Source organism: Lynx rufus, unplaced genomic scaffold (assembly GCF_022079265.1).
Source record: "Lynx rufus isolate CCGP_SWC_20201006 ecotype Redwood Valley unplaced genomic scaffold, mLynRuf1.p SCAF_15, whole genome shotgun sequence".
NCBI classification, from domain to species: domain Eukaryota; kingdom Metazoa; phylum Chordata; class Mammalia; order Carnivora; family Felidae; genus Lynx; species Lynx rufus.
In genome coordinates, this window is record NW_025814829.1 from 63,087,384 (window position 1) to 63,226,755 (window position 139,372).

The window sequence follows — 139,372 nt, forward strand, 5'->3', positions numbered from 1 at the left end:
GTTATTTCTAAAGGAATGTGCTCATTTTGTCTAAGCTCCTTCATCTTCCTGCGTTGGTTGGTGGACGGTTTCTTTACACTTTGGCTGTTAGTCTCTGCTACATTCCCATAACACCCTTTTGCTACTGTCCATCCATCTCCTTTCTTGAACAATTCTGCCAGACGCCGCCGTAGCTTCGCGGTTTCCAAGACCTTATTTGGCACCGATTTCGGGGGCAGCAGGGTGCGCCTCTGGGAACCGCAGATATGACAGAGGGGACGCACCTGGCAGGTGACACGGCTCTGCCACCCCAGCCCCAGGAAGGAAGGTTTCCTCCTGCCCCAGCGACAGCCCAGCCAATGAGAAGGCACTATACTTCCAGCTCCCAGTTTCCTCCAATGGGCTTTTAGTTTACAACAGCCTCCTCTTTCCTCCTTTTTGTTCTGGGGTTTGGCCGTAGGTTGCCTTCTCGGGATTTCGTTTCTCTGCTTTTCCCTAATAAACCCGTTTTTGCTGCTAAAGTAACTGGCAGTTTTTATTTTTAAGGTTAATGATGCCACAAGCCATTGGCCTTGGTGTATGGTATTTTCATGATTGTCTAATTCTAAAATTTTAAAAATTTCTCATAATGCTTTTTTTTTTTAACTCAAAAAGCATTTAAAAGTGAGATTTTGGGGCTCCTGAGTGGCTCAGTAAGTTAAGCAGCTGACTCTTGATCTCGGCTCAGGTCGTGATCTCATGGTCATGAGATCAAGCCCCATATCTGGGCTCCGTGCTGGGTGTGGAACCTGCTTAGGATTCTTTCTCTCCCTCTCTCTGTGTCTCTCCTCTCCCCTCCACCAAAATAGATAAATAAACATTAAAAAATAAAAGTGAGATTTAAAAATTCTAAGCATATAGTTTTGAGTTGTTATTTAATTGTTCTGTGGTTAGAAAACTTAGTCCATAGGATAACAGATATTTGAAAAATGTTGACCCTTCTGTAATAGGCATTCTATGGTCAATTAAAAAAAATTTTTTTTAACATTTACTTATTTTTGACAGAGAGAGAGAGAGAGAGAGAGAGAGAGAGAGAGAGAGAATGGGGAAGAGGCAGAGAGAGAGGGACACACAGAATCCGAAGTGGGCTCCCGGCTCCGAGCTGTCAGCAACAGAGCCCGATGCGGGGCTCAAACCCACGAACTGTGAGATCATGACCTGAGCTGACGCCAGATGTTCAACCGACTGAACCACCCAGGCGCCGCTCCATGGTCAGCTTTTGTAAATATCCTGTGCTGTGTGGAATCTATATATTTCCAATAAGCTGAACTTGCTAATCACTTTTTAAAAATTCTACTAGTTTTTTGTCCCATCAAATAAAAGAGGTACCGTGAACATCTCCCACTCTGATGGTGAGTTTAATTTCTCTGTGTGTTCTATCGACTTTGCCTTACACATGTATACAAGTTCTGTCTTCCAGATGAACTGAACACTTTGTTATGTAGGGACTCAGTCTGTATAATGCTTTGATCTATTAAAATCTCCCTTTTCGGGACATCTGGGTGGCTCACCTGGTTGAGCGTCTGACTCTTGATTTCAGCTCAGGTCACAGTCCCAGGGTTGTGAGATCGAGCCCTGCTTTGGGCTCTGTGCTGACAGCGTGGAGCCTGCTTGGGATTCTCTGTCTCTACCTCTGCCCCTTCCCCACTCGCTTCCTGCGCGTGCTGGATTGCATGCTCTCTCTCAAAATAATAAACAAACACTGAAAATAATCTCCCTTTTCTAACAGCAGAAAGCTTTCTTCCGTCAACATTTCCTCCATGTATCTTTTGCTTCCAACATTTCCCTGTTCTTATTATGTTTGAATGTATCCTTTGGGAATAGCACAAAGCTGAATTGTTAAAGCTAGCGTGATAATGTCGATCTAGTGTGCGGCGCGTTTAGTCCTTTTCGTTCATTGTGACGGCTAACGTGTGTGTATCTCTTCCTAGCGTGTGGTTCCTTTTTGGTTTCTATATCATTTTCTTCTGCTTCTTGACTGCTGAAACTTCACGTGTTTGTGTTCTTGCTCCATTGTTCCCTCCTAATTGTTTAGACGTTGTTCTGTACTCTATTTACATTCTTTCGCGGTCACCCTTGACATTTCACCCTGGGGAACTGCCGAACTCTGCCATCGGTACCTCCGCCCTCCCACCAAACCACACAACGACTTCCTTCCTCAGCCTTCATGCAGTTGTCCGGCAGGATTTTGATGTCTTCCTTTTAAGTACTTTTATTGCCGTAAGTTAGTCACGAGGATTCGACGTTAGGATTATTTGTTACGGACAGTGTAATGTTTGCCCATTCCTTCTCTTTTGTATCTCAGGTCTTTCTCCCGGGACCCTTTTCCTTCTTAGAGTGCATCTTTTAAAACTTCCATCAGCTTAGGTCTGTTGGTGGCGAAATCTGTTTCTGTTTTTCTGAAAATGCCTTGTTTCAGTTTCGAGAGTGAAGACACGCGTGCTGGGTGGACAATTCTAGGGTGACTGGTATTTTCTCTTGTCATCCAGAAGGTAGTATTCTACTGTCTCTTGGCTTTGGTTTTTGCCGCTGAGAACATTACCATCAGTCCGTTATTCTCTTGAAGGCGACGCATCATTTTTTAATGCTTTTAAGGTCTCTGGTTTGTTTTTGGTGTTTCGCGTGTTATTTTCAACGTGTCTAGGTTTGGATTTACTTTTCCTTTGTCTTGTTTGGTAATTGCCATGATTACTGTGTCATTGCACTCATGTTTTTCATAAGTCCTAGAAAAAAATACCTTTAAAATTGGCCTCAGGGCACCTGCGGGGTTCAGTCGGTTAAGCGTCCTACTCTTGACTTTGGCCCAGGTCATGATCTCACATCTATGAATGTGTTTGTGAGTTTGAGCTCCACGTTGGGTTCTGCGCTGACAGTGTGGAACCTGCTTGGGATTCTCTCTCTCTCCCTTTCTCTCTGCCCCTCCCTCATGCTCTCTCTCTCTTTCTCTCTCAAAGAAATAAACTTTAAAAAAAAAAAGCTAAATTTGGCCTCTAGCCCATCATCGCTCTTCCTCCTTCCCAGACTGTGGTTTGATATTAGAACTTCTCACTCTCTCTTTCTTGTCTCCTAACCTCTCTTTTGCACTTTATGTCTTTTTCTTGGTACTGCTTTCTGGGAAATCTCTACAGATCGATCTTCAATTTCACTAATCCTCTCTTCATTTGTGTCTGATGTGCTATTTACCCCACCCTCTGAGTTTTTTTAATAGCAAAAACTTTATTTTGCATTTCTAAAACTTCTATGTCGTTTTCTTTTTCGAATATTCCTAGTCATATTTCCTATTCTTTTTCTCTTGTTCACTTCACAGTTCTGTTGTTTTCCTTAAATCTTTCCCGTGTGGCTATTCTCTATTCTGATTCTGAGAATTCTAATATTTCCAATCTGTATGGGTTAGTATGCCTTATTCCTGCTGATTTTCACTCACTGTGATTTGTGAGCTTGTGCTGGGCTCACCCTGATCTGTAGAAATCCCCGGAGCTTGAAGCGAGCACACTCCAGAGGGGGTCGTGTTTGCTTCTCCGGGAGCTAGGGACGCGGCTGACCTGGGCCAGTGTCACTCCCTTCCTGACCCTGGCCTAAACCAGAAGGTCAGAATCAGCTTCTCTTTCTGACATGCTGTTATTTGGAATAATTTCAGAGCAGTGGCTCAGGTCTCTGACTGTGTTTGGTGTATGAATGTGTCTGGGTCTCCAGGAAGGTTTCCCTCACTTCTGCAAGCCCAGCGAAGAATCGTATGATGTGAGGGATATCGCCGTTCTGAAGCGGGAGGGCCCTCAACGTTGCTAGTCTCCCACAGTGTGGGGAGTAGAAGTTGGGCCTGTGTTTGCATCAATAAACGGGAGGGGTATGAGAATTCAGGGAAATATGGGAGTATTTCATTGAACTAAAGTGACCCTAACTGGGGCGCCCGGGGGACTCAGTCGGCTGAGCATCTGACTTCCGCTCAGGTTATGATCTCGCGGTTCGTGGGTTCGAGCCCCGTCAGGCTCTGTGCTGACGGCTCGGAGCCTGGAGCCTGCTTCGGATTCTGTGTCTCCTTGTCTCTGCCCCTCCTCTGCTTGTGCTCTCTCTCTCAAAAATAAATAAACATTTAAAAAAATTAAAAAAAAAATAAAGTGAGCCTAACAAATGCTAGTTATTGCTTGTGGCTCCTACTGTCCCGATCTCATCTTGTCATTGCCGTCCAGCTGCCTCGTGGGGGTGAGGCTGGCTTCCTGAGTGCCAAGAGCTCAGCGTCCTTTCTTCTCGTTAGCGTCTCCAGAACGGGCAAGGGTCCCACTCCTCCCCATCTTGTAACGGCTTCGGGGGACTCAACTCGCAGGATGGACCAAGCAGAATGCTTCGTGCTGGAATGCTGTGTGGACATAGAGACAGGTCCATGGGATGCCGTGTGGACAGAGACAGGTCCATGGGATGCCGTGTGGACAGAGGCAGGTCCATGGGAAGGGCTGGGACTCAGGTCGGCTCAGTCCAAGTCTTCCCTGGAACTTTTCATGTTGGAGGCAGAGACCTCTCACTTCTTGGACTGCAGAGAGGAAACACATAGGCCTGAGGTTTCTGATGGCTACATCCCATGCCATGTGGATCTGTGGTCAACGCAGGGCTCTTAGCTGAGCCTCAAGAAGATGTTTACAAAACGGTTATAAAGGAGTGGGGAGTCGCTGGCAAAGCACAGATTGAGACAGGGACCTGGACCGTCTGTCCCTTTGCCACCTTCAAGGGGGTGAAAGGGCCATGGCTTTGACCATCACCACCGTCCACGCAGCACAAGTGATAACCGGGCCCATAAGCAAGTTAGATGCAGATTCTCCTGGAGGGTCCCTGCTCCCTGTTGGGAATCAGCTCACCTCAGCTTGACCTCAACCTGTGGGCTTGACAGTGAATCTGACCTCCTAGTTCCTTCGAGTTGGAACATCTGCAACATCAAAGTGAAACAATGGCTCCCTTTGAAGCACAGAAAAATTAATTGGAAATAGAACTATTCTGGTTTCAATGGGTCTGGTTGTAACGAGATGTGGAATTGGAAAATACCCAGGGCTTTCTGATTTCTGAAGAAGGCAGAATCAATTGGCAATTGTTTGGTGTCTCAAAAAAGCATTTCTTAAAAGGCCATTATTGACTCTTGACTAGCCAGGGCGTACAGAAAGGAGAGGAATGTGGCCCCAGATCATTTCGGCGACCTTCCGAGCCCCAGAAGGGTGCATGCTGAGAATATTCCTTTAAGTCAGCATTTCCAGACTACCCCCCGCCTCCCTGCAGAATCACTACAGGATCAGGATGGAGGGAGAACATTAATAAAAGCTGGTCCAATGTGGAATTAATTCAATTACACAGTCAGCGGAGAAACACTCAGATTCCCCAGAGCCAAAGGCAATTGCTTTAAAACTCCTGATGTCTTTCAGTTCAAATGCGACTAATATCACTGCCAGTCTTTAAATTCTACAATAAAAGACACGGGCACGCCAAGACTTGACAGGAGGTGGTTTGCTTTGCCATCCATTCCTCCAAAATTCATTTTTTTTTAAATGAGAATTTGTCCAGCATCCGACTCAAGAAAATATTACATAATAAAAGCGAACACGGCTTTCGTACTGTGTGTTCGCCATTGTTCTAAACTCCTTGCGCGCGTGAAGCTATTGAATTGTCACAACCCCGTGATTATATAGTCTAGCTCCTTCGCACGGATAGAGAAACCGATGCGTGGATGGGTTTTGGGCGTCACTCATCGGTTGAGTGATGCAGCGTAGACTTGCGTGTGTGCGGTCTGCCTCCAGAGCCGGTGCCCTCGCCATTACCACGTGATGCTGGAAACAGCCCGCGAGCCAGAGAGAAGTGGGTTCAGATCCAGTACTGGCATTCACGGCGGGAACATCTCAGAGACCCCGCTTGTCCTCACCGAGCCTGGTCCTCATTGGTGAAATGGCATAGAGGTTATAAAATTAAGATAATTGATAATAATTATAGCGTAATGATAATAATAAAGAAGATAATAGTGTGCCCCAGAGGCCCGGCTCCAAGTAAATACTTCATAAGGTTTGGCTGCTAGAGGGTAAGATGTTTTAATCCCACAATTTTGATCTGAGAGGTACAGATCTCCCTTGACTCACGATGGGGTTACGTCCCAATAACCTCGTCACCAGTTGAAAATATCCTGAGTCAGCAATGCATGCAATTACACTTCACCTACTGAACATCAGAGCTTCGCACCTTCAACACGCCCGTAACACCTACGTCAGCCAACACTTGGGCAAGCACCTCACACAAAGTCTATGTGATAAGAAATGTCGACTGTCCGGGGTCATTTCTTGGACACGCTGTACTGAACGCGAAGATAGACAGGTGGTCAGTGAATTGACCCTGTCATCTCATGGCTGACGGGGAGCACGCGGAAACCGTCTGTAGTTAAGCACAGCGTGTGATTCAGAATGCCAACAGCCAGTAGGTTCTCCTCGACAGCATTTTCCAGCCCAAACTCCTTTAAGGCAACTCACTTCTGTGATCAGTTTCTAAATGGTATGGTCAAGTCAATGCTTCCGCATTTTCCTGTTTTGTTTTCAACTTACAAACGTTCTTTGCATTGAGATTAACCATTTATTTGTCGGTGTTTGTGACGACGTCAAACGTGACCGATGACCGCCTCTGCTCTCGTGGGCTTTCCCTCGTGGGAATTGTTTCTACCAGGTTCGGTCTCCACCAGCCGAATTCTACAGATCCGGGCATTGTAAAGACAACCTGGTTCTAGCCTGTAACTTTGATTGGTAACAACTTTTCACTGTTGGCACTTTTAGCCACGGTTGAACTTACCTCGTGTTAATAGATGTCTACTGTTGTTCTGGGGCCGATTTTTGAAGTTCTCAACTGTCACCAACAAAAATGCTGCTTTTTTCCAGCAACGAACAATGTCCGTTTTATTTTGTTTTGAGAAGCCTTTTGAGATAATTGCAAAGTCACGTTCAGTTTTAAGAACAAAATACAGAGAGACCCTGTGTCCCTTTGCTGGTGTTTCCTGATCACATCTTGTGAACTATGGTATAGTACACCCCCCTCCCCTCCCCACCCCAGGACACTGACACTGACACAGTCCAGACACAGGGAGCGGCCCTCCTGCTGCCTTTCATGGCCACGCCCACTCTGCTCCCCCTGGACCCGGGGCAGTCCTGCTCCGCACCCCATATCTGCGGTCTGTCCTTTCTGTGACGTTGGGTAGATGCAGTCACGCACTGTGTAACCTTTTGGGATTGGCTTTTCTCACTTGACAGAATTCTCTGGAGAGTCATCCAAGCTGTCGTGAGTTTCAATAGTTGTTCCTCGGTGTAGACGTCCCATGGTTTATTTAACCCTTCAGCCACGGAAGGACATCCGGCCTGTCTCTGTCCCTCTCTGTCTCTCTGCTTGTGGATACCCACTCACTCCAGAACCGTTACGTTCAATTGCCGTCTTCCTCCCCTGAATCGCTTTTGCGTCTGTGTCAAAAATCTGGGGCACCTGGGGGGCTCAGTCAGTTGAGGGACCGACTTTTGATCTCAGCTCAGGTCGTGATCTCACGGTTCATGAGTTCCAGCCCTGTGTTGGGCTCTGAGCTGACAGCACGGAGCCTGCTTGGGATTCTGTCTCCCTGTCTCTCTGCCCCTCCTCTGTTCGCTCTCTCCCTCACACTCAAAATAAATAAACTTTAAAAAATTAATCTAATTAGACATATTTATGTGGGCCTGTTTTCGGTGTCTCTATTCTGTTCCACTGAGGCAGTCTTGAGGCAATCTTGATTACTGCTGCTACGTCGTAAGTCGTAAAGCTGGGGGCACAGATTCCCCTCACCTGATTTCCCTGTTCTGAAGTGGTTTTAGCGATTATGCTTCCCTGACCTTTCCGTGTACGTTTCATGGTTTTTTTTAAATTTTTGTTTTCAACGTTTATTTATTTTTGAGGAGAGAGAGCGTGAGCGCGGGAGGGGCAGAGAGAGAGGAGGAGACACAGAATCGGAAGCAGGTGGGTGAATCTGCGAATTTGGAGGACTTGGTCCATTTGGTGAAGTGCCCGAAATCCTGGGTGTAAAGAGGTTGACAACATTCTCTGTTCCTGTCCCCACGTCGCTAGGGTCTGTGGTGATACCGCGGTTTCGTTCGTGATGCCGCTCTCTTGAGTCTTCCCTTTGTCCATTTTCTCAAACTTGGCAGAGAACGCAGTCTTTGTTTCATTGTTTCTCTCTACTTTTTTGTGTTTTCAGTTCAACTGATGTCTGCTCTTGCCTTCATTATTTTGCTCCTGCTCTGGGTGTATGTTGCTGTCTTCTAGGTTCTTGAGGCGCTAGCTTAGATTACAGAGTTGAGATTTTCTCTTTTCTAAAGTACGAACTTGGCGCTGGGCACTCTGCCGTCTCGGCACCGCGTTAGCCGTGGCCATGAGTTTGACGCGAAAGTTCAGCATATGTTTCAAAACTTCCTTCGAGACTTTGACTCGTGGCTTATTCAGAAGTGTCCCGGTTGGTTTCCAAGTGTTGGAGAATTCCCTGTTGTCACTCTTGCTGATTTTCTAGCGTGATTCCGTGGTGGTCAGAGAACACATGTTGTATGGTTTTCATTATTTAAATTTCTTGGCTTGATTTTACGGCCCAGGGTGGGTCCTGTCCTGGTGTCTGTTCTACAGGTGCTGGGAAAGAACTCGATTCTGCTGCTGCTGGGTCAACAGCCTTGTTCCATAAATGCTGAATCGATCCTGTGGGATGATGGTGGTGTTGAATCCTTGTGCCTTTGCTGATTTTGTGTTCGGTATTTCCATCACCTGTTGAGAGAAGGGTATTCTAGAACTACATTCTAGTTGATTCTACTGATTTGTCTGGTTCCACTGGTTTCTGCTTGGTATATTTTGTAGCTCCATTGTTTGATCACACAAACTTAGGGTTGCTGTGTCTTCCTGGGGGATATTCCTGTCTGTCTGCGGGGGTTGTATTTTATTTGAAGTACACTGTATCTTATATTAAATATAGCCACTATTTCGCAAATATTTTCTTCTAGTCTGTGACTTGTTTTCTCATTCTTTCGATCGGGAATTTTCTTCTTGAGTTCTAGAAATTTGACTATGACACGTCTTGATGAATTTCTGTGGGTTTACCCTTTCTTGGGGGTTCACTCAACATCTTGAATATGTAAGGTTAGTTCTTTTACCAAGTTTGTAAAATTTTTCAGCCACTGTTTCCTTGAGCACCTGTTCAGCTCTGTCTGCTTTGTCCTCTTCCTGGCGTGAATGCTGGGTCTTTTGTCCCACGTGTCTGGGAGGCTCTGTTACTTTTTTTTTTTTTTTTCTCAGAAAATTTTCCGTTTCTCAGTTTGGGTAACTTTTACTGTTCTGTCTTACATTTCAGCGAAGCTCTGCTCTGTCCCCTCCATTCTGCTGTGGAGCCCATCACCGAGCTTTTTGTTTTTGTTATTGTGTTTTCCAGTTGTGAACCTCCCATTTGGTGATTCCTTTTTTTTTTTTTAAGATTTTTTTTTTATGTTTCTTTATTTTTGAGAGGCAGAGAGAGACAGAGCATGAGCGGGGGAGGGGCAGAGAGAGGGGGAGACCCAGAATCCGAAGTAGGCTCCAGGCCCCGAGCTGTCAGCACGGAGCCCGACGCGGGGCTCGAACCCACGAACCGCGAGATCATGACCTGAGCCGAAGTCGGACACTCGACCGACTGAGCCACCCAGTCATTGGGTGATTCTTTATGTTTTATTTCTTGGCGGAGATTTCCAATTCTTTCCCACTTATTTCAAGTGCGTTCGTAATCGCTTGTGGAAGCAAATTTATTGTGTCCGCGTTGGAATCTTCAGCTCCTTCTCCCATTTATCATCTGTGTTGTCTTTTTCATTCAGTCTGAGATATTCTCGGTTCTTGGTGGGACGAGTGATTTTCAGTGGAAGCCTGGTCATTTTGAGTTTCCTAAGACTGGATTTTATTGAAACCTCCTGTTTTTCTGCCTTCCTCTCTCACTGCTCCAGAACGAGGGAGGTTGAGGCCTCGTTCCTGCCGGGTGGAGGCAGGAGTGCCCTCTCCCTGGAGGCCACACGGATACTCCCTGGCTGCTGGATGGTGACAAAACTGCTCACTGTCCACGAGACTTTGTCTTTCACCACCCGGCAGGAAGAGGAAGGGGCATTCGGTTACTGCATGGTGGTCGTGGTGATGGTGGTGATGGGGGCCTCTGGGCACTATGCCAAACAGCTTATGAGGACTCGTTAGTCACGCCTCACAAATGTATGAGTGATAACCCTGTTTTTCGGATGGGCAGAGAGAGGCTCGGGAAGGCAACTTGCTCAAAGTCGTCAGGCGCTAGGTTCGGGGGAGGTCTGAACACCTCACACACCATTCCAGAATGCTGGCGGTGCACGTGGCGTTTGGCCGGAGCAGCGGATTAATCGGAGGGGCAAAGGGGTGAGCAAAGGGGTCTTTCAGCAAAGGGGTGAGCACCTGAGTGGCCCTCGTCGGGGGAACCCAAGGCAGGTGAGGACGCGAGACGGGGGCAGGGTCGAGTTCCTGCTACGTAAGGTGACAGTGTGACCCTCCCAACAAAATCCCTTCCTGGGTTACCTTTTGTGTCATTTCCAAAATACTAGCGAGACAACCGGGTTTACTGTCTTTCTTTTCTAAAGACAAATGTTACATTGGGGGCTTTTAAAGAAAAACCTTTAGAACTTTTTGATAGAAGGTTCGGGATGTGATGGGTTGAATTCTAATCAGCTTGTGGCTCCATTTAACAATGTCATGTTCCCGAATCACGCCGAGTCATTCGTTCAGAGTCATTCAGGTCATCGAGACACGGTGTGTACGGACAGACGGCGTCACCCAGGAGAGGCAGGGGACAGAGAGAGGGGAAAAAAAGATTCCAATCGAATTTTGTTCCAAAACGCTGGATGGGACTGGCCAGAGAGGGGGAGTGTGCAAAGAATCAGACCGGAAGATGCTTGGATAGTATGGCTGTGGCAAAGCAGTCAGGCAGCGGTCCTGAGGGCCTTATAGACACATCCTGTCAACGCAGAGGGAAAGCAGAAGGGTTCACAATCCGATGGGGAGCTATCGAGAGCCGTTTGCCCCAAACATGCCACAGAACACGAGTTCCATGGAGTGATCTAAGGGAAAAAGGGTCCCATGGTTCGTGTGAAAGACCTGGTTAGAGAACTGGATTTCTTTGCTGCAGGCCTTGTCAGAGCCTTTAAAACGTTCAGGTGCGTTATAAACACCCCAGAGGGGAGGTAGTATGCAGGGTTCTGGAAACCACCGGTTTACAGAAATCCCCCCACTGAGCCATTCACAGACTCTTTTCCTTTCTCGGAGATTTCGTGTGACCACTGTAACCTCACACTTTACCTTACACGGATGATTTCGTCATCCCTCCAAACATCCCTTTGCTGTTGGGGTTATAATTTGCAAGTTCCGGGACAGGAAAAGCCTTACGACCCAGAACTGAACCCCCAGCTGTGGATTTTTCTCTACTTTCTCAACAATGTGCCTGATGCGCGCTTCGAAGACCACTGGAGCGCTCAATGACTATTTTCTATTTAACCCTGAATTTACCAAGGCAAAAACAACTTTCTGAGCCCCCCGCCTTCCACCCAACCCTCTCAACTACCCCCAGTGAATCACAGAACTCGTTCACGAGAGGACACGGCAGTATTTTATATACTTTCTCGAATCAACGCTCAGTTCTAATCAGAGTGCCACGCACCACAGCCCCCCCCACCTCCCCCCTCCCGCGCGCCCGCCCTCAGCAGCCCTGCGGCCCCGCCTCCTCCCGCGCCCGCCGGTCCAGGAGGCTGCCGGCCAGCGCGCGCGCCTGGTCCCCCCGGGGGGCCCTGGAGAGCTTCTCGAATTCCTCCAACGTGGCGTCCTGCTCCCGGGAGATGTGCTCCCTCCTCTGCTGCTTCCTCCGGATGGCCTCCTTGATGCCCTCGACGTGGCACTTGCCCTCCTTCTCGGCTTTCAGCTTCAGAATGTGCTGGTTCTCCCCCCGCAGGACGCCGAGCTCGTCCCCGCCGCCCCCGGCCCGCCGCGCCCTGCGCTCGGCCAGCTCGGTCAGCAGCCCCTTGTGCGCCGGCACCTGCTCCCCGGCCTCCGCGCGCCGCCGCCGCACCTGCTGCAGAGGCTCCCGGGGCCGCTGCGCCCCGGGCCCCAGCTCCCTCCCCAGGCCCGGCTGCGCCCCCGGGCACCGCCGGGCGCCCTGCTCCTGGGACAGCTTCCTCAGCAGCTCTTCGGCCTTGGCCTGGCAGTCCAGGAGCACCTTCCGGGCCTGGTAGTTGACCAGGGAGCTGAGGTTGGTCTCCCGGACCGGCTCCTGGGTGTCCGTGGGGTGCAGGCCCTGCCGGGGACCCGCCCGCTCGGGCCTCTCGGGCTCCGGCGCGCGCAGCTCACGGCTCTGCCGGGGGGTCGCCGGCGCGAGCTTCGGGGCGCGCTCCGGGTCGTCGTCCGGCCTCGCGGGGCCGTGGCGCCGTCGGACGCGCCGCTCCTGCTGCCGCCACTGCTCGCGGCTCTCGTGCAGAAGCCGCTCGCGCTCCCGCTCCAGGGTCCGCCGCACCTTCTGGTCCGAGAGCCTCAGCTCCTCCCAGGCGGCGGCCGCCTGCTGCTGCAGCTCCCGCATCCTCTGGGCCTTCCGGAGCCGGGTCAGGACCAGGGCCACGATCTTCTGGCCCCTGGAGGTCGTGAGCGCCTCCTCCAGCTCGGTCCTGAGGAGCTGGGTGCGCGGGCTCGGCCGCTCCTCGCGCGACGCTGACGGCTGGGACGGCTGGCGGGCCGCGGACTCCCCGGGGTCACTACCTTCCCGCAGGTGGGCGCACGCGCAAGCCGCCGGCGCCGCGCACTCCTGGGACCGCCCCGGAGACCTCTGGGACAGAGCCGAGGACAGGGACCGGCGACCCGCTCCTCCGCACGGCGGCACCGCCCACTGGTCTCCGCTCTGAGCCCTCTGCGCCCCGAAGGTCCCGCCCGGGGGGCTGGACGCTCCCTCGGGGCAAGGTGGGGGCGAGCCTCCCCGGGCTGGAGGGCGGTGCCAGGGCCCTGGGGGCTGCCGTCGCCAGGCCGGGCCTTGCGCGCCGGCCCCCGGCTCGCCCCAGGCGTCCTCCAGGCGCCGTCCGTGGGGCCGGGGCCTCCTGGCGCCGTCCGGGGGCCCAGTGGCCACGTCGGTCAGGCTGCGGCTCTCTCGGGGCGAGTCCGGGCACCTGCGCCTTCGAGGCCGCGCGGTGGGCGCGCAGCGCGCATGTGGCGAGGGTGTCCCGGCCTCGCTCCCCGAGCCCGGGGAGGTGGCCCCCGAGCCCGGGTCCAGGAGGGAGCTCGGGCAAAAGCGGCCTAAGCCCTCCATACTCGCGGCCGTGTCCGGCTCCGGGGCGCTGCGGGGGGGCCCCTGGGGGGGGGGCCTGCCCCGGCTCCGCGCCTGTGACGCCCCGGCTACTTCACAATGCTCCCCGGCCGGGCCTTCGGACAGCCCCACCGCCTGGGGCCGCAGGTATCAGGGGCCCCAGAAGCTGAGGGTGCACGGGGAGCCCCGGGGGTCTCAGGCGAGGACTGAACTCGCGTGTGTACACCTTCACGTGGCGGGATTTTAACGGAACGGGGAGAGGGCGTCACCCCAGCATGGAACGCGGAGGCCTGGCGGGGTTGCCCGTGTGCGCTCAGGCCCCCCCCCCCTGCTTTACCGGTTAAGTTAGCAAACCCGAGTGTGTTTTGTTTACTTTTTTTTTTTCACTTTAGAACAGAAAAAGACTAGTCTATTTTTTCCCTAGCACGGCAATTACTACTTTTGTCAAAACGTGAATGTTGTGCGCACACTTCTGAAACAGCATCAGGTCGTTTTCTCCTTGTGGAGGCACCTGGGGCTGCGGGGGGAGTCACTGGATCTGGTCCTGCAGAGCCTAGTCTGAATCCTCCCCTCCCCCACCCCCGCCGTGTGGTCTCCGGAAGTTCTGGAAACGTGGAGGAGGGGCCTGACATCATCAGGGCGGCAGGACCCCTGAGGGTCAAGGGCTTAGCATGTAATAAATGTTATCTTGACGTCCTGCTAGGCCTCAGTTAAAAGTTGTAGGACTTCATCTGTGGGTTTACGGAAAGTTTCGGCAGATTCCTAGCTTAAGAAGAGAACGGAGTAACAGAATTAGTACCGTTCTGAAGCAGGCCCCGTCATGTTTGTCCTGTGCTCTGCATCTGAGACATCCTCTCCTTTCTCCAGGTGCAGTGAGGACACAGCTCTGGGCAATATTCTCAAATACGGTCTCTCCTTAAAGAAGAGAGATGAGGATTCCCGCCCCACCCCCCACCCCAGCTGCTGCACCCACATCTCTGAATGGCACAGGCAGGGCCAGTAACGCTGGTAGCACTTCCTTGAGACGGGGCTGCAGCCTGGCCCTGTGAACTCATTTCCCCACAGGTCACGTGGTCAGTGGCAGGGTGTTCAGATCTACTTTTTTCCCATGATGCCATGCTGCCTCCAGGAAATGCATTTTCAGTTGAGGCCTGTGCTGTGGACCCCCTGTCCCCCACCAACACCCACTGTGTTGGTATTTGGAGGCGGGCCTTGGGGGGGAATTAGGGGTAGAGGAGGTCACGGGGGCCCCATGATGGCATCGGTGTCCCTGTAGGCAGAGGAAGAGACAGCAGTTTCCTCTGTGCCCTGTGAGGACGCAGCAGAAGGCGGCCGTCTGTAAGGCGGGAGGCGGGTCCTCACCAGAACTGAACCGGCTGGCGCCTCGATCTTGGCTTCCTGGCCTCCACACCTGTGACTGGAATATTCCTCAGGCTTCCTGGCCCGTGGTGTTTGGGTGTAGCAGCCTGAGCCGCCCAAGATGAGATGCTTTTAAGAAAATGAGGACTGCGCGTCCACCAGAGGGTCACGGTGGCCATGTCCTTGAGGCCGTGTGGTGGCAGTCTTGACCAGAGTGATCTGCCCTCCCCGGGGCCGTCCTGCCCGGCTGGGGGCTCACGTGCTGTCATTTTAGCACATCTGCAGCTGAGGATAAGATTTTTATTGGTGCTACTGATACCATCATTAGAGATCACATTGTGACTAATTTTTACTAAGAGGTGACTTCTTAAAAAATTAAGTTAGATTTGAAATGGAATAATTTAAGTTAGGAAGTTTTTAGGCATGGACTGAGCGGTGCTGATACCCGAGTGTCCCACGTCTCTAACTTCTTTGTCACACATCCTGCGCGCCTGGACATGGCTCGGGCCGGTGCCAGGCCGCTTCCGGTCACGGCAGAGCGGTGTCGTGGGGCACGACACAGCCACCCAAGGGCCAGGAGACCTGCCACGAGCCAGCGCTGCAGCCCGTGGAGTCCCCTCAAGTGGTCACGTTTCCCCCCCCCCCCCCCCCCGCCCTGAGTTTTCCGTTTCTTCGGCCCTGCAGGAGATAATCTGTGGATTTCTTTCGGCCCCAGATGTAACCGGAAAGAGGGAGTTCAAGCTTGGCCACCACTGCGGCCTTCATTCTGTAGAGCAAACACGAGTCAACCCATGAAAGGCGCCTCCCGTGGTGCCCGGCCTGTGCTCGCAGCCTCGTAAGCATCAGCCACTAGACTCATCGTGACCATCAGGCCAAGAGCAGTGGAAGTGGAGCTTCGTGGGGCTGGATTGAAAGACCGGGTTTGGAACAGAGCCACGCAAAGAACCCAGGGACTCAAACTCCCACCCGGGGCTCTTGCCTCCCCGAGGGCTCCCAGAATTCCTTGTGGAGTTGAGAGTAGTTCATTCACCTCTGCCGATGACTGCGGGACACGGTCCCCACTTTACCGTGACACAAATATCCAAGGACAGTCTAGGCCAGGACGAGGAAGGCCATCTGGGTTGTTGTAAGGAGGGCTTCATGCAGGGTGACGTCAGCACTACCCCCGCGTGGGGGCGACCAGGATCCCTACGGACTGGGATGGGTGTGGTGGGAGTTCCCACCGGGCGGAAGCCACGTGGCCGGGGGGGAGCCATAGAGACACCGGCACACAGGGGTCATGTGCGTATATGTTGTGCGGTGGGGGGGCCTGATGGGTGGGTCCCCCAGCGGTGCAGGCTGGGCCCGGGTTCCAGAGGCCTCCCGCCAGGCCCCAGGATTCCCCAGGGCCCTGGCAGGGGTGGGGCTGGAGGGCTTCGGGCAGCTCTGAGGTCCCTGCCCCTCTGTCCCCAGTACGGCTCATGCTTAACCTGTTTTATATCCTGGGGCTCTTGGTAACACCTCGCCGAAGAGAATTGGGGTTCTGCTTGTTAAAAAGGGTTGAAATCCACTGTGTAGACAATAGTGAGTCCATTCACGTCTTGAAACAGAAAGAGGGGATCTGATGGGTCTGTATTTTAAAGGTCACCCTTGGAGACGGGCCATAGGGGGCTGGCTGGTCAGGAATCCGGGTGAGCCAGCAGGACGGTAACCCCAGGGTGGCCAGGGCACGGCAGGGGCAGGTCAGAGGTCGAGACCGGGACCTGAGGGTGGGTTCTGCCTGCAGAAGAAGCCTGGGCGGGTGTGGACGGAGGTGACCTTGGGAACAGCAGTCGTGGAAATGAGTCGCAGGATCTGTGATAGCATGGCGGCCCCACAGCATGGAACAGCCAGCCGAGTGCCTGGAAGAGACTGCACGGAGCCAGGCAGAGAGTCCTTCCCTCCGAGGGCTCCGGACCGGCGGAGGGCGGGTCCCCCTGAGCCTGGGCAGAGGCCGGCTCGTTCGCGCGGATGGAAGGGACGTTTGGCAAGTGCTGAGTGGCCAGGCAATCATTCCCTTGATAAACTGCAAACAATCGGCCTCCTTTTCGGTTGGCAGAAAAATCCTCAAAGCGTTTCCCTGGAGGCCCCAGGATTTGGGCCTTCTGCCAAAGACCTGGGCCTCCTTTGTTTCGTTTGTCGGAATCTTGGCAACTATGGCAGACTGACCCCCTCGTTCAAATCCGTCTGTGAGACGGGGTGTGCCCTGTGCCCTTGGCAGAAGGTTCTGGAGACTTCTTGCTGCGTGTCCCGGAGCTGGGTCGTGGGTGGCTCGTCTTCTGAGTGTAGAACACGCGTGGATCGCAAAAACACGCGTGGGAGAGCGTAATATCTCAACACTTGTATCTTGGCTACTTGGGATGGTATTTCGAACACAACGGACTAAAGGAAATATCAAAATTAATTTCACACGTGGCTTGTTTTGATCTCCTAGTAAATTTAAAGTTACATGTATATGTAATGTCAGTTGTGGCAGATTTCTGTGGATTACTTTGAAATCAGCTTTTCTAAGGAGGCGACAATTGGGGCAAAGTTTCTTCTCCGTGGCCGGATGACAGGGTCAAGTATTAATTTTCAAAATCCAGCTGTGCAGTCCAATCTCACAGGAACTCGGTCCTTCCTGCCCACCCCAATTTTCCTCACCTCACCCAGGAAAACAGACGCCCCAAAGTAGTAGGGTCAGCAGATACAGCAGGGGCCACTCTGGACGTGCGTGTGGGAGACACGGACGCAGGAAAAATGCCAGGCCCACAGAGCGGTAGAGAAAGAAAAGTCTTGCGTGAACACCCAGGGCAGTAACGGAAAACTTACGCTAATGCAGAACCAGGGATGAAAACTGTAGCCTGTAAACTTCTTCAGAAAAAGAAAAAAGTGGGCTAAGAGCCTGGAACTATGACAGTTACGTTTCCGTGGAAACCATCATTTACCCACGATGCACACTTTCCACACGTGTGCTGCCGTGTGTAAGGGCATTGTCGCTCCGCGTGCTGTGGGCGCAGACCCTTTCCCGGCAGCGGCGAGGGGCGCAGCCCGGCCTCTCCTGGGGCACAGAGAGGGTGTCCCCGGCCCGGCCGCCAGCCCAGCCTCCGCGTGGCGGCCCCGCAGCCTCGGCCGGAGAAAGTCACGTGTGGACGAGGGGGAGGAGAGGGTTCTAGAGAGTCGCGGTTTTCGGCGTGTTGGGATCTGATGAACCTGAGTGCAATCAGAGGCAGATGGCAATCAGCCAGTTCTCGTGAGGACAGGAGGGGTCACGCGTACTTTCAGGGCAGACGGTGAGCTCACCCCCACGGTGGGTCAGGGGGACCCACCAACAGTGACAGATGCACACGATGGCACAATTCCGTTACTTATTTTGAAACCTTATGACAAGGAGTTCGTAATGCTAGACACAGGAAGAGGCTTTTGCAGTAGAAACCGGGGGAGGGGGGAGGCTGCACGTCATGACTTACCCGACTTGGGGTCACTTCTTCATCCTCAACGTAACAGACATTCTGCCGAACGTTTTCTGGAAAGAACGTGCTTTGTCAAAACTTAAAAGCGTGGGTTTTTTAAAGTCTGCCCTTCCCCCTGGCTTGTTAAAACGGAGCCTGGAGTTTTTAACTTCAAAGGAAATGTGTTCTTCAGAAGCTCTGCGAGAGGGAGGGCAGCTGGGCAGCGGGGTCTGGGCGTCCAGTGGGCACCTCTCGTGATCTCTTGTGGCCCCGTCAGGGCGCTCCTTGCTGGCTCGGGTCCACCGCAGGGCTACGCGCGTGGCCCCGTGAGTATTTGATCAACAAAGTCCTCTGCCAGGAAGCTCCCAGAGAGAACGGACGGACCCGCTTGCTTTTGTCCCCAGAGTATCTCCAGCACCTGCTTTGGCCGCGCGTGTTATGCTTCCGTGAAAAGACACACTCCTTCGTTCATCGCGCACTTTTTAACCTTTTTAATATTTTATTACTTATTTTAGAGAGAGAGACAGAGTGCGAGCGCCAGCAGGGGAGAGGAAAAGAGAGAGAGGGAGACACAGAATCTGAAGCAGGCTCCGTGCTGTCAGCCCAGAGCCTGACGCGGGGCTCGAACCCCTGAACCGCGAGATCGTGACCTGAGCCGAAGTCGGACGTGTGACCGACTGAGCTCACCGGGCACCCCGAGCCACAGAGCATTATTAACCCTGTCCTTGGCATACGGTGGATGTAGAGATCAAGACCCGGTCCCTGCTCTTTGTCAACTTAGACATACCTGGTGGACGGTGGCAGTGGCCAGAAGAAAGATCCTAAAATCCCAGGGGACTTTCAGGTGAAGGAAACCCTTCTGGGCCGGAGGGCTGGGTGGGGGGATGACCGACCGTAAGCCCCGGAGGACGGCATCGCGGTCCCGCTCCTTGCCGCGCGTCCAGTGCCTACCGCGGCGTCTCGCACGTAGTGGGACTGAGTGCGTGTCTGCCGGGGAGAGACTGTGGGGTTCGGCTCTCGGCTGCGAGCTCAGCGCGTGCTGGCTGAGCGTCGAGGCGGCGATTGCACGGAACGTTAGGTGTTTGCTTCCTGAAGGAGACGCGGGTGCCGAGCCGACAGCGCTTTCAAAAGCAAGGGCCTTCGCGAAACCAAGGAAGAAAGGCCAGGTGGTAGGAGATGGGACACAAGGGGAAGGTCGGAAAACAGCATTTTAAAAAAAAAATTTTTTTTTTTTAATGTTTATTTATTTTTGAGACAGAGAGAGACAGAGCATGAACAGGGGAGGGGCAGAGAGAGAGGGAGACACAGGATCCGAAACAGGCTCCAGGCTCTGAGCTGTCAGCACAGAGCCCAACGCGGGGCTTGAACTCACAGACCGTGAGATCATGACCTGAGCCGAAGTCGGATGCTTAACTGACTGAGCCCCCCGGCGCCCCAACAGCACTTTTAATATAATTCCCTGCTGAAAGCGTGTCTGAAAGCGTGTGTACCTTTAGCCGGTAGTCAGCTAGAGTGGACGGGTTGACCACCGGGCGCGACGTTGTTAAACCACCTCGTTAGCAACACCCGCTCCATTTAATCCAAGAACCAAATCTTGCCAGATACAGGTCAAAGCTTAGAGTTGCTGCGAATGTGTCTAATTCAGCGTTAAGAGAAAGGCTAAAAGCCCAGAGAGCATTTCTGCTGCTGTTCCCCACCCCGCCCCACCCCGTGATCTAAATGTAACGGAAATGACACTCTACGTATCAGATATTTACGAGCGCTCATGGGCTCTGGAGTGGCCACTATCTTTCATACTGCGATGAAAGAGCCGTGAGGAAGAGAGTGTGATGGGCCTCACTCGGAAGGGGCTGGAGTGTGAGCAGGTGAGACAGCGATGAGGAAGGGGGCGGTGGGGGTGGGGAGAAGCAGAGAGGAAGGGGGGCGGCGGGGGGGAGAAGCAGAGAGGAGGGGGGGAGAAGCAAAGAGGAAGGGGGTGGGGGGGAGAGGAAAAGAGGAAGAGGGCAGCGGTGGGGGAGAAGCAAAGGAGGGGGGAGAAGCAAAGAGGAAGCGGGGGGGGGGGGAGAGAAGCAAAGAGACGAGTGAGTTCAGGTTAATTCACAGCCTTTCAGCCTAGTAGGCTCTTCGCCCACTGAAACCCAAGTTTTCCTCCTCTTCCGCAAATTCCTCCAGGCCCCTCTGCATCGATGCGGGACCCTGTGACTCGCTGGCCACACGACCTCAGTGGAAAGTAGGCAGAAGAGAGGAGGTCACACTAAGCACAGCCCCGGAGCCTCGTCCTCCCTCCCCTGTGGGAGGATGTGAAAACATTTGTTCTGATTGTGCTGTTTTGACCCAGTTTTGAGACCCTGGCCCAGGGCTGGCCGGTTCTCCTGAGCAGTGGATTTGGTCCACACCCCAACCCCTTCCTTCACGCTCTGGGTCACTGTGCATGCCCCCTAATTGTCCCAGGGATAACCCCTGCACCCCAGAGCCCTCCAAAATTATGCAAATTATCCAGTCCTCCGGGAGCCCACAGGACCTAGCTAAGCATGTCCCACCTGACGCCCCTTAGCTGCGCCCGAGAGCCCCGTTTGCTGTTACTCTGCCCTGGGTACAGCCCCCAGGGCCCTGCCCGACAACTTCCCGTTTGTGGCTCTAAGTAGCAAAGAATCCTGCCCTTCATCTGAGCGTCACTGGTGTTGGGTCCTGCCATCTGTGAGTCTTACGAGAGGCTCTGGAAAGCCATGTGCTGCGGACCACAAAGTCGTCTTCTGCCCGAGCTCCGGAATGACCACCGGGAGCAGACGATCCACCCCACCGTCCCCGTACCTCCCTCCGCGTCAGCGCCTGCCCCGCATTGGGGGCGGGGGTAGAGCCACGGGAGTGATGCTGGCCCAGTACGGGGTCAGCCCGTCTGCCACAGTGGGCGGGCGACCCTACTCTAGTTACCAGGAGAGAACAACCACCAGCTGCTGGGGATGTGGTCGGGGTGGGAAACTTCTGGAGAGATGGGAGCCGCCACCCCAACAGCCCGACGAAGAGGTTGACTTTTTGCCAAGTGGCAAACCGGGTTAGCATTTTCATTTCAATTTAATCTGTTTGAGAGAAAAAGGGAGAGAATCCCAAGCAGGCTCCACGCTCGATGCAGAGCCCGACACGGGGCTCGATCCCACGAACCACGAGATCATGACTTGAACTAAAATCGAGAGTCGGAGGCTTAACACACTGAGCCCCCCAGGCGCCCCACCTTCTGCATCTCAGATAAATTTTTAATCACCTAAGCAATCCATAATAACCAAAAAAAAAAAAAAAATCCAAATACATTAAATAACGAAAACAAAATAAAAGTCATAGAAACACAACGGTAGTACCTCGGACCACCTCTCCCCGCTGACTCCACCTGCTCTCGCTGACCTGGACTCGACCCCGTCTGCCGTCCATCACGTCTCTCTCTTCTTCGGTGCTCACGTTTTTCCACAGAAAATGTACGGTACCATTTCCCCGTAAATCACATCTCGCCGCACACCTGGTTCCACGAGTTGCCCCTCTTACTCAACCCCGGGCTCCCACGTGGAGACGAACCCCCCCCTCGGGGCTGCAGCGACCCTCCCGGTGCCCACACCACAGTCATGCCGTTCGCCAGGCTGTTCCCGACTTTCCGCCGTCGCAAAAGCGCCTGCGGCGAACGTGCCCGGATCTGCTTGTCTGGACACTTCCCAGGTGTGATCTGTCCGTCCTGCGTCCTGCGGGGCGGGCACTGACATCGTCTCCTTCCTAATGTTTAGGGCCGGCAAGGGCCCAGTGTCCATGTATCAGCACAGAAGACAAAGACACGGTTAATACACAGCGATTCTCAGTCCTCCCTGCGGGATCCGGGACCCCTCTCCCTGCGTCGTCACCAAACACCTGATGTTGTCAGACGTGCATCCGTAGTCGGTCTGACGGGTGAAAACGGCGCCCGTGGTCGTCGCCGTGCTGCGATGGATGGTGCTGCTGGGGTCTCCACGTCTCTGCGGCCCCTCCCAAGTCACTCCCGCTTCCGCACACACACCCATCTCTGTCTTACACACCAGCTCAGCTCCCCTGCACGCCTCACTCACGCCCTCTCACTACGGAACTTTCCGTGCTGCTTCTCGGCCTGCTTTCTAAGTTCTCTCCTTGGTCTCTGCCCCACCCCGACCCCCACCGGCCCCCCGGTCTTCACAAGGGCTGCTCCCTGCGCCTGGGACGACCCCTGAACCCCTCTTCCCTCCTTCCCCTCACGCACACGTTCATATGACATACGGGGTCACCTCCAGGGTCCGTTGCCAGGACACCCCCTTCTCTGTGCTTCCCCATACCTGCCTGGTGACGTTAATCGCAGACTTATTTGTCAGCTGTCTCCGCAGACTATAGACTCGTTGAAGACGAGGATGCATCTTCTCCGTTCCCGAAGCCTCCGTTCCGAGCAGTACCCACCAGACACTTCGCACGGGCGGCAGGATGTGTGCGAGGTGACTGTCCCCACCCAGGCCACAGCTCGTCTCCTCCCTGAGGGTGTTGGCAGGTGCATCAGACGCTTTGAGAATTCTAGATCCGCGTTCACACACAACATCCGTGCAGTGTTCTAGCAAGTTCTGAGCTCTTAGGCTGTGGTCGGTTGTGTGTTTTCCTGGACGTGCAGGATTCTGGAGACCCACAGAGAAGACAGAAGGTCAGTTGGCTCGTCTCGGGTTGTCAGTCTCGGGGAGGAATCTCCTTCTAATACGAATGAATTAATTCAGAGAAACGTCCTGATTGCCCCTCTGTGCTCCAGACTGTGCTCAGCCACAGGTGGACCATGCAGGCAGGACTGTTCTTGCCCTGACGCCTGGCAACACCCCCCCCCCAACACCGTGCAGTCTTGCAGGGTGGATGGAAGGTTCTGTGGGGGAGGTGATGTCTAGGGGGTGAGGGCCGTGCAGGTGCCTGGGGGCCCCGAGAGGGCTCGGGAGGGAGCAGGGGGGACCACATGCAGGACACAGGGTTGGCACAATGCGAGGCCCATCACGTCCCTTCCCTGCTCACAAGCCTCCCGTGGCCTGTGCCCACTCAGAGGAAAGGCCGGGTCACGGCCAAGGACTCTAAGGCCACCTCGGCCAGGCCACCTCTGCGACCTCAGTCCCCCAGTCTCCCTACCATCCACCGACTCCAGCCCCCCCGATGTCCCTCCTGTTTCCTGCAGGTGACAGGGACTCTGTGTCTCTGATGCCTGGAATTGCTTTGCCCCCAGAAAACTGTATGGCTCACTCCTTCACCTTGTCCAGGTCTTTTCTTGGAAGTCACCCCCAAGGAGGGCTCCCCTGCTTACCTTATTAAGAAATCCCCACTTGTTTCCTCGCACAGACCACGTGAGGGCTGGTGGCTCCCCCCGACCGTGCCAGTCCACTCTCTTCTTCGTTCTGGTCACCTGGTCTCCCCACAAAGACTACATTTCCCGGCTCCCCTTGTGGCCCGGTGCGGCCACGTGGCTCGGTGCCCACGCGAGATTTGCGAGAGAACAAACTTGTGTGACTTGTCGCTTGCCCCAAAGGAGACGGTTGCCCTGGGTTTGCTGTCTTTCCCCCTTTCCCTCAGGCGGGACCCGGGACAGGCCCGCCACTGGCCTCAACTCTACACACAAAGACGTTATCTCAGGGGGCGGCAGGGCAGTGACTCGGGGAATCAGGGTCCCTGAAGGTGGAGCAGGGAAGCGCCCACCTGGAATAGTGAGTCATCGAGGGTATTGGATGCTTTGCTACGAGGACCCCTCCTGTCCGGGGACCTACCCCCCTCTTCCCTCCCTAATGACGTGTACTTGTCCCATGCACGTCATGTTACCTGTGTAATATTTATCATTACGTGTTTATCATTCCGCCCAGCACCTAACACCACGGAACATACGCGCTTTCCCTTAGCACGTCGTCCTTAACTAGACGGCGAGTTCTCGGAGGCGGATCTGCGACCTTGTTCACCATCACATCCCCAGCGCCCAGCCAGTGCTCCGTTCACAGTCAGTGCCCAGTTCATCTACCTGGAATGAAATACGGCTGTGTTTGGGAGGGGAGCCCGGGTTCTGCGGCCGACGCCTCTGTGAGGGAGGAAGAGGGTTAGAGGGGTCTTTTCCCACTTGGCCGGGGTCCGCACGCCGGCTGGCGTCATGCTGCTCCTCTTCTCGGGAGGAGTCCAGATCGTGATGTGTCCAGGGCGGTGGCTTGGTGGAAGGTGTGCGTGGAGTTTACCCCGGTCTGCGCCCGGGTGCTCCTGAGTCAACGGACTGACCTTCATCCTCCTCATGCTCACCTGTAAAATGAGTGCAACACACGCTTATTTTGCCGCGACACGTTTCGGGCGGATCGTGTCCCCTCAAAGCCCCAGCCCCAGCGCCTCAGGACGTGATTACATTCGGAGAGGGTTCAAATCGGGTCGTTAGGGGGGGTGTCCTCACAAGCAGAGGATGTGGAGGGAGAGACACAGAGGGACAGCTCAAGGACCCCGGGGGAAGGCAGCCATCTACTCGTTGGGGAGAGAGGCCTCTGAAGAAACCAAACCCTGACGCCAGGACTGTGAGAAACCGGACGTCTGTGGGTGGGATTTGGTCACGGCTGCCCCAGCAGACACGAGACACCGTAGAAAACTTACAAACGGTCCGCTGCAGCTGCCGCCCAAATGTTTGTCATCTTAGGATGCACTAAAGCATCCTAAGCAAATTAGTCAAAATGACTTGTCAGCCCTGCCATGGGCTGGTCAGAACCTGGGTCGCATCCAGAGAGAGGCCACGTGGCCGGCGAGGAGTCCAGCGATGGTCTTGTGGGCTGTGGCGGCGTTTCACCCAGAGACGGAGGCCCAGGGGCACACAAAGCCATCTGCAGCGACAGCGGTCTTCAGGAAGGCGGATTCGATCTAGCTGTCTGGGCCGGGAGGGCAACACCACAAGCTGTGGGTGGGTTTCAGTTCAGGACACAGGAGGCTTTTCTAAACGAGCTGCTGGCTTCCTCGGGAAGCGTCCCCTGGGCTGGCTGGCTGGCCGCTTGTTGGAAAAGTTAGAGAGGGGACCCCAGCTAGACCCCCTGTTCCCACCAGATAAACTTGGATGTTCCTTTCAGCCCTGATACTCTCTGTGCAAAAGGGTTGTTCTCTGGCTGAAGGACCCAGTTCAGTTGTGCTGAGATACATCTCCTACGACCGTCAACAAATATTCCCCAGCTTTGTTGATTCCATGGCTGCTAGAAGAGCTTTCGAAATTAACCGAGGGAAAAAGTGAAATCAGTATTCAAATCATGGAGGTCGGTCATAGGACCTCAGAAATGGGGAAGGGTGCCCAGCTAAGGCTCCAGACCCCCGAGAACAGGGTCGCAGGAATCAGCGTGCGCCAGTCAAAACCCCAAAAACTGTCATCTGTTTGACAAAGCATAAACAAATCAACAAATACAGACACCGAGCTTGATTTATCTACTAAAAGTTAAACTATCCTGGAAGAATTTGTTAAAATTACTCCCAGTGAAAGACGACACAGTAAAAACTGTAATTTCCTGAGGACCATCAGTACGTGAGTTTTGGCAAGGCTGATAGAAGCAAGGGACGATTTGGTGGCAGTATAAGAAATACAGTTTTTGGTTGGCGAATTGCATGAGAATAACGGGGTGTCTGTCACGGGTTCTGATGTGACCCCCTGCTGGCACCACCTCCTTCTTCGTCCACCCAACTAGAGGGAGGCCAGGCCTCTGGAGGGGGAGGGATCTGCGGGGGTCTTCGGGCACACTGGGGTGGGGGGTGGGGGAGGGGCAGTGGGGACGGGGATGGGGGGGAGAGTGGGGAGTGGGGGGAGGCGGGTAAGTGGGGACGGGGATGGGGGAAAGGGGGGAGTGTGGGGGGTGGGGTGGGGTTTGGGGGGGGTGGGCCGCACCATCGCGGGTGGGGGGCTGTGTGCCAAGATCTGCACCGGGGCGCACCCTGAAGCGCCGGGAGCAAACACCCTGACCCCCTTGGGTGGCGACCCACCACTCGAGAAGCTTCCGCTCTCCGGGTACCCAGCCTTCTGCAGCTGCACGGACCACCCCCCACTTTCCTCGCGGGACAGCGCCCCCTGCCCTGCACGAAGGGCAGACGCCACGGTGCGGGGAGGAGAGTGTCTCAGCCACCTGGGTCGCCACGCGGGCCCGAAGGGGACACGCAAAGCCTCGGCGGGGGCCAGAGGCCCGGGGCCCGCGCGTCCCTCCCGGGGACAGGCCTCCTACTCCCAGGGCCCGGAAGGGGGGCGGGGCGCGCAGGCCGCGGGGCCGGCAGGTGCAGGCGCGCGGGCTTCCAATTGGTCGCGGCGCCGCGGCGGCCCCGCCCCGAGTGCGCGTGCCCGTGCGCGCCCCCGCCGCGCGCCCCCGGCCGCGCCGCCGCTCTCGCGAGCTCAGGTGGCGGGCGCGCGGCCGGGCCGGCGTCCCCACCCCCCGCGCCCGAGCGCCCCGGGAGCCGGAGGGGGGGGCGCGGGCGGGGGGCGGGCGCCGCCGAGGCTTCCGTCTGGCTCGCGCGGCGGCGGCGGCAGAGGTCGCGCACAGATGCGGGTCGGAGCGGCGCGGGGCGGAGGCGGAGGCGGGAAGGCGGCTGCCCGAGGAGCCCCGCAGGTGAGCGCGGGAGCCCGTGGCCGGGGAGGGGCGGCGCGCGAGGACCCCCCGCGACCCCGGGCCGGACGCCGGAGTGGGGGCTGGGGGTCGCTGCGGGGACCCGCTGCAGCGCCGCGAGATGCCCGACAGAGACACGCATAGGCCCGGGAAAAGTGCTCCTGTAGCCTGGGGACGCGGAGAGGCTGCGGACTTGGCGGCCGCGGTCCCGGCGCGACCCCCGCCTGGCCACCCCTCCCCCGCGGTCCGCACGCGCGGCGCCCCGTGGCGCTGCCTCCCGCTGCGCGCGCCTGGGGACCGGGTGGGGGGGTCCCGTAGGGGGTCGTGGGGGGAGGGCTCGGTCCCGGCAGAAGGGGGCGGGGTATGGGGGTCCTGGCGGGGGGTGGGAGACGGGGTCTGGGGGTGCCGTGCGGAGTGGTTGGGGGGGCTCGGGTCCCGGAGGAGGGGGGCGGGATAGGGGGTCTTGTGGGGGGGTCGTGGGGGGGTTTCTGTCCCGGCAGAAGGGGGCGGGGTAGGGGTGTCCCGGCGGAGGGGAGACGGGGTGGGGGGTCCCGTGGAGAGTCGTGGGGCGGGGGCTCGTCCCGGCGGAGGACGGCCGGGTAGGGGGTCCCGTAAGGGGGTCGTGGGGTGGGGGCTCGGGTCCCGGCGGAGGGGGGCGGGGTGGGGGGTCCCGGCGGATGAGGGTGGCGGGGTAGGGGGTCCCGTGGGGGGGTCGTGGGGGTGTTCGGGTCCCGGTGGAGGGGGGCAGGGTGGGGGGGTCCAATGGGACGTTGTAGGGGGGGCGCTCGGATCCCCGCCGAGGGGCCGGGGTAGGGGGTCCTGTGGGGGGTCGCGGAGGGGGCGGGTTAGGGGGTCCTGTGGCGGGGGCGTGCGGGGGGGGGGGCTCGGATCCCAGTGAAGGGGGGCGGGGTGGGGAGTCGTGGTGGGGGCCTCGGGTCCGGACAGAGGGGGCGGGGTAGGGGGTCCCGGCGGAGGGAAGATGGAGTGGGGGGGGGGTCCCGTGGGAGGTGGCAGGGGTTGGGGGGAGGCTCGGGTCAAGGGGGAGGGGGTCCCGGCGGAGGGAAGACGGGGTGGGGGGGGGTCCCGTGGGGGTAGCGGGGTGGGGGGCTCGGGTCCAGGCGGAGGGGGGCGGGGTGGGGGTCCCGGCGGAGGAGGGGGCGGCCCCGCGGCCCGGGCACCGCCGCGTCCGCTCCCGGCTGCAGGCGCCCGCCCGCCGGATGCCCGCGGTGCAGGAACGATGCATCATGGAATGAAGCCGAGCCCCGGAGACGGATGCCTGGAGCGGCAGCAGCCGCCGCCGCCGCAGCCGCCGCCCCCCCGCCGGCTCCTGGCCGCCGTCCTGTGGTTCCAGCTGGCGCTGTGCTTCGGCCCCGCGCAGCTCACGGGCGGTGAGTGACCGCAGGGCCCGGGGGTGGGGAGGTTGGGGGGGGGGGCGCCGGCCGGGCGGGACTTGCGGGGCGCGCGCCAGGGCCCGCCGCCGGCCTGAGACCACCCTCAGATCGCGACCCCCGGAGCTCCCCAACTGACCGGAGGCGCCCCCGCGGTCTGTGTGGGGCTTCCCCCACCGCGGGCCTGGCCCCTGGTTCTGGGGTGGGGGAGGGGACGACGACCATAAACCTGGCCCATTTTTCCCCCCTCGGCCAGGAGAGAGCGAGAGAGGGGAGTGGGGTGCCTCGTGCTTAGCGCGTGTTTGTGGCCCTTTGCCCCTTGTCTGTGCCCCAGGTTTCAGCCCCTGGGTTTAGGTGAGAGTTGGGGGCACCCCTTTTGTGAGCCTGTGGGGCCTGCGGACGGGCCAGGCCGGCGGAGGGACCGGGGTGTGGGAAAGTTAACTTTCTCTCTCCTGGGGAGGGGGGTGTTCCGTTTGCATGAAGTAGGGGCGGGGTGGGGTGCAGGGCTTCCCGGAGGTGTGTCGCTGGGGCGCGCTCTGCTCCTCGGGGTCCGTCACGGGGAGTGAGGTCTAGGGCGCCGTGTGCAGCGGAAGCTGGCCGAAGTAAAATCGTAGCCTCCGATTCAGTGGCGCATCTCCAGCTGTTGGGGTTCATGGGGGAGGGGAGGAGGAGGACAGATGGGGACCCTCGTCTGCATTTGCGACCTCATCGCTATGGGTCATCGCTGCCCGCTCCGCATTTCTGGGAGCGCTTGCGCACCTGTGAGACGGGCAGGCTCGTGTTTCCGGAGCTGAACTGTTCGTATATAAATAAACGATAATTGGTGGAAAAGCAGGTATTGATTGATATACGCAAGCCATTTCCTGTTTTCAAATATTGCTGTTTCAGAGAATGAAGGCGGAGAGGGAAGGCGTGGGTAACAAATTAGCAAAAGTGGGGGAGGGGTAACGGGTGGGGCTCCATGGCAGAGTCCTCCCTAGCTGGGGCATGTTGCTGAGCCGTGGGAAAGACTTCTGGTGCATCAAGGAGCTTTCTGGGACGTGCTGGTCTCAGAATTAGTGACGAGACGCTCGCCTTACCCTGGGGACGGGGTTTGGGCTGTTTGACTTTCTAACAAGGGGGGACGTTTTTGGTGCTCTTGTATTTATAGAAAAGTCTCCCAGGCAGGTTTTCTCCTCAGAGAGGATGTGGGCAAAGGGGCCGCTGGCCAGGAGCTGTGCCGCCTGCCGGGGCTGCGGCCATAGCTTCTGGGGGCCAGGAGGGCACGCGTGGGGCTGGGCCTTTTCCTTCCCTGTTCTTCCCCCCTCCCCCCTCCATTCAAGCTTTGATCTCTCAAACCAGGTCCATGAGCTCTTTCCATCCCCTGGGCCCATTTCTCGCTCGGAGCGAGGGATATCTGGGTTTATCTGCGTAGCGCCCGACCGCTGTCATTGGAAGCGTGAGCTCGGAGGGCGGCCTGGTTGCAGCGTGGTGGCTGTGCCCCCGATGCTACTGTTCGTGCTCACAGAGATTCTCCTCAAGAATCTCAGCTCAGTGCTCAGCACGGCCCCTCGGGCTCAGGTTAGTCACCGTCCGGTCACACCACACGTCCGTTACCGCGTCTTCGGAGGGAGAAGCCGTCATGCTCGGCGTCCAGAGCCTTGAGGGAGGACGGGGGTGAGCGTCGCCTGTCCCGTCTGAGTTCAGAGCTGGGCCTTTTCAGGCACTCATGCACCGTGGAAGGGCTAGCCCCCACCTCGGTTTCATCTTGAACTCCCTCGGGCTGCCCGTGTGGCTTCTGGGAGAGGATCGTCTTTTCCTAATTCCTCCACGAGTAAACAGTTCGGGTGCAAAGGGTGGTGGAGCTGTCCTACCAAGGACGCCATGCAGAGACTTCTTTCTCGGGGCAGAGACCCACCCGCAGGCTCCAGGGTGGTCACAGAAGCAAATCCCTTGATTCCGCACCCGTGCTTCTGAGATTTGACAGGCAGACCCATTCCCTGGGATCTTACCGAAAGGCAGATTCTGGTTGGTCTGGGGGGTCGGTCCGGAAGATTCCACGTTTCCAACACGCTCCCAGCTGATGCCTTGCTAACGGTTGGAGGGCCACACTGATCAGTAGTGCTTTAGACGAAGGCATTCCTTCAACAAGTTGCTTCTGACCCCAGACTCACTCCCAGTCACCAAGTGCAAGGGCCGGGGGTGGGGAGGGGGCGGGGAGGGGGCGGGAGGAGAGGTCTCCCGACGTTCCTGTGATCCACAGAGCTGAAAACCAGCCCTCACAGAGGGCTTTCTTTTTTGTTTTTGCTTTTGTCCACAAAAAAGGTGTGTATTTTAATAGACACTGTTCTGAAATGTGGATTTTCATTTTTGATTGTTTCCAAGGGGAAAAGAAACAGAACAATAGCAAGATTTTGTAGTCTCAGCTAGGAGGAAAAAAGCATGCATCCGATGCAAGTGTTACAGAAAAAGCCTGAGCTAGAAAGGGGAGGAACTGAGAAGACGACCAGACGAAGGGGGAAAAGAACTTTGTCAGAAGAGAAACGCTTCGTCCTGGAAAGGCAAGCTCGCTTCAATTCTTTAAGACCTTGGAGAGCATCCGTGGGCCTGAGTTGGCCCGAAGTGACTTCTCCGTGGCTCTTTCTAGGCTGTTTTTTGGAAATGAGGACAAAGGGCCCTCATTTGGGGCCACTAAGACCAAATCCCCGAGGGGACTAACACCAGGTTTATAGAGGGACACGAGCCCCACTGTCCCCAGAGTCTCCCTCCGGGTGCGCTTGCTGGGGGTTTGCCTGCAGGGTCCGCACCGCACAGGAAGAGGGCTAAGAGTTTGCCCTGTAAGTCAGTCCCTGAGGCCAGATTCGTTAGCACGTCCCGCCTGAATCGCAGGCCGGGCTCTACACTGCACAGCTTCGGCGCCTGGGGCCTTGGAAGCCTCAGTGTCCTGGGTAAACCGAGGACCTGACGTCAGGGCTTGGTGTGCGGGATGGAAGCCATGTAGGCACTGAGTCAGTGCAGGTGGTCATGAGGCGGGGGCTGGGACAGTGCCAGAACCTTCCAGGCCTTTGCTTTATTCGTTCAATAGATACCGTGTGCCCGTCCACACCCTGTGCTAGGCACTGCTGTGTATAATGTTCCTCTGCCTAGAAGAACCCTCTCTTACTCTCTGGTTTTCTGCCCAGTGAACAAATTTCACTTCCAAACTCAAAGCGCTGTCATTCGTATTTCCCTGGCCACTGGGCCCTCACGTGGGCTGCCACTGCGCCACGTATGACCCTCCCTGCTAGCGCTGTCTCATCCACTGGACCGTCAGTCCCCTGTAGGCAAGAACCTGGACTTCATTCACTTCTGTGTCTCAGGCACTCAGGGCAGCATCTGACGTACAGGAGAGGTTCTGCCGATGTTGACCGACATCAGGAAAGGAGTCCCAGATCCCTGCCCCACTGTTTAGAAAATAATTACTGTGCTCACCACAGTGCAAGGGTCTCAGGGTAGTTGAGGCCACTTCCATTTGGAGGTGGTCTCGGAGGCTGGAGGGGCAATCCTCAAAGGCTGTGGAGCAGAGGTGGCCCTTCGGCTGGTGTCTGTGGGAGGGGTGGTTGGAGCACCGAGGGAGGGGGAGAGACACCTTGTGCAAAAGTGTGGAGGCGGTCAGGGGTTGTCTTATTCAGGGAGAGCAAACAGTCCAGTTAATCTAGAACAGCACATCCGTAGGGAACCAGAGAGTAGGGATGGTCTAGAACAGAGTATCTGCAGGGAGCCAGAGAGTAAGGAGGGCAGACAGGTTGGAACCCTGTTGTAAGAGTCTTGGGGGGATTCTGAATGTCTCACCGCAGGCTGTGGGGACCTGATGAGGGGTTTGGGGCAGGTGCACGATACCATCCAAGCTGTGCTAGGTTTCCTCTCTCTGCTTGCGAATTGCTGACCTGGGACCCCCCACTTCACTTGACTGCCCTCTCTGTGCGTCAGAGTTGTGACACCAGTGGGGTTGAATCAAGCTCCTTGGGGTCTCGTTGAGGCCATGTGGCCATGGCATCCGGCCCTATGCCCGCGCTGAGACGCAAATGCTCTGACTGGCTCACTCCTTTGGAGGTGCCGGGCCCTTGGCATCTTATCAAGAAGGTTTTGTTACCTGGTAGAGTGGGAGCTTTTCATGCAACGCTGTGTCTAAGAGTCACGATTTCAAACTGCATTTACCTCAGTCTCTAAACCGAGGTCCCAACTCCTCAAAACTACAAAGTGCGTTTCTTCAAAAAAAGGCCTTAATACATGTGAGCAGCCTGGAAGCTCTGTCGATGTACCCGCGAGGTGGAATCTGAGGGCTGTCGCAGACACGGGAAGGGTTTCCGGCGGCAGCCAGCAGATCCGTCATCTCTGAGGCCTGAGTGGCGAGGTGGAGAGAGTCCGTGGTTCCGTAATTCCTGCGGTAATGAAGGGGGAGGTGACGATCTCCCCTGCAGTAAATACTGGTTGGACACCAGAATTGTGGGTGGAGAGAAGCACCCACAATATCTCTCCTGGCGTCCGACGTATATTTCAAAAGCTCCCAGAGGCCAGGAGACTTGCCCTCCGCGGGGAGCCCTGCGGCAGCGCGAGAGCCTGGCATCTTCCCGGGCTGACAGATCACGTTCAGTCTTTGCCGTTGAATAGCTACGTGGCTTCGGGCAGGGGTGCGGCTTCTCCCGGGCTCAGTTCTTTCCATGTCGCTGATGTTCTTTGATTCCGTGATGACAGGCATTTGATGGGTGCCGACCTCTCTGTAAAGCTGATTCTCTGTCTTGCACCCACATGTTGGTCTTTTCCGAGTGTCCGCTCTGTGCCCTGGGCACCCACAGCGAGGGGCGCAGTCCTGCTCCCAGGGAAACACCGAGTCCAGGCCGGTTTCTTCTCAGAAGCTTAGATGTGAAATGCTTGTGTACGATTATTTTTTTCACATACGCTGTTTTAAAAAGTTTATTTATATTTTGAACAAGAGACAGAGAGAGTGTGTGTGAGCCAGCAGGGGAGGGGCAGAGAGAGCAGGAGAGAGGATCCCAAGCAGGCTCTGTCAGCGCAGAGCCCCACGTGGGGCTTGAACTCACGAACCATGAGCCAAAATCAAGAGCCGGTAGCTCAACCGACTGAGCTCCCCACGCGCCCCTCGTGTATGTTTTTATTCATTTTAGAACTTAGTCTTGTTCACTGATACGGACGAGAAGGTTGGTTTCCCCAGGCTACTTTTCCTGATTCTTGCCTTCTTGGTAAGTTTGTTTTGTGTCTGACGGTGAAATAACCACGCACAGCAGCAGTGTGTCTGAAGAGACCGTTGGGATTCTTGGCTCTGAACTGAGGGAAAGAAGGGGCAGAAAAATAGTTTTTGCTAATGTGTTTTCAGTCACATTTCACCAAAACCTAGCACAACTTTTAGGACCAGATACATATTCTCGTGGGTCAGATTTGCCATTTTATCGATGTATTGGTCCGTTCTCACAAGAATGAGCTGTGCACCTGTTGCCAACATGGACGATTGGGAAAAGGAGAAACAGAGTTTCCGGCTGGCCACCGTCTGAGTGAGTGACCGGTCTGCAAGTCACTAGTAACAGTGCTACCGATTGTGAACCTTTAGAGACCATTTACTACGTGTCGGGGCTGCGCTCAGCGATTACACCTGTTAGCTCACGGGATCCCCACCACACCTGTCTGAGGCTGGCGCTGTTCCTGGTTCTTATTTTACAGACGAGGAAACCGAGGCACAGAAGATTCAGCAACTTGCTCAGGGTCGCCCAGCTGGTAAGTGAGGCACGGCGACCCAGATTATCTTTTTTATCACGAGTTTTTTCTGTAGGTGTGGAAATCCCAATCACTACATGGGTTTTTGTTTTTTTTTTAATTGTATTTCAAGGCGAGCAACGCTTTTTAAGCCACAGTTACCAAATATTTAGGAACTGATATAAGTGAAGTCTTGTGTTATGACCGTAAAGGGGAAAACACACAAGCAAATCAACAATATGAAACCCCACAACTCAGGAGAAAGTGAAGGCCTGAGTGCCGGCGCCTTGAGCCCTGAAGGGAGGGAGGAAGCGGCCAGGAATCCGTGAGGAATCCACAAGGCCAGGAACCCCTCCACCGTGCTGAGGGGCACAGGGTGGGCACACGGGGTCTGGGACACTGTCCCCACCTTCTGCCTGTGGCCTCGGCGTGATGGCCTTCATCTGCGAGGCCCTTTCTCCTGCGATTAATTTTAGTTAATATGCGCTTATGTGCTGTTTGCCGGCTGTTTTCACATGGACTTTATCACTGCCTTTGATTTTCTTGGCAACCCAGGAGGATAAGGAGAAGGTTTTGATTTTTTCCCTCCCCCATCCTTTTTTTTTTTTTTTTTTTTTTTAATTTGAAGAAACATTTTCAGCGAGGTGGATCTCCTAGTGTCTGAAAATAGACAAAGCAGGTTGGGAGCCAGGCGGGTGGGTCAAGGCTCCCCTCCACGTCCTGCGGGCCCGACCGGTACACCTGTCTTCGAGTCGTGTGAGGTACAGGACAGCGTAGTTAGTGCATTTCCAAGTGGAAGAAGACAGTTGTATCTGGGTCATGAGCGTGAGTAACTGCTCCTTCTGGAAGGTTAACTTTGAGGTAAGAATAGGGTTTGGTAGTTGGCGAAATCTGAAATTGCTCAGTCTGCTGTCCAGGAAGGTGCGTTTCACGGACTGAGCTTAAGGTGCTGAGTTTTAGGGAAGGATTTGGTCCGATATTTCTTCTTCTTTGAGGAAGAGACTGCTGTACTACTCTAAGACAGAAGGAATTATCCACTCAAGAGGAAAAACAAACAAATCATGGGAGTCACACACAAATTAAGAGTGCATTTTTAGATGGCTTCTTAATTGAGAGTATCGTAATTGCTTTATTAATCTTAAACGAGGTAAGCTCGGAACGTCAGAGAAGGAAAACAAAATAATTCTGGAAGTTACTTGGAAATGACAGGGCACCTGGGAGCATCCTAGCGGATGAGCCGCCATGACTCCACTCTAGAGCGAAGGTCCTGAGGGCCCCGGGGGGGGGGGTGGGGGGTGGGGCAGACACAGGTATGTACCTGCAACAGGCAGGCCCAGGTCCCGGGAATGGAATTTTATTCTGAGAAGGGAGGGGAGTTGGGGAGCCTGATAAGCTTGACCAGTGATCATTTGTCATCATCCCGGTAAATTGAACTTTTCAAGAGGGAGGATGAGTAAGGGTTTTTGGAAATGGAGACTCGACCTGGTTATCCGACGTTTCTGTTCGAAAGTGGTGGCTTATCTCGCGGAGCTAGCAGCGTGGGAACGGAGTGACCAGGAAGGTCATTCGTGGGCTCTGTTCCTTTTCCTCAGAGTAACCGAACACAAACAGATCTTATTTTCTTCGGTCTGGTTGCGTTTGTGAAAGATGTGTGTGATTGAGCGGTGAGCCCGGCAGAAGGACGTTCTCCTGAGAGACGTTCTCCTCAGGTCTGTGCATGTAAGGCAGCGTTCTGGATCTGGCCTCCCGCGTTCAGATTCTCAGTACGCGGAGGAACCCTGGGCCCCCTCATCCTGCAAACTCACGAGAAGCTGATTCTGTCCCGGCGAGAAGTAGTCTTGCTTTGCAGAAGTGTGATGGATTTAGGGGGCTCATCCTGAGAGGGGCTCTCGGAACCAGACCCTTCAGAGTCTCAGTGTCAGAACCCCAGCCAACAGTGCATTGTAATCGTTTCTTTCGGGGACACGTGCACATTAAGGACGGTGTGACAGAATGCGCTCCATGGCTGGCTGGGGCCACCTCTGTTTAAGTCATGTTTGCGCTTCCTCTGATGTGAAACAACCTGGCTGTGAACTGCTGTGTGGACTTTTAAATTTTACTTTAATGTTTATTTATGTATTTTGAGAGAGAGAGAGAGGGAGAGCGTGGGGGAGGGACAGAGAAAGAGAGAATCCCAAGCAGGCTCCACGATGTCAGCACAGAGCGCGATGTGGGGCTCCATCCTGTGACCCTGGGCTCGTGACCCGAGCTGAGATCAAGAGTCGGCCGCTCGTCCGACTGAACCGCCGGGCGCCCCTGCTGTGTCGACTTCAAAGCCTTGCCAGCTCTTTCTCTGTGGATGGTACCTGGGGGACTCCGTGTTTTCCTGCCTCCCTTCCACTGACACCAGTGTTTGTAGACAAGAGGTCCTCGTCTGCCTGTCGTGACGGCGTGGGGGGTACGACTTGGCGTCTTGAGACAAAGTTCACATGCCGGGGTTCCTTGGCGCGGTCACTGGCTGGCTAAGGGCTGGTGACCTAGTTGCTGCCTTAGCCTCCTTGTGACTACCTGTGAAATGGGAAGAGCACACCGTCTGCCTGCCATGGTTGTCGTGAGGGCCGGATGCACCAACAGAGGGACGATGAGTGTTCGAGGGGTCAGAACCCTCACCGACGGACCAGCAGTGAGTGCTTGTTCCGTTCACCGTGGGTGGTGCAGTTACCGGGAGCCTCCTTTGTCCTGAAAAGCTGTCGCCTAACAGGTACCTGAGTAGGTAACAAGCACACCCGGTGGTGCTGGTCCGTGGCCCCCGTGGTCGGGACGTGGTGTGGCGGGTCCACGGGGAAGGCTAACCAGAGACCGTTGTCCAGAGGGCAGCCTTAGCAGAGGGCAGGCAGGCCGGACCCACGGCCGCGCTAACCGCAGGGACCAGGAACTTGAACCACCACTGGAGGCAGTCAGAGCCGACAGCCTGCGTCTTCAGGGACGCGATGTGCCTGGATCTTCGTTTCAGGAAGGGAGTTTTTAGCAACGTGGAGATGGGGGAGAGGGAGAGCTATCTCTGCTCGTTGTCTTTAGTTATTTTTAAGGTATAAGCCTTTATTTATTTATTCTTGGGGGGGGGTGCATGTGCACAAGCAGGGGAGGGGCAGAGAGAGAATCCCAAGCAGGCTCCACGATGTCGGCACGGAGCCCGACACGGGGCTTGATCCCACGATGCTGGCTGGGATCGTGATCCAACTCAGCCACCAGGCGCCCCAGCTGTTCACCGTCTTTATTGTGTTTCTGCCGGTGGCTCTGCAGAGGGCACAGTCGGGACAAAACAGGGTGCTGCCCTCGGCCCGAACTCCAGGGCCGCCGGTCGAAAGCTCTCCCCCGGCCGAGGCCGATCCCACGAGGGCTTTGAGCGGAGAGGAGCAGGTGCCTGTAGGAGTCGGGAATGGGGCCGACAGCCGGCGGGTGTGGGCGGAGGAGGGCTGCTGGCGGGCGGGGCTCCCGCGACCAGCAGGCTTGTGTCGCCTTCAGGACGTCCACTCGGTCGCGATCTGTACAGCTGAGACCGGGTCGGGTTCTGGGGAGGGGGAGCGGAGCGGAGCCGCACGGAGGGAGGGGCGTGCGGGGGGAGCCATGAGGAGGGCTGGAGGGTGAAGCCTGGGAAACACCCACACTCAGGTGTCAAGAGGAGAAGGCAGTCGTGCCCACGGTATCGGCCACAGTAATAGTAAAACCACGGCGGGACTTGGCCCTGGGCGGGTTGCTCCTCCAGACGTGGGCCCGAGATTTGTTCCCACGCTGTTCTCGGAATGCTGTTCAAGCACCTGGGACTCTGCACGTCCGCACCTGGCCGTGCACCTGTGCACAGGTGTGGGGGCTGGGAGGGCAGAGCCCGAGGCCGGAAGGTCCTCCCTCCCGGGGTCACTGGTCGGGGGGCCGTGTGTGCGCGGTGATGGGCGGGGCTTCTCCGCGCTTGGGGGGCTGCGTGCGCCCTTTGCCCTTCTGCTGCCACTTAACCTTCGAAGGAGCGACCCCTGTCACGCCCACCCCTGTGGCCAGCGCAGTCCTCTCTGGGCGGGTCACTTGACCTCACCCCGCTTTGTTTTCCTCGTCTGCGATCGGGGCAGAGGGGCGTCCCCTGCACTTGACGGGGTTCACGGGGGCGGGCTGTGTGCGTGGAGGCGGCAGGACCGGAGTCAGGATCGCAGCTTGGAAGGAGACCTCCTTCCACGGCTCCACGGAAACGCCTCCCCCGCGGGGACGAACGTGAGAGCTCAGGGGGCAGCGGTGGGTGTGCTCAGGGGGAGTCGCGTCTGCAGGCAGAGAAGGTCCTGTGTGGCCAGAGGAAGGCCCGGCGGCCTTTTCTGGGCTCACGGAAGCCTCGGGGAGGAGAAACTGGACACGATTCACCCTCGTGCCCAGGGCCCACGGTGGCTGGGGGTCCTCGTGTCCCTCTCTTTGCCCCCGTCCCCCATCCTGCACACTACCTCGGTGCTGGGAGCGCTGGACCCCAGAATCGGGAGCTGCGTTTGGATCCAGGGAATCACCAAACGCTTTGTTGTGTTGAGTGCCAGCTGCGTGTGGTCTTTCCTGAGACCCCTCTGCAGCCGCTTTCGGGCGTCTGTGGGCCGGAGGCCTGGGGTCCTCTGTCTGCCCTCCAGTCTCGGTGCCGCCTGTGGGCCCGGCCTGTCCTCAGGGCTGTGCGGTGCCAGGGTCTTACCTGGGGAAGGGTCCTTACGCGCAGCCTGCTCAGTGTGCCTTGCATCAGTGGGAGAGGGCCTTGTGTGGCTTTGTAGGGTCGCGGGCACGTGTCCCTGGAGAGCGGCTTTGCGGGAAGTCTGCACGAGGTTTTCATTTCCGTGGAAGTGAGCGCACAGACCCCTGGGCCCGTGTCCCCTCCGGATGCAGGGAGACCCCGCCCTCTGGGGGCCGGGAGTGGGGGTGAGCCTGCCCTGTGTCCGTGGCCACCACGCTCGCGGGCGGGTCCCCGCCAGCTGGGGTGGCGGCTGAAACTCTTCCCCCCGCCTCGCCTCGCTGGGTGGCTCTGTGTGGAGTGGCTGCCGGGCCCTAATCAGAAGCGTAGCGGCCGCCTGGCCTCCCCTCGCTTGGCCGCTCTCTCCTACGCACCTCGGCCTCTAGCACTTGGCTCTTCTCTCGTACCTGCTGGGTGGATGTTGCCGCTAACTGGGTCATGTTCTCAGTGACGTAGCAGAAAAGTGGCAGATTGCAGCAAGCCTGAGTCTCCTCGGGCCTTCGCTTTACACTGAAAGCCTGTCTTTCCACTGCTCTTCCTGGATTCAGGCCCACACGTAAAGTTGCCGCCCCCAGGTGCAGAGCAAGTGGCCGCGTGTTCCTTGATACCCGTCTGTCCGGAAGATGTTGCACCAGGGGTGCCCCCTTGGCCCCGGGAAGGCAAGGAGGAGCAAGACCCGGATGAGGCCTGAGGATTCTACTTGTTCACGCCGCCCTGAGCTGCCAGCAACTCCCTCGGGCCTGGACGGCCCTCCGTCCCTTTCCTACCTGGGCACAGTCTTCCTGTCCCTTCAGAGACGGCTCACCCCTCGCCCCACCCCTCCCGTGACCTCTTGGACGGCCCCAGCCCTTCCCCTCCCCATCCCCCCACCCCCGCCCCCGTCCAAGAAGTCGCCGTGTCCTCAGAGCCCTGGGAGCACCAGAATCCTGGCCTGAGCCGGGCGCCACGGAGGCCGCCTGGTCCGGGACGTTACACGGAGCCCCTGGCTCCCCCGCGGGGTCTGCCGGATGGTGTGCGGCCTCGGGGCCCCCTGGGCAAGTGGCCCGGGCCTCACCCACTCTACTTGACTGCACCTGCTTTATGTGCTGGGCTCGCTCACGCCCTCCCTGCGGCTGGGGCCCCTGCCTGCAGACGAGGGAGACGAGGCCAAGACTCCCGTGTGGCTTGTACCGTCGTCACTGAGAGAACAAAGCGAATCCCGGACCTGCTGCTGTCTTCAGATGTCGGGGGAATGACTTGATGTGTCTGTGCCTCGGCGTCCACGTCTGTGTGATGGGGGTGGGGTGCCATGAGGCTCGAACAGCCGTCACAGGGGCATGTCTGGCGGGGCCGTCTCCATCGTTACTTGTCTTCCCTGTCAGAAGGCAGGGGCCCCGCCGACTCTTTACCTGACCGCCATCTAGATGCTTCATAACCGGTCTCCTGAGCAGTCGGGCCTCCATGGTGGACGGCTGGCTCCTCCTCCAGGCTGGGCTCCAGGCTTGCGCTCCATCCGGATCTCCGGAAGCACAGATGGACGTAGCCAGCCCGGCCTGGCCCCTCGGCTTGGCCGGCAGGCCGGTGGGCTCTGCAGCCGGGGTGTTATTGAATTGAGCATCTTGTTACTTCTGACTCTCTTCCCTTTTGCTTTTGACACCTGGGTCGCTGGCCGGAAGGACACCCTGAACCCTGTCCTGCCCTCGGCGAGCGACGGCCGCGAGGGCCCGAGGTTCCCTCACTCTGGCCTGACGGGTTCAAGCAGGGCTTTGAGCTCCAGCCTCTTTCCTCCCCCCACCCCCCACCGTCACGTTTACTCAGTAGGAACTTATTAAGCGCTTGCTGTGTGCGAGCCCTGCTCCAGGAGCTCAGACCGGAAATGGGAGCGAGGACGTGGCAGCCACGTGTGGGCTGTCACAGGCCGCCCCGGGCGGCCACGGCAAGTTCTGGGGGCTGTGCGTCGGGCTCCCCGGTGCCTGCTTGCCAGGGCCTCGCGAGGCCTTCCCCTGGTGTGCACGGGCGTGGAAGGGGAGGCAGGGAGAGGGGCCCTCGGTGTCTCTTCTCATCGGACACCAGTCATACGGGCTCAGGGCCCCACCCTGGCGACCTCCCCACTCACACTGGGGCTTCGGCTTCAGCGTGTGAATTGGGGGGGGACACCGGTCAGTCCTCAGCGGATACCCAAGGAAGACCAATGTGAATTCTGACAAAAAGATACCGTGAGGACGCAGAGTTCTTATCCCAGCCGGGGGAGACCAGGCAGGCTTCCAGGAGGAGGTGATACCAGAGCCGAGTTCTGAGGAAGGGTGGCAGCGAGACGGACGCAGCAGCAGCACGAACACTGGCGTGGCCACGTGGCCTTGCCCGTGTGCGCACACGCTTGGGTGTGTACACGTTTGTGCCTGTGTGTGTATGCGCTTGAGTGTGTGTGTGTGTGTGTGTGTGTGTGAGAGAGAGAGAGAGAGAGATGGGGGTCAGCAAACCATTGCTTTCCTACTCGTGTGTGCTCTCCAGTCGGTGAGTCGTCACCAGGCGTTGGCTGAGGTCAAGCTACGCAGACTAACGTGCAGACACCGGGGCCCCGGGATCATCTGAAAGTTCAAATGTGCGGAGTTCCCCGAATCATAGGCCACGGCGTTTGCTCTAACCTAATCAGCCGGCTGCTAGACACTCCTGTGACCCGATTACAGCCGCTGGCCACTACAAAATCAATCGCTCGTGGCTCCCAGGCCACCCCGTGGGCCGCGTCTGGGTTAGGTCAGGTAGATACTGAATTACTGCCTGGAGCTGCCTGCGGAGACGTGGCGGCTGACGTCTACAGTAACGGGAGGGTAGCTCTGATCGCAGGTTTAGTCGTTCGCACTTATCTTTTCTGGGCTTCTTCTCCCCCAAACATTTGTTCTGTTCCTCCTTCCTGTCCTCCCGACGTTCTAAGTGTCCGACGCGTCTGCGGGCCTGGTGTGGCTGTGGGGCCCCGGGTCCTCGGCGGCCTCATCCAGGCGGGCGGTGGCCGGGCTCCCCACGGTCACCCTGTCTGCTCACTGCCTCCTGGGAGCCCTCAGCCTCCAGCCCGAGGACCAGCTTCCCACGGTCTGTGAGTGCCCCACCCGCCCCCGCGCGTGCGTGAAGACTCGTGCGTGCGCCGCTCACACGAATGACGGGCGGGACCCAGAAGCTCTGCCGTCGTGGAAAATTACGTGTGGAAAAAATATGCATCTTTATCTTTTCCCCTGAAAATGCAGACGGAATGAGAAACACTCCAATAAACCTGCAGAAGCGATGCTTCTGTCTTAGTTGTCTCTGTAATTCAGCCCGTCGTTACGACAAACCGAGGCATCACAGGCTTCGTAACTGTGATTATGGTACCGTTTCCTGTGTTACAAACCGATGCTTTCGTTGCATATGAGAAACAGCGTTTTCCGTGATGAATACTGGAAACATGATCAATGTCCCTGTCGTGCAGATCTGTGGTCGGCCCACGTCCGTGCTGGAGGGACCTTGGAGGTGGCGGTCATTACTCGTGCAGAAACGGGCCCGGGGCTCTCGCAGCTGGTGAGCGGCAGAGCCGGCCGGGGACCCCAGTTTCCTCTCTCTGATGTCACTCGCGCCCCTGCAGACAGCTGGGGTTGTAACAGCAGTGCCCGCCTTTCAGGCGTCTTTTGGGTTAAATGAGATAATAGGAGGAAACACACACACAGCAAGGTCTGGCCCAGATCATGGCTCGGTGAACACAAGGGGTCCTTGCCTCCATTAGTCCTTGTGAGCCTCCTCCACAAACCCGCTCCAGGCCTTCTTGAACAGGTGCTTCCCGCCCTGCCCCCCGTGTCCTGGGTGATAAATGTCACATGCTCACGAGCTATCACATCCTTCTCTGTATTTCCCTGAAACACATTTACAGCCACGGGGGACGGTCTGCAGACTTCGCTATGCGGCTGCTAGACTTTGCCTCCTGGGAGATGTCTGTCTGTGTCTCTGTCTCCTCATGTGATGCGTCCCCTCTCCTGGGACCTGGGGGCCCAGCCCCCTGCGGCTTGGACAGGCGGCACCGGCGGTCAGCTGCCCAGTGCGTGCACCGCCCGAGGTTGGTGTGACGGGTCCCTCTCTGAGGAATACGGCTGGCCGGGCTGTTGTCTTTCCCGAGCACACGGGGCGATGTGTCCCTTGGGAACAGAGGCCCCATGTGCTGCGGAAGCCCTGGCTCCCGTGAACGCCGTGCCGTGTGCGCTGGTTCCTGAGCCGGGAGCAGGCATTGCCCAGGACTTGTCACGCCGAGAACTTCACGCTCGTGAGCACAAACCGTGGGGCTTCACGGAGCCTCACCGTGCTGAGATCGGCAAAGCCCATGCAGAAGCAGTGCCATGGGGTCTGGGCGCAGAGACACGGGTTCAGACTTGTTTGAAGAGGGAGGCATCTATCGGGTGACGTGTAGGGACGCGGGCAGGGCCGCCCATGGGCCGGTGTGTGGCTCGCTTGCTGCCCGGTGAGGACTCACTCTGGCCTGAGCTGAGACTGTGTTGTGGGGACACTCGGTCAGTGAGGCCGGACATGTGGTCATGATAACACGACTATGACGGCAGTAACGATGGCCCGTGTTCATCACCCACATGCTTCGTGCCTCTCACGTTCCGAGTGTTTTCTTTCCACGTATGAATTTGTCCAGCCGTATGGCTTAGGTCCTGTGTTCACGCCTGTTTTCAGACAAGCAAACCAGCAGTACTGGGGCTGGGGTCCCATGCAAGCCCCCGGCCCCACCGCCTGCAGGCTGGGGGCACTCGGCCCTGGCGCCTCAGATGTCAGACTGGGATGGATCTCCCAGCGCCCTGCCCGCTTTCCCCTCGAACAAAACCTCTTCCAACAGGAAGGCATAATTTCCTAATCTCTTGCAAACTGTTCCTTCCCAGGAACTCATCAGGAGGTCATTGGGGAGCCCCTGGGGGCCAAGAAAGGAGCAGTGTGTCTGGGCCACACTTTAGGGGTTCGCGCGTGGCCCAGCTTGGCCCTGGGCCTGAGGCCGGGAAGCGCCGCTCCAGGGACGGGTCCAGCCGCGGCGAGACCGGGCAGGTGCTCCATGTGGGGGCAGTAAGGTCCAGGGGAGGGGGCGGGAACGGGGGGGGGGAAGGAAGGCTGGGGACATGTAGGGAAGGGTGAGGTCAAGAGAACGGAGGGGAAGGAGAGGAACGGCAGTGAAGTTTCTGGTCCGGGCGCCGGGGAGGAGTGTGGAGTCCGTGAGCGTCATGGAGACGTCAGGGGGAAGAGCTCATTGTGGGAAGATGACTTTGGTCTGAAAACACGTAGAGTTTGATGTGCAGGTGGAGTTGCCCCGCAGGCATCAGGATGGCAGGTGCAGTCGGGGTTCTGGAAGCAGATTTAGAGTCATCCTCTGGGAAGCAGTCATTGAGATCAGCGTTCGTGGTCCAGAGAGGAGCCTGCAGGCTGGGGGTCCGCCAGGGGCTCCCCAGACAGAGGCTGGGGCGCAGGGAGAGCCGGGGGCCTGCATTTGAATCCCAGCTGCACAGCCCATGACCTTGGGCACGTCCTTGAGCGTCTCTGTGCCTCAGTCTGGTCACAGTGCCCGGGGGCATTTGGAGAAGCCGGTGAGGCGCCAGGGAGGTGCAGGGGTGCTGGGGGAGGGCTGGTGGAACTCCCCAGGGGTGGAAGGGTGCGGGCGAGGGCACAGCGCCTGTGTTAGCTCGCTGGTGGTCATGGGGGATTCCAGCGCCCCTCTGCGTGGTTGGCGTTCCCTTAGCACGCAGCTCTTTCTCTGACGGCGGCCAAGGGGGCTGCGAGTGTGTGGGGGGAACAGCGGATTCCCGGTGCAGCCTCGTCCTTTCTCCTTAAGTAGGAGGCAGTGGCCGCAGGGGGAGCACGAGAAGGTGAGTCCGGGAGGAGTTTATAAAAGGGGGGGGCGGTCCAGGGGGGACTTCGTGGGCGTTTCTGTGGAACCGGCTTTGCTTCTGACTCCAGATGCCCAGCCTTGAACACAGCGAATGGCACTAAACGTTGGAAACTCAGGAAAACTGGCCAGACGGACACAAGGAAGCCATCCTCCCGCCTCTGAGGGCGCGTGCGACTCCTCCTGGACCACCAGCGGCATCTGTCAGGTCACAGGACTGCCGAGGTCTGCACAGTGGGGGTCTGGCTGCTTAGTGGAAATCTGAGGTTTTCTTCAAGTGCAGTGTGCCCTTATTTAGTTTTTTTTTCTGAAGATGGGTCATCCGGGGCCTGGAGGCGGCTGGATGGGGAGGGTTCTGCACAGAGCCCGGGGGCTGGGCTTTTTCTTTCTGCCGACGATCAAAGCTGGCAGGTGGACAAGGAGCGTCCGGGAGACAATGTGCAGGGGTCACCGGGGACCCCTTGGGTTAGAGATTTTAATCTTTCCCCCATAGCGAAGGGGTTGTGTGTGTGTGTATCTGTTGTTGAGACTTTAAAGGTAATTTAGAGAACAAAACTAAGGAAGTAAATGTCACATGAACTCTGCTGAGAGTGAGATGCGGGCGTCTTTTCTACATGTGCACGTTTTCCCCCCAAACGGGACTGTATACATGATTTTGTGACCTGCATTTGTTGCTTAACGGTAAATCATGGTGTCTTTTGTCGTCTCTTAAAAATTAATCTCTTATAAATAATTTTAACTCACTTTGTAGCGTTCTACATTATGCATATCGCAGAATTTATTTAACTGATGTGCTGCATGTCTGGTGCTTGAAAAACAGGGGCGGTTTTTCAGGGGGGGCAAATGGCCTGACGATCCTGAAAACGAAGCTGTAATTACTCGCTGTAAAAAGCGCCCGAGGGGATCCGGTTGGTGTCGACTGTGCTCACTGGCAGGGAACTCGGGGGCTCGGGTTGGAGCGTGTCAGGCACGCGTTCCTGGGGAGCTTGGCGCTGAGCAGAGGGGAGGGTTCATCTGTGTGCAGGTACCGGCGGGCTTCCTGGAGGAGGAGCAGCCTTCGCGGGAGTACTGTCACCAGGGGGCGCGGGGTTTTCAACAACCTGGAAGCGAGGACACCCCGGTATTTTCGTGGGCCATTTGCATTGAACCGCAAGAATTGTTGGTTCACGTTGTTCTTCAGTTTTTCTGTTGGTGATTTTTATATTTTTCTCATTCGTTTATGAAAACTTCATATATCTGCCTGTCCGTGTATATTACAAGCACTGTTTTTGCAGTTACAGTTAATTGCACTTGAGAAAAACCTAATCAACTTTTCTCCGTGTCCCTGCCATTTGGTTTCATACTTCAACCTGAGACCCGCGTCCGTGGCTCCGGGACCAGGAGCAGCTGTGTGCTGGGTGATCCGCGGAGGGGGGCTTGTGGGGAGCCCCCGCCCCCGCACAGGACGGCCCTGGAGCGTGGGATCCGCGGGGTCAGCTGCCCGGTCTCCCTGCATCCGGGGCGTTGTGCTCCTCGCCCGTGGAGGCCGACGCTCCTGGTGCCGAATCCAGATCCCGCCTGCTCACCGCGGCCGCGCCTGTGGCCTGCCGGGCACCCGATGGGCATCTGGCTCTGCGTTCAGGGTTCCGTGAGGTAGTGGGGGGCAGACGGCCCCCGAGTCAGGGTGCCAGCAGGCGCGTGCTGCCCTGGTTCTCGTAGGCCCGGAGGCTCTCCTGCATTTACGAGGACGACGGCGCCCCACCCCCACCCCCCCTCCCCAGCAGGAGATGGCGGCCCGCGGCCTCACGAGGAGGACTTGGCAGGTCAAACGTGTATGTCCGGAGCCAAAGTCGCGGTCACTCCTCCCTTAGAGCAGGCGGCTGGCTCGCGCCAAGTCAGGAGAGGGGGCTGGAGCTCGCCTGGTCCTCCCAGGGCTCCGCAGCACGGGCTCCTGTCCCGAAGGGGGCAGGTTCCCGCGGGGAGCTGGGCAGCGTTGAACCCGTCCGGCCGCAGGCCTGCCCGCTCGGGGCTCTCCCGCAGGAGCTCCTGCGGCTCCTGGACAGACAGACGGACGGGCCACGGCTCACCCCTGTGGGGCTCGCCTCCTAGGAGGGCTCCTCGGAGGGCAAAGCAGGGCGGACCTTATGGCCTTGGTATGAACGAGCGTCCCAGCCCCTTCCCGCTAACTCCTGAAGGCCTACTCTGCGCCCGGGGGCTTTCCCACCTCTGCTCCTACGCAGGATTGATGCGGTTCTCAATCCGGGCGGCAGCCGGCACCCCACCCGGTTCCGCACCCCGTGGGGGGCCTCGCCTGTGTGCCGAGGCTCAGAAGGACCCGGAAGCTTCTGGAGCCTAAAGTCCTGCTGGTTACCTGGAGCCCGGCCGGAAGGGTGGTGGTGGGCGGGGCCGGGCTGCAGCGGGAAGGGCTGGGCCGACGGCTCCCAGGCTCTCAGTCAGCGGGCTCGTCCTTGGGACTGGCCTCAAGCAGACGCCGTGCCACTGCCGGACGCTGTCCCAAAGACTGGGCCGCGGATCATCCCCAGGGAGCGTGACTCCCGCAGGAGGGTTGGGGGCTGTGGCCGGCAGTGTGGGGGACATGCCCCGCGTGAGGGAGGCCGTGGCGGAAGGACCTCAGCTGGCGGGTTCCACGCTGTGCTTCCCTGGCCCCGTGGCCCCTTTGCTCAAGGGCCCGTCCAGCCCCTGGCGTCCCGGCACGGCGCCCTCACGCGGCCTTTTCTGGTATCGCTGCTGTGATGACTTCTTGTCCTTCCCTTTTTTCCGGGCTCCTGTCTGCAGGACGCTGGCCCTCCCAGACTCCCCCGGAATGTTCCTGCTCCTCCTTCCATCTGTCTCCTTTCCTGAGAGATTTCCACAACTTTTTCCCATATTTTTTTGTCAGGGTGTTTCAGCTGCCATATTTTAATTACTAGGAACCCTTCCTTTTTATCTAACGGCACTCTGGTCTCGTTTCTTGTCTTGTATCTTTGAGGATGATGCTGTCGTAGTTTTTTCTCTGCGGTGTGACCTAGTGTTTCTCGAAGTGGAGGCTTATGACCGTCCATGATGACGACAGGGGCCGTGTGTGCACAGGTGCCACGGGTCCCTTCTGGACCTGCTGGGCTGGAATTCAGCCACCTCCTGGAGGCAGGGGGTCCCCGGCCGTGCCCATCTGCAGGGGGTCCCCGGCTACACACATGGAGCAGGTCTGCTGCTCCTCTCCGGGCAGAGCCTCCGATTTCTCTCCGGGTGGGGATGAAGCCAGCGGCCTGGAGCCGCTGTTCTTGCACAGGCGGGAGAGCAGCGGGCGGCGGTGCTGGTCCAGATTCACGCTTTCCCTCAAGCGCCTGCTTTGGGTAACGGTGCCTTTTCCCTGCTCTCTGCTGGTGCCCCCAAATCTCTGAAGCGGGGCGTCCTGAGAACGAGCCTCCGCACCTGCCCTGGAGGAGGGCACCTGGGTTGAACTGTTTCCACACGCATTGCCTCCCCGCGCCCGCCCCACCGTCTGCAGGACCTTTTGGGGCTCCTTGGCCCCGGGGCGCCCTCACGTTACTCTTCACGACTCTGCCGACTCCTCGGTCCACCTTCCGTTTTTTAAAAATGAGACACTTTCTGCATTTTCACTTCCCCCGTTTTCTGTGTTGTTGGGGGTTTATGCCCTTTCTGAATCCTTTGTTGTCGTTTTAGTGGAGTCTTGGGAAACAGAAAAATCATGCACGTGTTAAGTCTGACACGTTCACGAAGCCCTAATTTCACCTTAACTTATTTCAGAATAATTTTTTTGCACGGGTAACGGCATGAGATGCTGTTCTGAGTGGCTCGTGGGTGTCATCCCGCTGAGGCCTCACCCCTGCCCTGGAGGGAGGTGCCGATACCCCGCGTGCGGTGGTGGAGACGCAGGCAGAGCCAGGCTGGGTAGCTGCCCGGGTGGCGAGCGGCGGGTCTGGGGGAAGTGCAGGCGGGGTCTGAGCGTTAACCGCGGCCCCCGCTGTGTGTTCTCGGGGAGGAGGGCGTGTGCGTGCGCAAAGCAGGACGGCACACGGTGAGGGTGCAGTCGGCACCTGGGGGGGTGGGCTTCTGTCACGGGGACGAGGAAGAAAGGCCACGCCGGGCCCGGGAGGAGAGAGGAAAGCAAGCTGGCCAAGAGCTGTGAGCGGCCCCGCGGTAGTGCGGAGGCGGGTCTCCCGGGGATGCGGGGCGGGCGGGGGACAGTGTTCGCCCGGGGCGCCCGCGGCACATGGCCAGCGGCCGCCTGCCTGAAGGGGCTACAGGGGGCAGGAGGCGAGGGACCCAGCTTCAGACTGCACCGCGGGAGGACGTGGTAGCCGTGGCTCCGTTTTCCCGTGGCCTGTCAGGAGGCCCCACCCTCCCACACCGCCTCCCCTCACCAGGGATCGCAGAGCAAGTCACTCGGCGCCCGGGATGTGTATTTTAAAACCTCGGATCCAAATTACAGCCTTAAAATGACTGACGACCTGTGGTTGAAGGGGACGGGCCCTCAGGAGCCGTGTGGTCTCTGTGATGAGCCGGGAAGGCTGTGTCAGGTGTCTGGGGGCCTGGACGTGGTTACGGATGCTGGAGCGGTGAACACCGCGTCTGTCAGAGCCCCCGGGGAATTTAATCCCGTCAGTGCCTGTTGGAATTCAGGTGCCGTGTCTGAACACAGACGTGTCGTTTCTACACGTCGTGTAACGCTGCCTGCAGACGTGTGGTCACGTACGACACAAGTGGCTTGGGGGTAGCCTGGCCACACTTCCTGATCGCAGCCTCCACGCAGCCTCCGAATGTTTCATAAGCCGCATTTGCGTGTTCTGTGGCTCGTACAGAGTCCCTGACGTGCCCACCTGCCTGCGGCTTCACTTAGTAACGGGCACCTGACCAGGGGCAGGGGTGCTCGGGGCTGAGGACGGGATGGCAGCTGGGGCCACGCGGGTGCCTCTGTCCCCGCGGCTCAGCCCCGTGTGCGGGCTCCAGGAGGCCTCTACAGCTGCCGGGCTGGGATTTCGCGGAGCAGGTTGCAGGCGGGCGGGCGGCACGGGGTGGGGGAGGCTGGGGTCACCAGGGGCTCCCCGCTGCCCCGTCCGTTAGTAGCTGTCTTGTGACTTCACTGTTGTTTTCAGTACAGTGTGGACGCTGTCACCACCCTTCCGTGTGAGGGGGGGGTGATCCCTTGGGGAAGACGAGGACGCACACGCGGGGTGGGGGTGGGGGTCCTCGGGATCCTGTCCTGAGCCCGGCTAGGGGAGCAAATGGAGTTTTCCGCGCCGGGCTAAAGAAGGCATGGAGTCCCGTGTGTGGAGGCCCGCGCGGTGGGAGTGAGTGGGGCGCGTTGTGTCGGAGAGTCTCCACGGAGAACCTCATCTCCGCCCGTGCCCAGTGACAGCACAAGGGCCCTGGAGGTCAGCGAGGGCTTCCGGCAGCCAGCTTGGACGACCGCGGTTGCCAGGCCCTGTGTGCATTTGTGCTGGGTCCCAGCCCCTGGGGACACAGGTCCAGCTGCGTGTCTGCAGCAACGGCAGACCTTGGCGGGCACACAGGTTGGCTTGGAAAGCCGAGACTAAAGAAAAAGGGGGAAACTTGCATTTGGGGCCCCGGGTGACGGGTACGTGGGAAGGAGCAGATCTCCCCTGTGGCTCTGGGAAGCCCCCAGGGGTCAGAGCTGGATGGGAGTCGTTACTGTTACCCTTTGGGTGGTGGGCGGTGGTCACCCCTGTGAGGGGCCGTGGTTTGGGGTGCCATGGGAGGGGAGCGGGCAACCGGTGATGTCCTAGCAGGTGGCCTGTGGGCCGGGCCGTCGGAGGCTCCGTGGAATTGCCGTGAGAACACCCTCCCCTCAGCGGGTGAGCCACGGGTGGAGACCAGTGGTGCCTCTCGTGGGGACCGTGCCGTGGGACACACCGGCGTGCGGGCACAGACGTGTTTATTGGGACGAGACCCCAGCACCCCCTGTGGGCGGCGCCCCTGGCTCCTTCCCGTCTGCACTGTTACATCTTTTACTGCTGACGGGCAAGTACATCCGTGACGGGGAGCCGTGGCTGCTGCGTGGCTGTCGCCTGTGAGACCCGCCTGCCCCGCCCGATTGCGCGTGCAGTCTGCCCACCTGGGCCGGTGCCCCGTGTGCGGCTCTGTGGCTCCTGGTGCCGGCTGCGCGGTGGCTGTGCGGGCGGGGGACGTGCGCTTCTGTTGGTGCTGCTTCTGGAGAGCAGAAGCAGTAACCGCGACAAATGCTGGCAGACACGTCCCTTGCTGTCAGCTGACCTGTTTTGTTTCTCGTAGCGGGGACTTTATTTTCTCCTTTGTTGCTCTCTGAATCTCTCCGTTTAAACGTAAAGCCTGCTGAAGACCGGCAGTGAGAGTCTCAGGGAGGGATCAAGATGCTTCGGGGGCTCTTGGGACGCATAGGAGCAGGTGGGAGAGGGCAGGCCTGTGAGAGCAGCCGTCTGCGGGTCGTGCTTCTGTCAGAAATGTAGCTCCTCCCGTCTGGGGACTTTCACGCCTTCCCTGAGCTGCCGGTGCACCTGCCGTCCAGGGGTTGCGGCGGCCAAACCGCACAACCTCCCGACTGAGAACGTGCTTGGCATCCAGAGGGCATGATTATGAGGGTGGGTGTGGACTGCTTGTCCAGGACATTCAGAAAGACATGGTGGCCTCCACGGAGGAGGAGTCCCTCTTCTGTGCCTTCCCTCCATCCATCCCTGCACGCACCTACTGACCATCTGTCTGTCCGTCCGTCCATCCACCCGTCTGTGCCCACTTGTCGGTCCATCTATCCATCCGTTCGTCCATGCCCGTCTGTCCATCTATCTGTCCATCCGTCCATCCACCGATTGTCCATCCACCTGTCCATCAACTGTCCACCTGTCTATGCCTGTCTGCCCATCTGTCTGTCCTTCCATCCATCCATCCATCCATCCATCCATCTTTCTGTCTGTCCACTGACCATGCATCTGTCCATCCGTCCATCTACCACATCTGTCGGCCCATCACTGAGTCAGCTTCTGCTGGCCCCTCCGGCATGAAAGGCCTGACGGGAGAACTCGGGTCTGGGCGGGGGCACAGCACACAAGGCCGCAGAGCGGAGAATGTGGGACGGGGAGAGGTCGGGTGTTACTGCTCTGGGAAAAGGTGTTTCCAGGTTTGGGGAATGAGACTACATAAACCATGAAGTCGGAGCAGACAACCCACAGTTATTCCTGTGCGTTTCTTGATCGAGACTGGGAGAGCTGGGGGTGAGGCTCCCTGATCAGGAGCGGAAAGCTGGACCTACCCCCCTACCCCATAGCCACGGACGAAGCTGCTGTCAGAAGCGATACCTGCCCCAGAGGGCACAGTGGGCTGAGTGCACAGAGCAGGCGTGCGTGGAGGGAGGCCCTGGGTGCCAGGCCAGGAGCTGGTGGTCAGAGCTGAGCTCAGCCCCTGGTTTCTGCTTTCTGGGCACAGCCCAGTGATGTGGGGATTTGGAACCCGGGGGCACGAAGCATCGTGCTCAGTGTCACCAAACTTCAGGCCAACATAGGAGTCCGTGGAGGGGTGGGAGGGGCAGGACTTGCCGAATCTGTCCAAATGGCAGGATCCCCGGTGGACCAGCCAGGGAGGCAGGGCAGGCCCCTGAGGCGCGGCTGCTGGCCTGTCGGGCTCACCTAGGATGGGGCTGGCGGACGCAGAGGCAGCATCGTCGGGCCCCTGTCCCTGACGGGTGCGCTGACCGTCTGGGCGGTGTGGGCAGTAGGTGCCAACAGCAGGCACGGAGGTACGAGCTGGGCAGAGAGGAGGTCCTGATAGATTCCACCAGAGGGACCTGGAACTTTCTAAGAGCAAGCGGGTGGATTCTCTCGGAGGCATCTGGACTGAGGACTGAGTGGCTAGTGGGCAGGAGGGGCTGGTGGTGACCTTGGACCTGGCTCCGCCCCAAGACCACAAGCAGATCACTGAGCATCTCAGGGCCCAGTGGCCTCACCCCCGAAGCAGAGGGTGTCCGGGCCCCTAGGAAGGACCGCGTGCGACGCGGTGCCGGAGAAGCCCTCGTGAAGTCCGAACGGTCCAGCGGCCGTGGGTGTTTGGTAAGAGTCGTACTTGGACATCCTCACGTCCAGTAGCAGGTGAGAATGGCAGATTTCGTCAAAGATTTTGGGAGAACTCTAATTACTGACAACAGGTGACGTTCGGCCTGCAGTGTCCCGTCCCCGTCCTGTCTTCAGTTCAGAGGGGAGGGTGGCTGCTGAGGCCAGAGAGCCGGGAGGCAGCGCTGAGAACCCGCTCTCTGGTGCCTGGAAGGTCTGGCCACGGAGGCCCCGTGTAACCTGCTGTCTCACTGAACCCTGGCGTCCGGGGACGGCTGTTCGGGTCCCCCGTCCCGGGTGCCAGGCCAGGAGAAGGCGCCCCCATCGTGTCCGGACTCTGGCTTGGAACCCCCGCGGCCCTCTCCTGCGTGCCAGGGGCCTCCCCACCCCCGGCAGTGGCAGGATCGTGGGCCGAGTGGGTCTGGGTCACGCCGTCAGGGTTAACCACGTTCCGGCAAAGCCATTTTCTTGGTGAAATCATAGGACGAGCCCAGCGTGGAGTTTACGGGAAATTGTGCACGTCGATGAAGATTGGTATGAGTTTCGAGTTGTTTTCCTCAGAATTCTGTAAAACCACCGTATCTCCCCGTCACCTCTCAGTATGTTTCTGTCAGAGTCCTGTCTTCTCTTGAATGTTGTCTTATGGCTAAATTTGATGAAATGATAGTATCGTTTGGGAATTCTCTTCTGTTTAAATTTGCTTATTGATTTTTTTTTTAAATGAAGATCTCGGCCCGTGGGAGGGTTTCTCCTGACTTCCGAGGAAGGCGGTGGGGGGGGTGGGGGGGGCCACTGGCGCCACGTGACGGGAGCCGGCTTCCGGCCCCATCCGGTGGCACTCACAATTCCAGCTGCCGTGGCTCCCTCCCCCGTGGCAAAACGAAGACCGAGGATTCACAGGCCCGCCGCCGCGTCGAGGAAGAGCCCAGCTGGACGCTGTGCCGACCTTCGGGTGGTGTGGGGTCGGTGTGCGCAGCCCGGACCGTGGAGCTGTGCTGAGGCCCAGGAGCCTCCTCCTTGGTCACGTGAGGCCACGCTCCTTCAGCCTTGTGTCCCCGGTGCTGACCGGCGTCTGGTGGAGGGAAGGGAAGCCCAGGTGTCCTTGTGGTGGGGGGAGCGGGATGCTGGCTTCCAGCTGTTCTTCCCGGGGTCCTTGTCCTGCGGTCACCGGGCGTCCTGCTGGTGTCCACACCCGAGTCTGTGGCTGGGGACCTCACACCCGGGAGGTTCCTCGGTACGGCTACCTGCTGCTGGTCTGTCCTGAGTCCTGTCCCCAGCTCGTATTCTCTCCACGGCAGCCCCCGCACACCTTACGTGGCCCCAGCAGGTCCCTTCCTGCCACGTGGGAGCCGAGAACCTAGCCACTACCACGGCGTTTCCCTTCCGTGGCAGACATCTGGCGATGTCGAGACACCTGCAGGGGTCTCCTTCCCCGCAGTCTCGGGGGATGCAGGAACTACGAGCCCTCAGGACCTTGGTGCTGCCTTGGGCACCCCTGCTCTTCCCCAGTGTGGACGGCTGTCCACTCCCCAGCCTTTGTCCCGAGGTCTCCTTCCCTCTCCTGGTACCGTGCTCCACACCACGGGGACGGGCCTGGTGGCTGCCGGGAGCGTGACTATAAGGGAATGAAAATACACCTGGTGAGTATTTTCAAGATACCATTTGTGTTGCACAAACAAATAAAACGTGGTCTGTGTCCATGACAATATTGCTTCAGTCAAGGAGACAGATTCACAACCACGGATTCAAATCGTGTGATCGATGCACAGCTGCCATTGCAGCCTTGCACGCCACCCACACACGTGCACACTCGTTCACGCACACATGCATGCACGCCACCCACACGTGTGCACCCACACACTTTGACAAAGCAGGAAACTGAGGCCCAGAGAGGTTCATTGACTTGCCCTGCCTCAAACAGCTGGAGATGGGCCGATTCGGGGTTGACAGCGGGTTCTGGCAGGTTCTGCTTCCCTTGGCCGTGTGTGCGCCGCCCCCACTGGAGGAAGGCTGGGCCGGGGACCTGGTGGGGGCGGGGGGGCTCTGTCATCGCCGTCCCTTTGGCCCTGCTTTTCAGTGGGAGGGCAGCCGCTGGCTCAGTCTGCAGAGGTGAGGTGTGGGGTGCTCCCGGATCAGAAGGTCGTGCCCTGTCCCGTCCTGCCCCTGACACGGGAGAGCTGGGCAGGCTCTCGTGAGAACCTCTCTCTTCTGGAGCCACGAGACCTGCTGACAAGGGACAGATGCAGAGAGGAGACAGAAGGGACTCCTGCGGAATCCCACCAGCATTTTTCAAGGACAAAATTGAACTCCTGCCAGAAGTTTCACACGGAGTCAGGAGGGAGCTCATCGGGCTGGCGGTGCCTGGAGGCCGTGCTGGCGCCCACAGGACGGGCCTGTCCGCCGTCACCGGGGCTGGCAGAGCAGGACTCGCGCCCGATGCAGGGACTGGAGCCCCTGCCCATCCCGCCGCCCGCCCCGCTGCCTGCCCCCAGCACTAAGTGTATTTATACCTTATCGTCTTTGCTAGTTGGAAATGTGCCAGCCAAGCTCCTGACTTTATTGAAAACCGGGAAGAGCTGGGGATTAAAATCCAGCGGGAGGAAGCTTGCCCTGGGAAGGACATTGATGCTGTGGAAGGGCCAGCTTTCCCAATGCTGGCGACAGGTGGACCATCCCGGCCGCTGCTGCCTCATGCGCTGGCTCCTCGTGGACTCTCCGCGTGCATGTTCCGGGCTTGCCGAAGACGACGTCCCCCGGGGGAGGTTGCCGCCTCATCTGGTGAAGGCAGAGCCTGCCAGTTTAGGAATCTTGCTTTCGGGCCCAGAGGCTGAGCATCGGGGGCTCGGGGGTCAGGGCAGCCCCAGGCCAGCCGCAGCCCAGCGGACCCCGGGGGCGAACGGGCTGCTTGGCCTTGTGAGAACCGGACTCGAGTTCTAGAGAAGTTAAGTGAGCAGCGTCCTGGGTGGGAGGGAGAAAAGTGTGCCATCGGCTGAGTCCCTGTCCCCAGGCTTCCAGAAGGAGTGAGTGGATTTCAGAGCACAATCTCTCCAGAACCAGGCTGAGGTCTGACACGGCCCAGGGGCGCACCTGCTGCCCACTAGGCCGCCTCCCGGCTCCCAGGCTGCTGGCCTCAGCTCCCCCTTGCCCTTGGAGCCCTAGCAGGTTCCAGGGTTCAAGGTCCCCGTGGGGTGGTGTGGGGCCACGGCCTGCAAGGCACACCCTGCACTCGCGTCTGGAGCCGACCCCCCCCCCCACCCCCCCATCTGCCAGCAGCCTGGCCACGTGATTAAACTGCATCTTCACCGCCCTGTGCCCCACCCCCCACCCCCCCCCCCCAGGGCAGGCTGACGCCACGTGCCTCACAGCCCACCTCTGACCACACGGTTGGTGTTTGGGCTTGGCCTGCTCCATCCTGGGTCATCTTGTCAGCTCTCCTGGGACCACGGACGGAGAAGAAGGACGCACATCACTTGGGAAGTCCCAGCTGGAAGGCGTGCCTAGGAGCTGGGGCCGGGCCAGCTGGATTCTCCCCCTTCCCCCCACCCCCCACTGCCTCAGCTGGCCTCCCCCTTGGCTGGCCCCCCCCCACTTCCCAGCCCCCCCCCTTGGCTGCCCCACACTTCCCAGCTCTCTCCCCCCCCGCCCCGGCTTCCCTCCCTCCCTCCTTCCCCCTCCCCAGGGGCTTACCTCCCTTCACCCCCCACCTCCCCCCTCAGCAGGTCACCACCACTTGCCTCCTGGTAACACCACCCCGTTTCTGAGTTGAAATGACCCAGGAAACCAGGTCTACCTCTCTTTCCAACTGCCCGGCTGCAGGGGGAGGGGACATCAAGCAGACGGGAAGATAGGGATTTTCCTTGGGTCTCGGGTGAGGGCTGAGGGTCCTAGCCGCACCTCTGTGCCTCCAGTCCAATCCTCTGCCCTTGGGACTCAGTTTACCAATTCAGGGCCTCTCAAATTGCATTTGGGTTAGCCCTTCAGTGTCTTCAAAGCGTCGGGGTCCTTCCTTCTCTGGGCGCCCCGCAGGTCTGAGATGGACAAGGTGAGTCCCAGTCCCTCTTTTTCAGGCATGGTCACGAGGCTCCATGGAAGCTTCTGCAGTTTGCCGAGGGCCATGTGTCACTGAGGCGCCAGAGCGGGCCAGCGGCCACCGTGCCCCCACCCCCAAGCAGAGTGAGCGATTTGACACAGATCGCCTTTTTCTCGTGCGGAGCGGAGGCCAGATCTGCTCCCGGCCCAGCCTGTCCTATTTGCCAGCTAATGAGGCAAACTGGGCTCCATGAAAGATTAAGCAGCAGCTGCTCCATTTTCTTCCTGTCCGACTTTGAAATCGTGACGGGCGCATCTGCACGGCAGCTCCAGGTACGCTGTCTGGGCCCGCGCGATCCAGGAGCCCTTAAACGCAGCCAGAATCGTGCGGTTTTTTTCGGGCTGGCTCGTGTGCAGTATTTTGAGCGCCACCATTCAGGACCGAACCATCAGCCGTGCAAACGAAGCACAGAATCCCTGCGCACCCTGTTGGCTCTAGTTCGTAATACCTTCCGGGGCGGGGGGAGGCGCCACCACAGCTCCTGGCTGGAGTAAGGGCAGAGATGACATTAGCAGATGATTTGAGCTGGGAGAAAACTAGCAGGCAGCTCAGCCCCGCCCCCAATGCTGCTCTGTGAGCAACTAGCACAGAGGTGCGGTGCCAGCCTGGGGTTTACCCGCGTCCTGTTTTCTGGCCGGTTCACGCCGGTCCAGGCTGCACTTGGCACTCGACGGAGGAAGACTCATTCGCTTCTGTGTTACAGAGCTTTGGGGATTTTATAAAATTTTGCAAGAAAAATAGTAACAGTAAAACCCCGGAGCCTGTTTCTGAACGAACAGATGCCTGCTTGCATTTTTCCTTCGCATTCATCTTAAATTAACTTATTCCCACACGCACCGCTCACAAAGCCCCCCCTTCCGTCGCCGCTGCAATTCTGTGACGTGAGTGAGGGTGGAAATCTGTGACGGAAGGGGCATCTTTCGATGCCCTTTGGTGACTGTGATTTTGTTTATGAAGCAGAGCTGCTCATTAGCTCCCCCAGGCTGCCCAGGGAACGTGTCCCTTCATCCTCCACGTAGCGTTCAGCTAAGGTGAGGGAGAAGCATGCTCGTTTTGGGAACCGGTGGTGTTTCGTCCAGCCGTTTCTGGTCCACGTCCTTTCTTCGCCAGCGAACTCCACTGACGGTGTATTTATAACACAGTTTCAGAAATTAGGTAATTGCAGCTAGGATGTAACGGTTCATTATCAATCCCGACCAGACGGCGGTTTTATCCCCGGCATCCATCCGTTTTGCTCTCCTGGTCGCACCGTGCCTGGCCCGAGTGCACACGTTTATTTTCCACGTGCAGGGGACCCTCCCGGGGGGGAGAGCCGCCAGCCTCACCCGCGGCATCTCGGGGCCGGCAGCCAGACCCGCGGGGCCCTCTGGCAGGGAGGTGTTTTAGGGACAGCGCTACAGGGACGGTATGTGATTGGCAGGCGGCTCTGTGGAATTTAATACCCAGCGACGCACGGCTGTCCTCAGCCCGGCGTCCCCCTGGCGGAACCTCCCGTTGTGCCGTTTGCAGTCTCTGATGCTGCGTGTCTGTGGACAGCCCCGCGGGCTATCTCTCACCCACCCCAGCTTAACGCCCCCTTGCCACCAGGGATCATAAAAAAATAACGTGTTTCTCGATTATGAATATTCATTGCGGAGAACTTGGAAAATACAGACGTGTATAAAGAATAAAACGTCAACCCTCAATCCCAAGTAACCACAGGTAACGTTCGGGCGTCTCCCTTTTTTTCTACAAACGTGCATCCCTTTTGTGTGTTAAAGACAAGGACCACGACGTGCACGCTGTTTTGTGTTTTGTCTTCTTAATCAACTGCATATGTGCGGGGTTGGCCCCTAACCATTAACACTTAATGATTGGAAAATCTTGAAAGCCTGACTTTAATGGTTTTAGAGCGTTTTATCGTAGGAATGGATCGCACACGATCATCTTGGCTCAGGTGCCCCACGAACAGGTGCTCCTGAGAAAGTGCCGCGTGACCCACCGTGCAAGTAGGGGCCTCTGAGGTCGTGCATGAGGCCCCAGTAGGAGAGCGCCAACCGGAGCCGTGCTGTGTCTGCACGACAGTCCCAGTTTGCTGCCGCGCTCGGCCCTCCCGGCCTGGTCCGAGGCACCGGCCCGCGGGCCTCCGTGAAATAAAATGTGCAGCCTTTTTATGCCTGCGCTCGAGAACCTTCCTTCGTCCCTGCGCCCGAGGCCACAGTGAGGCCGGCCTGTCCGTCCCGGCTCCTGAACGGACCGGTGCCGGCGCTCAGCGAGACACTGCAGATGTGAGTTCGTGAGCAACATAGTTGGCGCAGGGAAACCAGATGCCTGTGCTTCGTGGGCGCTAGAGTCCGGTCGTGGGAGAAGGCCGGTCCTTGGGCAGAGTGCGTCTCCTGCGTGGGGACGCCTCCCCCTGGGGCCTCATTCGCTCTGGAGTAGCGGCTCCCAGGGTCCCCTCTCCGTGCTCACGCCAGACCCACAGCAGGGACGAGGCTCCGTGCGGAGGAGACCGAGAGGCAGGAAGGGGCACATCCTGGATTCTTCTAAATTAAGTGTGATGTCCTTGGAGCCCTACCGGCCTGGCTGATGAGCAGTTCGATCAGAAGTTCAGGAGTGTGTGTGTGTCTGTCGTGGGGGGTGGGGCCGCTCCTTCTCCCGGTCCTTCCAGGGTCATCCGGTCCTGGGCGCCAGGCAGGGAGGGCGCTGGGTCATTAGGCCTTGGCGGCTGCCAGGCTGCCTCTCCAGCTGCCGGTTCTACAGCCAGAGTCTGGGGCCCTGCTCCTCCGGGCGGCTCAGGGGCCCCCCCGCCCCCCCCAGAGCACGCCAGGCCCGCCTCCCTGGCCCTGCAGTGGCCTCTGCCCCCCTGCTGCCCAGCGAGAAGCCCCAGGGACACAGGGAGCCGATGGCAAATAGATACACCGCGAGGAGCGCGTGGAGGGGGGAGGCCGGTGCACCCGCGGGCTGTGCCGTCATCTGTGAGGTGTTGGAGCACGTGTGCACCGTGCGTCCTGTGATTCTGATTCGCTTTGAAGCCCTGCTGGCCTGGCGCAGGAAGCCGCTCGGTGGCTCAGCCTGCCGGGCTCAGGTGGTTGGCAGAGGGCGTCGAGCATCAGGAGGAGGGTGTTCCCACGTTTTATGGTCAGGAAAGAGGAGAATGACAGGCTCTGCCCAAGTCGCTTGGAACAAATTCATGTTGGCATCGTGACTGGGAGGAAACCCTCCGTATTTAATGACCTGCCCCCCCCCCCCCACGTGTTTCACTGGAGGTCAGCTTGGCAGCGGTCCGAGGCACGGGTGGGTCGGGTCAGGGTGCCCATCGTGGGGCACGTGGCGTGGCCTCCCCAAGCAGGCAGAGACCTGGGCGGGTGGGGGGGGGGGGCTCTGGGACCCCCTCATTCGGAGCTGTCCCAGTTTATGCAGTCGGTTAAACTTTTGGGTCTCACATTTCCCAGCTATTTTGGGTGACTTCTAAGATTCCTTCCAGCAGGAACCTTCTGTAATTTCTGCATGGCTGAGCAGTTTCAGCTGATACATATGTGCATAGTATTTTATAGTTTTCAATGTATTTTTGTAAAGATCCGTTTGACTTAAATAAGCTTGTGAAGGAGATGTGCGACAGACGTGGCACGTAGCACTCGTTACTGCTACGCGCCCAGCCCTCCGTCAGACGAAGGGTCAGTGAGCAGCGTGGTGGCTTTGACCCACGAGACCGCTGACTCCCAGGGGACGGAGTGGAAACGTGGGCAGCTTTGCCGTGGAGACTCTGGTAGGCGGTGGCAGGCGAGACTTCCCTCCAGCTAATCGTCTTGAGCACAGAGAGATGAGCAAACCGAGCCGGAGCCCCAAGCTCTTTGCTGCTTGACGAGGCGCGCGGTGGGGTTCACCTGCAGACCCGTCGGGGAGAGCGTGGACCCAAGTCAGCCAGCGCTGTGTTTCTGCCTTATTTCACAGTGTCTTGCCCTTCCTCGCTGTCCCCGAGCCCTGAAAAGTCTGGGCGGCCCTTGGGAATGTACACAGAGATTAGGAGCCTCATAGGTGACCCGGACCCCAGCTTGCCATGAGCCTTCGGCGGGGAAGGGGTGCCGACACGTGGTATTTCCAGAAGGACCGTGTGAGGCTAGGGCTGTTTATTAGCAGCTGGATTTTCATGAAGTGACTGTGACAGCCGATACCGCCAACTGTTGTATCGATCTCACGGGGGGTGATGTGGATGAAACGAGGTCGCGTGTGCACTTTGGAAACTGAAGTCCTGAGCACATGGAAAACGGCTTTAGTGTTGCCCTACAGCCATCGCTCACAGAAACGAAAGGACATTTGAAGTTTCAGAAACAAAAAGGGCCACGGGCACTTTGAGAATGTGTTCTAGAAATTTCTTCTTTTTCTAAACCTTGACTCGTCTCTTGGGCTTCCATCCGAGGGCTTGTGCTTCGGGGGGTCGTCACCAGTTTTTATGAGAAAGAGACTAGACATTCTGGAATTTACAAGTGGAGGGAGAGGCCGTCCGTGCGCCTCACTTAGTGACAAGACCGAGCTGCCTGTCGGGGACACAGCTGGTCACACAGACAGCCTCCTTGTGTTGGTCGGGACTCGCTTTAGAAAAGAGTCACGTTTGTAACTTACTGATCAGTTTCACAATGTTACCACGTCTTTGTCAGACGTTGTCAAGTAATAATCCTGGGTTTACGGCATCTACAGAATTTCCGTGCCCCGTCTCCTGTCGCGGAGAGAGACCCTCAGAGTCTTCTGGGGGTGGTTTTCTGTGCTGCTTTACTTCAAACGTTTAAAGGCTTGTTCTGTTTTGCCGTGTTGTAATATCGCAGCCTGGGATAATTGTGTCATGTTGTTGGGCGAGCGTTTGTGGAGCGGTATTGAGACTGGGGTGGGAACCACATTATGAGTTAGTACCGTTATCCGTTTCATTGGAGCTGAAACCAAGAGAATGAGTTTAGGAATAATTGGGTAATCAAAGTGAATTAAATCAAGAGGGGGAAAATGTCAGTCTGGCATCAAACGGGGAAGCGCTACACTTCCACATCTGTGGCCTTTATGCATTTTAATCAAGTCTAAATTATGCTATTAAGACTTATTTTTGCTGCATTTCCTTGCTCAGACGCAGCAGACTTTGTATTCATCTCTGGATAATTCTGGAAACATTGACGCATTCCCACGATTTCCAGGGAAGAGCCACCTGACGTGCTGGCCACCCAGCTGCTCGGAGCTGCCGTTAGGTTCCCACCGGGTGTGGGGTGCAGGCCGTGGCCCCAATGTGGGTGGGTGCTGTGTGGACGTCATCGCGTGGCCCCAGGAAAGTCAGTGTCGGTGGGGTCTGCTTGATGTCACTCCGCTGTAACAATAGCGTGTGGGCCATTGGGACGCAGACACCGGGCCACAGCAACGTGCCGGGTCTTGCTTTCTGGTGTCTTCGCTGTGTTTCCTAGGGTGCGGTGGGGGTGGGCGGGGATCCTGTCTCTCCAGTGAGAAATCTGTTTAGCCTAATTAGTAATGTTTTTTTCCGGATACCTCTTAAATCTGTAAAGTGATAATATGCTGAATTATGGAGTGACACAGCCCCACATTCACAAACACAATTAACTTAGAAGCCTTTGGTTTGCTTTGTTGAATTGTTGGTTGTGTGTCGTGTCTGAAAATTTGTCTTAAACCTGTTCGTTTGCTCTGAGTGCTTTCTCCATGTTTTCTGTGTGGTTTTGGTTGGACTCTCAGGTCCCCAGGAATGTGGCTGTCCTTGTGCCAGGGGGAGGGGACAGCGCCGGGCAGAGGGGACAGCACCGGACAGGCCTCCCCAGGAGCCGGCTGCTAGCTCCAGAACAGAGGTCAGTGCCCAGAGCGCCGGCCATCGCTCTCCCCTCCAGGCTCGGCTCCTAATTTACAGAAGTCAGAGTCTGCCTGTTTAAGGCTCACCCGTTGGGCCAAGGGCAGGACTGTTGTGCTCATGCCCAACAGTCATTTGCAAAGACTCTTAATCCTAGAGCATCATAGGAAACAATCTTGAATATTTTTGGAAATTAAGGTGGTTCTAGGAAATCAGGAGGTTACCATTTTATGAAGCTCTATGTTTTTGTTCTTTAGGGAACTGGTTAAATATTAATGTAACAGCTTACCTTCACTTATTATGCACTTGCCGTGTGCTAGTCATTGCTTTATGTCTATTTATGCCTCATCTAAATTACACAATAGCCCTAGAAGTAGGCACTTATAATAGCCACGTCACATATGAAGAAACACAGAGAGGTTAGGTAACTTGGCCAAGATCACACAGCTAGAAAATGGCAAAGTCAGGATTCAAAGCACAGTCTCACCCCACAACCTGTGCCCTTAGGCATCAACTACGTTATTTGAAGCAACTGTATGTTTTCAATAGAATGACAGGGCAGGGTGTATTTAGAGCAGTGTTTTTTAAACCCGTTTGACTGTGAACCGCTGAAACAGATGTATTTTACATTGCAGACTAACAACTAAGGAAACCACACGAAACGGTCCTCCCCTTTACCCTGTGAGAGCCACTCTGACTTTTCCTTTCTATTTCATTTCCAAAAAGTGCCCGTTGTGACCCTTCAAATAGGTCTCGTCATACCGTAAGGCCACAACATGCAGATCAACCGCTTCTGACAGTCCTGGATATAAGCTCACTCTTCAGGGGGCCTGGGCTCGGTGGTTTGTGGAGTGAATTTCTCCCAGTGCCCAGCGCTGTGCGATGGTTCAGCATATAGATAGATTATAGCAATCCCCTTTTCTCCTTCTTCCCTTTTCTTTTTAAAAACGAAGAGCTGAAATGCCGTCAAACACAGAGATTATTTCGACTGGAACAGAGAGGGTCAAGAACCACTTAATAACGATCTTGTGAGGGAAATGCGGGTCACGAATCAACTTTTATAAAGCAAATTACGTTTTCCCGTAGACTTTAATTGTAACTGTAACGGTGTTAGGTTGCTATTTCTACCGAGTTCTGACTCTGAGACCGCCTCTAAGTCCTGCGAGGGCCTTCCGTGGCCCACCCTGGCTTCTGCAGGGGAGGGCGGGCCTGGGACGGGCCGGCCTCCTCCCTCCCAGTGAGCGGAGGCATCCGTGGCAGCCGGGGGCCACCTTGCCCGGTCCTTCCAGCCTTTCCTGGCACGTGTCCGGCGGCCCCTGGACCGTCTGTCGTCGGGGACGGGATCCTGTGCGTGTTCGAGCCTGACCTTGCCCGGGACGGGCCGTCGGGATGTGAAGACGATGTCCGGGTGGCTGTGCGGTGGCCGGAAGCTTCCGGCGTGCCAGGCGGCCCCGTGTGATCCACCTGGAGCGCCGTGTGCGCGGACGCTGGTGCCAGAGGGTTGGTCCGTCTGCTGGCCGGTTTTGCTTCGTGTCGTTTCTTCTGTGTTGCTGCACACACACCACCAGTTCCTGTGCTTCCGGGATCCGACAGGCTGTTGGTCCTACGCGCTCGCTTAGGAGATGAGCTGAGGGGCGCCCGGGGGGCTCAGTCCACGAAACGCCTGACTGCTGGTCTCGGCTCAGGCCGTGAGCTCACGGGCGTGAGGTGGAGCCGGGCGTCAGGCTCGGCGCTGACAGCGGAGCCTTCCTGGGACTCCGTCTCCCTCTCTCTCTGCCGCTTCCCACTCGCTCGCTCTCTCTCTCCCTCCCTCTCCCTCTCAAGTGAATAAAAGTAAAATAAAAAGGTAAGCGAAGGTCACTCTGAGGGCAGAGGATCTCAGAGGCGGCAGAGCTCCAGGGGGTGTAAGGCGCCGTGAGCAGGCGGTCGGTCAGACGGGCCTCGCCGCGGTCTCAGGGCCTACCCGGCTTCTGGCTCCACGGGCCGGGCCACCCGACCTCCAGGGTCTTCAGAGTAGGACAGGGGTGAAGGTTTTCCCTTCTGGTGAAGAGGTGAGTTCTCCTGTGAGACGCTCTCAGAGAAAGCGGATTCGGCCCAGGCGAAGCCGGGTCTGTTCAGACCGACGGAGGAACGTCCTCGTGGTGTGGAGAGGGACTCCCGGGGCCCGCGACCTTCCCGCCTTTACTCTCGTCTCTGAGGACAAGTGTCCCGTGCTGTCCAGGGCCGGTTCCGCCTCAGGAGCCGCTCGCCGGGCCCCGGCCGCGGCCTCCCCGGGAGAAGGCTTCGGCGCCCGAGTGTGGCACCCGCCACGCTGTGGTCACTGGGAGCTCGGTGACCGGCTCGCCAGGGTCCGGGTGTTCTGGGTGACGCATCTCGCCCACACCGTGCACCGGGACGTGTCTGTGCTGCGGGACCACGAGGGCTGTGTCCTGTGGAGGCACTAACAGTTCACCACTGCTGTTTGCTCCGTCCTGTCCGGACAGCTATGGAGACCAAACACGTTCACAAACGTCCTTTCCCTCAAAGACTTTGCAGAGTCGTGAAGACGTGAGCCAGGAGAGGCCCCGTGGGCGGCCATGGGGGGGGGGGGGCGTGGGGGGGGGGGCGCATGGGGGCCGGGATCCCGAGCCCGGGTGTGGTTCCAGCCTCTGCTCCCAGCCCGGCCTCCCTCCCACCCCAGACGCCAGGGCTCTGACCCCGACCCCTGGGGGGTCTCGTGTCCGCCAGTGACACTGATGGGGGTGCTGGGGGCTGGGCTCGGTGCTGCTCTGGATTCAACTGCAAACGTGCAGACGCGTCTGTTTAAACTTCGGCGGGGACGCCCTTTCCTCACTGGCCCCAGACCCTCTCACTAAGCGAATGCATAAAAAACCAATTTTTGTGTCTGTATTCTGTATCTTCCCGCAAAGACTCACACAGCAGTTTACAGAGGGATAGAGCCGGCCCCGGTTCTAAATTGATTTGGCCGCATTGGATACAGTCCTCCTTCCTCCAACATGACTTTTCAGTTATGATAAAGCCCAAAGATTGCTTTTCACGCCTCTTTCGGTTTTAGGGTTCTTTCTGGACTTCTTAGGGTGCTCACGGCTAAACTGCGTATTGGGTTGACTCCAAAGTAGCCAGACGGGAAGTCAGGACCCCCGTGAGCCCGGGGTTTTGATGCATTTCTTTGTATGTGAAGGACCCTCGGGGCCTGCTGCTAACTTGTGGCTGGAAGAAAAGGGAAGGATCTTTCCTCCTGTTCCCCTGAGGGCCAGAGCACCAAGTACAGAGCTTTCTGGACGTTTCCTGGGGCCACAGCGCTGGGCAGGGACATCAGTGCCAGTGGAGGGGACGCCGGACCCAGGGCTGTCACAGGCCGGGACTGCCCACCAGGCTGCTTCCTGGGACGCGGCTCTGGAGAGAAACAATGTCCCCTGGGACGAGGGGTCGACTGGCTCTCCTGTCATTCACGTCCTTAAAGTGTCCGAGTCCTTTAGGAAGATGGCACGAGCCTGGGACCCCGGGAGGGAACGGGGCCAGGAGGAGAGGGCTCTCCCTACTCCCCCCTGCTCTCTCACACATGTGCGTGCACGCACACACGCGCACTCACACGCACACATGCACACACTCTATAAGGAACTGGTTCACGTGGGTGTGCGGGCTGGGAGGTCCAAGATCTACCTGGCAACCTGGTCACCCAGCGGGGGCTGATGGCGTGAGCTCTGGTCTGAGGATGAGTCTGACAGCGGAAGGAGGTCAACGCACCAGCCTGACGATGTCCGGCAGAGAGAGTTCTCTCTTACTCAACCTTTTGTTCTGTTCGGGCCATCAATAGATTGGATGAGGCCCACCCACGTCAGGGAGGGCCGTCCGCTGTACTCAGTCTACCCACTCACGTGGTGATCGCATCCAGAGGACCGTGTGACCAGATGTCTGGGCGCCGTGGCCCGGTCACGTTGACCCATAAGGTGGATCGTCACACGGACTGTCCCTTGTGCGTACACGCCGCGTTCTGAATTGGATTTAGGAGGAGTGGCCAGGAGGTACCACCTCCCAGGGCTTGTTAAAAAGGAAAGTACCCTTTTCTGTCTGTTTCCCCCAAAAGAAACATACCAGAAATCACCCGGGAACTCTCTTCTCCCGCCTAAGCTGTGGCCGCTCGCTTCCAAAGCATCCGCAGGATTTGGAGCCCTCTGGGCAGGCCCCGCGTCCCCAGTGGGTGTGCGTCCGGTGGGCTGACCCCCACGTTGCAGAGGACGGCTCTGTGGAGAAGCAGCCCCGACTGGGGACCGACCCGCCGGGGGTACTTTGGAAAGCGGCGTCTCGAGCTCTGGCAGGCCGTGGGAAGCGACCGTCTGGCTCGGTGGGGTCAGTGGTCCGGATGAAGAACGGCCTCTTACGCCATCCCGTCGTCCAACCTCGGTCCCTTCGCCTGTTCTCGCTCCCTCCTCTGTGTCGGCGGCTGGGCCCAGCCAGCGGCGTCCTGATCCTCAGACCGTTGGAAACAGGGCGACGCAGCGGCCGGTCCCTGGGAGGCAGCGGACAGGGCGGCGGCTTTTGAAGGGAAGGATTAGTAAGGAGAGCACAGAACCGGGCCCGTGAGGAAACCGCGTCCTCACAGCATGGTTCTCGGGTCGCGGATGCTCAGCTCTCCCCTGGGGGATCCGTCCTTTTCTCAGAGACAGCGGCTTCCTGGCTGGGGCGGGGAGGTGTGCCGGGCCGAGGGGTCGGTGCCTTTGACGGGCAGTCGGTGTGGCTCCCTGGTTAGTGGGTGTGAGGGAAGCGTGTGGCTCAGCCGCATCCCCACCCACTCTGGCCCTACGCTGCAGAGGCACGAAGGGGGAGGTGTGTGCAGGTGCAGGCGGGAGGAAGGTCGTCGGGAAGTAAGGAATTCGGTCCACGCGGGTTGCGAGAAAGGAGGGGCTGGGAGGGCGTTAGGAGAGAACAGGTCTGTGCTGGGGGAGAGCCCTTCACGCCCACCTCACCCGCGGAATACCTCTTCCAGCCATCCATCCATCCATCATCCACCCGCCCATCACCCATCCACCCACCCATCCATCTCCCCTCCCTCCCTCCCTCCCTCCCTCCCTCCTCCATTAGCAGCACCTGTGGAATGCCCCCTTACTACACAACATGCCGGGGGCTGAGGAGGTGAAGAATAAGACACAGCCTCCCCTCCCCGCCCCCCCGACCCAGAAGTTCACAGCGCAGCGGGGGAGGACGTGAGGTAGACCACAACGCTGCCAGGGTGAGGAGGACACAGGGGAGGTGGGCACAGGTTCCCTGATGGGAAGAGAGGCTCCTGGTCAGACTCTGAAGGCGGAGGGATGGTTCCCGGGGAGGCACCCCCGAAGCCAGTCCTGGAGGGTGGACACGTTTTGGGGACCATCCTTCCCTCAGTGCGTTTTCCGGGAGACCCCCTTCCTGCCTCAGTGGAAGGTGAGCCCCCCTCCCCCGCACAGGGCTGGACCCCCTCCCCTGCGCCTCCCGTCTCTCATCTGCGGACTTTCTTTCTCCCTGCTGCGTGGAGACAGGCTCAGATCTCTTTAATTTTAAGATCTTAATACAATAACAGGAAAGCCCCTCCCGTGACCCTAATGCTTCAGCCGCGGATGACCCGCCATGGCTTCAGCCGCGTTCTTCCGTGTACACTGAGTGCCTTGGAGGACAAGCCCGGGCTGTCTGCACCCTTCCAGCAGTCCCTTCCTTTCTGCAGTCCCTTCCAGCCTGGCCGCGCCCCCGTGCCCGGTGTGTCCCTTGCCCTTGCCCAGCCGCCTGCCTGCCTTCGTGGGTGCCGCTGTCTCGGCCATGTGCCACGTGGCTTCCTCTCACCGTCTGTTCCCAGGAGGCCACTCAGCTGTGCCTCCAGCTGCCGTCTGTGCGCAGACATGCGGCCCAGACTTTTTCCTCCCGCTGGTCACCCCCACCTTGCCTGGGTGTCTCCAGACCCAGACTCCCCGCACCCCCCTTTGGCCCCAGGTGGTTTTCACCGCGTCCCGTCCCCCTGCATGCAGGCTCAGCGCCAGGACCTGGGACCATCCTAGACGCCTCCCTTAACTCATTCCCCTCACCCCTGCTGCCATCCCTTCCGTCCCTGAATTTGCGCTTCTGCGTCCGTAGTATCTCCTGCGGCCTCTCTGCGCCACTCCTGCCTCTTCTGGCCTGTCATTTCTCCCCACGACTGCTGCAGTAGCTTGAGACTCCACATGCCTCAATTGCTGGCCCTCCCAGGAGCTGGACTGGCTGCCTCAGAGCCATTTGGAGAGCTTTCCAGAAGCATAGCCCTTTGCCCCCCACCCTGAGAGCACCGGGATCCGTGAGTCTGCCTTTCACAAACTGTCCCTGGATCCTGACATAACCTGGTACCTGGGAGTTATTTCTGATGGTCTTCCTGCCTCCTGCCTGGTCTGTGCAAGTCTGTCCTCTGCCTGGGTGAGGAGAAGTCATTCGGAGACACGCGTCTGGTCCCTGTTATCCCTTTGTTCAAGCTCTCAGTCCCTGGGGTTAATATCCAAAGTATATGAGGAACTCACATAACACCAAAAAAAAAAAAAAAAAAAAAAGACCCCAAACAATCCAATTAAAAAATGAGCAGAGGACATGAACAGACATTTCTCCAAAGAAGACATCCAGATGACCAACAGATGGATGAAAAGATGCTCAACATCACTCATCCTCAGGGAAATGCAAGTCAAACCGCAATGAGCTACCATCAGAATGGCTGTCACACCTGTCAGAATGGCTCAAATCAACAACACAAGAAACAACAGGTGTCGGCGAGGATGTGGAGAGAGGGGACCCCTCGTGCACTGGTGGTGGGAATGCAAACTGGTGCAGCCACTCTGGAGAGCAGTGTGGATGGAGGTGCCTCAAGAAATTAAAAATAGAAATGCCATGTAATCCGGTAACTCTACTACCAAGGATTTACCCATAGAAGATGAAAACACTAATTCAGAAGGACGCTCGCACCCTTGTGTTTATTGCAGGGTTATTTACGATCGTCAAGCTACGAACAGCCCGTGTCCACTGACCGATGAAGGGACAAAGAAGTGGTATACATACAACGGAATATTACGCAGCCACAAAAAGAATGAAATCTTGCCATTTGTGACAACATAAATGGACCTTGAGGGTGTTATGCTTAGTGAAATAAATCACAAAGAGCAACAAATACTCTAGGATTACGTGGAATCTAAAACACAAACGGTGCAGAGCACACATGTGGTTGCCGGAGGAGAGGGGTGCAGGGAGCAGCGCGGGGAGAGCGGGTCCAGGGAGAACAGTCACAGCACTGTGAGTACGGTCAGCTGTGCTGTCACAGTGATGTGTGGTGAAGATGTGTGGTGATGACGGCAGCTCCGCTCATGTGACCACAGCGTCACATGCACACTGCGGGCTCACCGTGTTGTGCCCCCAACACTAATGAGACGTCGTGTGCCAGCTGCATCTAACAGCACAAGATTCAGTTCCTGCCGTGACGCCCCGCTGCCCCCGCCCCTTGGTCCCTCCCCGGGCACCCAAGCCCTGGGCTCCCTCAGCTCCTCTCTGCCTCCTGCCCCGCCCCTGGCTCCACCTCCCGCCCCGCCCCTTCTGGCTCCACCTCCCGCCACGCCCCCTGCTCCAGCTCCTCCTCCCGCCCCCCACCCAGCTCTGGCTCCGCCTCCCACTCTGGCTCTGCCTTCCGGCCCCGCCTTCCCTTCCCTCCGCCCCACCCCCTGCACCTCGGCTCTGGCTCCTCCCCCTTGGCCCGCCCCTGGCTCCGCCTCCCACTCCAGCACTGTGCTGCCCTCCCCGCGGGCACCTGCCAGGTTTCCCCTCTGCTCTGACACCTGCACAGGCTCTCCCTGCAGCTATAACGTCTGCGGACACCCGCCCACTGCCTCCTCGCTTGACCCGGCCCTCCAGGGTCACCTCAGTATGCTTCCCTTCCCCAACACAGTTCATTCATTCCTCAAACGTCTGGGGAGCTCTTTCTGTGCAGGACCGGGATGGGCTGTGGGCCGCAAAGATGAAGGGCTCACAGCTCAGCACGGACCGTGCTGTTTCCCACACTGTTCCCTGCAGGGCTGGTCTCATGGGTTAGGAAGCCACCAGGACCTCGGGGAGCCTCCAGGAGGCCTGGCACAAGGGAAGGAGCAAAGGGCAAGGGGTGGGGAGGGGAGGGGAAGGGGCGTTCAGTGCTCAGGCCAACGCTGCCGGGGACGCCATCCTGGCCTCCCCGACAGCGTTGTTCTGTCCCTGGAGTGTCATCAGTATGTCCTGCAGGGCCTGGCTCAGGTTCCACCACCTCCTTCCCGACTTTGTTCTGTGGCTTCAGCTCCTCCAGCCTCCACAAAGGGTGGGGTCGGTCAGGAGGACTCCCGCCAGCACCGTCTGAGTCACAGAGAGGGCTTCTATTCTTGTCTCTCGTGCTGTGTAGCCGCGTGGCCACGGCGTGTGGAATGACAGTGTCTGTCCCTGACGTGGGCAGGCCCTCGGCGTCCGGGGGATGCATTCAGAGGCACCTTTTCTTCTCTCTGTCAATGTAGGGTTCGATGGCCTTCAGGCGTGCACGGACCCAGGCGTCCCCGAGAACGGCTTCAGGACGCCCAGCGGAGGGGTGTTCCCTGAGAGCTCTGTCACCCAGTTTCACTGTGAAGACGGGTTCAAGCTGAAGGGCTCCACAAAGAGACTGTGTGCGCGACACCCTAACGGCACCCTCGGCTGGATCCCCAGCGATAAGCCTGTCTGTGCGCGAGAAGGTAAAGTGCGCGCCCTGCCCGCCCCGTCCGGGCAGGCCGATACCCCGGGCCGCGCCATCCGGCCCAGTCTGCATGCGGATGGGAAGGCGGTGTGGCCAGGGCTGGGGCCCGGGATGAATTCGCCCCCGTGGCAGGAGGGACCGTGTTCCTCCTCCGCCCCAGTTCCAACCCCACTCGTCACCGTTTGCGTCCGTGTGAGCGAGCGGCTGGGAGAATGTTAGAGCCGCTCACTGTGCGCAGTCTTGGTCCATACGGAGACGCACGTTTTGGACATGAGCCACGTAGGGAGGGAGCACCGCAGGGCCAGCCGACCTGGCGGGCGTTTGTTTCTGGCAAGTATCCTGCTTGAGACGCGGCAGTCACTTACCGTTTGCGCCAGCCCACGCCTGCTGGTCGAGACGGCTTTGCTTGTAGGTGCGTAGGGTCCGGAAGGGAGCCCTGGGTGCAGCTGGTTGGGGAGGCGCGATGCGGTTTGTGTGTCTGAGGCCGGCAGAGCCTGGGTCTCTCGGTTCAGTGTCCGTCGTTGATTTTGGTTTATCACGGAGCTGTCACCGCGGCACGCGGGCTGTTACTCTGAAGGAGCCGAGATCCTTCTTGTGAATGTCTCTCCGTAGCTGACTTGGGGGGGCCTTGACGGGGCACCGGCTCAGCCCTCCTGGGGACTGCGGCCTGTCCCCAGAGTTCGCCCTGCCCTGGCTTTGAATTTCAAGGTTTTTTGTTTTTGTTTTTGTTTTTTTAAAGAGAAAAAATTAGCGCAAAGAATTAGGGTGAAATAAGTCAGAGAAAGACGAATACTGCGTGATTTCACCTCCGTGTGGATTCTGAAGAGCAAAGCTGACGAATAAACGGAACAGAAGAGAAGCAGACCCCCCAATAGAGAGAATCCCAAGTAGGCTCTGAACCCTGAGATCATGACCTGAGCCGAAACGAAGAGTCGGACGCCTCCTTGAGCCACCCAGGCACCCTGTACATTCAGATTTTCTGCTCCCGTGCAGCCCGTGCAGGCTATGGTTTCCATGAGGTTCTACGGATTAAAAGTGTGTTTGGTTTGCAAATCCTGACTTTCCTGTCAAAATCTGTGCCCTGCGGTCTCAGTGTTTAAAATCTGGACAAGCTCAGGAACATCTGAGGGCGAAGAGGACACGTGGGCTTCGTGGTTATCTCCCGGAGATGGGGAGACCTTTCCGTATTTCCGTCCTGGGGGGAAAAAAAAAGATGGCCCCTTTCCAGGCCTCCATAAGCACGTAGTCTGTAGTAATTCCAGAAAGGGAAGGAGCGTCTGCTGTGGACAGCCCCAGGTGTACGGGAAGGGCCGTAATCCTGGGGTGCCCCGGGGACCGCCAGCCCTTCCTTCCACAGCCGAAAATAAGACCACCCTTTCCACAGAGGGTCCAGACATCGTGTTGTGCTCTCAGGATCGGTTCAGGGAGTTCGGAAGAACAGAAACCACCTTTCTAAGGAGCAGCCGTTTCTCAATAATAACGGTAACCTTGGTGGGCTTTGGGAGACGTGCGGGAAGGGGCGGCCTGTGCTGCTGCGACGGTGGAGACGTGCGTCGCTGTTCATGGACCGCGGGGGCGGGGGCACCGTGGGTGTCCCACAGAGGCGAGAACGCGGAACCGTTCTCCGCTGAGGTGTGCGTGGCCTCCCGCCCCGGCCAGGACTGTGCCGTGCGGATGCCGGGCTGCTGAATTCCTTGGTTCCCTCCGTCCGGGCGTCAAGGTGCTGAATTTCGGGCGGTAGTAGTAACAGGGGTCAGTCACCGCGTTCAGATAAGCCCTCAACGCTGAGAAGCACTTTCGAGGGGGCAGCCTCCCCGGTTAGGAAGGTGAGGCTCAGAGAGGTTCTCTGGCTTTGTCCCGGTCACATAGCAGACGTGCAGGCAGCAGGCTTGGAGCCGCGGGTTTTCCCCTGCGAGGTCGTGTCACGGAGGCCACTCCCAAGGACGCGTGGTTACTACAGGTGGCGGTGTTGGTGCTCAGGGCGGAGGGACTCAGAGGAACGTGGGGCCCAAACCCCCCTTCTGATCTGGTTTTTGTCAGACCCAAAGAGAAACCGAGAGCCTTCCCGGAGTTAAATGGTGATTTAGGGACAGACCTGGTCCAGCCCCTGGTCTTGTCACCGTCACCTGGACCCCTCCCGGGCTGTCACGCTGGCGGCCAGTCCTGCCTGAGATGCGGGTTTTTGAAAAGTAGGTTTAGATGCAGGAAAATGTGTTGTTATCCTGCTACAAGCACCCTACAGAAGCGAGGTGGCACCTCTCTGGCTCGCCCGGATGCCCGCTGTCTCTTCACCACGCTCCACCTCAGCCCCGATTCCAGTCTTAATCGTTCCCTCCAAGAAAACGACCGAGTTTCAGGTTTGGACTCATGGGACTGATCACGTAGGCGATGGAGTTTTACGGCACTGAGACCTTCCACCCTACAGATGCAGAGACGTCCTCTCCAGGCTGGTTCCGAGAGACCGGAGCCCCCACGGCCCGAAGCAGAGCTGAGGACGGTCACTGTTCAGGGAGCAGGGGAGGCGGCGGTGTGGTGGAGGGGACTGAAAACACACCCCACGGGCGCAGGGCGGTGATGTGGCAAGTCCAGAGCCCAGGGGACAGGGTGAGAGCCACCGATGGGCCTCTGCTCAGGTCTGCTGAGGGACACCTGCCCGCGGGTAAACACCCCTCGCCCAGTTCTCACGGCGGGTGAAGGCTGACTTTGCCTGAAGCCACCTGACGAACACTTACTGGACTCGTGTCAAACCAGGACGCGGAGAGGCCATCCCTCCTCTGACAGGGGCAGGGTCAGTGTTGCACACGTAAGGAAGGGGTGTGTTTAGAAGATCAGTACCCAAATGAGACTACAATAAGAGTCATTCGAATCTACTTAGGTTATGAGAAAATAGCACATGGGGGCTGGGGGGGGGGTGGGGATCCGCCTGCGTCTTGCCCAAACGGACGTGCCACCGGCATTCGTGGAAACGACGGCCGGGCAGAGTCCTCTCCGCGCCCTGGCATCGCTACACCAGCTGTGCGTTTTCAGATGGAGAATGGCCCACAGGTCCCGGCTGGGGGAGCCCAGGTTACCAGGCCGCGATCTACACCTTCTGCCCAGGCACCCCCTCCCTTAGGACCCTCATCCGGAGGGCGTTCGGGACGCTCACGAGAGTCAGACGGCAGCTTGTAGCTTCGGGTGGACGCAGCTCTGTGTTCAGACAAGCTGGTCCTTGTGCAAAACCACAACCTTCTCTTTTCCGCCTGCGGCTTCTCTGCTGGAGGCTTTGGAGGCAGACGGACCCGTGCGTGTTTACGCAGCGGGGTTTAGATGCTAAAGGAGCTGTGATCTGCGTGCGGCCGGACACGGTTCTCTCGTCCCCATAGCGGCTCCGTGGATGGTCACGGTCACGCCGACGTCGGTCTCAGGCAGACGCACAGTGAGCAAACCAGATGGGCGTCCGGCAAATGGGGCGTCACAGGTCTCAGACAGATTCACACGGGGCTCGTCCCGAGCAGGTTCCCAGACTGCACCTCTGGGGCGCCTTCCTGACGAGGGTGCAGCCAGCAGAGGCGCTGTGACCCGGACCGTGGGGGGGACCCTGCCTGTGGCCGGCCGGGTGGTTCCTTCTGCCCCAGGAGGAGCGGGGGGTGCGTGGGGGACAAAGCGTTGTTCGAGCTGCACGTGCACGTGCCCCGAAAGTGCCGCCCCTGTCCGGAGACCCCCAGGGCCTTTCTGGCCATGAGTACGACTCCTGGAATGGCCAGGGGGGAGGGGAGCCCCGTGGCCCTTGTAGGCGGGAGGCCCGGGACCACGCTCTGCACGCTGGCCGGGCTCCCAGTGCGCTTTGTGTGCTCGTCTGCGGGGCCCCCGCAGCCTTAGGCCGTCTGGGTAAGGTTTGCATCCCTCAGGTGGGCGTTTGCTGAGAGTACTCACGCTGAGCAACTTCGGGTTTCTGGGTCTTTGTGTGGCTTTTCCTGACATTTCGGCTCTAGGTGCGTTTGGCTGAAGCCATTCTGACTCATTCACCCCCTGGAAAGCACGTGTAAACCCTCCCGTTTTTCCTATTGGCTTGGTGTGCTTTTTATCAGCACCGGAACCTGCCCCACGCCCGTTACTCAGGTGCACACCCCCGGCCACCCCCAGTGCACACCTGGGCGTCTGCGTGTTACCTGTGCATCTGGGCGTCTGCCCCTCACCTGGGCATCTGCGCGTTACCTGGATGTCTGTGCGTTACCTGGGCGTCCCTTCCCCACCAAGAGTGCTGTGTTTTAAGGAGGGTCGGCGTGTGCACCGGGGACCGTGCACTGCCTCCTGAGGTTCCCACCCAGCCCCACGAAGCAGGTGTTAACGACCTTACTTTCCAGACGAGAAAGCGCAGGTGAGAGGGGCCTCCCAGGAAGCGAGTCCAGGAGCGGGATTCAGATCCAGGCGTTGCCCCCCGAGATGATGACCTCCAGGGGAGGCGGGAGCGGGTGACCCCAGACCCACGCCCCTTGGGGGAGGCGTCGTGTCTGTTCGTTCAGGCCCCCGGTTCCCAAAGTGTGTGCCGTGGGCTCCTCGTCTCAAGAACTTGCTACGAATACATCTTCAGGCCTCCGGACTTGGAAGGTTAGGAGTGAGAGCAGCTCTCTGCATATTTTTTTAAACTCCTAAAAACAGCTTGAGGCCCACACACGCCGGGACGTGCCAGAGTGTTTTCCCGGGGGAGGACCCGGCGTTCTCTGGTGTGAGGCAGATCCTGGGAGATGAACTCGTACGGTCAGAGAGCGCCCGTGCTGGCATTTGCGGACAGAGACACTACAGCCCGGGAGTACGGGTCACGTGGCAGACACACTGGGGCTGGGACCAGCGTCCGGACTCCTCGTTCAGTGCTCTTCCTGCACAGCCCCCGGGGAGCCTGAGAAAGAGCGGGATCTGGAACGTCCTCCAGGAGGCTGTCAGTTGTTCTGGGCGGCGAAGATGGGAGCTCACGGGGGTGGGTCCCACTTGCCGCCAGCATTTTCCACCTCCACTGTCCTCATCTTCTGGTTGTGGCCGACGTGGCCTGGAGCACGGGTCTCCACGTGTCCCCTCCCCGCAGACCGAATGGGGGACAGGCCATCCCTGCAGCAAGCATTATGTGTAAGTTCTCGCTAAGGGGCTTCGGCGCCCGGAGACCTGACCGGGGCTCCTGTAAAAGACAAACAGTTTGGTACAAGGTTCCCCGAGCCTCCCAGGGGCAAGTGCAGAGTGCGTTTACATAGTTTCATCATGTTAGGAATTTTAAGTGAGCAGATGCGGCCTCACTCGTGGCCGGTGAGGGTGGCGGGTAAGCCCCGTGCCCTTGAACGCAGGGGCACAGCCGTTGTTCAACAGCAGCGCGTCCCGCTCCTTCTGGGTCACCTTCTGCGGTCACCCCTGGGTCAGGGTGAATGTCCCCCGGCTCCAGGGGCTTCACCAAGACAGAGACGCTCTAAGAATGTTTATTTACAGTCCTTTTCTCCACGTGTGTATCTTCCATCACCGGAAATGTCTCGTTGCTTTGGGCGTGGGCATCCGACAGCAGCTGTGTCCACAGGGACGGGCACCTGCTTGTCCCCGGGTTGCTGCGTCCTCACTGCCGTCTCCTCAGGCGGGAAAGCAGAGTGGTGCCCGTCCCCGCCCCCGGGACCCCCATCCCCGTCCCCATCCCATCCCGGGACCCCCGTCCCCGCCCCCAGGACCCCCATCCCCAGGAGCACCGTCCCTTCTCATTTGTGCTGTCCCCATCCCCTCCCCTCCCCTCCCCTGTCTCTTGTGGCTTCAGTGTGAGTTTGGTTTACTTTCTTTTTTTTTTTTTTTTAATTTTTTTTTCCAGCGTTTATTTATTTTTGGGACAGAGAGAGACAGAGCATGAACGGGGGAGGGGCAGAGAGAGAGGGAGACACAGAATCGGAAACAGGCTCCAGGCTCCGAGCCGTCAGCCCAGAGCCCGACGCGGGGCTCGAACTCACGGACCGCGAGATCGTGACCCGGCTGAAGTCGGACGCTTAACCGACTGCGCCACCCAGGCGCCCCTGGTTTACTTTCTTAAAAAGATTTCAACTTAACGTGGTCATGACGTGAGAGCAAAAACAAATCCAGAGCAAATAAGGTCACGGTGGGGAGACACAGAGGGGATGAGTGACCTAAATGACCGTTATCATCCCTACAGGGTGACGGCTGGACACCACAGACAGGTTCGCTCAGCAGCACGGCCCTTACCAGCTGCCCGAAGCGTCCCCGTGTCCCGGGGGCGCCGGGGTCCTGCCCGGTCTGAGCAAGGGCCGTGGAGGTGGGCTTGTGGGAGTGTCAGTGTCCCTCTGCTCACACAGAGTACCCCGGTCAGACCGAGTACAAAGGGCGCATGATTGTCGGGAGCCCCCAGCACCAGGCAGATGGTGTGGATTCCCCAGAAAGCAGGTTTTCACGGGCTCGAAGGTGAAACTACGCAGATTAGGTTGGCTGCTTGTGAAGACTGGAGTGCTTCCCGCCCGCGTCCTTCCACACCCACCGCAGGGGGACTGATTCTCCTGGCTCCGGGGCTGGGCCACGTCCATAGTCCCACCCGAGCCCACGTGTGCTGGGGACCCACCTGGGCCTCCGGTGCGGAACCCACGCAGGGAGGCTGTGCTGATGCCGCCTTCGCCGGGGTTCACGGCACTGCCCTGGGGGCGTGCGGGGAGCGCCTCTGCCCCGTGCGGTGCCCCAGGCGTCTGGACTCAGCAGGTTCTCAGGAGACACTCCAGGCGCAGCCGGTGGGTAGAGGGTATGGGGACCATCTGCTTTCGCGTCCCTGCGAGCTCAGCTCTGGGAAACAGGTGTTTTCTGTCACCTCGTCGTCGCTGAGAGTGAAGGCGACATTGCAGAAGGTGGGAAGAGACGTCAAGTTCCTTCACCCATGAAACGGTTGAGACTGTCGATCGAGAGAAAAGCAGGTCTGTGTTCTAGGCGGGGCAACCTCTGCCTTTGGGAGATGGTGAGGGTTCATGGGTTTGGCAATCCAGATGCCACCCTAGTCAGTCAGTTGTCCCCAAGTTCTGCCAGCACTCCCTGGTCGCCCGGCCGGAGGCCCCGGTTCAGCTGGGGGCACTCATTCCCAGCGAACTTCTTGTTCTCTCTGGATTGCGTAGTTGTTTGTGTAAACTCATAGAACATAACCTTTACAGGAAAGCACACGAGACCCCCACAGCCCACAGAACTAGCACACAGTGGACAGCCCCCCGGCCCCCCTAGGCTGCCCCTCTCCTGGGTCAGGAGCTCGTGTCCTGGTTATCACTCAGCCCAGGCGTGCGCATTCCCAGACACGGCACCACTTTGATTTACTTTTGCCTTATTTTTGAATTCATGTACGTGGAATTACACATTAGGTATTTTACGTTAGACTTTTCTACTTGGTTGTGAAATTATGCTATTTTCCGTGCAGCTGTGGTTGGTCCATTTGCAGGGTGTTCTGTTACAAATAGACCAGAATTTGAACATTCTGATGTTGATGGGCCTTCAGGATTTTTCTCACTGGGTCTGTTACAAGTAAGTTGTCCGCCCTTATCCATGGAGGACGTATTCCAAGACCCCAATGGACACCTGAAACTGTGGATGGTACCAAACGCTGCGTCACTGTGTTTTTTCCTACACATACACACCTATGGGAAAGTGTAACTTATAAATTAGATACAGGTGGAGATAAACAATAATAATTAATTATAAAATGGAATAATTATGCGGGGCGCCTGGGTGGCTCAGTCGGTTGAGCGTCCGACTTCGGCTCAGGTCACGATCTCGCGGTCCGTGAGTTCGAGCCCCGCGTCGGGCTCTGTCTGATGGCTCAGAGCCCGGGGCCTGCTTCCGATTCTGTGTCTCCCTCTCTCTCTGCCCCTCCCCTGCTCACCCTCTGTCTCTCTCTGTCTCAAAAATAAATAAACGTTTAAAAAAATAGAATAATTATAACACCACACCATAATAATAGTATGTGAACGTGGTCTCTGTCTCTAAACGTCTCACTGTCCTGCCTTCACCTTCTTCTGTGAGGACAGTGACGACGAGATGCCCACGTGGGGAGACCACGTGACGTGAGCGACACGGGCAGGTGGCGCAGCGCGTGGTCGGCGGAGGACCATCTGCTTGCCGACGTGGACACCAAGGGGAGTGCCGCCGTGCTGCTGCGAATGCTCTTGACCTCACCTCTGGCGGCTGTTCCCCAGCTGTCCCGTGGCGGTGGCGTGGCGTGGACGGTGCCCGTTTCTCCCCGCGGTGTCGTGTGACAACATGCGTGAATGCTAACACCAGGGAAGCTCACCTGAGCCTCGGTGCCCAGTGTTGTCCCTGGGGCTCGGCCGCGCAGGCTTGGTTGACCGCTCACGGGGCTCGGCCTCCAGCTCCCCAGAGGCCGAGTGGATCCACAGGGACCCAGGCTCCCCAGCCTCAGTCACACCGTCAGCACGGAGCGTCTGCTGTGGCCGAGAGGCTCCCGGTGGACACGCTCGGCTCAGGGAGGGCACTAGGGAGGTCATGACCCGGGACCCGAGGGCAAAGACCGAGCCTCTCTTTGGGTCGGGTGATCCCTCGGTGTGCGGGCCACAGCTGTGCTTCAGAAGCTCTGGGAGCTGCACGTCGCACGAAGCCAACCCCAGATCCCTGCCCTGATCTGCAAGGTGCCGTGTGGTCTGGCCTGCCTGTGTTTCAGACACGCTGACACCCGGCTGTTCCCTGGGCCCAAAACCTCCGTCTCCCGGATCCGCACAACTGAGTCCTTCTTGCCGCTGGGCTGTACTTAACAGATGTCATCTCCTCAGGGCACCCGTCCTGTCTTCCCAAACCCGGGAGGCCCTCGGTCAGTGTCTGTGTGACCTTGGCACCTGCTCGTCAGAGCCACCATCGTGCCCGTCGCGCTCTAGCTCACACATCTGCTCGTTTGTTAGCAGTCGCTCTGCACACAGCTGCCACGAGGTGCTGTTCCCGACTGTCTCTCTGTGCCCGGCACCCGGAGCGGGACTCAGCAGCCCGCTACTGAGTGCGTGAGCGAGCCAGCGAATGGGACAGATGGGCGAGTAAATAAACGGTACAGATGCCGGCGTAAACAAACCCAGAGCCCTGCACAGCAGGACTCCCAGAGGCTGTGCTGCGCGGCCGTGAACTGGGGATCTCGAGGGCGTGCTACCAACTCAGTTCCCGGAAGCACTTTTTGGCGAGCATTGGTGTCTGAAGTTGGCGTTTTAGGGAATCAAATCAGTTTTCACACGGAACTAACACTGAAAAAGGGAGTAAGTCTAGCGTGTGGTGCGCATTCTTAAGACTTTTTTCCTTTTCTGCTCCGTTCTTTTTTCCTTTTCTGCTTTAGGACCCCGGGGTGCTAACTTCTTTAGGACCAGTTAACCTGTTCTTCGGTATAAATGCGAAACACCGCCTTAATATCCCCTCCTTCATCTGCTTACGGTACTAAATCCTTTGCCCCAAAGCAGGACTCCCTCTCAGTGACGGCAGGCGGGTGAGGTTGATTTCTGGGAGGGAAGACTTTGATAATCTCTCGGTTACGTCCCCGAAGTGTCCATTTGAGCGCTGTCTACAGAGGGTTTGATCGTTGACCCCATTCTGCACAACAGAATCAATACTGATGGACCTGTGTTCGCAGTCCTTGGCAGTGGTGTTTTTATAGCGGCTTTTAAAAATCCTTGCTGCCTGCTGGATGCATTTGTGCTATAGAAAACCTGTGCTTTTTCCATTTGAAACCAGCACTGATGAAGATTACATTATTTTCAGAGACTAAAGATCCTGGCTTATCTGTTTCCACAGAAATACTGTCCGTAGCCATTTACGGGTACAGGTGGCTGGTTGGGGCACACGCACTTCTTCAGCGGGGATGCTGGGCACCAGACACTGTGGGTAAAAATTCGGGATGGCTCTGTGTGCCATTCGCTCCTGTCGAGGTGTGGTTTAGGGTTTATTACAGCTTGTCTGTTTCACTTCTGTCCTTTGTCCCAGCACAGCCCTGCTTACGGGAGCTCAGACTGCAGCCTCCAGCCCTCCGGTCGGTGGGCGCCCCTGTCCCCCAGCAGTCAGTCCTCCACCGTGCCCCATGGTGACCCCTCTCTGAGCAGAGGCTGGGAGGCTGTGGTTCCCTGTGACCTGTGTGTCACATGCCCTGTCTGTGCCCCGGCCCCTGCCTGTGGACACAGGCCTGTAGTTGGGAGTTCAGAGCCCTCTGTGTTACCGACCACCTCGCCAAGAAACCGTGAGGCTCCTGTCCCCGCTCGGCCAGTGTCCGCGTGCCCTCGGTGCCCGCGGACTTTACTCCTTGCAGCTGGCTGCCTGCTGAGCACAAATTCCAAGTCAGTCGTGGAAATGGCTGTTCCGTCACGTAGATTCCTGCCGCGGGGTCGATTTACGGCGAGGTTTTATAGGCGGGTGCCTCGATGAATGTGTTTGTATCTGCTGTGAATGATTCCTGCATCGTGATACTGAAGACTGATGCACGTTTTCCATTAAGAAGGCAGCAGCGGTCTGACTGCGTGACGCCGGCCAGGGTTCTTCCGGCACTGATTCCGGGGGACTCGGCTGTTCTGGTGGGAGACTGTTGGTTAAACGTGAGCAGCTGAAACCCCTTGCCACCATCCAAAGCTCAAAGCCAAGAGGTCAGATTGCAGGCAGGACAGCGTTTCCAGCCAGATGGCCTCTGCTGAGATCCCCAGGCCCAGGGAAGGCCTGGTGGGCGGGACCCCGGGGGCTTCAGGGTCCTGTTTCCCAGGGCGTTTCTTCTCTGCCGGACGTGTGGGGAGTCTGGAAGAGCAGAGTGGACGTGGGAGGAAGCCGGTGGCACAGTCCCTGCTCTCGAGAGGAGGGCAGAGCCGGCTGGTGAGCCTTGACTTTGGCGGCCGTCCCTCGGAACCCTGGGCCCTCGAACCCCCATCTCTGGGAGCCCCCGGCCCTCGAGCCTCTGGCCCTTCTCGGCCAAGGCTCTCCAGCACTGACCTTCTGCGGTCAGATTCCTGGTGCTCCCTGTGCACCCAGCCCCACACCGGAGCTCTGGGCCGCCTTCCGCCGCCTCAGGCCTCAGAGCTAACAGTTTGGAGCTTCGCGGGCCTGGAAGGTCCGGGTTTCTGTTGACGCTGTTCCAGCCGTGTGGGGGTCTAATAAGAACCGTCATAACAAATTCTGAAGCTTGGAGCGCAACCCCCCGTAAGGCAGGGCCTCCTGATTCTTGACAGTGGGATAAACCCCTCGCTCGGGCGCATGCGAGTCGGAGGCACGGCCCGGCTGGCGGCTGTGCGCCGAGCTGGGAGGAGACGGCGCCGGAGGCCCAGGGTTAGATGTCACTCGCTTTATTTTGTCTCTTGATCATCTGCTGTGTGCACTCCTTGTTCCTCGGGCCCTCGTTCGGGAGGCCCGTCCCCTCCCGACCTCCGCACCGCTCCGGCTGCCCCCTTGGGAGGCAGTGCTGGCGGCCGCACGTGCGGGGAAGGTCCGTGGGAAGTCCTAGCAGGTGCAGTCCTGCCTCGGCCCCTCTTTTCCACCAGGCGTATCTTCTGTGCCCCACAAGCCGAGGCTGCGGGCCGTGGGGGGACCACCACGTGGGTGGCGGCGTGAACCCCCAACTCTTGTGTTTCTTCACTCATTTCCACAATCACCGAGAGCTCACTGTGTGATATCGAGTGTCACAGGCAGGAGATGAAGTTGCTTTCGTGGCCGGATCCCCCTTCCTATGTCCCTCCCCGTGTCCCTCCCGTGCCCCTCCCGTGCCCCTCCCGTGCCCCTCCCTGTGTCCCACCCTGTGTCCCTCTCATGCCCTCCCGTGCCCCTCCCTGTGTCCTCTCCCGTGCCCCTCCTGTGTCCCTGAGAAGCAGGCTGTGTTGCTCGCGGGCACACCTGAGCCCCAAGTGGAGCCTGAGGCCGGGTCTGGGAAGAGGAGTGAAGCTGGGAGCCACGAGCGGTGTGAGTCAGGTTGCTAACGTGTCCTGTTCACGCGATTGCAGATTGCCGCGTCCCTCAGGTGGAGGATGCTGAGATCCGTAACAAGACCTACAGACACGGAGATAAGCTGATCGTCACCTGTCACGAAGGGTTCAAGATCCGTTACCCCGACCTCCACAACATGGTTTCGCTGTGTCGCGATGATGGGACTTGGGACAATCTGCCCCTCTGTCAAGGTGGGTGCAGAGCACGTGTCCCTAACAGGTCGCGGGGACCGCGCTCGGCCCGCACCCCCTGCACTGGGATCGGAGTCCCCGCACCCTCCCTGCAAAAGCATTCGCGGAAATATCTCATTGTTCAGGAGATAGGAGGCTGGCGGCCGGGCGCGAGCTCAGTGATGAATTATTGTATATTCAATGAAAACAGTATTTACACTCATTTCAGTGGTGGTGAGAACATACTTATGGCTAATCTCACAGAGGCCTCTATTTTTTTTAAATGCCCAATGGCAGGGTCCTTGTCAGGGGCTCAGGTGCGGCTCTCCCCGTGCTCGCCCAGCCCCTCCGTCCACCGCCCCACACTCAGGTCTCAGCGCGGCAGGAGGGAGCAGACCCACCGGGCTGGAGACTGGTGCTTCATCAGTCAGCCCTGCAGGCCAGCCTCATTCCTCCAGTGGCCTGGTCTGCACCCGCCGGCCCTCCACTGGAGCCCCCGCCTGTACCGCCCCCCCAATGGGACCCCTCCCCTCCCCTCCCCTCCCCTCCACTCCACTGGGGCCCTGTCTGTGCCCTGCCGAGGCAGCCTGACTCCTCAGAGCCCTGGGGGGAATATAATTGGCCCTTAGAATGACATAACCCTGAGGCTTTCACTGTAGAACCGGGGGGCTGAAACCCAAGGAGGAGCCACTCTATTATCTAGAGGTGCAGGTAGGAATCACATTACTGACTCAAAGTCTGGTTTCTACTGCTGTGTTTAGGATGGGACGGGCTGTCCCCAGGCACACAGCATCTCTTTCTTTCTTTGATTTACTGCTTGAGTCATAACCCCTTCTGTCTGCTTTTGGGCAGTCAGGGAGCCCTGTCCCAAGGCCCCTTTTCCGGGGGAACTTCGGGTATTGGAGAGCAGCACGTGATGCCCGCTGTGGGCCGTGGGCCAGCTGGTTGCTCCTTGGCGGAAGCCAATTTACCTGTGTGGGCGGCTCAGAACTACACTCTTCCCCGGCAGGAGGCCAGGGTCCCCTGTGTCAGCGCCTCTGAACTTGCTCGGTTCTGATGCATCACGTGTTTGTGCCGATACCCGTGTTCTGTCTTCTCAGTTACTGATTCTGTTCGTTCCTGACCCCCAGCCTCCCCCTGCCCCCCACATTTCACTTTTGTTACGAACACCGTCCACGTTCAGCTCCGTCGTTAAATCATCGAAGGCCGTGGAGAGGTGATGTGGCTGCGTCTCAGATACGGTCCACCCCGAGCGTTGGCTGGTGCGGGGGGTGGTCTCTTGGGTCCGCAGATCTCTGTGGCTCCAGCACACGGCCGTGTGGGGTCCGCCCAGAGTCAGTGTCTCCCGAAGTTCTGCATGCTGGGGGGCCTCTCTGGCCGCACCCTGGTCTCACCCTCGTACACGGACATCACCTGCCGGTTTGCTGACCAAAGCAGTTTCCCGAAGACAAAGCCCTCTGATGCTTCTGATACGTAACACAGCCGGCCAGAAGGAGGGCCCGGTCACCTGCTGCGGGGGGTGTGATGTAATTTGTACTCGGTGATTGGAAGGGAAAGGAGGGATTTCCATTATACGTTATTTATTTCACACACAGTTAGTCCTCCCCAGGAAGAGCACGGCTCGGCAGGGCCGTTATTCCCGCCAGTGGAACCACTGAAGGCAGCAAGAGGCCCCATGGTTGCAGCGGATGCCACACCGGGTGGGTCTGTGTGCTGGGAACGCCCCACTGGGCTGCACAGGTCCCACTGGAAGTGTCCCCTGGGCTGCACGGGCTCCTGTGTCAGTGCCGGACCCAGCCCCGCTTGCGCTCGGAAAGCACGCAGAACTGGGCCTCCGAGAGGGCCCCACAGCTGCACCGGCACCCGCAGCCTTAGTGTCCGTCCTTGGGCTCCACACAGACCCGAACCAGAGGCTCAGGGGAGGACCCAGCAGTCTGCTCTGCGACGCCCTCTGTCCAGGTCATTCTCAAGGCTGAGAGCCACGGGGTCCCTTACCCACTGCACATAAAACACAGCTGGGTCTTTGGGCGGAATCACACCGGGTCAGGCGGGCTCCCACTCTGTAATCCGCACAGCAGCAGGGGGTTTGCACGATAGCCTTCTCCAACCCCCCAGGCCCCCCCAACCCCGCCCCCCCCACCGTTGAAACCGTGAGGGTGTCGGTCCCTCCACGGTGGTTCTCAGCCCGGCGGCACATCCGGCTTACTTGGAGAGTGTCCAGGCTGCCTGTGGACCCGGGGCACGGGACCGGGCGTTGGTGTTTGTCAAAAGTTCCTCGGGTGATTCTCAGGTGCAGTCAGGGCTACGACCCCCGGCCAGGGCCCCGCAGCTCCCCCCACCCCCACCCCCCCACCCGCCGTGTGCAGCTGTAAAACCTAACATCCGAGTCACGAATGGGATAGTGGAGCAGATGAAGGGGTCTGGCCAAGGCGCTCAGTCCCCAGAGGCCAGGTCACGCTTTCAGCGAGTGAATCCACCGGGGTGGGGGTGGATCTTCAGAGGCGATCAAGCCAGACTGTCCCCTTCTGTCCCCTCACAGGCTGCCTGAGACCTCTCTCCTCCTCTAACGGCTACGTGAACATCTCCGAGTTCCAGACCTCCTTCCCCGTGGGGACCGTCATCTCCTATCACTGCTTTCCTGGCTTTAAGCTGGAGGGGTCGGAGTATCTTGAATGCTTGCACAACCTCATCTGGTCGTCCAGCCCGCCCCGGTGCCTCGCTCTGGAAGGTAACGCGTCTCCCTGTTTCGCGGCTGGATCTTGGGTTATTGAAGCGGACGTGTCGCTAGGAGAGCTGAGCGTTACGGTCACAGTGTTCTGTTTCCTGAGTACACGGGGCCCGAGCTGAGGCAGCGAGCCTGGCTATCGGCTGAGAAGCAGGACTTAGAACCGTTGTAAAACCTTTGTAAAACCGTTGTAAAACCTCCCCTGCCCGTCCTAGGCTTAAAAGGAATAAAAAAGAAAAGTTTCAAGCATCAAAGGTTAAACGGCAAAATATTGCAGAGTTAAAGGAAATGTCTTCAAAAATTAATTTTCTCTGCACTAAATGAAAACAGATTGTATTACGGCATCGTTAATCTCACTCCTCATTTTATCGTCGTGTCGATGTTTCTTCCTATTTCCGAGCATTTTACGGCTTAGCTGTAAATGCTTTGCTGGGAGCACACACACTTGGAAGCCTGAAACCAAGAGCTCCTTCCTCCGTGGCCTCCCTAAATGTCTGTGATGATTCTAGAGTGTGGTTCACGAAGGGGCACTGATCAGTGAGGGGACGGGGCGCCCAGTGACAGGATCAGGCCCGTGTCTGGGGGGTAGAGCCGTACAGACTTCCGCCAGGAAAGGTGGGCGTGCTGGCTCGGCCCTGGCTTTAATGCGGGTCTTGAAATTATGATCGGACAAACACCAGTTTTCTTCCGGGCGTCTGAGCCCGGTGGGGAGAAGACAACGAGAGCTCCACCAGGAGCCCGTCCACAGCTCGTGTGGCCTCTCGTGGGAAGCAAGACACGACAACACGGCGTTCTCTCCAGGGTGTGCGTGCGGCGCGGGAAGAGGCTGGGGGTTCCGGGAAGCGCCTCCCCCAGGGATTTGGACTTGGAGTAGGGGAGGGGGGGTGGAGCGTCGGCAGGGAGGCGGGGAGAGGGGCTGCCGGACCACCAGCGGCAGGGGTGTCCTCAGAGCCCAGCCCCCACTGCCCACCCGTCCCAAATCCCCCGGGGTCAACCTCCAGGGGACACGTCAGAAGAGATGTGGGTGCACAGTTAAATCTGAGTTTTAGATAAACAGCAAATGATTTCTTAAAAAAATGTTTTTTAATGTGTATTTATTTTTGAGAAAGAGAGAGAGAGAGACAGAGCAGAGCAGGGGAGCAGCAGAGAGAGAGGGAGACAAGAATCCGAAGCAGCCTCCAGGCTCTGAGCTGTCAGCACAGAGCCCAACCCGGGACTCGAACCCACGCACCGTGAGATCCTGACTGAGCTGAAGTCGGACGCTCAACCGACTGAGCCCTCCAGGCGCCCCAACAGCAAACTATTTCATACTGTGAACGTGCCCTGAACGTGCCCTTAACTCATGGTGGAAAATTACTTTGTTAAATTTGAAGTTGATATAACCCAGTGTGCGGTGTTCTCACTCGTTAAACCGGCGACCCTAACCTCAGGGTGGGGCGTCCTGTGTCCCCCCCCCCAATCTGGACTGCAGGCTGAGGTGAGCCTGGGTCCAGGAGAGGGGACTCTGAGGTCCGGAAGCGTCTCCCTGCGCAGACAACCAGAAACAGAGACTCGGTGGAGGGAGTCGTTGGCGGGATCCCGTCAGTTCAAAATGCCGGTTTTCACACCTCTTCAAGTCGGTCGCGTTCTGATCAGCTCCGTTTTGAAACTTTGAACGCTTGTTTTTGTGGAGCCTGGAGAACACGGTGTGAACAGGTACGGCAAACTTGGAGGTCTGAACGGGGAGGTGGGCCGCGGCCCCCGCCAGCGAGGGCCGTGGCCCAGGGGGCCGCCTGCGTCGCAAATGCCGAGTCCTTCCTGGAGTTTTGTCGTGTGCGTTTAGATCACCTTTATTCCCCCGCACGGTGCCGTAAAACACCTGCCAGACCCAGGTGCGGGACCTTGCACGGCTAACCAGCTGGAGACCCCAGAGCCACGGTCCTGGACCCAGAGCCACGGTGCAGCCTGAAGGCTTTTTGTCTCAAGACTTGATAGAAACGGGGCTGAATTAAACGATGGGTCAAAGTAACAAGTGCGACTTTACGACAGGTTATCCAGCGGGGCCCCGGCGTCGGTGTTTCTTCAGCTCCGCCGGGATCGTGTGCCGTGTTTGTGGGGGGCAGGGCCCTATTTGTACAACATAGTCACTGGGCGTGCGTGGTCGGTGAACCGTCCTGAAGGGCTCTGCCCCTTGCATGTGCCACCGTTTCCCCCTCAGTGTCCATCTTTCCGAGCTCACAATCTGATTTTTCTTGATGGCCTAGTGGAAATCTGTGCACGGTGCTGGGGAAGCAGGAAGCTCTCAGGGGCTTCTAAATATGGGGCGATCTGGCCCCCGAGTGCCCGGGTCTGGACGGCTGTGCCGTGGCGCTTTCCGGGCTCACCGTGACCCCCAGCCCGTTGGCTGTCCGTGTGCCTGTCCTGCATCTCCCCCAGCCCCAGCTTTTCCAAACCTGCCAAGGGCCAGGAGAAGGGGTCACACAGAGGGCCAAGAGGCAGGTGGCACACTGAGCAAGGGAGTGGACCGCCATCAGACCCTCCGGGCGGGCTCCCGTCCTGGGTCTCCCCCTTCATCGCTTTGCCCCAGGGTGGGTCACTTGGCTCGTCCGTCCCCATTTCCGCACCTGCCAAATGGGGCAGATGGTTATGTTCCTCCCGAGACTGCGAGGCTCCACGTGGTAACGAGTTCGCAGTCGGTGAGTGGTCCTCCAAGTGGCCGCCGTTATCACTGTGCTCAGAATTTAGATACGTAGGCCGGTCTGGACATGGCTGTGCGAACAGAGTACCGAGCTTTTCTGCTCGTACGTTGTGACTGTTCTCGCTGCTCTGGTGTTTGCAGATAAGACGAATCCCAGATGACAGAAACCCTGAACCACGGCAATTTGCATTAATTTTGAGAGCTTACTACGTGTCACAGTGTTGGACACAGTAACTCAGTCTTCCTAGTGAGACAGGTGCTGTTTTAACCCACTTCGCCGATGGGCAGACCCAGGCTTGTAAAGTTCCAGAAACTCACCAGTTCACGCCACCAGTAAGTGGGCGAGCTGGGACTCAGACATGGGTCTCTGTCACCTCAGAGCTCATGTTCCTAATCATCAGGGCACTTTATCCGATTAAATTCTGATTGCTTTACGTCCAACAGGGGAACAACGGGATGTTTTTATAGCCGTTTTGTAAAGAGTGAAAAAATTTTGAAAAAACACATAGGAAGGGACTCCTATGTCGTTGTTCGTCCTGTGGGAATCCTAGCTGCAGGGCACGTGAGGCCAGATGGAGGCCGCTCGCTGTTGTCCCCAGGACCCGCCGTCTCCCCGTCACGGTGGAGAGCCCACCAGGGTAGTGTCTCCTGTCACAGACCAGGTCTGACACCTTGAAGGACAACCTGACCTGTCCAGACCCTCCACCCCTGGGTCCGGGCTCTTCTGCCTCATGGTGCTTCTTGGCCTCACTCGGCTGGAGGGCACCTGGTGAGGTCAGGCTTCCCCAGCTCCGATGGCCGCCCCAAGGTGTCCGTGACCCCAGGATGGATGCCTGGCCTCATGAGGGGCTCACATTTCGGAAGGAGAAGCTCCAGCAGCTTCGCTGAAGGCCCAGGTCATGTGTCCAAGGTCAGGACACTTGCCGCACTGAGAGCAGAAGGTCCTGGAGCACGCGTTCCCTGTAGCTGTGCTGGGGGCAGGGGACAAAGCGCCTGAAATCATAGTCTTGAACCACAGTGTCGCTCCATCGTTGAAAAATAGACGCGAGGCTTTAAAACGAAGGTTATAATAAAAGACAATGAACGACACTATATGATGATACAGGTGTCAATCCACCAAGAAGGTACAGCATTCACAAATACATACGTACCCAACATAGGAGCCCCTAAGTAGTTAAAGCAAATATTAGCAGACCTACAAGAAGAGATTTATAGCAATACAGTGATACCAAGGGACTTTAACACCCGCTTACATCAATGGACAGATCATCACACAGAAAATCAATCAGGAAACATCAACCTCAAATGACACATTATACCAGATGGGCTTAACAGACGTATACACGGTACTCCACCCCAAACCAGCAGAATACACATTCTTCTCAAGTACACGTGGAACTCTGTGTCCAGGACACATCACGTGTTAAGCCAAAAAGCAAGTTGTAATAAACACAAGAAGACGGACATCCTATCAAGTATCTTTTCTGATCACAATGGTATAAAACTAGAAATCAATTACAAGAAGAAAAACTGGGAAAACAAATACGTGGAGATTAAATAACATGTTACTGAACATGTGCTGGGTCATAGAAGAAATCAAAGGAGAAGTAAAAAAAAAAAAATACGTAGACACAAAAGAAAAAAAAGAAATGTGACATAATGAAATCTACAGGATACAGCAACAATGGTTCTAAGGGAAAAGTTCATAACAATACAGGCCTACCTCAAGACACCAGAGAAATCTCAAATAAACAATTTACACCTAAAGGAACTAGAAGAAGAACCAGCAAAACCCAAAGTTAGCAGAAAGAAGGATATAATAAAGATCAGGAAGGAAATAAATGAAATAGAGACTCAAATGATAATAGAAAGATCAATGAAACTAAGAGCTAGTTTTTTGAAAAAATAAACAAAATTGACAAACTTTTAGCCGGATTCACCAGTAAAAAGGAGAAAGGCCTCAAATAAAATCAGAAATGAAAGAGGAGAATTACAGCCAACAGCACACAAATACAGAGGATAAAAGGGGCTACTAGAACAATTCTATACCAACAAAATTGGACAACATAGAAAAAAATGGATAAATTCCTAGAAACTTATGATCTTCCCAGACTGAATCATGAAGAAAATCTGAATAGACTGATTACTAGTAAGAAGATTGAGTCAGTAATCAAAAACCTCCCAAGAAACCAAAGTCCAGTACCAGTTAGTTTCAGTGGTGAATTCTACCAAACATTCAAAGATTTAATGGCAATCCTTCTCAAACTCTTCCAAAACACTGAAGAGGAGAAAATGCTTCCAAAGTCATTTTACAAGGCCAGCATTACCCTGATACTAAAACCAGATAATGACAACACAAGAAAATCATAAGCCAGTATCCCCATGAACAGTCATGTAAAAATCATCAACAAGGTATTAGCAAAATGAATTCAACAATATATTTAGAAGATCACATATAATGATCAAGTGGGATTTATTCCAGGGATGCAAGAGTGGTCAACATTTGTAAGTCAGTCATCGTGATACGCCACATTAACAAAACAGAAGGTAAAAATCACGCGGTCATTTCAATAGATGCAGGAAAAGCATTTGTCAATATTCAACATCCTTTTGTGATAAAAACTGTCCACAGAGTGTGTGTAGAAGGAATGTACCTCAAGGTAATGAAAGTCATAATATGACAAACTCAGAGCTAATGTACTCAACAATGAAAAGCTGAAAACTTTTCCTCTAACGTCAGGGACAAGACAAGGATGCCCCTTCTCCCTCTTTTATTGAACATAGTACTGGAAGTGCTAGTCAGAGCAATTAGGCAAGGAAAAAAAATAAAGGCACATAAAGAAAAAGTAAAACTGCTACTATGTGTAGATGACATGACACTATATATAGAAAACTCTGAAGACTCCACCAAAAAAACTGTTAGAATAAATGAACTTAGTAGAAATTGCTGGACACAACATTAATATACAAATATCTGCTGCTTTTCTATACACGAATAGCAAACCGTCAGAGAAATCAAGAAAACAGTGTCATTTACAATCACATCAGAAAGAATCAAATAGGATGAGAGGGTGATCTGGCTATGACATTTGTCACCCATTGATCACCAAGGTTGATTTGGCTGGTCTGGCTGGCTGGGCAGGTGTCCCCTTCCTCCCTCAGCTCTCCACACGCGTCCCTCCCGAAGCTGCACACTTAGTAGAAGCGGACGACCTTCCCCAATAGAGGAGGACGGTCAAAGGCATACAAGTGGCTGTGTTCACCTCCTAGGACCTCCAGCAAGCTCTCAAAGTCCATTTGTGGGAGAGTGTAGGGCAGTCAAGCTTCCAAGACTCAACACGTTCAAGTGAGGCGCTGCATGCGGCGGTCTGCCTTTCTGTAAAATTAGAAATGAAAGAAGAGTAAAATACGTAGGAGTAAATCTAACCAAGGAGGTGAAAGGCTGGTACACTGAAAACTGTAAGGCTTTGATGAAAGAAACTGAAGGTGACACGAACAAATGGAAAGACATTCCATACTCATGGGCGAGAAGAACAGATTTGTTACAGTGTCCATGCTAGCCAAGGCAATCTACGGATTCGAAGCTGTCAAAATTCCAATGGCGTTCCTTCACAGAAATAGAACAAATCATCCTAAAATTTGTGTGGAACCACAAAAGACCCTAGATAGCCAAAAGAGTCTTGAAAAAGAAGAGTAAAGCCAAAGGTATCCCACTCCCTGATTTCAAACTGTATTACAAAGCTGTAGCAGTTAGAGCAGTGTGGTCCTGGCACAAAAATAGACATGTAGATGGGTAGAACAGAATAAAGATCCCAGAAATAAACCCACAATTATATGGTCAATTACCTTACGACAAAGAAGGCAAGAATACACGACGGGGAAAAGAAAATCTCTTCAACAAATGGCGCTGGGAGAACCTGACAGCTACATGCAAAAGAATGAAACTGGACCACTTTCTTACATCATATACAAAAATAAACTCAACATGGATTAAAGACCTGAGTGTGAGGTCTGAAACCATAAAAATCCTAGAAGAAAACAGAGGTGGTAAGCTCCTTGACACCTGCCTCAGTGAGGTTTTCTTGGCCCTGACTCCAAAGATAAAGGAAGCCAAAGCAAAACTAAGCAGGCGGGATTACATCAAAATAAAATGCTGCCATGAAGGAAACCACCGAGAAAATGAAGAGGTAGCCTACTGAATGGGAGAAGATGTTTGCTAATCATATGACCGATGAGAGGTTAATATCCAAAATATATAAAGAACTCATGCAACTCAATAACAACAAACACGCCCAAACCATTGAGTTAAAAATGGGTAAAAGATCTGAACAGATATTTTCCCAAAGAAGACATCCAGATGGCAAACAGACCCATGAAAAGATGCTCAGCGTCACTTTTCATCAGGGAAATACAAATCAAAACCATGATGAGATGTCGCCTCACACCTGTCAGGATGGCCAGAACCAACAACACAAGAAACAACAGGTGTCGGCGAGGATGCGGAGAGAGGGGAACCCTCGTGGCACTGTTGGTGGGAATGCAGACTGGTGCAGCCACCGTGGAGAACAGTACGGAGTTTCCTCAAAAAAATTAGAAATAGGTCTACCCTATGACCCAGCAATTCCACTTCTGGGTATTTACCCAAGGAACACAAGAACACGAATTCAGAGGGATACGTGCACCCCAGTGTTTACTGGAACATTATTTACAGTAGCCAAGAAGTAGAAACAACCTAATTGTCCATCAGTAGATGAATGGGTAAGAAAGATGTGGTTTTTATGCACAATGGAATATTACTCAGCCATAAAACCAGCAATCAGACCTTGCCATTTGCAGTGGCAGGGACGAGTTTTATGTTAAAATGTCAGACAAATACTGCATGCTTTCACTCTCGTGTGGAATCTAAAAAACAAAACAAAACCCAGACTCCTAGATTGAGAGAACATATTTGGTGGCTGGTAGGGGTGCGGTGGGTGCAAGGGGGGGAGGGGTCAGGAAATACAAACTCCCAGTTATAAACAGCGTGGGGAACATACCCAGCGATGTTGTATTAACGGTGTGTGGTGACGCGGGTCACCAGACTTGCTGCGGTGGCCATTTCACTGTGTTTGCAAATGTCAAATCAGTGTGTTGCACAGGTAATGTAATACTGTGTGTCACTGGGACCTCGGTGAGGAAGAAGAAGAAGGCGGGGGGAGCAGGGGCATCCGGGAAGATGGGGAGCCTGGCCCCGGGGGTCGTGCCTGTGTTTGCTTTTCCCAAACAGGGACTAAATCACCCCAGGATCCGCGGGCACGAAGGTGCCATTTGCGGTGACTCGGGCCGTGGCTTTGCCAGTGCAGAACTTCTCAACAGGTGCCGGGCTGGCATTTCCCCGGCGGAACAAGCAAAGCTGACCCCATTAGCAGCTGAACATGGGAAAGTTTGTTTCTAAATCCGACCAGTCCCACCACTCAAATTGCCCGAAGTGATTTTTCCCTTCTGCTCACTTGACAGCGCACAGGCTCAGGGATGCAGGTTTAACCCACGGTTTCAGCCTCAAATTACAGGAACGCAGCACTCGATTTCCTGAGAACCTGCCAGCGCCCAGGGGTCCGTTCAGGTCCACGTCCTTCTGCAAGAGAAAGAGCAAAAAATAAGAACCTGAAAAACCCTGTTTGGCCAAATGTGAAATAACTGGAAGGGTTCCAATTTAGGATCAAAACCGAGAGCCAGTGTGGATGTGAAGGTCTGGCTACGGTGGAGCGGAGTCAGGACCTGGGGGGGTCCCAGAGCCCCCAGTGCGATTTCCCTGCAGGAACCTGGGCCTCGCGCAGTGGCACCGCGGAGGCGACCCTGTGCCGGGAACAGCAGACACGCAGCAGGGAGTGTGGGCTCCTCGATGCGACCCGCCGGAGCCCCTCGGGGTCCAGGATGCACCCAAGGGCGCCCACCCCGTGCCAGCGCCGTCCCGTCTTAAAGGAGGAGCGCTGGAGCACCCCAGGAGTCCTTGTGAAGAAGGTGCCGTGCGCTCTCTTGGCTGTGAGGTCACGTGTCGCTGGGTCCGCCCCAAACCAGGCGGGATCCTCCGGGTCACCACACCAGCCAGCCAGGGGGAGGGGCGTCTCCACGGCCTTCCTGCCCTGGGTCCCCGGAAAGACACTGAAGAATCGGATCCCTGGGTTAACCGGAAACTCTCCGGCACCGGCTTCTAAGTAACTTGGCGGGACCGAGCCCCCAGCGGGATTTCCTGGCGCTGAGTTTGGACCATCCGTCTGGAATTCCTTAGACACCCGCCTCCCTTTCTGCCCCTCCCCACGCCCCCCTGCGCCTCCTTGGCAGAAATGAAGCAGTAGCGACCGACTGGTTGACTGGGTGTGTCCCCGCCTGGGAGGGCGTGCCAGCCCCTGGGTCTGCACCCGCGCCCACCCCCTCCCTGCCTCTCTGTGCCCCCTCTTCACCCGCCCTCTCCCAACAGGGAAAACTCAGACTTGGCCTTCCTAGGAGCAGCATGGGGACGACACGGTGAACGGCCACCGGCGGAACCTCCCTTTGATTTATTCCACGGGCCTGGACACCGCCCCAGGCCCCCCCCCCCCCCCCAGGCGCCTCACCCTGACGAGTGTCACGATACATGTGCTGCCATCCGGCAGATGAGGAAACTGAGGCTCGGATGGCGTGTACCCTCTCCCAAGGTTGCCTGCTCCCGGGGGCGTGAGCCTGCAGCTCTTCCCGGCTCCCGGGGCCCAACGCACCTGCTGGAAGCCAGGGTCTGGGTTCTGAGCCTGGCTCCGCGGGTCCATCTTTTCGATGCGGGCCCCCCGCTCCTCCCGGAGCCACATCCGCGACTCTGCTCCTGCCCAGAACGCTCTGCTCCCAGAGAGGCTGCAGAGGGGAGGGGGCACGAGGAGAGGCCCTGGCAACCGCCCGCAGGACCAGGGCCCCATCCCCGCGGAGGGAGCCGTGGCTGCGCAGGGTGGTCCTGCACCAGGCACCTCCTGTAGCCTCGGAACGGCTCTGGGCCCTGCTGCTCGCCCTTTGCGGAAGGAGCAGGCCCTGCGGGGCGGCCGGAGCTCCCCTGGCGGTGCCCCTTCTGCGCCTCGTGCCGGCTTCTCCGCCCCCTGGTGCTCGGGGCACCGGGCTTTCTGTCACGTGTCACGTACGACGTACTACGTACGACGTTCTCTTATCGAGGAGGGAGGACGCGCTCTGTGATGGGCCCGAGCCGCGCTGCAAATGCAGGGGGACAACGTGGGCGTTCCTTCCTATCTCCTCCTTCCCGGGCCGGACATGCACCTGCCTTCGGTGGGAAGAGCAGTGACCACCTGGCCACCCGCACCCACCGGAGCCCCCACCTCGGCCGGGCCTGGGCTCTCAAGCCCCCTGCAGATGTGCGTCCGACCCTGCCGCTCAGGGTTCAGTATGAGATTGAATCAACAGAACACGAAGAGTAACGAATGCCCTCTTCCTAACTGGGTGTAGCCCTGGGGCTCCTATTCCGGGAAGACGGAGGGAGGCTCTCTGTTTATCCGCCCGCACCCTCCCTCCCTAATGTAAAAGGTTTACCGGGGCCAGGACTACCTGGTCAGAGGGCCCTGAACCTCTGCCTGGAGGCCCTGAGGCCCAGAGGCGGGGCTCCCCGAGGAGCGGGGAGGCTGGAGCTAGCTGTTCCTGAACTCCCACCGGCCCTCTGTTTTACGTGTTTACATCCTGTGTTTCCACCGGAGGGTGAGCTGTCAGCGTGAAGCACGAAAGCCGTTCCTGTAGCTCTGCCTCTGAGGACCTGGAGACCGGGGAGTGAAATGGCCTGCGGGTCACATGCAAACTCCCGCCTCCTCAGGCCCCCAGCCTTCTGGTCTGCGCGAAACGGCTGATTTCGAGCCCTAGGGAGGAGCCCAGCTAAGATTAGATCTTATTCTCGGAAGCGAGACAGCCGTCAGTGCTCTGTGAGGACAGGCGTGTGTCCTGGCCTGGGCCCCGCCCTCTGCCGTGTTAGTGACGTTGGCCGGGAGCCCCTGGGAAACGGCGCAGAGGCGGCTTGGGGCCGAGAACGCGCCCTGTCCCCCCGGGCGCGCGCCTGGCTGTGAGCTCTGCTGGCGCCGCCTATACGCGACCCGGCGGGGTTCGTGTTAGACGGGGCAGACTTCCTAATGCGTCGTTCACGCGCGAGGGAAGGCGACCGCACGCCGTCCCCACGCAGGGCTCCGCGCCGCCGCGGCACGATCGCAGGAACACCGGCATCTCCCGCCATCGCTGCGCTCACGTGTCTCTGCCTCTCGCGGCAATTTTGCCACCGTAGCCCTCCCCCACGGTGGCTGTGCTCTGGCATCGAGCAACTTCATCCTTCTAATCCTCTTTTTCCCTGTATGGAATCCAGAAACACCGATCTTTCTGTCCCCAGAAACCAAAAGGCCTTGCTCCTGTCTCTTGAGCAGAAAGGGGCCCTCAGGCCCCCTGCTGTTACTTCACGGGCTGGTGGCCGCGAGCTTCCTCGTCCTGTCCAGGTCCCTGTTGGCGGCCGGAGCCCTCGCAGCCCTGTCTGGGCGCCTTGCTGCCTGTTCCCTCCGTGGACACACGTGGCCACCAGCCCCCCAGGCTTCCTTGGTTCCCCACCCCTTTCAAATGGAGGGATTTCCACCAAAGGCAGAGGGACTGGCGGAGGATGGGAGCTGGCCAGCTCTGGACTGGTTTCTCCCACCAAGTCAGGGAACGAGGGCCACCCCCCCCCGCCCCTGCAGACTCCTCTCCAGAGAGGGGGTCCCCTAGACTCCAGCCCTGCGCCCCTCGGCCCTACCCGCAGGCATCCTGCCCCCAGGGCGGCGGCACCGGGTGTGGTGGGCCTGGGGCCCTGGGGCCGCGCGCTGTCACGTCTGCGTGGGAAGTGGTCAGATGCAGGGCCCGGGACGACGGTGAGTGCCGGGTCAGCCGGCGCTGTGGGTCTGATGAAGCCCGTGTGAGGCTGTGACCGGAGGCCAGCTCTCTGCAGCAAGGCCACGTGTCCACGGTGGGAACCCCACACACAAGCGTCCCCCGGGGCTCGCTCTGCTGAGCTGGCCTGACCCCCACCACTTCCAGGACACGGGAGATCTCGCGACCCAGGCCCGGTGTGTTGTTAGGATGTGAGTGGGGACCAGTCTCTTTCGCCGTCCGTGGCTCCCACCAACGGCGTCTTGAGCCTCCTCTTGGTTTTGAAAAGCTCAGGGATGAGCCAGCCGAGGTTTTCATCTTGTGTTCAGGTGTTGGTCACTGAAGGGATGTGGAACTGAGCGGTAGCACAGTGGTGGCCCGTGGTTTGAGCCACGAGCTCGTGCCTCGGGAGCAACTTTGTCGTGCTCGGAAACTAGGTGGCCGGGACAAGTGGGAAAATCCCGCTGTTTGTCCCTAAACTCCACAGTATCCTCTCCGTCGCTGCTCCGGGCAGAATTTCTGTCTTTCCTTCCTCTCTGGGAAGTCAGGCGACTTGTACTCCATGGTCATATAGCCTCTTGCAGTCAATCAGGTGCACCACAGACAGGGACAGGTCCCTCGGGTCAGTCCCGGCCTCTTCCAGGCGGGACGTCACCGGGAGCGTTCAGCGGGGTGGCTTGGGGTCACTCTTCCCCGGCTCCGGCCCCCACCCCCGCCTGTCTTCACAGGTGGTCTCCAGAATTGCCTCTTTCCCACAGGAACTAGACATTTGCGTGACAGGCAGGTAAGCCTTGCACACGTTTCCACGCCTGTTTTGGTGTCTCGAATTGTTCGTTTTGGAGAACCTGAAACCGTGATTCCTGTATTCATAACCATTTCCTCTCTCGGTGCAGGAGGAAGTGTTTTTGTTGTTCTTGGTTTTGTTTTTACAAAGAGATGAATTGTGCCTGGATTTCCATCAGAGTGACAGCTCTCCTTCTGTGGCCCCTGAAAACACCGCAGGACTCGGCATGTGCCGGCCAGCTCGTTCTGATGGCTGGAACCGAACGCGGTTCCCAACGTCTCTTCTGCTCGCGGGAAGGGATGTGACAGGTGCAGGTGTCGGGAAGGTAGGACCATCGCCCCAATTGTAGCTGAGAAGGCGGTTAAATCGGAACGTGGATCTTAAACTAGTCCCCCGTGCAGGCGGTCACGAGTGAGCCTTTGTCCGTCTGTGTTTTCATACCGGGAGTGGAACTGGGAAGAAAGGTGCATGGTAGATAGCCCGGCCGCCGGGAATTCTGTGGAATTCTGTAGGCCGCCGGGGCGAGGAGCGTGAGTGGGATCTCACTCCACCTCCGCCTGACATTTCGGGACCCTAGCCCTTTGGTTAACCGCGGGCGACCCTGTACTGTCCCCAGCCTGGCTGTGTGGGCACCGCCCGGAGAGGCATGACGGTGATGTCCGCCAGGGCTCCCAGGCCTCAGGTCTGTGTCACTGTCCCCCTGCCCGCCGCGGCCTGTCTCAGCCTGCCCACAGGGACGCTCGTGGCTGGTTGACTGTCCCTGTGAGGGAATCTCGGGGTCCAGCTGACCCAGGAAACCCTCTGGGTCCGGTGGGCTGCTTCGCCGGGGACCCAGGGGCTCAGCCTCGCCTCCAGGCTTGTGTCCTGGCCCGGAGCCGCTGTCTACAAGGTACCATATACAGGGTGAATTACAAGAGCAGGATCAGATCTTCTCGCCGTTCTGGGGGCTGGAAGCCCAGGACCCAAGGGTCCACAGGGCCATTTTCCTTCTGGGGTCCTTCCTTGCCTGGTCTGGCTTCCAGGGAGGCCACCGCGTCCCTTGCTCATTGTCACACGTGGCTGTGTCCCCTCTGTGCCTCTCCTGCAGGGACACCAGCCCCACGGATTAAGGGCCAACTCCCCAGTAGCAGGACCTCGTCTCAACTTGATTTCACCTGCCGCACACTCAGTTTCCGAGTGAGGTCACGTTCACGGGTAGCCGGCATTAGGACTTCAGTGTCACAGTCCGGCCCACACCCCAAGCTCTCCCCTTGGCTGAGGAAGAGGCAGACGCCCTCGGCCTTCCCTCCGCCTGCTTCTGATTTGGAAGGGCTCACTCTCCTTAAGGCGTCCCGGCCCCAGCTGGCCGGCCTCCTCTAGACTCTGTCCATAGCCCTGTCCCAGGCTAGTGTCCCCTCTGGCCAACGCACAGCACCCACCATGCCCCCTGAGCCCAGGGGGCTCCCCACCTCCTGTCCCTCTGCCTCTTTCAACCTCCGACCTGCCTGCACACAGCCCAGCAGATAGGTCACTGCCTGTACGTCTGCCCTGGGTTGGTCTGCACCCCACTTCCCCACTCAGTCAAGATCCCACTGAGAACTCGGGAGGGAGTGTGGCTTCAGGGTGGCCTCACTTAAGGTCAGACCCCAGCCGGGCAGTTTATTCGCTGGGTGACCTTGGGCGAGTGACTTCGCCCCTCTGAGCTGGATTCCCTTACTTGCACGGGGACCCCTGCTTTGCAAAGTGGTTGTTAAGGTCAGGTGTGCAGCGCGTGGGTGGCCCCCACGGTGGTGCCCCGTGGGCTGTGGCTGTAATCACCTCCCTGCCCGCAGTGTAGCTGAGCATGACCTTGACTGCTCGTCAGGGTTGGAGGCCTCATCCCTCATTTGGAGAAGCCTGCACAGGGTTACGGCTTCTGTTTCACAAGCCACGGGAACCTAGGCCCAGACCAGGCCGCGTAAATGCTGTGCATCTGCTGAGCGGGATTCGAACCCAGGAGAGAGTGCTTTGCACTTCATAGAGCTGCTGCGGGGTCACCCGGGGACCCCTGGCGGTCATGCCCTCTCAGCCCCCGGCTCACGCTCTGCTCATCTGCCCACCCCCTGGCCTCCCCTTTCTTCTGTCTTCACACCCTCGGCTTCTAAGCCCGTTCTCAGATTGGTTCACAGAACAGCAGTTTGTTTTTCCAGAACACTAGGAAACACTGTGCAGACCTTAGAAGCGGTCTTGTTAGTGGGAAACGTGGCTGTTTATTTTCTGTGTGTGATGTAGAGCCATGTCCAATGTGTGCATGTGCACGTGCTCACACACATGCACACCCTTGCACATGCGCTCACACAAGCACGTGGACACACACACGCTCACACACTGCACACTCACACACGCTTGCACACATGCCCGCACACTTGGCACACGCACGCACTTGCACATGTGCTCACACAAGCACGTGCACGCACACGCGCTCACACATGTGCACACGCGCTCACACACAGGCATGCGCACAGCTTGGCACGGAGCACGACCGTTACTTCCCGCTGTCACAAACGGACTATTCAGGACCTACTCCTTAGCCACCAGCATTTGCTCACAGACGAGAGTGGGAGAGCACCAGAAACCCAAGGCGAAACTGATGGGAGAGAACCTTGAAGTCAGAAATTCGGTACACGGGCTCTGTCCCTGCAGCGCTGTGTCCGGAGTGTGGAAGCAGAATTAAGACGTGCGGTGATGCCGCGGAGCCTCGGACGCAGGCGGGACCCGGTGGCGGGAGAGAGACGTGGAGAGAACCCGCTCCCGAGCTCCCAGACCCCTGGGCTTCCTGCGCAAACACTGTGACACGCCGTCTCTTTTTTTGTCTCGCGCCTCGGATTTCTTCCCCTCTCAAAACATTAAGATGCGCCGGTTCCAGCAGGAACCCCGACTGGAGGGCGGTGAATTCTCCTTCGGAAGAGGCTCCCCGACACGAGGACGCCGACGCACACCCGTCTCCTGCTTTGCTCCTGCCCCGCGGTGACGGAGGCCGTGCCCTACTTGGCCGTCAGCGCCCGGTCGCCGCGAAGAGGGACGAGCGGCCTCGTCAGAGCCCGAGACCCCTGCCGGCCGTGCCTGCCGCGGGGGCTGCGGGAGCGCGCTGTGCTCTCGTGCTACCCCGTGGCTTCTCCGTGTCTGCAGGCCCGGCCCGCCTGACTCCTGCTGTGGGGCCGTGTTTCTGTGCCCCGAATCCGCACGCTGTCGTCCGATGCATCCCGTGTCCCTTGAGGGACACCCCGACCGGGCGGCTCCGAGGTGCGGAGCGGACCAGGGCCCCCCCCTTGGGGAGCCAAGCAGGATTGATCCTAACGCCGATCTGTCCACACATCTCTGAGCACAGAGACACCAGGCTCCCTCCGGCCTCATCGTCCTCTGCTTCCTGAACTGGACACATTTATCGGCCTTCCGTGTGGTTACCACGAGCAAAAGTGGAAAATCTAACGTGCCGGGTAACGTTGATTGATTTTCCCTGAGCTAAAAGCAAAGTTTCGGGCGTCACCTTGGAAACAGCTGTGACTTTGGCCTAGAGGGGCCTTGTCCCGCTTCCTGGAATCATTACCCAGGCGCGGACCTGACTGGGGACAGCTGGCGCACTGGCCACTTTAATTATTAGCGGCCAGCAGGCCCGCTGACGGCAGAGGCTTGGGGACTGTGTACTTGTGCGGAGCGAGGCCCGTGCCCCCGGCTCCTCTGGGAGCCGCTCAGACAACACGCCGGGTCGTCTGGAGACGAGGGGCCCTCGTCGATCCACAGAGCCGCCGGCCGTCCTCCCTGCCCCCTGCAGCCCAGGAGCCAGCCTTCCCTCGCGTCACCACACTCGGCCCGGGGTGGCGCTTCCCGGACTGTCTGACTCACGCGGGAGTTCTGCGCGAACGAAGGCTCGACTCAGGAGGTCTGGGCTGGCGCTGACATGTGCATTTCTGAGACTCGCGGCTGAGCCCAAAGCTGACGGTCGGGGACTGCGGATCGAAAGCAAGGGCCTGGTGGAAGGTACCTCCGGCTTCTCACACCGGCTCCCCGGACGTTGTGAGCTGGCGACCCGGCAGGGAGGCCTTTGCCCCGCGTGCTGTCGCAGCCGCTGAGGCCGTGCCCTCAACTGGACCCCCCGTTAGACTCACCTGGGGCCCCGAAGACCTCGCCGTGGCCAGGACCCACCCGGAACAGCCAGGCGGCCAGGGTTGGGGAGCCGCTGACGTACGTCCCCGAGACACTGTCGAGACGCGGCACTGACACCGGGGCGGGTGGGCGCTGCTGTGACAGGTGCCCAGAAACGTATCGTGGCTCAACAGGATAGCAGCTCGTCTCCATGCAGCGGTGTTTGTGCGCGTGGGCCGGCCGGCGTTCTTCTGCACCTGTCACTCAGGGGCCGTGGGGGTTCTGCCGTCCTCGGGGCGCGGCTCCTGGGACCCCCGGGGGTCGTCTCTGTCGTGGTCGGCCTGAGACCCGGAGCGTTTTGGGCGTCAGCCTGGACGCGGCGTCCGTCACTTCAGCTCACGGTCTGCTGACTGGAACTCAGGGGGACGAGGGACCCCGGTGCAGGGCGGCTCTGAGCCTGGGACAGAGTCAGCAGGTGGTCCGGGTGCACAGACGGGGGCCAGCTCTTCCCTCCCAAAGGACAGGCACCGAAACACGACCCGTCACAGCCCTGGGGATTCCCGACACAGTGCCCCACAGAGAGTTCGGAGCGTTCTTGAGGCGCAGGCTGTTTGTGGACTCCTTTTCCTCTGTTGCACGTGGAGAAACGTGTCAGTGGCTGAGGACAGAGGCCAGTTAGATTCTCATCCCAGCCACCGTCCCCGACGTGGCCTCCCCCTCACTCGGCTGCAGGGACTCAGCCTCGGCCACCAGCCTGGACTCGGCTCTGGTGCATTCCCGCCCTGCCCCCACCTCCTCCCTTGCTGGGCTTCCTGCCACATAGGGGACAGCGTCGGAGCCCCGGTCGAGGCATCTCCGCGGCTCCAGCAGACCTCTCCGACCATCGTGTGCTCCCAGCCCCTCCCCCCCCCAGCTCACTCCTAACTGGCCTCCCTTCTGCCCAAGTCACTGAGGTTTCCTGCGGCCAAATCGAGCGTCCCTTCTCTGCTCCTGCCTTTCTCGCCTGCTAGGAACCACCCCTCCTCCTGAAAGCCATCTGCCCGGCCGCTCTTGTGCCCTGACTGATCCCAGTGTCTGGACTGGGCCCCTCCTCTTTTCTGTCTACCTTCCCTCCACAGGTGAGTTCCCCCCACCCTGTGGTTCCGAATTTTCTCTCTGTGCTCATGACTCTGGAGTCCCAGGCAAGCCCCGGACGCCCTCCACGGCTACTGCATCCAACGTGGAGATGCCCCCAGGCTCAGCGGTGCCGCCCCGACCCGAACCAGCAAACCAACAAGAACCCCTCCTGGGAGGAGCCCCACCGCCTGCTCAGATGCCAGCATCCGGAATCTGGGAGACACTCTCAGCCCCCAAACGCCACCCTCACCAGCCCTGTTGGAGAAACAGACTCAAGTCTGTCCCATAATCTGTTCCTTGCTGTCACTGCCCCTGTACTGGGCCAGGCCACCCGCCCCCCAAAGATGGTCTCACGTAGCGGCATCCATGCCTTCCCCCCGACGGCGTCCAGCGTACCCGGATTGTGCCCCCCTGCCCCACCGCCCTGCACCGGAAGATACGGTGGTTTGTTTGGTGTTTGTCTTCTAATACGTTACAGACCAATAATCGTATAATGGTAAAACTGGATTCTAGAAAAAAACCAAAAAGACAAAGACATAGAAGTCCCACCTTAGATTATTAGACACAACAGTACTAAAATTGCGTTTTAATAGATAGAAATGGAGAACACTCGTGGATGTTGCAGCAAGGTCAAATTGAAGGTCGGATTGCTACAAAAGTTTCTAACTGGCTACGCTGGATTTCTCTGTTTGGCGGGGGACTCGCCCCACACGGCCCGTGCGCCAGCATCAGCGTGGACCCGCTGTGAGCCAGGCGGCTCTGGGCTCGGTTAAGTGCCACGCCGCCCCCGTGGGGACCGTCCCTGAACTGCTCGCCTGCCACTGCCCTCACCCAGGCCCCCCATCCCCGCACTGTCAGCACCTCTCCTCTGGGCTCCTTCGTGGCACCAACACTGTGCCAGAGACAGCGGTGGTGGTGGTGGTGTGGGACTCCCGCCTTGAAGCTGTCTGTTCTGTAGCTGATGGGCACTCGTCCCCGCCCTCTGACTGCCTGTGTGCCCTGTTGGAGGTGCTGCAGGGCCTGCCCGTGATTTGGGGGAGCAAGAGGGAGCACCTCGTTTCTGCCCTCTGCCAGGAGACAACACCCGAGTCTCCATTTGCCAGTAGTGAGTTGAATCTGTAGATGGGGCGGGGTTGAGGGCCCAGGTGAGGGAGCCGTGCAGTCAGGGTTCCAGAGAGAACCAGAGCCAGTAGTGTGCACGTGTATACGCTCTTCTGTGTGTATGTCCACATGATCATGTTTATATGTGTCCTACACATAATCACACGACAGGTAATTCTGTATGTTTAAAATCACAGTGTATATGTCATGGTGTGTGTGTGTACAGACTCACAGCATATCATATATGAACATGATCACAGTGCGTGTGCACATACCGTATATATGATTACAACGTATATACGTCACACTGTGTGTGTATAATAACCACAGTGTATATGTATATACTATGTATATATACATAATCACAATGTATATGTTATACCGTGCCTGTGTGTGTGTGTATACATAATCAGTATATATATACACACTCTGTATATACATAGTCACTGCATATATCTACGCCAGTGGTGTGATATATACATACTATATATGTATATACACACGCGTGCACATATGTATATATATATATACACACATATACACAATCACAGTGAATATATACGTAACGTATCTACATATTTCATTACAGTGTATATATATATATATGCTATGTACACATATGTAATCACAGTACGTATGCCATGCTGTGTGTATGTAATATATACAGTGTGTGTATATATACTTATATGTATATGTGTATATATATTTGCATATATATGTGTTTGTACGTATACCGTGTATATATGTAGTCACTGTGTAAATACATACTATATATATACGTATACACACAATCACAGTGCGTATAATATTCTCTATATACATATTTCATCACAGTTTACATGTGCTGTGTACACATGTAATCACAGTGTGTGTGTGTATACTATATGCACATAATCACAGGGCATATACTCTGTGTGTACATAATCACAGTGTACATACAGGTGCCCTGTGTGTGTGCGCGTGCGTGCTCATGGAGGCTGGAAGGCCCCGGGATGTGCAGCGTGCCATCTCTGAGCTGGAGGTCCGGGAGAGCCAGCAGTGTGACTCAGCCCGAGTCAGGAGGGCCGAGCACCAGTGCTGGGGTCCCAGGAGGTAGGAGAGGAGAGTCCCAGCTTGTGCAGAGCGAGAGTCTCGCCCCTCCTCTGCATTTCTGTTGTGTCAGGTCCTCAGCAGACTGGATGGTGCCCACCACAGGGGGAAGTGCCATCTGCCCCGTCTGTGACTCAAATGCTGGACAAGAGACACCCTCACGGACAGGCCAGAAGTGATGGTTAACCAGCGGTCTGGGCGCCCGCAACCCAGTCAAGGTGACCCGTAAGTGTCGCCATCACAGGGTCCCTGTGTCACCCACACCAGGGGCTGGGACCACGTGGACCTGCCCTCCTGATGGGGTCGGGCCACACACAGCCTGCCCTGTTCCTTTCTTGTCCCTGGCTCCCCACCGGCACTGACCCGGTTAACGCCGTCCTGCTGGAGCCTGCCTCTTCCGTGGTCCTAGCCCACGGCCTGTGACCTCACCTGCTCTCTGGGGGTCTTCTGTGTCTCCATCGTGGGGTGCACAGTGGCTGTTCACTGGCCCGTCCCGTGGGGGGAAGCCAGCTGGCCTGGCCTGCATGTTTTAAGCCTCCCCCCACCCCCCATTCCTGAATCCCCCACAGGGGCCAGCACACATCTTACTGTTTATAAAACAACATCTGTGCCCGGAGTTTCCAGCGCCTTCCACCCCTCGGGAGGCGGGGTGCCTGGCACTTCACCCACCTCACGTGTGAGTGTGTGTGAGTGCGTGTGTGCGTGTGAGGGTGGCACTGGTGCTTCCTTCTGTGGACTGCGGACAGGGCTTACCAGCCACGTGAATATTCATCGTCTACTTACTTGTCCTCGTCTTTAGTCAGCCCGGAGGACGGGGACCAGCGTAGTGCCGGGTTCCAGCGCCGGTTCAAAACACGTCTGTTAAATGAATTAAGAAATGGGTGAAAGATGGGGCGCCCGGGGAGCTCGGTCGGTTGAGCGTCCGACTCTTGATTTCAGCTCAGCTCACGATCTCACGGTTCATGGGATTGAGCCCCGCGTCCGGCTCCTTGCTGACTGTGTGAGCCTCTCTCTCCCCCTCTCCCTCCCTCTCTCTCTCTCTCTCTCTGTCCCTGCTCTGCTCGCTCTTTCTCTCTCTAAAAAGAGGGTGAAAGAACACAGTCAGTACATAAGACGAGAGGTGGGAAGGCCCTTCCAGAAGGCCTGAGATGTGGCCTGTCCGGGGTAATCAGTCCCATGTCTCTGTGCCAGAGTGGGCGCCGTGTGCTGAGCACGCAAAACAGGAAGACAGATGAGAAATCACTTTTGCCACTTAGATATGCATCAGGCTTTCTTTCCAGCTTCATTTTGCTTCAGGCAGTAGGACGAGCTGGGCCTCCCTGAGCCCAGACGGTGGGCAAGGGGCCTAGGCGCACGGAAGGACAGGGCAGAGGCCGTCTGAGATGTGCCTGCCTGTTGGCAAATGACCGCGTCCCGCACGCCGGCAGGAGACAGCCTGTGCGTCCACTTCTAGCACCCCAAACACAAGCAGCATTTGCTGCCCGACCCTGGGGCCCGTCCGGCCGCCCCCCGCTCCCTCCCCCCCCGCCACATAGTGAGCAGCCGTGGGTCCCCCCGAGATGCTCAGAGGCTGGAGAGTTAGGAGCCCAGACTCGGGTGTGCGGGGTGAGGCTCCGTGGCCCCGTCACGACCGAGGGAAGCGGGTCAACTGTGTTGTAGGGAAGCCCCGTCTATGGAGAGGCTGGTGTGGTCTGCCTCCCACAAGAAGCCAGCCAGGATTGCCGAGCCAAGGTCCATCGGGCATGTGAGCGTCGCAGACCCCACAGAGCAGGACAACCTCCGCGTCCAGGGGGCTCCTCCCTGGAGGAGGAACGGAGAGAGTCCGCTGTGGGCTCACCCCCCACGAGGCGGGGTCAGTGGGAGGATGCTTCTCGCCAGGGCCCAGGGTGGACCGTGAGGAATTTGGGGGACCCCGGGCCCTGGCAAATGCTTTCCTCCCCCCACACTGTGGTTGAGAGCGCCCCGCGCCCTGGAAGACCCAACAGAGCAGCACCCGTACCCGACTCGGGCCCTTTAGCCCGCGGCTCGTGGCCACCCTGCAGTGAGGGAGGCTTCCCCGAGCTCGGCCCAGACGGACCACCTGCCTCCAGGCCCCCCGGGCACCTGCCAGCTGCCTGGAAGGGGCCGGTCCTGGGCCAGGACTGCAGGTGAGGGAAGGGGAGACCCCAGGGATGATTCTAGGGGCGTTGGAAGCGCAGGGAACTTGGGGTTTTTCCAGACCCTGGGCGATGCTGCTGGTGGGCCCGGGCAGAGGCTGGAGAGGTCTCTCGGGCAGGTGAGAGCCCGCGGAGCGGCTGTGTGAGACCCAGCGAGGGGCCTGATTTCTCCTGGCTTCTTCCCTGACGCGACCGAAGGGTGTGTGTCCGGGCCCCTCGAGGCCCCCGTCTATCCGACACTGGACAGCAGCCACCCCGTGTCCCATACGGAGGGGCCCCCCTGCGCCAGCCCCTTGGCAACCTTTTGGGGTTTTTCCACCCAGAAAAGTAGGGTCTGTGTGTGTTTTCATCCTCCGCCTCGCTCGGCAGGGGGCCGTTGTCACAGCTCAGCTTGGAGCGGCTGTGCTGCTGGAGTTGAGTTCCGGCCTCTCCCACCCAGCGCGGGCGCGGCTGCGTCTCTGTGGCAGATGTCGGCCCCGGGCCACACGCCATGTCCACACCGAACCCTGCATTTGTATCTGGCACCCTGTTGCCCTGGGAGCTGCACACGCGGGAAGTGTGTGGCAGGAGGTGCATGGTGGGAAGGGGCAGAGGGCGTTGCTTTAAGCGGATTGGGAATGTGGCCTCTGCGTTTCTGTGTTTCCCAGAGCGGCACCGGCTGGCCCGGGCCCCCTTCACTGAGGCCCCTAAAATGCACGCAGGTGTCAGTGTCGACGTGGTGGAGAAGCTTCGATAAAACTACGATCACGCCTGAACTTCCTCTTCCACGGGACCAGAAACGCTTGAGGGTTTCCCCTGGGAGGGAGACGGGCCCTCCAGCTCCTTGTGAAGGTTTGCAAGGTTCCTTCACTCCGACTGTGGACACTCGTCACGAGCAGTGCCGCGGGCTGTGGGAGAGGAGCCCGGGGCCGTGGGAGGGGAGGGGGACAGAGGGGAAGCAGAGAGCAGGTGGGGCTCCTGTGTCTTTGCACCCGTCTCCCACTCCCCTTCCTCAGCCCACAGGAGACGAGCTCTCGTGAATAGTGCGCCTTGCAGACATTTGGTTGGTAGAGATCTTACTGCTAAGCAGGAAGGAGCCGTGACCCTGTGTCATACAGCAGGGCACAGAGCGCTGACACAGGATGGAGCGATGACAAGGGGACAGATCAGTGATGCAGGGCACAGAGCGGTGACAAGGAGACAGAGCGGTGACAAGGGGACAGAGTGTTGACACAGGGCACAGAGCGGTGACACAGGACACGGAGTGGTGACATGGGACAAAGTGATACAGGGGACAGAGCAGTGACAGGACACGGGGCAGTGACAAGGGGACAGGGATTATGGGCCGGTCCTGGCTGAGTCCCAGCACACCCTCGGGACCCCAAGGCCCACAGAAGCCCCGACTGGACCTAATATTTTCTGAGTTGTAGGAGACGTTGAGGAAACCCGCGTCCAGGGGTCTGTTCCCGCCACCCGTGGGCTTTCCCGGGCTCGTTTTGTGTTGTGTGGACGCGGCAGCGGCCGGTGTCAGAGTCACAACCACGAGCGGAGTTTCGCCTGTGTGGGGCCTCCGGTGAGGGGTGCCATCTGTCTGTGTAGATCTGTCTGTCCCTCCGGGAGGGGTGCAGGGGAGGGGGCCGCGGACTCTGTCCAGGCTCCGAGAGGGGCTGGGGGTGGGCGCCCCCCGAGCCCCGAGGGCTCCCACGTTGTTACTGGAAAGCCGCTTGCTGGGATCATGATTATGGTCTCCGTTGTCGTCTCTTGCAAGTGAAAGACCACCCCACCCTGGCTGCCAGCAGGACACGAGGTGGGCGGTCCCCTCCCAGCAAAGCCGATGGTGGGCCAGGCTCAGTCAGTAGAAACACCACGAGATGTGCAGATAAACATCCCCACTTCGTGGCTCGTGTGTCTGACCAGCGGCAGCGGCAGCCACGGGATCAGTCTCTGCAGCGGGTGGTTTGCATGTGGCATCGAGAAGATGCGGCCTTGACATGCGCGTGTGGGGTCCTGGCTGCACGGGGTGGCAGGGATAGTCGGGGCTGTAGCACACCTTCGTGTTCTGTGGCTCCCACCCCCACAAGGCCCGAAGTTAGGGAGAACGTCCCCCAGGGCACAGAAGTTAGGGAGAGCGTCCCCCAGGGCACGGAAGTTAGGGACAATGTCCCCCAGTGTTCGGATGGCGAAACCCCAGAAGGGAAACAGCCCCGCACTCCGGCTCATCAGCACAGAGTGGGGGTCGCGTGCAGATCTGGGGGCATCCGAGCCCTGCCCCTCTGTTCCGCGTGGCCCCCCCAATTCCCTCCTAGATGATTGATCTGTCCAGCGTCCAGTTCGACATTCTCAGCAGAATATGGGACCGTTTGCCACAGGGTCGATGCCACAGTGTGACCGGTCCTTTGTCCTTCAGGGCAAGTGAGGGGGTGCTGCTGAGACGCATTCGTTCGCTGGGCCTTGGAAACGTTCTGGTAGTTTCCAGATCCCTGTGGCTCTGCGACTGACGCGGAGCCTGTGCTAGACGAGCCTCTCTGTCCTGTGTGCCCCTGAGTGCAGAAAGGGCCTTCTGCACTGCAGGACTGAGGGGGCTCCGGGGTGGTGGAGGGGGACCCAGGCAGCTGCCTCAGTGGGCAGAGGTCACCGTCAGACATGGACCCCCCCCCCCCGCCCTCGCCACTGGCCTCTACCGTCCCGCTGGTGCACACAGCATCGTTCAGCCTGGGGAAGGCTGGAGTCCCACCGGCCCGTACCCCGCCACATCCCCAAGTGTCACTGGGGCCTCTGGCTTCAGACGCTCAGGCCCTGGCCTTCCTGGCTGTCCACCTACATTCTGTCGGAACAGCCCTCGGACTCTCCCGTTTCACAGGTGAGGACACTGAGGCCCAGAGGCGAGAAGCAGCCCGCCGGGGTCCCTGGGCTGGCCAGGCGCCGGGCCCGAGCTCAGACCGGGGCTGGCGGCTTCCGGAGAGTCTGAGCTCTGAGCTCCCGTTCCCCATCCACGAGGAACCCACAGGACCCCGCAGTGGGTGTTCGCAGGGCCGGAGGAGTGAGTGTAGAGGGCCTCTTGCCCCCCTCCCCCCGCCTCGGGACACTGTGCGCAGTGGCCCCTCTTGCTCTCACGTGGCCTGCACGTGCGGCGTCTGCACCGGCGGTGCTGGGCTCCCCCACGCGTGGCCGTGAGCTGCCTTGGTAGTTTGTGCCTGGACTGTGTACAGGGATGGGTTACGGGGCACCAGCGGTTCTGTCCAGAGAGGAAACTGAAAATGCCTTTTTTCTTCCCCTGAAATCAAAGAGTATTAGGGTCAGAAAAACCAAATCACAGTGGGTGGGGTAGGCTTCCATTTTGCAGGGGAGAACAGCAGGGCCTGGAGAGGCCGTGTGGCGTGCGTGAGGTCACAGCGTTCGGTGGCCCCCCTGTGCCCGCCGTGCTCCCCTGCCAGGCGCCTGCCCCGGGCAGAAACAGGCTTGGGGTGGTGGCTCCCGTCGGTAGAGTGTTTCTCTGTAAGTATCTTAATTGCAGGTACTGGGTTGTCGGGTGCATTATAACACTCACGGTCAGTACTGTGTGATAAAGAGACCCACGCTGCCGCGCAGGATGAACGTGTCTTTGACGAGGTTCTCATGGCCCCTGCGGCCCACACGTGCCCAGGACGCGGCAGGGGCTCCGCGGGCCCCAGGCGCCATCCCCGAGCCAGTCCTGAAGCTGTTTTTCTCCCCGCTGCCCCAGTGTGTCCGCTGCCTCCCACCGTGAGTCACGGTGATTTCGTCTGCCACCCGCGGCCTTGTGAGCGCTACAACCACGGGACCGTGGTGGAGTTCTACTGCGACCCCGGCTACAGCCTCACCAGCGACTACAAGTACATCACCTGCCAGTACGGGGAGTGGTTCCCCTCCTACCAGGTTTACTGCATCAAGTCAGGTGAGCAGCGTGAGGTCACAGCCCCCTCCCTACCCCGGCGTGAGGGACACCCGTGACGCGGAAACTCCTCGCTGGGGCCCCAGATGCTTCCCCGCCCCGGGGCAGGGCGGTCCTCTGCGCACGGGGTCTCCCCCAGCCCCGTCCCTCCCTCTGAGGAGGCCCCCGGCCCTTGGGCGCCAGCCCGGCCTTTCTCTTCCAGTTGATGCGTGTAGAACACGAAGGTGTAATTGCAGGTAAGACCTGCGCCCACTTGGAAAACCGCAGGCCGTTTGCAAACCTGGGGCCTCCTAGTTACCAGCAAGATGCTAGGAAACCCACCACCGGTCCCAGGAGCCCAGGGTAGTGACCGTGTGCCACAATGTCGGTCTCTCGCCCATCTGGTCCCACCCACTCGCCCTGGGGTCTCCTGCCAGAGCACCTGTCCCCTGGCCGCTGTATGTGGGGGAAGCGCTTATTAACCTGGGACATCTGGTGACCCTTGGATGGGAACCCGTTACACGGGGAGGGGGCGGCCCCAAGGGAGGATGGTGGGCGCACACGGGGGGGCCTGGGCCCCAGGGATGGGGACTCCCTTGGAAGGGCCGCTCCTGCCTTCTCCTCCTGGCAGACGTGTTGACGGTCAGAGGTGGATGAGAGGCCGCGGAGGACACATCCCTTTACCCCCCGTCCCTTTCTCCAGCACGGCCGACAGTCCCAGCCCACCCCCCTGCCCCGGGTGCCCAGGGAGAGTGACCCCTGTTCTCTGCCAGAGAAGCAGGTGCGTTTCTCACTGCGCACCAGGCTGTCCGCCCTCCGTACCTGCCGGCAGCCGCACAGAGGCCACACTGGGGACGGACTTTGGGGTGCGGGGGGTCTGACCTGGGGCAGTACCAGCCTGCCTGCGGAGCCCCCCAGGTCACATCCATCCAGCAAACACACTCGTGCCCACTCGGCCTCTGGCGCCGCTCTGTTCTCTCCCCGCAGAGCAAACGTGGCCCAGCACTCACGAGACCCTCCTGACCACGTGGAAGGTCGTGGCGTTCACGGCGACCAGCGTGCTGCTGGTGCTGCTGCTGGTCATCCTGGCCAGGATGTTCCAGACCAAGTTCAAGGCCCATTTCCCTGTCAGGTCAGTGCCGTGGCCTTCGAGCAGCCAGGAGAAAGAAGGTGGTGGGAGCACTGGGTCAGGCCTGGCAGATGGGCGCGCAGGTTAGGGGGTGTCTGGGGTCAGAGCACCGAGCTGGGCAGGGCTCAACTCTTCCCACCGCCCCCTCCCCCAACCATGTCCTCTTGCGCCCCTGGTGGACGGCTCTGGACGGGCGCGGGAGGGGGGAGGGGGTGTCTGCGTTCGGAGCACGGAGCTGGGCAGGGCTCAACTCCTTCCTCCCCACCGTGTCCTCGTGCGCCCCTGGTGGACGGCTCTGGGCAGGCGCGGGGGGTGTGGAGATGGACCCACAGAGTCGGGGCTGTGGCCGTGCAGGGCCCCCGGGGCCCGTCCCCATCACCCCCGGGGCGGAACTAAGTAGGAGATGCGGGCAAAGGTGTGAGACCCAGCAGAGGTTCCAAACCAACGTGCCAGGGAAGCCTCCGGAAGCAGACAGGGCTCTGGACGGGACGTGGGGGGTTGGGAAGGACCCGCCGGCCCTCCCCTGGCTGGCGCACACACGGGCTCACACTGGTGCCCCCACCCTCACGCGGTCATCCCAGAAGAGGAGCTTGCTGGGAACACGGTGCCCCGGCCTCTCCGACAATCTAGGCGTGACCCTTGACCCCTGCTGCTGGCTGACCACCGTTCCCGGAGGGAGGCGTTGCTGATGTTGTGGGGGGACGAGTTTGTGACCTTCAGGAAACAGAGGCCAGATCACCGGCCAGGCCTCCCCGACACCAGCCATCTCACCCGGAGGGATCTCGAGTGTCCTCAGGCTTGCGTGCCTGTGTCAGTCCCTTTGGGACCCCGTGCTTCCAGAAGAAGCTTTCTTTTCAACCCGCAGGGCCGGTGTGGCCCCCAGAGTTGTGCGCGCCTTCCTGGAAAGGCAGGTTGACAGTGGGGGAGGCTCCTGGAATGAATCCCTTCCCCCTCTTGCCTCCAGGAAGGTCCAGTCTCTCAAGCTCCCGGCCAGGTGAGGACTGAGGGAGGCCGTGGAGCTGCTTGGTCGGCCCTCAGGCCCCCAGGCTGGCCCCGTGTCGCTGAGCCGTGCAGCTGCCCCAGCCACGCCCCTGCTGAGATGCCGGCACCTTCTGTGCTCTGTGGCCTCACATCTGACTTACTAATCAAGGGACTGGGATCTATTGTGAGCAGTCCTAGCATCTACAGAAGACTTAAGGTTGCAGAGGGGGGCTGACCCACACGTGATTTGTGGCACGTTGGGTGCTTGGGGCCATTTCCCCACGTCTGCTTGGGAGAGAAGCTTCCAGAACATCCACTGCACGAGGAGTTTTTAAAATGTGCCCCGAACTCTTTCATGTGGTGTTTTTCTACCCTCGAGTATTCTCGGTTGGCCACACAGACGACAGCTTTCTCGGGACAAGCCCACAGTGGACTTTTCTCGGGCCACGCGGGGGCGGGGAACACCAGAGAGCGAGGGGCTCGATGGCAGCACATGGGGGCCGAGCCGCGGCCCGGCGTCGGCGGGTGAGACCAGAGGACGGACGGGCACAGGCTGGGGGCGGGGACACGCAGCCTCTTGCGGGGGGAGCGGGGAGCGTTCCTGGCCAGCTCGCCTTCCCTCCCTGCCCGCCTCCCTCCGTCTCCAGGATTGTGCCCCTCCACCCAGCGCCCGCATCCACACGTGGCATTTCCCGGGGTTTTGGAGCCGGGCCGTGGCAGTCAGCGCTCAGGTCTGCCCGCCGGCTGGGTCCTCCCCTCTGGACATTTATCCTCCGGCTGCGTCACTCAGTGCCAGGGCCCAGCGGGGAACTAGGAAGCCGAGTCAACCAGCTGGGTCAACCTCTGGGGGACAGACGCAGTGCGGTGGTCAGACCCCCGTCAGGGCGACGGGCCGCACGGGGGCGAGGCCCGCAGAGACAGCGGCCACCCTTGGCGGCTGCTGGGTGGGGGGTGGAGGGGCCGCGTAATGACTAAGGTGGCGACGTGGGTTTTCCCTTTTCTACCTTGATGGGAATCGGTGACTTTCACGCTGGAGCGGAAACAAAAACGGAGTCTAAGAAGCGCAGGGTCTAACGTTTCCTCGTGCACTGAGGGCCCCTGGTTTCCCGTTGGCTCGTGGAGCTCCTCCATTTTCAGAGGGCTTCCTGAGCGACCCTGAGGAGGCACAGCGGGATGGGCCACGTGGTCCCCTGCTGAGGGCCGGAGGTTGGGGAGGAGGAAGCCTGAGGGGCCAGTGGGGCCCAGACAAAGGGGGACGCTGCTGTCCCAGTGTGGCCGTGGCCCTCAGTGCCACCATCTGCCAGATGGGGCCCCGGAAGAGGCTCAACACGGGCTCTGCTGCCATCATGAGCCTTGGGGGGCCTTCAGTCCTGGGGGGGCCTCGGTCTTGGGGGGGTCCTCAGTTTTGGGGGGCCTCTGCTGCACAGGGTGGGGGTCCTCGGTCTTGGGGAGGCCTCCGCTGCACGGGGGGGACTCAGTCCTGGGGGGCCTCCGCTGCACAGGGTGGGGGTCCTCAGTCTTGGGGGACCTCGGTCTTGGGCCTCCACTGCACAGGGTGGGGGTCCTCGGTCTTGGGGGGCCTCCGCTGCACAGGGTGGGGGTCCTCGGTCTTGGGGGGCCTCCGCTGCACAGGGTGGGGGTCCTCGGTCTTGGGGGGCCTTCGCTGCACAGGGTGGGGGTCCTCGGTCTTGGGGGGCCTGCGCTGCACAGGGTGGGGGTCCTCGGTCTTGGGGAGGCCTCCGCTGCACAGGGTGGGGGTCCTCAGTCTTGGGGGACCTCGGTCTTGGGCCTCCACTGCACAGGGTGGGGGTCCTCGGTCTTGGGGGGCCTCCGCTGCACAGGGTGGGGGTCCTCGGTCTTGGGGGGCCTCCGCTGCACAGGGTGGGGGTCCTCGGTCTTGGGGGGCCTTCGCTGCACAGGGTGGGGGTCCTCGGTCTTGGGGGGCCTCCGCTGCACAGGGTGGGGGTCCTCAGTGTTGGGGAGCCTCCACTGCACAGGGTGGGGGTCCTCGGTCTTGGGGGGCCTCCGCTGCACAGGGTGGGGGTCCTCGGTCTTGGGGGGCCTTTGCTGCACAGGGTGGGGGTCCTCGGTCTTGGGGGGCCTCCACTGCACAGGGTGGGGGGCCTCGGTCTTGGGGGGCCTCCGCTGCACAGGGTGGGAGGGCCTCCATCCTGGGGGTTGCTGGGGGCCTCCGTCCTGGGGGGCAAGCCACTCTGACCTGTCGGCGCCACTCTCCTCGGCACAGGGGGCCTCCCCGGAGCTCCAGCAGCGACCCGGACTTCGTGGTGGTGGACGGGGTTCCCGTCATGCTTCCGTCCTATGACGAGGCCGTGAGTGGCAGCTTGAGGGCCTCAGGCCCTGGGTACCTGGGCTCCGTGGGCCCAGGCTGCCCCTTGCCTGTGGACGACCAGAGCCCCCCGGCATACCCCGGCTCAGGGGACACGGACACGGGCCCAGGGGGCTCAGAGCCCTGTGACGGCGTCTCAGTCTCCTCCGAGCCGCTCCAGAGTCTGTATTCACCTTCCGCGTGCCCGGGGGGCCCCCGCCCCGACAGCGCTGACACGGGGGCCGGCTCGGCGCGGGAGACGGCGTCCAGCAGCCCAGGCATCGACATCGCCGACGGTGAGTGTCCGCCCCGCGCCCGCCCCTGGCCTCTCCTGCCGCTCATTGTTCTCCCTGCGTGAGGCCTGGAGCGAGGCCGTCCTCTCCCACGTGATGGGTGCAGGTTTCGGGAGGCCCCAAGCCGTCGGAGCAGGAAGCCCGCGGTGGTTTCATGGCGTCTGGGCGAGCCAGGGAGCTCTCTGCCCGCTCCGTCCGCTAGGCAGGGCTTGGAAGAGCTTGGTGCCAGGGTCAGCATGCACGCACGCACACGGGAGACCAGGGCGCCTGTGGGGCGGCCCCGAGAAGCCGTGTGCACACAGGCCTCTCGCCAGGACGAAGAAATGGGCACGCGCACCCAGCACAAGGAAAGGCCAGTGTAGCTCCCGGAGAAGTGGGGGCAACCAGGGTCTCCCGGGGGACGCAGAGCACCGCGGGGCACGCGAGGGCCCCAGTCCGGGCGTGTGGTGGCCGTGATGGCCAAGGTGACCCAGAGATGGGCCTCCTTCCTGCCCGCCCACTGCCTCTGTACAGCATCTCGCCCTCTGGCGGGTCTGGCCGCTAGGACACGGGGTTAAGGTCTCAGCACTTTATTTTGCGTGAGCTGGTGTGAGATTTTCCAGCAAAGATGCTGTAATGGGTGCTTTATGTGGTCAGGTTACGCGGAACTTGGCGTTTTCTTCTGACACCGGGAATTACAGACACTTCAATAAAGTTTTTGTTCCCAGATCCCTGCAGCTAAGCTGGTAACGGGCTCTCCTTTTACAGGGATCCCTCTGATGGAAGAAGATGCCTGACCAGCAGAGGTCCGACCATCTTCCTGCCCCTCGGGGATGTGAACTGTGCGCCCTGGGGTGAGGCCTCAGGGGACAGAGCTCCGGGGCGCTGGGGGGTTCCAGCTTTGGGGGCCGTGACTCACATCATCCATCGCGGACTCGACTCTGCGGCTGGTAGGCTGGCGGCGGTTTTCACGACAGTGGAGGGTAGCAGGGGGCCCGGGCGGTCCTGGAGAAGGTGTCAATGTGTCCCTGCTGCGGAGCAATCCCGTGACTTGTGCTGTGGGCGCTGCCTGCCTCCTCTGTCAGCATGTCCCTCACCGGTTCGCCCCGAGGTCTGCCGTGCTCGACGCAGGCTCCGTCTGGGGGCTGTGCTTCCCGCGGGAGGCCCCTGGGGAAGGCTCCCGGGGGGGTTGGGGCAACCTCCCTGACCCGACACTGTACTCAGAGCGGGCGCAGCAATCCCAGCGAGGGAGGAAGGAGAGGACGAGGGCGGACTCTGCTTTCTGGAAGCCTGTCCAGAAGCGGCCGTCCTTTGGTGAAGCGTGATGAGCGTCTGTCCACGGCCTGGCGCGCAGACGGTGCGTCGGGTGAGTCTGGTGACTTTGGGGATGGCCGGATGTGCCCAGACGCGGGGCCTGGCAGGGAACGTTACAAGGTAACGTTTCATTCAGCGGTTTAAGGATTCGCGTGACCGTGTGTCTCAAGAGCCGCGAGCCCCCTCATTACCCGTTACAGCGTCGCCCCCAACAGCCATACAGTTTATTTTCCAAAACAGAGATTTTCTGTACACGTGTTCTTCCTCCAAATAAAGTATGAATGAAGTTGGAGTTTTTCTTTCTATTTTGTCTGCAAAGCAGACGGGCCGCCCAGCCCAGACGGCTGTCCCCTCCCTCCAGGGGCCTGCGGCCGCCCACCTACCTGTGCACCTGCTGTACAGGCCTCCCCCGGGCCCGTTGGGTGCTGTTCCTAAGAAACTGATGGATGAAAAAGTCTCCCAAGTCCTGAAATGTCTCTTCAAATACATGTTCATCTGTGGGCTTGGTTTCTTTCTTCCTCTGGGCTTTAGACCAATAGAAACAAAACTCTGATCCATAAAATTGCTGCGTGGTTGGAGCGGAGAGAGCTGGGAGCTTGGTCAAATCCTGGTTTATCCGGACGCAGACTGAGTAAAAATTAAAAACAAAGTGACAGTTTGAAGTGTGACTTTAATATCGGGGTGGGGCCGGGCGGGCAGGGGAGGATCAGTGACCTCAGGGTCGGGGCTGAGGGCGGCGGCTGGGAGGGGCCCGAGAGCCCCCGGGACAGTGAGCGCCGGGCGTGTGGGGAGCAGTGTCGAGTCGCTAGACCTCGTTTGGCACAACTTTGTATCACGAGCCGCAGGGAAGGAGCTGAATTTTCATCAGTGTTTCTGCTTAAATGCCACCTGGCCTGCCAAGAGGCAGGGGGCAGGGGCGGCTGAGGATCCAGCGTGGGCTGCCTCCTCCGGGCAGCCATCCCAGGAGCCCGGTCAGGCCAGGTGCTCCCCAGGTGTTCCCCAGGCCTGCACCTGTCCTCCCTCCCAGGCCCCAAGCGGAGAGCACGTTAGAGACCTCTGGCTAAGTGCCTCCTTTCCTGCGGGACAGCTGGGAAGGGCCCCGGAAAGTGTTCTCCCTCCCAAAGTAGAGAGCAGTCCTCTCACCGGTGAGCCACGTGCAGGGGTGCCGCTCCAGCCCTGCACCTGGGAGGCCGGTCCCGCAGGTGCCACGGACACCCAGGTGCTAGCGGCAGCAGTGTTCTCAGCATCGCGGCCTCTTGGAAGGAGGTGCTGCTTCTCCCCATTAGAGTCTGAATGAGTCCCCTGGCCCCCTCGGTCCCTCTGGTTTCTGGTCACGTCAGCGTCTCACCCACAAATGCTCTTCCCCGTGATTGTTTCTATAGTGAGCCTGTGTGGCAGAAAAGGATGCTCGTGATGGCCCCAGCACGTCTCAATCCTGTTCTCTCTCCGTTCGAAGGTCCCGGCAGCCCCTCTGGGTCCTGGTGCTGCCCTGGGCAGTGGTCGGCAGTCAGGCCGGTGCCCTGAGGCGCCTCAGAACCCTCTCCACCTCCCTGCCCCAGTCCCAGTAGCCGCACGAGACCGCGGGCCCAGGAGGAGTTCGAGGCTCTCGGGCCACAGGCTTCTGCTGGGTCCGGATGCACCTCCTGTCCCCGTGCCTCCCCTCTCCGTGCCCCAGGGCCTGGTGCCTGGTGTCCCTGCGGGGACCGCGCAGTGACACGGGAGAGCACGGCTTTGCCACAGCCACCACCTGGCCTCAGATCCTGCCTCCGCCACCAGCGGGCTGTGTGTTTGGACGAGGGGTTGCGCCTGGAGCGTCCGTCTCCTCACGGAGAAATGAGAGCCGGCCCCCTTGGCCTTCCTCGCTGGCCTGTGGTGGGCAGGATAGCAAACGCAGACACACACGCAGCGCCCAGTAGGCGTCGACAAACGGTGGCTGTTCTCCCCTGTGGCCGAGCGTGTGCGAGGGGTCATGTGGATGATTTCCGGGCACCTTCCCCCTGCCTTGGGCCCCTGCCGCCCGGGGGGTGCTTGCTGGAGGCCGCCCCCAGCAGATGGGCGGGAGCGTGAGGTCCATTCCCCTGGCCTCTCCCCTCCCTGAGCTCTCTGTGCAGAGGAACGTGTCCCGTCCTCTGAATGTTCCAGAAGCTTCTGCTCACGGCGGGCAGGACGACCTCAGGAGTCTCCCGGGGCCTCTGAAGGACCCAGATCAGCTACACAGCAGCCCTGCTTCCCTAATTTTATAGCCTGTCTTGGATCGAAAGCATAAAAGTTAATGCCCGTACGTTCCTGGGTGATACAGGGGAGAGACCCGACGATAAAGAGGAGAGACCCCACGATAAAGAGGCCTGTTCTGGCAGACAGAACAGGGCCCTGGAGAGAGCGGTCGGTTGTCGGGGAGGGTGGGTCCCGGGCACAGTGGCCTTGAAATCATAAAACTTGACTTAGAACGAGCGGCATCAGCACAGCAATGTTTAACAGCTGTGGCCAGCAGGGCACCGTCTCCACACGGGGAGGAAGCCTCGGTGTCAGGCGCACGGCAGCCCTGCTCCCTGGTTAGGCTCGTGCGCACGGACCTTTCTAGTTTGTCAACAGACTGTATTCTTCAGAACGGCTTGAGTTGTGGGAGAATCGAGCGGAAAGTGCAGAGCCCCACACCCCACACCCCTCCTCCCGTTATTTCCACCCGGAGTTTGCTTGTGACAATGGGCGAGCCCACGTTGATGCGTTGTAGGTCCCCCCCTCCCCCATCTGAAACTTTTTTGAGCCGAAGTGGCAACAGTGGAAGAGTGTCCCCTGCTTTCCAAAAGTTCGCGTTCGGCCGCTTGGCTTTCACGAAGGACCTGTTCCCGCCGTTTTGCTAACTGAAGGGGATCCAAAGGGGGTTTTGCTTTTGTGAAAAAAGCGGTTGGTGCTAATGCAGAGCGTGAGCTTCCAGAAAGCGGGGGTTCCCGGATTATTACCTGGAGTTCCGGACTTACTGTTGGAGACGCGCATTCCCCGGGTGTGGACAACGGTACGGTGAGGTGACGGCATCACGCAGAGTGCTCACCTGCCCGTCCCTCGTCCCCTCCAACCCGTGGCTGCCGCCGACCTTTTACTGTCCCGTGGCTTTGCTTCTGGGACAGTCACCTGGCTGGAGTCACACGGGATGTGGCCTTTCACTCAGCAGCAGGCACGGAAGTCTGTGCTTCCACGGGACAAGAGAGGGGCCCACGTGCACAACTAGAAACTTGAAAAGACTTCACGCACTTCTTGCCTCTTGGGGCTGGAGAACGCGAGAGGCCAGCGAGACTGTGACCAGGATCGCCTCCCCGGCCACCCGAACCCAGCCGGGATGGAACATCCCACGGGCTCTCTCAACATCCCATTTGGGGTCTGACAGACTCCGTGTCCCGAGCGTGGCGGACAGATGGGCGCCTGCGGGCACAGGGGGGTCGTCTCCTGCACGCACACACCAGCAGCTGCCGTGGCTCCCGGCACCAAACGGGACCCCGTCCTCTGCTAGTGTCCCCGCAGCTGTAGAGGCTGGAGAATGTCAGGCCTGGTTCTGGAGGTATTGAGTGAGTCCGTGTAGACGGGCTGGGCCCGGCCTGGCGTGGACGTCCAGGAATGTGTCAGCAGTGGGCCTCGTCCCTGAACTCAGCCAGCTCCGGGCTATTGGCTTCCTCCCCGAGATCCGGGAGGGGAGGCTGCTTGTTTTCCCCGCAGCACGTCATGGTGACGTCCTCTGTGGTCACTGAGCCCCTCCCGTTCGCCCCCCAAACCCTCCAAAGGGCGAAGCCACAGAAAAGAATGAAGTGAGTCCGGCCTGACTTGTTCTTTGTTGACTTAAGAACTTACTGGTTTGTGTCTCCCACCACTAGCAGGGCTCACGGGCCATCTGTTCAGTAGCTGAGCCAGTCGTGTGCTCGGGGGAGCCCAGCGCTCCGCCCCCACGTGCACAGGCCACACCCCCTTCTCCACTCTGGCCGTGCGCTCCGTCCCGCGGTGCGGTCCTCGAGGACCCTAGCTGCACGTAGCAATGTCAGCTTCGGGTTTTCCGGGGCCAGTCGCTCACAGGAGGCAACAGGAACACGGGCATTCAGCCTCACGTCCCTCACCGGTCAGGGGACGCTGTGAATGGCACCTGCCTCCCAGTGTCCTGTCAGGACCGAATCCAGCGACGGCACAGCGCCTGGCCCGGAGTAGATGCTCCACTGTGGTGGCTGCACTTGGTCAAGCATCCTTCCCCCTCGGTGCTCCCAACGAGCTGAGAAATGCACCCTTTCTCCTGGTTTCCTGTCCCCCTGGTTTCCTGCTCCCCCCTGGTATCCTGTCCCTCCTGGTCTCCTGTCCCCCTTGGTATCCTGATCCCCCCTGGTCTCCTGTCCCCCCGCCCCCGGTCTCCTGTCCCTCCCCGGTCTCCTGTCCCCCCCATCTCCTATCCCCCCGGTCTCCTGTTCCCCCCGGTCTCCTGTCCTCCCTGTCTCCTGTCCCCCCCATCTCCTGTCCCCCCCGGTCTCCTGTTCTCCCTTGGTCTCCTATCCCCCTGAACCAAACACCCGGGACAGCAGTGTGGCCCTGACACCCACCCTCCGGCTTTTACAGAAACTAGAGATCCTCTGAGGTGAGCGAAGCCACAGCGCCTGCCCTGCGGGGTCCAGCATCCTGGCCTTTGGGGTTCCCCTCGGTCCCGGCTCCTGCCTGTTCTGCACCTGCACCTACCACGGTGAAGGCCGCCAGCCCCTCTCGACCCTGAACTTAGTAACAGGAAAACAGGATTTTTCAAACAGTCTCACTGCTTGAGAGCTCGGAGCAGAGGCGTCACTGCGGGAAGCCCTCAAGGAGCCCTCGGGGGTCACACGGGGCACCTAGCAGGTGGCCTCAGCCGGGAGTCTTGCACCCCAGGGGATGTTTGGCAGCGTCCGGAGACCTCCTGGGGTGTCACCGCTGTGGGGCGGGGGCACCACTTGCATCCGGGGGGGGGGGGAGGCCACCGACACCCTACATGCACGGGACGGGGCCCTCGCACGGAGTCGCCCCAAATGCCAGCAGTGCCCAGGCGAGAAACCCTGGTTTGGAGACGTTCCGTGACGCCACGGGGCCCACCAAGCTGACCCAGGCGAGCTCCGACTCGCCACTCCTGCTCTGGGCATCGGGGCCATCTGCGCCCGGAAGCCTGCCGTCATCTGAGGAGTGGGGAGCCTCCCTGGGAATATTTAAATGCATAACGTAAACTAAGCCGGTGAATTGTGTGGGAGCACAATCATCGAAACATTTTTAGAACTGACGTATAACAGCTGCGTGTTTCCCTGGGTCAGCAGCTAAATAACGAGGCAAAAGGGCAGGTGTCTTCGCGACCATAACGCGAAGCGGCAGGGCTGTGTGAACAATATTCTGAGATTTCTGTAAACGCTGTAACGTGATGTGAGAATCTCTGTATTTCTTCGGTGACACGGCCACAGGCTCGGCTATACCGTGGCTCGAGGCCCAGGCGGTGAGCGGGGAGGCACCAGATTCGGCGAGAGGTTAGAAAGAATGGGGCGGAGCCCGCGATGCTGCCCTCCCTGGGATTAAAGCCCAGACAGGTGTGAGCTCGAGATCCGGAGAGGATCCCAGGGGGTCTTGTGAGCCCCAGAGAAGCCGTGTGGTCAAGTGAAGAAAGCACGGGGTTTGAAACAAGAAAACCTGAATTTATATCCCGGCGCCGGGCGGCGGGGGGGTGCACTCAGAGAGTTGGGGGGCTGGCGCTGCCGGGCCGAGGCCACAGACGCAGCGCCGGGGGCGTCCCCGCGTGTGGGGCGCCGAGGCCGGGTCTGTGAGGGCTCGGCGGTTACCCCGCCCTGTGCTGGCGGCTCTGCCCCGCGAGGAGCTTCCCGGCCCCGTGCTGGCCCTTCACAGCCCCGCCATCTGGGTGGGAATGAGGACACCCAGGTTCTGTCCCTCCTCGGCCACTTACCCCCAGGAGGCCTGCACCCAGCTGCTCCCCTCTGCGTCCTCGGGTGGGTCCGGATCAGAAGGACCGCCTCTTGCCCAGCGTCCCTTTGTCCTACTTCCAACCCTGTAGGGAGCTCCTTCTAAGATGCAAACAAAACAACCCCCTCCCCCCCCCCCAAGGAGTCCCATCTCCCGGGACAAAGGCCATCCTCTGGGGACTCGTGGGTCCCCGTCTAGGTCCTGGCCGGCCCCTCGATGACACGGGCCCCTGGGCTCCTGCCTCAGGAAGGAATGCCCTCAGCGCAGCACCCCATGTCCTCTGGTTGGGAGGCATCGGGAGCCTTGCACCCCAGAACCCTTCCTGGACCAGCCCCTCCTGCCCCTTGGCTGACCCCGTCCTCTTAGCGCCCCTCACGGACGTCCCCATCTTCAGGCCAGCGCCTGCCCTGCTGCACGAGGGGGACCCGGGGCCCAGCCTCCCGGCTGTGGGCTCTCGTGCCCCCCGGGCTCCCCCCGATGCCCCAGATCCAAGCCAAGTCCCCCGGTGGGGAGCACCTGCCTGTTGGGGACACAGACGATTTTAAATGGCATGTGGACGGCCGTCTCCAGATGTTTAGCGCTTCGGGCCGCCTTCCACGCATTCTCCGCAGTTCCTGTAAAAGAGCCATTTGCTGCCCACAGGGGGAGGAGGGGCCGGCACAGTGAGCCGACGTCCTGACCCCGCCAGCCTTCAGTCCGAGCCCAAAGCCCAGGAAGACGTGGGGTCACAGGGACGCTGCCCCAGGCAGGCCTGCTCGTCAGGTGCGGGCCGGTTGAAACCCCCCAGAATCCGCATTACAGGGGCTGAGCCTCCGTCTGGCTCTGGGCGCCGGGGAGGCCCCGGAACACAGTCCAACAGGCTCCGCCCCCCGGGCCGGCTGGGTGGGGGAGGGGGGTGGGGGGAGCCAGCGCTGGAAGCCAGTGAGGCTGGACGGTGCCCAGCAGAGACACCCCCAGGCGTCCCGGCTGCCGGGTCAGACATGTGTCGGCGTCCTCCAAGGAGCCGAAGCTCCTGGCCGGTGGCAGGAACGGCCACCCACCCGCCCCACCCCCGGTTCCCAGCCTCACACCCTCGGGGCTCGGGCACCTGTGGATCGGGACACGGCCGGTCTCCTCCACACGCCAATGGGGCCCTCCCCGCCAGACCCAGCTCTGGCCCCTCCCCTCACCCGGCAGCTCCCAGACCCTCGTGTCTGGGGCCCTCGAACCCCCTCCTGGGCCCAAGGGCATCGCGCGTGCCCCTCCCCCTCCACGGGGCTGACTCCGGTCTTTAAACGCCTTTAAACGTCACCAGAGGTCTTCCTGTCCTCTGTGGCCCAGCCCCCTCCCCTGCAGAGACCTCTCCCAGCTCCTCGCCCTACCGGCCGCACTCTGGACCCTGGACTGGCAGTTCTGCGTCCGTCCCAGCTGTGCCCTGGCGCCAGCCCTGGGTCTCCCACCTGGCGACGGCGGACGCTGAGTACGTGCTTCTGGGAACTGCTGCTTGTGGCCCGCGTCCGTCTGCACCGCCGCAGACAGCGTTTGGGGACCGACTCTGGTTTCTGTCAGCAAGTCAGACATGCCCAAGGTCAGCCTGTCCCCCCCAGAAGGGGCCGTGTCCCCGCCCCGGAGTGGGAAGCCTGCACGCTGGGATCCAAGGACCCCAGCGCCCGCGTGACTCGGACCCAAACAGCTGAGCGTCTCCGGTCGTCCCCTGACAGCGGGTGTTGGGCCGGGGGCACCCGGCAGGCCCCCTCCTCACCGGCTTTCTCAGGAGCTCGGAGGGTGGCGTTCCCACTCCCAGGGCCTGGTAGACCCCAGACAGAGACGGAAGACGTGCTCTCTCCCGGGAAGTCCCCTGACGCTGCCCGTGGCGTCCTTCGCGTTCGTCCGCGTGGCAGCGAGTGGCAGAAATCCCTCTGTAAGCCACGTAATCCCCTGTCGCCTGTTTGCACCACACTGTGTTTATCCATCATCCGTCAACGGACGCGGCTGCTGTGACAGGTGCTGCTGTGGGGGCGGGCATCGCCCCCGAGGGGACGCCCGAAGGGACGCTGTGTCATCTGACTGCGGTTTTAATTCCGCGAGGAACGGGCACACTGGTTTCCACGGCAGGGCAGGAATCACGCCGCCTGAGCCTGACGGCCCCGTGGGACTGCAGGGCCACGAATGCCCTGAAGCCTCGTGGGTCGTGCCAGCCCGTCATCTGCCCCTGTTGTGTCTGGCGCTTTCTGGCCGCACAGCGACTGACCCGGGCTCACAGATGCCAGCTCGCGAGCGCCAGCCCGGCACTGGCTCTCCGTTTGCCGTCCCTGCCGGTCTGTGCGCAGCACGTGCCTCCTCGGCCCGAAACGAGGCTTGTTTGCCGGCGGTCGGTGCGGGCAGGTGACGCCAGGACGCCGGAACGGCGGCTTGGGAAGAACGAAGCAGGAGAGAGACTGAGCAGAGGTGACACGTGGGTTTGTTCTGGAGATGTCACCGCTGGAGCGCCGGGAGCTCAGTCCCACTGCCTGGGAGTTCCCCCCCCCCCACCCCCCGTGTTGGCCTCTGTCGCCGCGGGTCCAGCGTGGCCCCAGGGCTGATGCCCTCGCTCGTGGAGGTCGTGTGAGCGCCTGGCGGTTCCTACCGGAGACGGGGGACGCGGCGAGGCAGGTGCCGACGGTACCGGCCTCAGCAGCGGCCGGAGGAGCAGGCGGGTCCCAGGAGTGGAGGCTGACGCAGGGTCAGCTGTGTGCCCAAGGTCACCCTGCTGGCCTACAGCAAGCAGGGCTCAGAGCCCCAGTGCAGACCCCCCCACCCCCGATGTGCACGTGCCCAGAGCACACAGAGCACGTGCCACGGAAGCCTCCGCCAGGGAGGCCAAGACCTCTGGCATCAGACCGACACGCTGAGTTCAGGTCGTGGCCCTGCCCTCGCCGCAGTGCGACCTTCAGCGGGCCACATACACACTGTCGTCCCCAGGAGCCAAATTTGGGAAGCGGTCCGGCCGCCTGTCAAGAGGAGGGCGGGACGTCCACACAGTGGGGGCTCCTCAGCCCTGAAAGGGAGGCAACTACTCCTACAACATCATTCATTCCACATGCACGAATCTTGAAAACGTGCTCGGGGGAAGGAGCCTTAAATGCACGACTCCACTTAGACGTTCCGGGACGGAGGAAACTAACCTTCGGTGGAGAAGCCGGACAGGGGTTCCTCCGGGGGCGGGGGTGGTAGGTTCGACCGAGGACGGGCAGCGGGAACGTTCCGCGCTGGTGGCAACGTCCTCCCGCTTCACGGGGTTTGGCTTACACCGCTGTTTTCCTTTTGCAAAACTCGATTCATTGTAAGTACATTTACCTCAAAAGAAAAATCTGCAACCCCCCCCCACCTCTAGTTACTGACTGGGTGTCGAATCGCGGGATGTGCTGACGCTCACGGTGTTCAAACCCCCGTCCTGGTGGGGCCCCTGGAGAGCAGCCCTCTCCTCGCCTCCCCCCCCCCCCCCGCCCTCGCCACCTCAGCTCTGTCGCCACTTTGTCAGAGTCGTCAGACCTTGTCCCCGAGCGTCCTCTTCCAGGCGTCCCCAGAGTTGAGGGAACCATCGGGACCAGAGCCCCTCTGCCTTGTCAGCAAGGAGGATGAGGGCCACCCCCAGCCGGGCCCCCCACCCCCGAGCTGGGCACAGAGGCGGTTGTGGGCCCCCCCCTGCCCCGGGAGATGGCGCGGACAGAATTTCGGGGCTTGGCCGGAGCGCTCAGCGGCCGGAGCCGAGGCCCCAGCTATGATCAGCCCTGAGCTCCGCGGCTCCGAACACTGACGGTATCTCCACTGTCCCCTCTGGCGGTTCTGGGGGTCGGCCGGGCTCAGCTGGACGGTTTTGTTTTCGCAGTCACATGGTGGCCTCCCCCCTCTCCCGGCCGCCGGCTGCGACCTCAGGGGGCTGCGCGAGCGGAACCCACCCGCTACGTGAGTAGTAGTGAGTAGGCCGTGAGCCGCCGTGGGACCCGCAGGAGCCCGTGCAGCACGTCCTTCTTGTCAAACGTGGCCGGAGACCCCGTGTGGTTTTGTTGTGTTGCGAATGGGAACCGCGTGTGTGCCCGCCTACCTGGCTAAATTCTACGATTTTACTAAAATCTAATACACTGTGTAGGCACGCTCGTAGTCGTCTGTGCATAAAGAGACTTTTCTCTTCTTTTCCACAGTTACTGCCCGGGGCTCGCTATCCTGTCTCACAGACTCCCTTAATGCCTCCGGCCCCGCGTCGATCCGTGGCAGGCCCTGGGTGCTGTTCCCGAGTTAATAGAAATGACTCCAGCATTTTTCCATTTAGTCAAATGTTTGATCTGGGGTTTTAGCAATGAGTCTTTATCACGTTTAAGTAGTTTCTATCCACGCTCAACAACTTCTTAGGGGAGAAAATAATACGAACCTGTCAAGTTCATGATAGAAGCACCAAATATCTATGAAACTGGGTCCATAAGTTGTGAGCGTAAATCATATTTCCGTTTTCTCTGCGACAGTATGAAACTCATACATTTTTTGTGGTTAGGAAATTTAAAACAACAGAAAACCGTGTTTTGGAAACCCCACTCCCACTGCCTCCCAGGGGACCTTCGCACCTGCGGTCGCCAGCCCACGGGGCCCCGCAGCCGAAAGAGAATATGGTGGAGTCACCTTACCGAAGCCAGCGTAGGCTCTCCAGGCAGGAGAGCCAGGGGCCCAAAGGTGCCATGGCCCTGGGGCAGGGGCTGTTTTCCTTCCCTGCTTGCCTGGGTCTCAGGACAGAGCGAGGGTGGTCTCCGACTGTGGTCGGGGACCCGGTGTGGTCCTTGGACAGAGTGGGGGTGGTCTCCAACTGTGGTCAGGGACCCAGTGTGGTCCTTGGACAGAGCGGGGGTGGTCTCCGACTGTGGTCGGGGACCCGGTGTGGTCCTTGGACAGAGCGGGGGTGGTCTCCGACTGTGGTCGGGGACCTGCACCACGCCGGAGCTGGGACTGCCCCAACCCCCTCCCTGCCCATTGCTCTAACAATCTTGTTTCATTCATTCTGAGATCTTCTGGGTTCTTGGCATGACAAGTGATTCTTGATCGAAACCTGAACGTTTTTTAATTGTTAGACCCTGAATCTTAAAACCCTGTGTTTTCGCTGGAGGGGCAGAGGGAAGGTGGTCCTGCCAGGGTACGTAGGAGTCAAGGCCCCCCGACCCCGAGGGAAGGGCTCCTCGTTACTGGGGGGGCGAGAACGGACACCCAGATTTCTGCGTGCTCTCTCTTTACGCTTCGGCGGGACCGGCTACCAGTGATGAAAGTCTCGGTCTGACACCGTTTCGCCAGGGCTGGTGGGGCCTCTGGCCTCATGTGCTCCCCACGACCCCTTTGCTGGGTCGAGGTGGACCCACGGCCTTTTCTGAGTGTTCGGAGGAGAAGGATTCTTGTCCAAGGGCTCTGTCCTGCTGGGCTGCGTCTTCCCCCATCCTTTGCCCAGAGAGAGGCTCTCGTGGGGGGTTGCTGTGTGCACCTGTTGCTTTTCTGTCGCTCCAGGCCCGGGATCCTGGACAGGTGCGAATCAGAGTCCCCGGAGCCTCCCCGCCACGTGCCCAGGCCCCACACCTTCCAGAACCTTCTCTTGCGTGTTCATATAAACTGTCCAGAGTTTCTTGTTGTCCTTGGAAGGAGAAGAAGCAAAGGGTATATCTGTTCCGTCTCCCCAGAAACAGAGACACACACTCACGCACACGCTCGCGCGCACACAGCATTCATTCGGTACTTTAGCAGAACCTTTAGGCACCTGTTTCAACCCCACCAAACTCCGCCACACGTCTCGCGCTCTCCCCTCCCAGACGCATATATGTGGGGCCAGGCCGGGCTACCAGCTGCAGGGCCCCACAGACACGCTGGTGCTTGGATCCCTGGCATCTGACCCCGTCTTGCCTGCCGGGTCTCTGAAAGGGAAACCACGTAGCTAATGGTCCCTGTTTGTCTGACCTTCCCGGGAAACACGTTCACGCAGGGCATTAACCCGCAGGAAAGAATCGCTACGCTGCCCTCGCCGAAGGGTAATCTACACCGGCATGCACCGTGCAGAAACAGGACCGACTCTAAGTCGCCGTTTGCACTTTCTCCTCGCAAAGCTGTACATCGGGGGATGTTCAAGTTCTCCGTGTGGGGGGAACTCGCACTTCACGTTATATGAAAGGGCTCTGGCTGGATCTGGGCAGCTCAGGCAGGTGTCGAGGGGTGGGAAGCACGTTCTCTGGAAAAGCTGTGCTCCTTTAACGACGGGCTCCCGGTGTGAGGGAGAGCTGGGCTGGTCACCGTGTCTGTCCCTGTACGGGAATCCCAGGGCTTCGGAGGAAACGTGCATCTGCAGAGGGGCCGTGGGGAACACGCACGTTAGTAAAACCTTTCCCCCGGCCAGCGGGGGAGAACGTAAGGTAAACATTTGCACAAGCGACAGAAGGCGCTGGGTCAGGTGACACAAACCAAGCGTGGCTTCAGAACCATGCAGAGCAAGAAGCTGCACTCAGCGGGAGTCCAAGTGACAGAAGGGACCCGGCGCTGGGTGTGTCTCACCCACGGGGCTGCCGTGGCCAGGGGGCAAGACGATTCGTTTGGGAGCCCAACTCACACGATGCCACTTGGCACGGTCACTTCTCTCTTGGAGAAGCCCGCCCGGGCTGCAGACTCCTTCTACTCTATCCCGATGTGGCCCCTCTTCTTGAGGAAGAGGGGTGTGTACGTGGGGGGAGCCTGCGTGCTGGGGACGGACGCCCTCGAGCCGAATGTGTGCGCAGACTTGTTCCCACTCAGGGACCTTCGTACCTGCGTGTCTCTCTTTGCCTCACGGTGAGTCTTGTGCTGCAGCGTCTCAGGCGTCTGGCGTCCTCTGGGACCCGGCCGCATGAGCTGGGGCGGCCTGAGAGTCACCTACAGCCTGGTCTAGTCCGCTTGGTGTCCCCCGGTTCTGGAGGCTGGACGCCCCAGATCGCCCGGTCTCAGGCAGAGCCACTTCCTGGCTTTCAGACGGCCGCCCCTCCCCGTGCCCCCCCCCCCGGCGGGCAGGGAGCTCTCTGCGCCTCTTCCTCTTCTTACAAAGCCACAAATCCCTCACGAGGACCTACCTCCGCGACCTCATCTACTCCTGGACACCTCCCCAGGCCCGTGTCCGTGCACCATCGCGCTGGAGGTGAGGGCTTCATCATGTGGAGGACGGAGCTAGTCACCAAGCGACTCCCATCCGTCCAGCTCAGCCCTGGTCTCCGTGGCCCCGAGATGCACTGGCGGCCCACCGAGCTGCCAGAGCCCCCCACACGCGGAAAACCCACCTGCCTGAGCGAGAGCCCCCCACCTTCCCGTCTTCCTGCCGGTGAGGCCGTCCCTACGCTGGCCATTTTGAGAACAATGCACCTGTCTGGGGACTGGGGCCTTGGTCCTGGTGCCCCCTCGGCTTCGCTGATGCCCCACTCTGTCCACGCTTCTCCCCTGGTCTTGGGGCTTCCTCGAGAGCATCCGGGATGCCCTTGGATGTGAACACTGGTCTCTTCCACTTTCCAATTTCTTGTTTCTCAAATCCTGAACACACGGTGTTCAGCAGCTTAAGGTTTAGCTCTGGGGATGTGGGCTGTGTGACCTCGGACAGGCTCCTTTCTGTCCCCGCCTCGTGATTTTCACTTCCCTCCTCGTTAGGAGGTGTAAGGTCAGCAGAGGCAGGTGAACGTGCAAAGCTTAGCCGGTGCCCGGGCGCTGGCAATTACCATGATTACAATTTTGGAAAACAAGGTTTGGATGGCAGGCATTGACCCCTACAGCCTTGTGCGACACGAAGGGCCCAGAACGTCACCACAGGGACATCTGTGGCTAAGGTCCTGGGAACCGGAGGACCCACCGTGGGGGCAGGAGGGGTAGGAGGGGCAGGGGGAGCCGGGCCAGTGAGCAGTCAATCTGGGCTTTGACCCTCGTCCCATCCCGTGGCCATGGGCAAGTTTCTGCCCACTTTGGACCTCTGTTTCCTCAGCCGTAAGACGGGGATGATGATTTCCAGCTAAGGACAATTTGATAAGGTTTAGAGGCCACGCATCTAAGATGTGCAGCACCTGCCGGGCCTGGGGGGGGCGGGGCTCAGTGCTTTATCTCTACCGCGACCCCCACACGCTCCGTCAGTGATAATCCTCTGTGGGAAGGGGTGAGGGGAGAGGGGCAAAAGCAGGGACGAGGTCTCGTTCCCCCAATAGCCCACGGCAGCTCCGGGGACTTTCGCCATCTTGACCTCACCCTGGAAGGCCTCGAGGAGGTGACAGGGGTCAGCCCATGTGAAGAGGGGCAGGGGCGGGAGGTAACGGGATTGCCTGAGGCCACGTCCTGAGAGGCCCCTCCTTGCTCTTGTGTCCCCCCCAGCTCGGCCACCTCACAGCGATGCACGGGGATCAGAGGACACAGGGGTCAGAGGACACGGGGGTCAGAGGACACACGGGGTCAGAGGACACGGCCTTGAGCCAGGGAATACATTTACTGCTTAATGACCCATAATTTTTAGTAAAGGAAGAACGGAACACAGCAGAATCGAATAGAAAGTTTGCACATAGTAAGAGGAGGAGCCGTGTCATCTGTGTGCTTACGAGCGTGGGTGCGAGCGGTGTGTTTAGACGGGTCACCGTCACGGAGGTTTGAAAACCACTTCATGGGGCGCCTGGGTGGCTCAGTCGGTTAAGCGTCCGACTTCAGCTCAGGTCACGATCTCGCGGTCCGTGAGTTCGAGCCCCGAGTCGGGCTCTGGGCTGACGGCTCAGAGCCTGGAGCCTGTTTCCGATTCTGTGTCTCCCTCTCTCTCTGCCCCTCCCCCGTTCATGCTCTGTCTCTCTCTGTCTCAAAAATAAATAAACGTTAAAAAAAAATTAAAAAAAAAAAGAAAAGAAGACCACTTCATTGCATCCCGCAGTCTATACTGACGGCTGACCGCTCTGTAAGAGCAGACACACTTTCCCAACCACCGCACTTATTCTCTCTTGGGAACCGGCCCGTTCTGGAGCGACAGTAAATCCTTCCAGATCTGCGGCCACCTCCCTCCAGCTCTGAAAACTCTTTGGCCTCCGGCCTCACCGCCGAGTCCAAGTTCCCGCTGGCTCTGCCCACCAGTGCAGTCCTCCCGCCCCTCCCCTGCGCGCGCCTCTCCCCTCCAGGCCGGGCTTCCTTCACTCCCTGCCGTCTCAGCACAGCGTTTCCTGTGCAGGAGCCCCTGGCCTGGTCCGGGCATTTGCCGAATGGCTGCATTTAAAAACCGCAGTCCTGAGCTCAGTGCTGTGACCACTGACCTTGGGCAGCTGGTTCCTTCTTCCGTCACTGAACACCCTTTGCACCACAACTGTGCCCCTTTCGCAACCAGTTTGCCAAACCGCCAAGTGGGGGGGGGACACTCCCCAGGAGCCCGCCCCCACCGCGCCTGGGGGCCCCCAGGGCCGCCCTCGCCTCGGTCGGTCTGGCTGCGGATCTCGGGGTCCCCGCGACCGTCCTCAGGCTCAGTGGTCTGCTGGCATAGCCCACAGAAGCGAGGAACGCCCGCACTCAGAACTCCATCTGTGTGACGCCGGATTAGAGCCAGCGGAAGTTTCCACGCACGGCGCCGGAGGGCCTCGGGGCGTTCGGACGCGAGGTCTCGGCGTCCTCGGGGATGTGCTACCCTTTGGCATCAGTGTGCAGCAAATGCACAGAGCACTGCCGATGAGGGAGCGAAACGCAGCCGAGGGCCCAGCGCAGGCTAGCACCCCACCCCCCGCCCCCAAGCAGGGTGCGTGTGCCGTTCCTCGGGCCCTCCGGCTGCCCGAGGACTGGGGACACGACAGAAGACGCGTGGTTAATGACAGACTCTCCCTCCGTTTACGCATCTCAGTAAATTACAAGGCAGCGTCGGTCTCATCAACGGCTTCATCCCTACAAACCTGTAGACTCAGTTTCCCGGAGCCCCCACATCACCCTCCCCGGAGGCTCACGCAAGCTTCCGTGTCCGGACTTCTTCCCGGGCCTTGACCGCAGACAGTCCGCGTGGCTGCCCTTCGGCCTGCGCCCCCTCCCCGAGGCTGGAGCGGATGCTGGGGGCCCCAGACATCCACCGCGGATCGCACTGTGGCTCCGGGGCGGCCAAGCCCCCGGGCAGACGAAAGCAGTCCCGTGCGGCAGGACGGCTCTTCTCTTCGCCACCCGCCCACCAAGGGACACTTGGGGTGCCGCGGGTCTCGGGCTTTAGGAACCGAGCCGTGATGCGGCCACGGCCCAGGTGCGTCCGGAAGCGCGGGGCCGAGCCAAAGAGGCGCGTACTCGGGATTCGGCGCACAGGGAGCTACAGAAAAGGCGCGTCTCCTCTACGGTGGTGGAGGGGAGGCCGGGCGCGCCTTCCCGTGGGGGCATGACGCCTCGATAAGGCCGAGTTCGAAACACCCCGCCCCGAATGCACAGGGCGCAGCCGCCCTGGAGAACGGGCTGGAGGTTCCTGAGGACGGTCAGAAAAGAAGTACCCACGGCCCAGCCACCGCACTGCTAGGGTTCACCCAGAGGTGCGAACATGCTGATTCGGAGGGGCCCGCGCACCCCAATGTTTAGGCGGCACTGTGGGCGATAGCCGAAGTACCGCAAGAGCCCGAGTGCCCGTCGACTGACGAACAGAAAAAGAGACGTGGTTTGCGTGCCCTGGACCATTCGACGTCCTGCCGTTTGCCACAACGTGGACGGGACTGGAGGGCATTATGTTCAGTGAAGTCACTCAGAGAAAGACGGATATCGTGTGATTTCACTCATAGGTGGAATTTGAGAAACTTAGATGAACACAGGGGAAGGGAAGGAAAAATAAGCTGCAAACCGTGAGAGGGAGAGGGAGGCAAACCACAGGAGATTCTTAAATACAGAGAACAAACTGGGGGTTGATGGGGGTGTGGGGGGGGGCGTTGGGAAAGTGGGGGATGGGCATGAGGAGGGCGCTTGCTGGGACGAGCACTGGGTGCTGTAGGTAAGAGATGAGTCACTGGGTTCCGCTCCTGAAGCCGAGACCACCTGTAGGTCAGCCAACCTGACAAGAAATTATTCAAATAACTAATAGATGAAACACGCCACGCACCAAGCCCTTGCTCCGGGCCCGCCATTTTGCTAAGCTCTTTCCGGTGTGAACACTCTTATGCTCAGATGTCACTGCTAGATGTCACTGTTACCGGTGGCTCCGAGAGAGCCCTGGGTCCCACTGGGAACGGACACCATCTGAGTTCGAAGCGAGGCCTCTTTCGCGCTCACAGCACCCGTGCTCTGCTCCGCTGGCCTCTGGTTCGGTGTCTCCGGCCCCACAGCGTCTCTCGGCCCTGAGGACAGAAGCGGCGGGCATGGCGGGGTGAGCCTCTCCGGGCTTCCCACATCCAGTGTCTTCACGCGCAGGGTGCGGCGTTCTGTGTTGTTAGTTTTGTAAAATTGGGATCTTAATATACACGCTGTAACACGAGTTTTTTTTCCATTTGATAATGTTTTATAAGTTAACGTCTCCTCAACTCCTTGAGTCATTGGTTCGTTGAAATTTCAGAGCAGGGAGGGAGATGAGGTTTAAGGTTTTCTTTTTTTGTCATTTTTCTTTTTTATTTTAGAGAGGTAGAAGGAGAGAGAGTGCAAGCAGGGGAGAGGGACAGAGAGAGAGAGAGAGAGAAAATCTCAAGCTGAGCCTGGAGCCCGATGTGGGGCTCGATCCCATGACCTCGAGATCGTGGCTTGAGCCGAAATTGAGAGTTGGACGCTCACACGCCTGAGCCCCCCAGGCGCCTCGGGGTTTAAGGTTTTCCAAGCCATCGGTGACTTGCCGCTTGCTGTGGACGCGGGAGTCGGGGCCGTACCCACACGAGGTCCCCTCACGGGGACGGCTGTACCGTCCTCATACCGATGCTGACGGAAGTCAACCACCCACAGAAAACGCCCTCTGTCGAGCACATTCATTTCTGCTTCTGAGTAGTTCTGTTTTCTCAAGGACAACTCTAAAGGGTAGAAATACTGATTGTTTGACCCTAATTACACACATTTAGTACACTAATTTATTTTCCTCCACGTACAGACGTAGATCTGTATCTCGGGAACTCGAATATTCTCCGCGAGCATCCTTGAAGTCCACATGCACCCCAGGCTGTCCACGTGCCGTAATTAGCCTAGCCCACATCCCTTTGTTCTGTGGCTCCCCTCCTCCCATCCTTCGAGAATTGTAAGGCTGCAGGGGACCCATCCACACGGAAATGCTGTGGTCGATCTGAAGCACTAACCCAAACTAGTGTGAAATTTGTCAGAAAAGGCTAAGAATTTACACGCTCACAGGAGGGTCTGAGGGAGCGGGTCTTGGGTCAGTCGGCATCTGGGCCCTTTAAGAACGGAAACGTCCCGTGCCGTCACGCAGACTCGGGCTCACAGCGGCGAGGCCCCGTTCCTGCACCGCGTGCTGGTCCAGGTCGGGGGCCTGTGCCCTGCACCCCCTCAAGTGACTAACCACTGGGCTCCCAGGCCATCGGCCAACCTGGAGGTCTCATTGCACTGGAACTGCTGGGTTTTGGGGCTTTTTGGTTTTCATTTTTGCCAGTTGGTGGGTAGGCCGTAGGACTACGCGGCTTGCCCGGTGTGAGCAAGTCGGGAAATAGGACAGAATGTTCAGCAGATGGACGGCCAACATTGCCGTCACCAGCAGTGCAGTCGCGATAGTGCGGGAGCCAGAAAGAGCGTGCTTGGCCTCTGAACGGCCCGCTCTCCGGCGTAACCACACCTGCCTGGGGGGCTGGATCGTGTGGTCCGGGTGGACCCCTTGCACTCAGGGGCCTGTGTGCGTGACTTCCACCCAGGGGAGAAACCAGAGCCAAAGGGCCAACCGGGTCACTGAGGCCGCCTCCACAGAGAGGAAGCCGGGCAGCACGAGGGGCTGCGGATATTAAATATTAAATATCGGGGGGACTCTTCCTTCTTGAAGAAAACGTTAGGGTGGGGAAGAGACTTTTCTTCCAGCCAGGACGCAATGGCTTTAGCGGGACCCCCGATCGCTGCCGGGGCTGGGTTCGTTTGCATCAGTGTACTGGCCGTCGAAGCTTCCCGTCCTGGGAATCTGCCCGTTTCTCTAAGGTGCCATCTGTCTCTATCTACGGGTCTGTGGGCATTGCTTACGTGTTCTGAACACCGGCTTTTGCCCAGGAGTGCACACCGTCAGCGCATCACCGCGGCCGTTCCTTGTGGGGTCACTTACCTACGACGACGTGGGAGTACATGAAAACTGAAGATTTTTGTCTGCGTGGGGTCAGATCCCTTATCCGTTCTTCTCTTAAAGGCGCATGGGTTTGATACCTCGGTTAAGAAATCCTTAGCTTCCCTTTATGGGCTCTTTCAGCCGGAGTCTGGGGTGTGTATGGCTGAGGTGCTCCGAGCAGAAGTGCTGAGACCCGCCAAGTGAAGACCAGTGTGGAGGAGAGGCGGAGAGCCCAGCCAGCCTCCCCGCCGGGCTAGGCCTGGGGGTCAGCGCCTCAGGCCGCAGCGGCCGAGGGGCCAGGTCGGCCGGGGCGACCGGAGACAGAAAGCCTGAGGTCCGCACGCTGCACGGCGGGGACCGCCGGGGACCACAGGGGTCTGGGCGTGTGGAGGCAACGCTGAGTCTTGCCCAGGATGCCGTTCTCTGCGGAAGGAGTCTGTCCCACCCACGCCGGGAACTGGCTTGTCCCTTTGAGGTCTGGGGAGGGGACCCTGTGTCCATCCAGGCAAGAGGAGGCCGAGGGGTCCTGGGAGGCTTTGTGAATGCAGAGCTGATGAGCTGTGTCCCGGAATACGGAGCTGAGCTTCCCTCTGGGGGCTGTTTCCTCCAAATCCTCCCTTCTGCGCCCTCCCCAAGTGCCTGTGGTGAGGTCCAGCACGTCCCGGGCCGTGTCTCCACACGAGGGGAGCCCCCCCCCACCAGACTTGCACCGCCAGGACCGGAGTTTTCCCTCTACGGTTTTCCTGACCCAGCGGACTAGCTCCCTGGAGCAAATCCCACAGATCCCAGCGCCTGGGGTGTCCCCAGCGTGAATCCCACAGATCCAGGGCCCAGGGCGTCCCCAGAGCAGATCCCACTCACTTCTGCACGCGCCCCCTCACTAACACATCAATCTTGGCAGGAAGGCGTTATTCTTTGTACTTTCCGGATAATTAAATCAATGCTTCCAGAAACGGAGACTTGCCAGGTCTCCCAGCTGCATGCCCGGGGAGGGTGTGCGGGGCGGATGGGGACATGGTTTCCGCGGCAGCTGCGGGGACACAGCGTGCGGGTCACAGGAGGAACACCACTAGTGGCAGGAGCCCCACCCCACCCCATCTTTAAGGTGGCTCCTCGTTTGCCGTTTCCCCTCCCGGGCCACTGACACACGAGTCCGGGGGGCAAACGCTCAGCGCCGGGTACTGAACCCTCCTCTCGCCCCGGGCGACCCAGCCGTGGCGGCTCCCGCAGCCCCCGCGGCAGGCACGGCCGGCAGGGGTCTCGGGCTCTGACGAGGCCGCTCGTCCCTCTTCGCGGCGACCGGGCGCTGACGGCCAAGTAGGGCACGGCCTCCGTCACCGCGGGGCAGGAGCAAAGCAGGAGACGGGTGTGCGTCGGCGTCCTCGTGTCGGGGAGCCTCTTCCGAAGGAGAATTCACCGCCCTCCAGTCGGGGTTCCTGCTGGAACCGGCGCATCTTAATGTTTTGAGAGGGGAAGAAATCAGGGCTTGGGGCCGGTCCGCAGACTAAGCTGGTGGACACGAAGCAAAAGCCAGTGTGGACGTCGAGTGGCATGAGGGCTCAGACACCACGTGCTACGGGGACCCAGGAAAAGGGACGTGTGGGGGACTGAACCGTCAAGAAAGCACGTACGGAGGAGCTAAGGACGCCTGAAGGGTTAGGGTGATGGAGGAGGGGGTTCTGGGAGAGGGGGTTCTAGATGAAGGCAGGGATGAGCCAGCTTTGTCCCAACGGGAACAGGAGGGGCCTTACCTCCAAAGGCCCTTGCAGCAGCCGGACGGGGTAGCCTGGACGTCAGCCACTAACACAACTCTCCCCTCCTCCCACTAAAATAGCGACGGAGACGGGGGTGAGCCCTCACTAAAAATTAGGTCTAATAGTCAATCTGTCGCCGTTACTAACCACAAGGTTTATAAGCCTGAACTGAGGAGTCCGGAGGCAGCTACAGACTGTCCGTCTCAACACAGATACAGGGGCCCCGCCGCTCCCCCCGCTGCGGGGCCTGGATTCCAAAGCACAAAACCTGCGTCAACCGGAAAACCGGCCGGTCAGACCCCCGGCAGCTGCACTAGCAGCAGGAAGGAGCCGCGGTCCCTCTGGCCAGCCCTCCACCCCTCACCAGCCCTCTCTCCATGCACCTGTTCACAGACTCTGCTCCCCAAGCCGGCGGGGCAGGCATGAGAGGTGGCGGAAAGGAGGCACACAGGTCAGGAAGCGCCCGGGAGCAGTGGCTCCGAGCACCGTATTGTATACATCAGAGAACAGGCTGGAGAAGACGCGCACCATCCAGGGAACAGAGGTATACAGCCGGCAGACGCGGGAGTCGGGCCGGAGCTCCTCCCGGGATCTGGTGCCCAGAGAAGAAGGTGGGAAGGGAATTTGACAGGTAGGTAAGCGAACAGTGGGAGGGGCCTGACGAGCCGTGCGCCCCTCTGTGGACACACACGCGTCTGTGGGGATCCCCGCCGCCTCCAGGAGGGGCAGGGAGA

General features: G+C 58.8%; 2 protein-coding genes and 1 long non-coding RNA gene across 7 annotated transcripts; 2 read left to right on the forward strand and 1 right to left on the reverse strand.

The window, feature by feature from the left end:
* Nucleotides 1-11,697: 11,697 nt before the first annotated feature.
* Nucleotides 11,698-14,269, reverse strand: CCDC185 (coiled-coil domain containing 185). The gene has a single exon (XM_047077189.1). The coding sequence runs from the start codon at nt 13,343-13,345 to the stop codon at nt 11,759-11,761; it is 1,587 nt and encodes a 528-aa protein (XP_046933145.1). The 5' UTR covers nt 13,346-14,269; the 3' UTR covers nt 11,698-11,758.
* Nucleotides 14,270-19,515: 5,246 nt separating this feature from the next.
* On the forward strand, nt 19,516-20,779 carry LOC124510325 (uncharacterized). Its single transcript, XR_006961674.1, has 2 exons — nt 19,516-20,015; nt 20,323-20,779. It is a non-coding gene; the product is annotated as an uncharacterized LOC124510325 (long non-coding RNA).
* A 5,814-nt stretch (nt 20,780-26,593) lies between these two features.
* Nucleotides 26,594-118,029, forward strand: SUSD4 (sushi domain containing 4). Of its 5 annotated transcripts, XM_047077190.1 has the most exons (11): nt 26,594-26,744; nt 27,944-28,129; nt 70,900-71,112; nt 83,060-83,233; nt 84,808-84,912; nt 85,112-85,171; nt 85,752-85,940; nt 111,548-111,739; nt 112,703-112,847; nt 116,071-116,447; nt 117,192-118,029. In XM_047077190.1, the coding sequence occupies exons 2-11, from the start codon at nt 27,979-27,981 to the stop codon at nt 117,218-117,220; spliced, it is 1,635 nt and encodes a 544-aa protein (XP_046933146.1). In that variant the 5' UTR covers nt 26,594-26,744; nt 27,944-27,978; the 3' UTR covers nt 117,221-118,029. The 5 variants fall into 5 exon arrangements, with proteins under 5 accessions (XP_046933146.1, XP_046933149.1, XP_046933147.1 ...); XM_047077193.1 differs by lacking the exon at nt 70,900-71,112; XM_047077191.1 differs by lacking the exon at nt 85,112-85,171 and having other exon boundaries at nt 26,595-26,744.
* Nucleotides 118,030-139,372: the final 21,343 nt, after the last annotated feature.

Excerpts from the sequence above, each read along its gene's own strand:
- CCDC185 (XM_047077189.1), bottom strand. The coding sequence starts at position 13,345 with ATGGAGGGCTTAGGCCGCTTTTGCCCGAGCTCCCTCCTGGACCCGGGC.
- SUSD4 (XM_047077190.1), top strand. The coding sequence starts at position 27,979 with ATGCATCATGGAATGAAGCCGAGCCCCGGAGACGGATGCCTGGAGCGG. Across the intron at positions 28,130-70,899 it reads CCCCGCGCAGCTCACGGGCG|GGTTCGATGGCCTTCAGGCG; the intron begins GTGAGTGACCGC and ends CTGTCAATGTAG. Across the intron at positions 116,448-117,191 it reads AGGCATCGACATCGCCGACG|GGATCCCTCTGATGGAAGAA; the intron begins GTGAGTGTCCGC and ends CTCCTTTTACAG.